The sequence below is a fragment of the Elephas maximus genome, chromosome 3 (assembly GCF_024166365.1).
Source record: "Elephas maximus indicus isolate mEleMax1 chromosome 3, mEleMax1 primary haplotype, whole genome shotgun sequence".
Lineage (NCBI taxonomy): Eukaryota > Metazoa > Chordata > Mammalia > Proboscidea > Elephantidae > Elephas > Elephas maximus.
Genome location: NC_064821.1, coordinates 212384197 through 212528375, shown reverse-complemented (window position 1 = coordinate 212528375; position 144179 = coordinate 212384197). Strand labels below are relative to the sequence as shown.

Here is a 144179-nt window from a genome sequence, read left to right as displayed (position 1 = left end):
TTTTCCTTCAATTCCTATTTTGGTGAGAGTTTTTATCATAAATGGGTGTTGGACTTTGTCAAATGCCTTTTCTGCATCAATTGATAAGATCATGTGGTTTTTGTCTTTTGTTTTATTTATGTGGTGGATTACCTTAATGGTTTTTCTAATATTAAACCAGCCTTGCATATAAATCCCACTTGGTCATGGTGGATTATTTTTTTGATATGTTGTTGAATTCTATTGGCTAGACTTTTGTTGAGGATTTTTGCATCTATGTTCATGAGGGATATAGGTCTGTAATTTTGTTTTTTTTGTGATGTCTTTACCTGGTTTTGGTATCAGGGAGATGGTGGCTTCATAGAATGAGTTAGGCGGTATTCCGTCATTTTCTATGCTTTGAAATACCTTTAGTAGTAGTGGTGTTAACTCTTCTCTGAAAGTTTGGTAGAACTCTGCAGTAAAGCCATCCGGGCCAGGGCTTTTTTTTGTTGGGAGTTTTTGGATTACCGTTTCAATCTCTTTTTTTGTTATGGGTCTATTTAGATGTTCCACTTCTGATTGTGTTAGTTTAGGTAGGTAGTGTTTTTCTAGGAATTCATCCATTTCTTCTAGGTTTGCAAATTTGTTACAGTACAATTTTTCGTAATAATCTGATATGATTCTTTTAATTTCTGTTGGGTCCGTTGTGATGTGGCCCATCTCGTTTCTTATTCAGGTTATTTGTTTCCTTTCCTGTATTTCTTTAGTCAGTCTGGCCAATGGTTTATCAATGTTGTTAATTTTTTCAAAGAACCAGCTTTTGGCTTTGTTAATTCTTTCAATTTTTTATCTGTTCTCTAATTCATTTAGTTCAGCTCTAATTTTTATTATTTGTTTTCTTCTGGTGCCTGATGGATTCTTTTGTTGCTCACTTTCTATTTGTTTAAGTTGTAGAGACAGTTCTCTGATTTTGGCTCTTTCTTCTTTATGTATGTGTGCATTTTTCGATACAAATTGGCCTCTGAGCACTGTTTTGCTGTGTCTCGGAGGTTTTGATAGGAAGCATTTTCATTCTCGTTACATTCTATGAATTTCCTTATTCCCTCCTTAATGTCTTCTATAACCCAGTCTTTTTTCAGGAAGGTATTGTTCAGTTTCCAAGTATTTGATTTCTTTTTCCTAATTTTTCTGTTTTTCATTTCCACTTTTATGGCCTTGTGCTCTGAGAAGATGCTTTGTAATATTTCGATGTTTTGTATTCTGCAAAGGTTTGTTTTATGACCTAATATGTGGTCTGTTCTAGAGAATGTTCCATGTGCACTAGAAAAAAAAGTATACTTTGCAGCAGTTGGGTGGAGAGTTCTGTATAGGTCAATGAGGTCAAGTTGGTTGGTTGTAGTAATGAGGTCTTCCATGTCTCTATTGAGCTTCTTACTGGATGTCCTGTCCTTCTCCGAAAGTGGTGTGTTCAAGTCTCCTACTATAATTGTGGAGGTGTCTATCTCACTTTTCAGTTCTGTTAAAATTTGTTTTATGTATCTTGCAGCCCTGTCATTGGGTGAATAAATATTTAATATGGTTATATCTTCCTGGTCAATTATCCCTTTTGTCATTATGTAGTGTCCTTCTTTATCCTTTGTGGTGGATTTAACTTTAAAGTCAATTTTGTCAGAAATTAATATTGCTACTCCTCTTCTTTTTTGCTTATTGTTTGCTGGATATATTTTTTTCCATCCTTTGAGTTTTAGTTTGTTTGTGTCTCTAAGTCTAAGGTGTGTCTGTTGTAGGCAGCATATAGATGGATCATGTTTCTTTATCCAGTCTGAGACTCTCTGTCTCTTTATTGGTGCGTTTAGTCCATTTACATTCAGCGTAATTGTAGATAAGTATGTGTTTAGTGTTGTCATTTTGATGCCTTTTTATGTGTGTTGTTGACAATTTCATTTTTCCACTTACTATTTTGTGCTGAGACTTTTTTCTTTGTAAATTGTGTGTTCCTCATTTTCATAGTATTTGACTTTATGTTTGCTGAGTCGTTACGTTTTTCTTGGTTTTTATTTTGAGTTATGGAGTTGTTATATCTCTTTGTGGTTACCTTAATATTTACCCCTAATTTTCTAAGTAAAAACCTAACTCGTATTGTCCTACATCGCCTTGTATCCCTCTCCATATGGCGGTTCTATGCCACCTGTATTTAGTCCCTCTTTTTGATTATTGTGAGCTTTTACATATTGACTTCAATGATTCCCTGTTTTGAGCTTTTTTTTTTTTTAATTGATCTTAATTTGTTTTTGTGATTTCCCTATTTGAGTTGGTATCAGGATGCTCTGTTCTGTGACCTCGTGTTGTGCTGGTATCTGATATTGGTTTTTTGACCTATTTCCTTTAGTATTTCCTGTAGCTTTGGTTTGGTTTTTGCAAATTCTCTAAGCTTGTGTTTATCTGTAAATATCTTAATTTCACCTTTATATTTTAGAGAGAGTTTTGCTGGATATATGATCCTTGGCTGGCAGTTTTTCTCCTTTAGTGCTCTATATATGTCATCCCATTGCCTTCTTGCCTACATGGTTTCTGCTGAGTAGTCTGAACTTATTCTTATTGATTCTACCTTGTAGGAGACCTTTCTTTTATCCCTGGCTGCTTTTAAAATTTTATCTTTATCTTTGGTTTTGGCAAGTTTGATGATAATATGTCTTGGTGTTTTTCTTTTTGGATCAATCTTAAATGGGGTTCGATGAGCATCTTGGATAGATAACCTTTCATCTTTCATGATGTCAGGGAAGTTTTCTGCCAACAGATATTCAACTATTCTCTCTGTGTTTTCTGTTATCCCTCCCTGTTCTGGGACTGCAATCACACTCAAGTTATCCTTCTTGATAGAGTCGCACATGATCCTTAGGGTTTCTTCATTTTTTAAAATTCTTTTATCTGTTTTTTTTTTTTTTTAGCTATATTGGTGTTAATTCCCTGGTCCTCCAGATTTCCCACTCTGCATTCTGATTCCTTGAGTCTGCTTCTCTGACTTCCTATTGAGTTGTCTAATTTTGTAATTTTATTGTTAATGTTTTGGATTTCTGAATGCTGTCTCTCTATGGATTCTTGCAACTTATTAATTTTTCCACAATGTTCTTGAATAATCTTTTTTAGTTCTTCAACTGCTTTATCAGTGTGTTCTTGGCTTTTTCCGTAAAAAAAAAAAAAAGCTTGCCTTATTTCATTTCTGAGATCATCCCTGATATCTTGAAGCATTGTGTAATTAGCTTTTTATATTCTGTATCTGGCAATTCCAGGATTATATCTTCATTTGGGTAAGATTTTGATTCTTTAGTTTTGGGGGGTTGTAGAAGCCATCATGGACTACTTCTTTATGTGGTTTGATATCGACTCTGTCTCCGAGCCATCACTAAGATATTGTAGTGATTTATTCTATATTTGGTCACTGAGTCTTATCTTGTTTTGTTTCCTTTCAATATACGTAGATGGGCTACTAGATTGCACTGTCTTGATTGTTGTAGCCCTTGACTCACTTATGACCTATTACCAGCTGATTTGGGCTGTTACAAGATATATATGCCTGAGTCCATTCAGTATTCTTGAGTAGAATCTGATTTTGGGTTATCAGGTGTGTCATGAAGACTGTCACCTATCCACCTAGAGAAGTAGTGGTGATAGTTGTGTGCACCAGATTCTAGTAGCAGCTGGGGTTCACACTCCAGGGGGGGCAGGATGCTGACAGGCTTCCCCCTAGTGTCAGTGAGGTAGGTGTGTCTCTATTCCTAAAGCACCTTGGTGGGTGGGCTCTGCAGGTGTACCTTAGGCCCCCAATGCAAGTACCTCTACAGATTGATAGGTGTCACCCTCCTTAGACCCCTAAGGCAGGAGGCTAGGTGGTCTGGGGGGAGCTTCAGCCCTCAGTTCCCTGTTGTGGGACAGTGAGGGCTCTGTTGAATACGCAGTGATATCAGACCTGGGAAACTTGTCTTTCCAGTAAATCCGCTAAAACAATTGCAGTCAGATCCCTATCAAAAATGCCTTTGCATTATAACAGCCACCTTGTTTCCAGTAGGGATGAAAGCCCGAGACTGTGTATCACATATGCTTGGTTGGAGCTGGTTCTGTGTTTTTAGTCCAATTTGGGAAGAATTTTTGGTCCCTGGGTTTTTTGTGGTTGCTTCTCTCAGGCCAGAAGAATGGGTTAGGAAAAGACCAAAAAAAAAGGAAAAGAAAAACTGCGGGGCAGTTCTCCCTCTGGCTCAGGAAATTCCAATGTTAATGAAGCTGTCTGAGAAGGGGAGGGGAGGGTTCAGAAAAACAGGAGAGAGTAGCACCCCGGAATATAGACAAAGTTACTTACCTTGCTTGGAATGACTGTTTTATCTGAGATTCCCGAGGGGAGCGTTAACTGTGTGCGCTGGCTGGGTAGAGATTGCCCCCGAGGGTCAGGCCCACGTCCCGTGCTTGTGCTGTCTCAGAAGCTACGGTTAGTTGCTCCGCTCCCAGTCCAAAGCCCAGCGTCAAGGTTCCCCGGCTGGGACGCTGCACTCCCAGCTCCAAAACCAGTCGCTGCCTCCCGGTGACTTCTCCTGTCAGCTGTGTCGCTGCGCTGCCTGTGTCCACTGGCTGGGCTTCCCCAGAGATCAGTTCAGGGGGCTGGGGCTGTGCCCCGTGTTTGCACTGTCACAGGATGCCGAGCTCAGCTCCCCTGCGCCCAGCCCAAAGCCCCGTGCCAAAGTTCCCTGGCTGGGATGCCGCTCTCCCAGTTCCAAAACCAGTCGCTGCCTCCCGGTGACTTTTCCTCCCACCAGCCGCGTCACCACGCCACCCGCACAGACCATCTGGGCCCCCTCCTGAGGTCAGTTCAGGGGGGTAGGGCTGCACCCCGTGTTTGCGCCATCACAGGATGCCATGCTCAGTTCCCCTGCACCCAGTCCAAAGCCCGGCGCCAAGGTTTCCTGACTGGGACGCTGGCTCCAGGCTCCAAATACGGTCGCTGCTTCCCTGTGGTTGTTCGTTCTCGGTCTCTGTCACTCAGGTCACTCTTTAAATCTGTTTGTTGGTCAGGGTTCGTAGATTGTCATGTATGTGATCGATTCACTTGTTTTTCGGAGTCTTTGTTGCAAGAGGGATCCGAGGTAGTGTCTACCTAGTCAGCCATCTTGGCCCCACCCCTCTTGGAGAAGTTTTTGGTGAGGCAATGAATCCTGCTGGTCACCTGGCTGTTGGTGCAGGGAGTGCTCTCCCTGATCATTGGGTTGGGTGTTGTGTGCGTGCTCCACTGCTTACTGGTTGTTTGGGGTGCAGGTGTCCAAACTGTCAGTCACCAAGCGTGTGGTGTGAAGACTCTTGCCTACAGTTCTGAGCTGGCAGGGGCACATGGCAGTGTTCAGAGCAGATGCAGGTCTCTGATTGCAGTGGGGGACAATGCAGGGGGCAAAGCAAGGGGCTGTCAGCCACCCCAGGTGCCCAGATGGAGGGTATGCCCCTGTCTGCTAGAGCATGTAGTGGGGGTGGGGTAGTGCAGCTGGTCCTTGAGTGCTCAATGTCTTTTGCTGGAGGAATTGGGAGGCACAACTAATTCTCAGGCCCCTGTCATGGGCGTCTAGATGGAGCGTGTAGTACCACCGACCCTCACTCCCCTGGTGTGGGTGGGTGAAGCCCTTCTTATGGGGCAGGATGGTGTTGAATGTCACAAGTCTGTAGCTCCCACTTGGCTGCTTCAGGTGAAAATAGGCTTCAGGCAGATGTCCTGCCTTTTTTTTCCTAATGAGTGCATTTGGTGTTGGGTTGCCCCACAAGGCACTGGGGTAGGTAATCTGTGGGTGTGAAGGATGCTACAAGTCTGTAGATCCCCGATGCCAGTGGCTGGGTGAAGGAGCAGGTACCTCTAGACAGGACCATGAGTTCCTGGCTCAGGGGATGTGGCAGTGTTGAATACCACCGTGACTGGTGTCAGAGCGGGGAAGGGAATGCATGAGGAAAAGGGAGTGCTCCTTGGCTGTGTAGCTCTGTTAGGCGGAAGTATTATGGGACATACACGGTGGTTTGGAAGCTTGCACTTAACTTTCACAGGTCTAGTGTCACTCCTGTTTGTTTCTGGAGGTGCGTGCAGATTCATTGCTGCTTGGCTGCACCAGATGGGTTGGGTTTCAGCTTGGGTTGTTGCTACTTGCCTCAACCTGTGCGTAGTGTGCATATTCAGTAATCAGGATGTTAACAATCCCACAATCTATAATTCCTTGTTTCCCCTGTTTTTCAATTGTCTCTCCTTCCACCTGTTGCTCAGTCTAATTCTTCAGCTTTGACTTTGAGTATTAAGGCTCCTAAATTATCATATATATCCTATTCACTTCTTTTTTGGGGTCTTTGTTGTGAGAGAGATGACAAGTCTGAATATTCTGCCATTTTGCCCTCACCTCCTGGCAGTCTACTTCTGAAAAAATTTGAGGACTTGAAGCATTTACTGATGAAGATCAAAGATTATAGCCTTCAGTATAGATTGTACCTCAACATAAAGAAAACAAAATTCCTCACAACTAGACTAATAAGCAACATCATGATAAATGGAGAAAATATTGAAGTTGTCAAGGATTTCGTTTTACTTGGATCCACAATCAACACCCATGGAAGCAGCAGTCAAGAAATCAAATGATGTATTGCATTATGCAAATCTGCTGCAAAATACTTCTTTAAAGTATTCAAAAGCAAAGACATTGCTTTGAGGACTAAGATGTGCCTGGCCCAAGCCATGATATTTTCTATCACCTTATATGCATGTGAAAAGTGGACAAGGAATAAGGAAGACCGAAGAAGAATTGACACTTTAGAATTATGGTGTTGCTGAATATGGAATATACCACGGGCTGCCAGAACAACAAACAAACCTGCATTGGAAGAAGTACAGCTGGAATGCTCCTTGGAAGCAAGAATGACAAGACTTCATCTCATGTACTTTAGACATGTTATCAGGATGCTTGGTAATATAGAAAAAAAATTTTTTTTTTTTTTGAAAAGGAAGAAGACCTTTTCGCTTTGACAAGGTGGATTGACATAGTGGCTGCAACAATGGGCTCAAACATAACAATTGTGAGGATGGAGCAGGACTGGGCATGTTTCGTTCTGCTGTACATGGAGTCACTAGGGCTTGGAACTGACTCAACTGCACCTAACAGCAACAGAAAACAAATGTAATTTTCTTCCCTTGATTCATATTAGTCATTCAAAAAGTATGCATTGAATTAATAATATCTGTAAGTTATGATTATCAGAATCAAGATACCTAGAAGGGAAAAAATAATTGTGGATGGTAGAAGTAGATTTAAAAAAAAAAAATTGTTATCTCAGTTCTTGTCTAAACAGAATCAAAATTATGACTCACTACCACCTTTTTTTTTTTTTTTTTTTTGGCCACCTTGGGGTGGAAACCCTGGTAACACAGAGGTTAAGTACTACAGTTTCTGACCAAAATGTTGGCAGTTCGAATCCACCAGGTACTCCTTGGAAGCTCTATGTCGCTGTTCTATTCTGTCCTACAGAGCTGCTATGAGTCGGAATCGACTCGATAACAAAGGTTTTTTTTTTTTTTTTTTTTACCACCTTGGGGCAGCTGTTGAAATTTTAGACACAATTCCTGTGAGGAGGCTCCAGTAAGCTTGAGGCTTACAGTTCTAACCCCATTTTATTGACAACAACCATCACTATCACATACTTGAATCTTGTGAGCTTATTTCACAAGATTATTTTTCTGTCAAAAGCTGATGCCAAGCCAAGTGGGTCCACACACTACACAGGTATATGGCACAGAGGGCCTGAAAGCATTCCCTTAGGGTTCTTGGCTGGAGAGAGGCCACTTTTCATCATATTCCAACCCTGAGTCTTGAAATTTTAGTTTTCTCGATTAACATGGTGAATTCAACCCTTGTGGCATAGTGATTAAGTGCTATGGCTGCTAACGAAAAGGTGGCAGTTTGAATCCATCAGGCACGCGTTGGAAACCTTATGGGGCAGTTCTACTCTGTCCAATAGGGTCACTAAGAGTCGGAATCAATGGCAATGGTTTTTTTTTTCTTGCTTTTTTCAAAAATAATTTTTATTGTGCTTTAAGTGAAAGTTTACAAATCAAGTCAGTCTCTCACACAAAAACCCATATACACCTTGCTAAACACTCCCAATTACTCTCCCCCTAATGAGACAACCTGCAGTCTCCCTCCATTCTCTCTTTTCATGTCCTTTTTGCCAGCTTCTAACCCCCTCCACCCTCTCATCTCCCCTCCAGGCAGGAGATGCCAACATAGTCTCGAGTGTCCACCTAATCCAAGAAGCTCGCTCCTCACCAGCATCCCTCTTCAACCCACTGTCCAGTCCAATCCATGTCTGAAGAGTTGGCTTCGGGAATGGTTCCTGTCCTGGGCCAACAGAAGGTATGGGGGCCATAACCACTGGGGTCCCTCTAGTCTCAGTCAGACCATTAAGTCTGGTCTTGTTATGAGAATTTGGGGTCTGCATCCCCGTACCCTCCTGCTCCCTTAGGGGTTCTCTGTTGTGTTCCCTGTCAGGGCAGTCATCGGTTGTAGCTGGGCACCATCTAGTTCTTCTGGTCTCAGGATGATGTAGTCTCTGGTTCATGTGGCCGTTTCTGTCTCTTGGCTTGTAATCACCTTGAGTCCTTGGTGTTCTTCATTCTCCTTTGATCCAGGTGGGTTGAGACCAATTGATGCATCTTAGATGGCTGCTTGCTAGCGCTTAAGACCCCAGACACCACTCCTCAAAGTGGGATGCAGAATGTTTTCTTAATAGATTTTATTATGCCAATTGACTTAGATGTCCCCTGAAACCATGGTCCCCAGACCCCTGCCCCTGCTACGCTGGCCTCCGAAGCAGTTTATTCAGGAAACTTTTTGCTTTTGGTTTAGTCCAACTGTGCTGACCTGCCCTGTATTGTGTTCTGTCTTTCCCTTCACCTAAAGTAGTTCTTATCTACTATCTAATTAGTGAATGCCCCTCTCCCACCGTCCCTCCCTCCCCCCCAACCACAAAAGAATGTTTTCTTCTCAGTTTAAACAATTTCTCAAGTTCTTATAATAGTGGTCTTACACAATATTTGTCCTTTTGCAACTAATTTCACTCAGCATAATGCCTTCCAGATTCCTCCATGTTATGAAATATTTCACAGATTCCTCACTGTTCTTTATCGATGTGCAGTATTCAATTGTGTGGATATATCATAATTTATTTATCCATTCATCCATTGATGGGCACCTTGGTTGCTTCCATGTTTTTGCTATTGTAAACAGTGCTGCAATGAACATGGGTGTGCATATATCTGTTCATGTAAAGCCTCTTATTTCTCTAGGATATTTTCCAAGGAGTGGGATTACTGGATTGTATGGTAGTTCTATTCCTAGCTTTTTAAGGAAGTGACAAATCGATTTCCAAAGTGGTTGTACCATTTGACATCCCCACCAGCAGTGTATAAGTATTCCAATCCAACCACAGCCTCTCCAACATTTATTATTTTGTGTTTTTTGGATTAATGCCAGCCTTGTTGGTTTTTTTTGTTGTTGTTGTTGGTGCAAGAGGAAATCTCATTGTAGTTTTGATCTGCATTTCTCTAATGGCTAATGATTGTGAACATTTCCTCATATATCTTGTTGGCTACCTGAATGTCTTCTCTAGTGAAGTGTCTATTCATATCTTTTGCACATTTTTTAAATTGGGTTATTTGTCTTTTTGCGGTTGAGTTTTTGCAGTATCATGTAGATTTTAGAGATCAGGCACTGATCTTCAATGTCATCGCTAAAAACTTTTTCCCAGTCTGTAGGTAGTCTTTTTACTCTTTTGGTGAAGTCTTTGGATGAGCATAAGTGTTTGATTTTTAGAAGCTCCCCGTTGTCTAATTTTCCTTCTACATTCTTTGTAATGTTTTCTATACTGTTTATGAATGGCAATGGGTTTTTTTTTTTTTTCTGCTCTCCTAGTTATAGCCTCTAATATAATGGAGCCCTGGTGGGGAAATGGTTAAGAGCTGGGCTGCTAACTGAAAGATTGGCAGTTCGAATCCACCAGTTTCTCCTTGGAAACCCTATGGGGGTAGTTCTGCTCTGTCCTACAGAGTCTCTGTGAGTCAGAACTGACTCCGTGGCACATAACAATATCATGCCTGTAAGCTTTATGTTTACTGACAGTGGTCGCTATGAGTTGGAATTGACTCATCAGCAGTGGGTTTGGTTTTGGTTTAGCGGTTCTACCTAGTGGTTGTAATGAAGACACTGTTTTGCTTTGAAGCTTCTCTGAGTAACAGGCCAAGAGTGGGTAGGCTTGGGTTTGTTTTTTGTCTTTACCCTTGCCAAGTAATGTCTTGAGAAAACAGACATTTTATCGTGGCAGTTCATATTCTTCCACTTCCTACCAGTAAATTAGACCCAATATTTGTGCCCCAACTTCAGTGACGGGATGTCACAAATCTCTGGAGAAGTGATATGTTCTTTCAAGTGGTTATGATTGTAAAGCACCTCCTTTCACCTGCCTTTGAAAACTGTGGAGGTGTTTTAATTCAACACTGTGGAGAAAGGAAGAGAAACAATGTCAAACTTTCCCTACTTTGGCCAGAGCAGGGACATGCTATTGAGATTTTTAGGTAGGAAGCAGCCAGTAATTCACATTTTTCTGTCTGGTTTTAGCTTGTCTTTGTTTAAAAACAAAATAAAAAACACGACTTGACATTCCAGATTTGAATGCCATTTCCAAATCATTTTGTAATGACTCAGTTGTGGTTCAACAGTTATTTATCTTACTCTTGTCTTTTGTTTTTCTCTCCACCCATAGGTTATTAAAAAAAAAAAAAAAAGCCAGAATCAAAAGAATTCACATAGAACAAAGGAGAGATCCTGTCCATTATGACTTTTTTCTTTCTCTTTAAATTTTAAATGCAGAAAGCACAGAAAATGATATAGCAAACACTTATGTGTCCACCATCCTCTTCAGATTTTCTTTAATAAAAGAAAAAACGTTATGGAAAAGTTGTCCTTATTTTTTTCCTCCCCAGTCCATTTCCCATCACTGTCAACACTATCGTGCATGTGGAATATATCCTCCTAGACTATGTTTTGAAAAAATAATTTACTCCATAAATATGCACCCATCAAAATTTTTTCAATGTGTTTTTCATTATATAAATATTATTGTACTGTAAGTATTATTTTGCAATTTATTTAACTCAAAAATTTGTTTTTGCTAGCTATCCATGTTTAGGTATATAACCTAAGCCCTTTTTTTTTAACTTTTGTATTCCATTGTATAGAGAGGTTGCAATGCATTGCCCATCCTCTTACAAACATAACATTCTTTCCGGTATTTTTTCCTATCAAAAACCAAAGCTGTGGAAGCATTTTTGGAATGATGGAGTTTAGACTTCCAAAAGCTTGCTCCTCCACAAAAGCAATAAGAACACTGGCAATACAATCAAATCAACTTTCTCAGATCCTGTAAATTAATAAAAGGCTTGCAAAATTTTGAAGAGTGTTTATTGAATGAAAACAGCTGAATCTCAGTAAGAACATTGAGCTTTATGGGGTTTTAATTACTCGGTTCCTAATCCCTTTCACCATCTCTGTAGTAACCTGAAAACCAGCAATCTTAAGACTATAGTAGTTGTGAAAACCAGCTTCCCAGAAACAACTGGAGAGGACAGAATGGGTTTGGAGGCCCCTCCCCCTGACCTCCTAGAAAACTGTCGTTACTTGATCTGTTTGGCAGCTCCCTGAAAAAGCACTATTCATAGGACTTGTCACTATTTAACCTGACTCGGAGCTCATTCATTGTGAACAGTACTATCCCCAGGGCATTTGTTGGAAACAATCAGTGGCAATTGTTTAACATTGCAGATCCCTAAAGTGGTGGTACCAGCAGGGGCAAACAAGAGACTGACAAAAAATTTAAAAGAAAATTGGAGGAATGAAGCGTTCAAAAGCAACTTTGAAAAGCTCTGACATAGTCCTGGGGATCTAGAAAACCATGCAAATATGCAGATGGTACACATGCCAAGGAAAGAACTGAGAAGGCCCTAATCTCTCACCTCTGGCTGACCTTAAAGCTCATGGCAATCAGGAAGTGAAGCCAAAGGGAGAGTTACAAACTGTTGGAAGCACTAAAGGCATTCCTCCACACATAAGCAAAATCTCTTGGCATAGGCTGGGAGACTTACTGGTTCAAAGCCTTTAAGGAAATCTCTGTCCAATTGTTAACTGACCACTTAGCCACATGAGGAGTCCTAGCGGTGCAGCAGTTAAGTGTTATGGCTGCTAACCAAAAGGTCGGCAGTTTGAATCCACCAGTGACTGCTTGGAAACCCTATGTGGCAGTTCTACTCTGTCCTACAGGGTCACTATGAGTAGGTATCGACTTGACAGCAATACCAAAACCAAAACCAAACCCAGTGCCATTGAGTCAATTCCGACTCATTGTGACCCTATAGGAAAGAGTAGAACTGCCCCATAGAGTTTCCAAGGATCGCCTGGCAGATTCAAACTGCTGACCCTTTGGTTAGCAGCCACACCACTTAACCACTATGCCAGAAGGGTTTCCTGACAGCAATAGGCATAGATTAAGCGGACGATTCAGTGGCCACATACAACCAAGAATACAGACTTAACAGAATTAGTCCCAGAGCATCACCAAACAATACCAACAACAAACAGCACAAAAGCAAATGCTGGAAAGGGAGGGAATCTGATTTCCATAGTTGCCAAATTGTATTATTTTAAATGTCCAGGCTTCAACAAAAAAAAAATTGATGCATAAAAAGAAACAGGAAAGTGTGGCACAAACACAGAACAAAGCAGTTTATAGAAACTGTCCCTTAGAAAGCCCAGATGTTAGACTTAGTAGAAAAAAATTTTTAATCAGTTATAAATATATTCAAAGAACTAAAGGAAACTATGTTTAAAGAGCTAAGTGAAAGTCTGAGAACAATTCCTCTTTCATCAAATAGAGAATATGAATAAAGATACTGAAATTATAAAAAAGAAGGCAAACAGAAATTCTGAAATTGTAACGTACAATAACTGAAATGAAAAATTCACTATAGGGGTTCAATAGCAGATTTGAGCCAGCAGAAGAATCAGTAAACTGGAATATAGGCTAATTGATGCTATCCAATCTGAAGAACAGAGAGAAAAAATAATGAAGAAAAATAAATAAAACCTCAGAAACCTGTGAAACACCGTCAAGAATATCAACATAGGTACAGTAGGAGTCAAAGAAACTGAAGAAGAAGCAAAAAGAACATTTGAAGAAATAATGGCCAAAAAAATCCCCAAATTTGATTTAGAACATTAAAATAAAAAAAAGAAAAAATACACACCTAAAAATCCCATTCAGCCCAAAATAAGATAAACTAAAAGAGATTCACACTTAGACATCATACTTGAACTGCCTAAGGACAAAGAGAATATTGAAAGCAGCAAGTAAAAAGTAACTGATCACATACAAGGAATCTTTAATAAGATTAACAGCTGACTTTTCATCAGAAGTCATGGAAGCCAGAAGGAAGTAAAAGTGGGAATCACAAATTCAAAGTACTGAAAAACAAATATTGCCAACCAAGAAATCTATATCCACCAAAACTGTCCTTCAAAAAGTGAAGGGATAATTAAGGCATTTACAGAGGAACAAAAGAGGTACACAGAGAGAGAATTTGTTGCTAGCAGATATGCCTTCCAGAAAATATGCAAGGGAATCTTTCAGGCTGAAATGAAAGGACACTAAACAGTAACTCGAATCTGCACAAAGAAATATGTTAACTACATAGATAAATATAAAGAACAGTATAAATGTATTTTTCTCCTTTCTTATTTAAAAACTGCATAAAGGAATAATTATAAAACTGAGTCGACGGGTTTATAATGCATAAATGTATCTAATGGTTTATATATCAATACAACATAAAGGAGGGTGAAGAAATCAAGCTGCATTGGAGCAAAGTTTTGTATACTATTGAAATTCAGTTGGGATGAATATGAACTAGATTTTTTTTGGTTAAAATATTAATTATTACCTCTAACCATTGGTAAATAACTAAAAAAAAAAGAAGCAACAAGAAAATTAAAATTATACCAGAAAATGTCTATTTAACACAAAATAAGGCAGTAATGGAGGAAAAGAGAAACAAAAAGATACAAGACATATAGGAAAAGATAACGAAATGACACGTGTAAATACCTTATCAGTAGTTACATTAGATGTAAAGGGACTAAACACTCCAATCAAAAGTTACAGACTGGCAGAATGGATTTTGAAAATTAATCAAAACATTTACTGCTAAAAAGGGACACACTTAAGATTCAAAGATACAAATAGGTGAAAGTAAAAGGATGGGAAAAAGTTGACCATGAAAATAGTAACCAAAAGAGAAATGAAGTTGTTGTAATAATATCAACCAGAATGAACTTTAGGAAAAAATTGTTAGTAGAAACAAAGGTCAATTGATCAAGAAGACATAACAATTATAAACATATAGGCACCTAACTGAAGGTCTCCAACATCAATAACTTAAGATTGCACCTTTGAAAAAGTAGGAAAAAAATCGCAAACTAAACCCAAAGCAAGCAGAAGAATGGAAATAATAAAGATTAGGGTAAAGAGAGATAATATAGAGGATGGAAAAAATAGAATAAATAAATGAAAGAAATGTTGAAAACTTAACAAAATTGACAAATCTTTACCTATACTGCCCAAGAAAAAAAAAGAAGACTTAAATGACCAAAATTAGGAATGAGAGAGAGGACATCACAATCAATTTTATAGAAACAGAACAGACTATGAAGGAATACTATGAGCTATTGTGTGACAACAATTTAGATAACATAGATGAAATGAATAAATTCCTAGAGACTCAAATTACCAAAACTGACTCAAGAAGTAGAAAAATTCTTCATAGAGCAATAACAGGCAAAGAGATTACAGTAGTAATCAAATAATTTCTCACAAATAAACCCCAGGACCATGTGGTTTCACTGGTGATTTCTACTAAACATTAAAACAAGAATGACAATCCTTCACAGGCTTTTCCAAAACATAGAGAAGGAGGGAATACTTTACAACTTATTTTATGAGGCCAGCATTACTCTGACACCAAAACCAGACAAAGACATCACAAGAAAAGAAAACTACAGACCAATATCCCTTACAAATACAGATGAAAAAACCTCAATAATATAGTAAACCAATCCATCAGTATATGAAAAGGATTATACAACATCAGAGTGATTTATCCCAGGTGTGCGAGCTTGGTTTAGCACCTGGATATCATTTAATGTAATACTTTGTGTTAATAGAAAAAAGGAAAAACACATATTTTTTATTTCTATAAATGAAGAAAAAGCTTTGACAAAATCCAATACCCATTTATGATAAAACACTCAATAATCTAGGAATAGAAGGGAACTTCCTAAAAAGAACCCATAACTAACACACATAATGGCAAAAGAATGGTCTTACCATTTCTATTCAACATTTTACTGAAGGCTGTACAGATGGCAATTAGGCAAGAAAAAAAAAAAAAAAGACATCCAGATCAGAAAGGATGAACTAAATATACCTCTATTTTCAGATGACAAATCTTGTACATGGAAAATCCTAAGAACACCATAGAAAAATTACCAAAACTAATAAACAAGTTCAGCAAGTTTACAGAATACAAGATCCATATGCAGAAACCAAGTGTACTTCTATATACTATCAATAAATAATCCAAAAGTAAAATTGACAAAACAATTCTATTTACACTAAAATACTTAGATATAAACTTAACAAAAGGAATGCAAAACTTGTTTTAGTTAGCTAATGCTGCTATAACAGAGATACTATAGGCTCTTCAACAAACAGAAATTTATCACAGTTAGGAGACTAAAATTCTAAATTCAGGGCACTGGTTCTAGGGGAAGGCTTTCTATCTGGGTAGGCTCTGGGGGAAGGTCTTTGTTTCTTTTTTGCTTCTGTTCCTTGGTTCATTGGCAATCTTCATGTGATGTGGCACCTATCTTCCCTCATCTGTTCTTCTTTGCCTCTGTGCTTTTCTTATATCTGAAATATGATTGGGTGAAGACACAGGCTGCACTGATATAGCCTCATTAACATTATAAAGGAAATCCTATTCCCAAATGGGATTGCAATTACTGTTATAGGGGTTAGGATTTACAAAACATATTTTGGGGGAATACAATTCAAGCTACAAAATAGTTATACCCATTTATGCTTCCACCAATAGTTTGTGAAAGTTCTATTTTCTCACATCTTTACTGATATTTTAAATGATCATTTTTTTATTTTTACTGTTTTTTTTTTTTTGCTTATTATTCCATTTTGACTTTTAATTGTGAAATATCTCATTGATTTTTTACTTTCCTGTCTATACGTTTGATTAAACATCTTTTAATACATTTATTGGGCATTCCATTTTCTTTTTGTGATTTTCTTATTCATATCCTTTGCCTGGGATCTACTAGGATGTTGGTTTGTAGCACTATTTCTCAGTGCTGGTGACATGGGAACCAGAAACTGCCCCTCCTTGGCAGTGACAAGTGAGAATTAACAGCCCTTTACACTAGTTACACATGTCAGTACTTCCCCTTCCAGAATGGAATCTTTGGAATATATTGTTGCCATGACAAGTGACAACACTTCTAAAAGATTCTCTTTGGCTGATAATTATTCAGAGTATTTTAGCTTCATTAAGAGGTAACATACTTAACTTTCTGTTCAGCACTCTGCCTCATCAACAATCACAGACAAGTTACAAAAAAGTAAGTGACTTTTAGGATTTTCCTAATCCCTCGGGCCATCAAATGTTTCTATTCTCTCTAACCCTGCCTACTTTTCTTAGCATTTTTTTCTGTTAAAAGAAAGATTTATGCATTTATTATAAATTTACCTCACCATAGGCCCAATTTACAGTTCTTAGAAAATATGCAAACTGAACATTTCATCTTAGTTAATTAACTTAATAACTTTGGATCTACCTTCTTTTCCACTATCTGACCACGTATCTCCTGCCTTGGGGACATCTTGGGTATTCATACTAACTTCTAGCTGTCTAGACCACCTATAAGTTGGCACCCACCAAATCTTGGTCTCAGCCCAAGCACTCAAGCTCTGAAACTAAATTCCTCTCCAGAAAACATTTCCTTTTCCTTATAGAAGCTAGATTTCAAAGAGGCAGGACAGAGAAAAGATTCATCAGGTGATGAAAAGCTCATGAGGCTAGTTTAAACATCAATAAAAAATGTTGGGAAGTGGGGCCAAGATGGTGAACTATTCTGATGCTTCTGCTGATCCTCTTACAACAAAGAACCCCCCCCCCAAAAAAGTGAATTCATTATATATATGACAAGCTAGGCATTAAAGGCAAAATCATGGAATCGATCTGAGTGACAGGGGAGAGAGAGATGGTGCAGAAGCAGTGACAAGTTGTCCAGCCCATGCAGCACCTCAGCTCTGATTCCTTGGCTCATTCCTTGGCGTGACTGCAGTGGGGCTGGTGGTAGTTTCCTGGGACATTGTAGCTCCAGTGAAAGAAGGCAAGCAGAGTGGCACACTCCTGACCCTCTGGAGTGTCTACAGCAGGGCTGGCCGTGGAGTTTAAGAAGCAGCTGCTTCAGCAAAAGAAGGCAAGTGCAGGACACAGCCCTAACCCACTGGGGTGATCTCAGTGGGGACCCAGCCAGTACACACAGGCTACACATGCCTCTAGAATCTGAGATAAAACAGCAGTCTCGGCACAAGATAAGTGATTTTGTCTAATTTACCACTCACGGATCTAAAGCTCCTTCTCTTGAAAGAACTCTGTCCTATCTATCTGATCCCTCCTCCTCTGCCCTAGCCAGCTTCATGAACAGTTGATTTTCCTGGGCCTGAGATAGGAACTGCTGCTCTCCCTCAGCCATTCTCCTGGCCTGGGAGAAGGAACAAATTAACAAATTGGGGGGAAAATACTCTCCTGACACCCCTAATCTGGAAGCTCAGAGCAGAAGTGGCTCCAGTCCAGGCACAAGCTATCCACGGACTTTGTCTTTCACCCCTGCATGGATCCAGGTGCTATTATATTGCAAGGGCGAATATGTTGGAGGTCTGTCTGTAACTGTCTCAGCTGTGTGGTGGAGAGGCAGGTTTTGGAGGCCTGATACTGCTCTGCCTATTAAACAGGGCCTTCACCTACCCATAGCAGGGGCCTGAGGACTAGAGGCTCCATCCACACCATCTAGCCACCCAAGAAAGGGGTCCAAGGATAGTGGTGCCTACCAGTCCTTAAAGGTATAAGCTTTGGGTGCCTAAGGTACAGCTGCAGAGCCCACCCACCAGAGAGCTGTAGGAAACAGAGACACGCCTTCCTCACTGACACTTGGGGGAAGGCTGTCAGCCCCCTGCCTTCTTCAGAGTGTGACTCCCTGCTGCTACCAGAAATCAGTGTATACACCCATCACCACTGCTCCTCTAAGATAGTAGGTGAGAGCCTACACCACACACTAGGTGACCAACTATCAGGATACCTGAGCTGAATCTATAAAAGAATAATGAATGGACTCCTAGGCTCATATACCTGGTAACAGTTCCAGCAATCTGGTAACAGGACATTAGTGCATCAAAGGCTCCAATAATCTAGTTAGCTCACTCTAGTAGCCTATTTGGGTATATCAAAACAAAACAAATCAAGCAGCTAAGACACAGTGAGCAAATACAAAACTAATTAATACAATAAATTATAGATGGGTTGGAGACAGCAGTCGATAACAAAACACATAAGCAGACCATGATTGCTTCAACAAACTCCAAAAACAAAGAATCAAGAAGTCTTCTGGATGAAGATGTTTTCCTGGAATTACCAGATGTAGAATACAAAAGATTAAGATACAGAACTCTTTAAGACATCGGGCAACACACAGAAAAAGCAAAGCAACATGCAGATAAAGTAGTTGAAGAAATTAAAAAGATTATTCAAGAACAAAATGAAAAATTTAATAAACTGCAAGAATCTATAGAGAGACAGTAATCAGAAATTTAGAAGATTAACAATAAAATTACAGAATTAGACAACTCAATAGAAAGTCAGATGAGCAGAATTGAGGAACTAGAATGCAGAATTAATGAGAATAAAGATAAAACACTTGGCAACAATATATTTGAAGAAAAATTGAATAAAAGAATTTAAAAAAATGAAGAAACTGTAAGAATCGTGGGATTCTATCAAGAATAACTTGTAAATGATTGGAATACCAGAACAGGGAGGGATAACAGAAAATACAGAGAGAATTGTTGAAGATTTGTTGGCAGAAAATTCCCTGACATCAAGAAAGATGAAAGGATATCTACCCAAGATGCCCTTTGAACCCCATACAAGCTAGATCCCAAAAGAAAGTCACCAAGACATATTATCATCAAACTTGTCAAAACCAAAGGTAAAGAGAAAATTTTAAGAGCACCCAGGGATAAGCAAAACGTCACCTACAAAGAAGAATCAATGACAATAAGTTCAGACTACTCAGCAGAAACCATGTAGGCAAGAAGGCAATGGGATGACATACATAAAGCATTGAAGGAGAAAAATTGCCAACCAAGAATTATATATCCGGCAAAACTGTCTCTCAAATATGAAGGCAAAATTAAGACATTTACAGATAAATGGAAGCTTAGGGGATTTGCAAAAACCAAACCAAAACTACCAGAAATGCTAAAGGGTATTTTCTGGTTAGAAAATCAATAATATCAGTTATCAACCCAACACTAGAACACAGAACAGAGCAACCTGATATCAACTCAGGGAAATCACAAAAATAAATCGAGACCAAAAAAAATGCTCAAAACAGAGAATCAGTGATGTCATTATGTAAAAGATGGCCTTAAATCAATAAAGAGGGGCTAAATAAAGTAGGCATAGATCTTGCATATGGAGAGGAAATCAAGGCGATATAGGGAGATACAAGTTAGGTGTAAACTTAGAAAAATAGAGGTAAATATTAAGGTAGCCACAAAGAAGACTAACAATCCTACACTTCAAAATAAAAAACAAGATAAACATAAAGACTCAGCAAAAACAAATTCAGCTACAATGAAAAAGAGGAACACACAATTTACAAAGAAAAACTTCTCAGCACAAAAAAAAAGTAGAAAAATGAAATTGTCAACAACACACAAAAAAAGGCATAAAAATGACTGCACTAAACTCATACCTATCTAATCACGCTGAATGTAAATGGACTAAATGGACCGATAAAGAGACAGAGAGTTGCAGAATGGATTAAAAAAAAACACGATCCAGCTATATGCTGCCTATAAGAGACACAGCTTAAACTTAAAGACACAAACAAACTAAAATTTAAAAGATGGAAAAAAATAGATCAAGCAAACAACAATCAAAAAAGAGCAGAAGTGGCTATACTAATTTCCATCAAAACACACTTCAGACTTCAATCTACCACAAAGGCTAAGGAAGGACAGTATATAATGATTAAAGGGAAAATATACCAGGAGGATATTACCATATTAAATATTTATGCACCCAATGACAGGGCTTCAAGATACATCAATTCTAACAGAATTGAAAAGTGAGATAGATAGCTCCACAATAATAGTAGGAGACTTCAACACACCACTTTCAGTGAGGAACAGAACATCCAGAAAGAAGCTCAATGAAGACACGGAAGAGCTAAATGCCACAATAAAACAAAGTGACCTCATAGACATATACAGAACAATCCACCCAACAGCATCCAAGTATACCTTCTTTTCCAAGCACACGGAACATTGTCTAGAATAGACTACATATTAGGCCATAAAGCAAGCCTTAACAGAATCCAAAACATCAAAATATTACAAAGCATCTTTTCTGACCATAAAGCCAAAAAACTAGAAGTCAATAACAGAACTATCAGGGAAAAGAATTCAAATACATGGAAACTGAACACTTTACTCAAAAACGATTGGATTATAGAAAAACTTAAGGACAGAATAAAGAAATTCATAGAATCCAATGAGAATGAAAACACTTCCTATCAGAACCTTTGGGACATAGCGAAAGCAGGCTCAGAGGTCAATTTATATCAGTAAGTGCACACAAGCAAAAAGAAGAAAGGGCCAAAATCAAAGAATTATCCCTAGAACAAATAGAAAGACAGTAACAAAATAAACCTTCGGGCACCAGAAGAAAGTAAATAATAAAAATTAGAACAGTATTAAATGAAATAGAGAACAGAAAAACAATTGAAAGAGTTAACAAGACCAAAAGCTGGTTCTTTGAAAAGATTAACAAAATTGATAAACCATTGGCCAGACTGACAAAAGAAACACAGGAGATGAAGCAAATAACCCAAATAAGAAATGAGATGGGTAATATCACAACAGACCCAACTGAAATTAAAAGAATCATAACAGAGTATTATGAAAAGTTGTACTCTAACAAATTTGAAAACCTAGAGGAAATGGACAAACTTCTAGAAACACACTACCTAACTAAACTAACACAAACAGAGATAGAACAACTAAATAAACCTATAACAGAAGAAGAGATTGAAAAAGTAATCAATAAATTCCCAACAAAGAAAATTTCTGGCCCTGACAGCTTCACTGGAGAATTCTACCAAACTTTCAGAGAAGAGTTAACACCACTACTACTAAAGGTATTTCAGAGCATAGAAAAGGATGGAATATTCCCAAACTCATTCTGTGAAGCCAGCATAACGCTGATACCAAAACCAGGTAAAGACTCCACAAAAAAAAAGAAAATTACAGACCAATATCCCTCATGAACTTAGACACAAAAATTCTCAACAAAATTCTAGCCAATACTTTCAACAACATACCAAAAAAATAATTCACCACAACCAAGTGGGATTCATACCAGGTGTGCAGGGATAGTTCAACATTAGAAAAACCATTAATGTAATCCATCACATAAATAAAACAAAAGACAAGAACCACATGATCTTATCAATTGATACAGAAAGGCATTTGACAAAGTCCAAAACTCATTCAGGATAAAAACTCTCAGCAAAATAGGAATAAAAGGAAAATTCCTCAACATAATAAAGGCATTTATACAAAGCCAACAGCCAACATCATCCTAAATGGAGAGAGACTGAAACCACTCCCATTGACAACAGAAACCAGACAAGGATGCCCTTTATCACCACTCTTATTCAACATTGTGCTAGAGGTTCTAGCCAGAGCTATCAGGCTAGGTGAGGAAATAAAGGGCATCCAGATTGGCAAGGAAGAAGTAAAAGTATGTCTGTTTGCATATGATATGATTTTATACACAGAAAAACTTAAAGAATCCTTAAGAAAATTACTGAAACTAATAGAAGAGTTCTGCAGAGTATTAGGATACAAGATAAACATACATAAATCAGTTGGATTCCTCTACATGAGCAAAAAGAGCGACAAAGAGGAAATCACCAAATCAATACCATTTACAATAGCCCCTAAGAAGACAAAGTACTTAGGAATAAATCTAACCAGAGACGTAAAAGACCTATACAAAGAAAACTACAAGACACTACTGCAAGAAACCAAAAGAGACCTACATAAGTGGAAAAACATACCTTGCTCATGGATAGGAAGACTTAACATTATAAAAATGTCTATTCTACCAAAGGCCATTTATAGATACAATTGAATCACAACCCACATTTTTTAATGAGATGGAGAAACAAATCACCAACTTCATATGGAAGGGAAAGAGGCCCCAGATAAGTAAAGCATCACTGAAAAAGAAGAACAAAGTGGGAGGCCTCACTCTACCTCATTTTAGAACCTATTATACTGCCACAGTAGTCAAAACAGCCTGGTACTGGTACAACAACAGATACATAGACCGATGGAACAGAATTGAGAAAGCAGACATGAATCCATCCATACATGAGCAGTTGATATTTGACAAAGATCCAAAGTCAGTTAAATGGGGAAACGACAGTCTCTTTAACAAATGGTGCTGGCATAACTGGATATCCATCTGCAAAAAAAATGAAACAAGACCCATACCTCACATCATGCACAAACACTACCTAAAAATGGATCAAAGACCTGAATATAAAATCTAAAATGATAAAGATCATGGAAGAAAAAATAGGAACAATGCTAGGAGCCTTAACACATGGCATAAACAATATACAAATCATTACTAACAAGCAGAAAAGAAACTAGATAACTGGGAGCTCCTAAAAGTCGAACATCTAAGCTCATCCAAAGACTTTACCAAAAGAGTAAAAAGTTTACCTACAGACTGGGAAAAAGTTTTTAGCTATGACATTTCCGGTCAGCGCCTGATCTCTAAAATCTACACGATACTGTAAAAACTCAACAACAAAAAGACAAAGAGTCCAATTAAAAATGGGCAAAGAATATGAACAGGCACTTCACTAAAGAAGACATTCAGGCGGCTAACAGATACATGAGGAAATCCTCATGATCATTAGCGATTAGAGAAATGCAGATCAAAACTACAATAAGATTCCATTTCACTGCAACAAGGCTGGCATTAATCCAAAAAACACAAAATAATAAATGTTGGAGAGGTTGCGGAGAGACTGGAAAACTTATACACTGCTGGTGGGAATGTAAAATGGTACAACCACTTTGGAAATCAATTTGGTGCTTCCTTAAAAAGCTAGAAATAGAACTACCATATGATCCAGCAATCCCACTCCTTGGAGTATATCCTAGAGAAGTAAGAGCCATCACATGAATAGTTATATCCACACTCATGTTAATTGCAGCACTGTTAAAATAGCAAACAGATGGAAGCAACAAAGGTGCCCATCAATGGATGAATGGATAAATTATGGTATATTCACACAATGGAATGCTATGAATCAATAAAGAGCAATGATGAATCTTTGAAACATTTCATAACATGGAGGAATCTGGAAGGTATTATGCTGACTGAAATTAGTCAGTTGCAAAAGGGCAAATATTGTATGAGACCACTATTCTAATAACTGAAGAAATAGTTTAAACAGAGAAGAAAATATTCTTTGATGGTTACGAGAGGGGGGAGGGAGGGAGAGAGCGAGAGGGGGACTCACTAATTAGATAACAGACAAGAACTAATTTAGGCGAAGGGAGGGACAACACACAATACAAGAGAGGTCAGCACAACTAGACTAAACCAAAAGCAAAGCAGTTTCCTGAACAAACTGAACTTTTTGAAGGCCAGTGTAGCAGGGGTAGGGGTTTGGGGACCATGGTTTCAGGGGATGACTAGGTCAACTGGCATAATAAAAACTATTAAGAAAACATTCTGCATCCCATTTTGAAGAGCAGCGTCTGGGGTCTTAAAAGCTAGCAAGCGGCCATCTAAGATGGGAAAATTGGTCTTGACCCACATGGATCAAAGGAGAATGAAGAACCCCAAACAAAGACACAAGGTAAGTATAAGCCCAAGAGGCAGAGTGGGCCACATAAATCAGAGACTACATCAGCCTGAGACCAGAAGAACTAGATGGTGCCCAGCTACAACCCATGACTGCCATGACAGGGAGCACAACAGAGACTCCCTGAAGGAGCAGGAGAGCAGTGGGATGCAGACCCCAAATTCTCATGAAAAGACCAGACTTTATGGTCTGACTGAGACTAGAATGACTCGGGAGGTCATGGTCCCCAGACCTTCCGTTAACCCAAGACAGGAACCATTCCCAAAGCCAACTCTCCAGACAGGGATTGGACTGGACTATAAGACAGAAAAGGATACTGGTGAGGAGTGAGCTTCTTGGCTCAAGTAGACACATGAGACTATGTGGGCAGCTCCCGTCTGGAGGGGAGATGTGAAGGCCAAGGGGGACAGATGCTGGCTGAATGAACACGGGGAATACAGGGTGGAGAGAAGAAGTGTGCTGTGTCATTAGGGGGAGAGCAACTAGGAGTATATAGCAAGGTGTATACAAGGTTTTGTATGAGAGACTGACTCGATTTGTAAACTTTCACTTAAAAAAGCACAATAAAAATACAGTAAAAAAAAAAAAAATTCCCTCGTGCCCTTTGCATTTACCCCCTACCCCCACTCCCAGCCCCTGAGAACCACTGATCTTTCTGTCATAGTTTTGTCTTTTCTTGAATTTCATATAAATGGAATCATCCATCAAAAAAAAAAGTTGGCCATTATTTATTAAAATAAATTACATATATATAATATGTATTGTATACACAGGAATAGCAAAAATTATATCATGGGGAAATTCCAGGCCTGTCTTAAAAACTCTTTATATATACATATATTCAAAGCAAACTTTAGCTAAAGCAATGTCTCTGATAGGGCTGACTAGCAGCATACATTTAATAAGATGTGAAATGTTTAGAAAGAACAATGAAGGCAATCCAGATATGAAGTAAGAGCTGAATTGTAAGTAAACGTCTCTGGAATGGAGTTCTTAACCACGTGTTGGTACCCACAGAAATCCATGCTGGAAGCACGGAGGTAGCAAGGTGAGCAGCTTAAACAGAGAAATGGCAAGGGGTGTGCACACTACAGGAGCTTCTTTGGATCTGATTTTGATGAAGGATAAGCTGGTGAAGCTGGACTACACAGACAAGCCATTGTTACAGCTGGGGCAGGGTAGAGGAAAGAAATTCTACTGCAGTTCTGAAGCTGCTGGGTCAAACGGCTTGGGCAAATTAAAACGAAAAAAATTAATCTGCACATACAATTATGGGTTAAAAGAAGAATTCAACTTGCCCTTCCTCTACAGGAAACTCCTGCAAATGTTTGATCCAAGAATCGATCATTTCATTCAATGATGAGCAATTGCTAAAAAAGAATCGGCATAAGACCTAAACAAAGATTCTACAAGAAAAAAAGGAGTGAAAGTAACAAAAAATCAGTAACAGATAAATAACTGAAAAATATTGTCACAGAGCAGATGAAAAAGATATTTTTAATCTTAGTGAAGCAAACCTATTTCTAAAATGCCATCTCAAAGTAGAGATAGAAGAATTAAGGAAAGAAAGAATGCAGCTCAGGAAGAAAGTAGGTTTTGTCTCACAAAAACAAAGGCCGTGTTAGAAATAGTTCAAAGAAAATAAACATTCCTAAAAACAGTAAGGAGTGTGAAGGATAAGGAGGAGGTAAGCTAAAGAGATGTATAAAAAGATATAAGCATTATTGATGCCTCCAAAGAAGTGAACAAAAATAACAGACGAGAAGAAAATATTTAAATAAAAATTTTAATAAAACTTTTCATGCATCTAGAGATTGAAAAGACAGACTATATGTCTAGAAAACTTACTCAAAACAATTAATGATGAGATATATCCTGGTAAAGTTACTGAATTTCACAGATAAACAAGGAATCCTTTGGAAATCCTGAAAAAGTTCCAAGTAATCTACATAGGAGAAAAAAATACCTAGTTAAGTTTAGCCTTTTCCAAGCAATACTAGATGACAATGGAGCAATATCTATAAAATTCTCAAGGAAAAAAATGTGGCTCTAGAATGTTATATGTAGAAAAACTATAATTAAAATGTAAGCGTAACAAACATTCTGAACATAAAAGAATCCAAAGAGTGTATCCCACAAGCTCCACTTAAATAAATTAACGGAAAACCAACTTTAGCTAATAAGGGATGACTGAAGAAGGGCTGACGGTGTGCAGGGAATGTCCTTAAATGTACGGATAAGACTTAGAGGAAGGTAGGGATTGTTCTTACAGAACTGAATGTAAATATTATAAACCCTGAAAGTATAGCAATTATGTATGTAACTAATAATAATTTGAAAGGAAATTGGAGACAGGTGGGAGGTAAGTAAGCACACTGATTTCTTCATCATTAAAACTTAAGGGTCGGTAAGTAATTTTTTAAATAATAGATGTGTAAGCAAAAAGGTGTCACTACGAAAAGTAATTTAATCAGCTAAAATCATACGGGGAGTGAGGGCGGGAGGAAACAAATGAACAAATCTTATCTTTACTTATAATTGGGAATCGACCAATTCTTTCTGAAGTTTTGAGAAATAAATACATTACATAAAGTTAGAGTTATCCAAATCATCTTCACAACAGGAGTATATAAGCTTTTCATACTAAGGAAACACACAGACACCTCTCTCTCTCTCTCTCTCTCTCACACACACACAGAGTAAAGGGAAATAATAACAAATAATTAGTTAAAAAGCAATGTAAAATATGGTAACAAAATAACACCAAATATATGTCATATAAATAAATAAAAGTGTATTGGACTCATCCATAAAGAGATGGTGGCACAGTAGTTAAGAGCTACAGCTGCAATCCATAAGGTCAGCAGTTCAAATCCACCAGCCACTCCTTGGGGCAGTTCTACCATGTCCTATAGGGTTGCTATGAGTCAGAATCAGCTCGACAGCAATGGGTTTGGTTTTTTGTTTTTTATAAAGAAAAAAAAGGGTCTGGTTAAATTATAAACAAAATCCAGCAATATGCTTCATACAAGAGGCACTTACAAAACAAAGTGGCTCAGAAAGATTGCAAATAAAAAGATGGGGAGAAAAAAATATACCAGAAAAATATAAACAATCACAACAAATTAAGAACTGGGATCTTAATTTAGACAACCTTGAATTCCAGGCTTAAAATTAAGTATTAAATGTACTTTTTAAATAAGCACCAAGTAATGAGAAAGGCCATAATCCACAATGAAGATATAATAATTACGAAATCTGTGGCGTAAGAAGAACCTAAGACGGCCCCCGATATTCCTGTCCCCTAGTGTACACACCTTGCATAAATCTCTCCCTTTGAATATCAGTTGAACCTCTGAATATAAGTGGTTCTTGCTCCCATGAGTATGTTAAGTAATTTGGCAAAGGGATTTTACAGATGTAATTAAAGAAATAATCAGTTGATTTTGAGTTAACAAAAGGGAGAATATCTGGGTGGCCCTGATCTAACCATATAAGCCCTTTATATCTGGGTCTAGAGGTCAGAGACAGAAGTCAGAGACTAGAAGCACAAGAGATTCTATGGAGGCAGCCACGTGGCAAGGAACTGCAGAGAACTCCCAGGAACCAAGAGAGGCCCCAGCCAACAGCCAGCTGAAGAACAGGGCCTTCAGTCTTACAACCTCAAAAACTTAATTCTGCTAACAACCTGAATGACCTTGGAAGAGGACCCCAAGTGTCCCATAAGATAGGAGATCCTGCTGACATCTTGATTCTAGCTGTGTGAGAACCTGAGCAGTGAACCCGCCATAGCTAAGCCAGTACTTCTGAGCTATAGACACCGTGAGATAATAAATGGCTATTGTTTTAAGCCTCTAAGTTTGTGGCAATTTGTTATGCAGCAGTTGAAAACACACTCTACATGCCGTATGACATACTAGCTTCAAAATTGTAAAGAAAACTATTAAAAAAAAGTCACAGAGGCATGTACTTGTTTATGTACCAATACACTCTTGCAGCATTAGTAGTAGAAGACTTTAACTCACCTCTGTCAAAGTGACATCAAGGAGGCAGAAAGGTAAGGCTTGAGGGGATGAGAAGTAGAGAAAGTGTGTGTGTGTGTGTGTGTGTGTGTGTGCATGTAGAGAGAGAGAGAGACACCATATACCAATGTCTGTTCATGAAAAGGAGCCTTGGAGGAACAGTGGTTAGTTAAGAGCTCAGCTGCTAACCAAAAGGTGAGAAGTTCAAATCCACCAGGCGCTCCTTAGAAACCCCATGGGGCAGTTATACTCTGTCCTGTAGGGTCTCTATGAGTCAGAAGTCACTCATCAGCAACAGGTTTTTTGTTTTAATTCATGAAAACAAAGAACATGGCTTTTTTTTTCTAATGTCCATAGAATATTCATAAAGGTAACCATATATTACAGCAAAAATTTCTGTAAAAATTCCAAAATGTAGAAATAGCAGAAATATTCTCTAGCTATGGTGCAAAAAACCTAGAAACTAAAAATAATAATAATAAAAAAAAAACAGTGCCATCGAAAGGGTTTAGGAAATAACCATTTGCTAACTAAACTATTCCATATTACAAAATTGTTTTGGTTTTCCTGGAACCCAGATTTCAGGGTTCATGGAAATGGGGTGATCTACCCAAGCTATTTGCCCTGAGGTGTCCTTTTGAGGCTTGAAGGAACTGGCTCCTGAAGTCACCTTCAGGTCAAATGATAGCTTATTAAGCAGCTAGCAGGCCAGTTTGGCCTTAGGTTCTTTTGGAAAATTATCTATGTGCAGCCAGCTTCCAGAAACAGGAACTCCAGGGTCTGACTAAAGGCTGTGATTTTGTTTCTGTAATCAAGGAACCCTGAAAACTTGCTGTGCTTTGATGTTATCTTCTGAGAAAGTAACACAACAAGGACCTATATAACCAGCTTTCAGGGTCTCTTCAGAGCACCTTCCTGATACTCCCGGTTGATGCCGCCCAAATCCAGCCGTATCTACTCACAATACTGAATTCAATCAGAGAAAAACAGTAAACTAATGAATAAATTCCAAATCTAGTACTTTCTCACCTTGAGAAGTACTCTTCACTTCTGTGGTATTCTTCCCCCTCAAATTACATTCCCATTCTAATCACAAGGAAAACATCAGACAAACCCAAATTAAGAAACATTCTACAAAATACATAACCAGTACTCTTCCAAACTGTCAAGGCCATGAACAGCCAGGAAAAACTTTGAAACTGCTACAGTTTAGGGGAAACCGAGGAGACAGGACAACTAAATGTCATGCGAGATCCAGACTGGATCTGGGAACAGGAAAAGGACATTAATGGAAAAACTAGTGAGATCCAAATAAGCTCTGTAATTTTGTACCAATGTCAATCTCCTAGTTTTGACACCTGTAACATTGTTATGTGAGATGTTAGCGTTAGGTAGAACTTGGTGAAGGATATACAGGAACTCTAACTTTGCAACTTTTCTGAAAGTCTAAGAAAGAGAGAAGTTTATTAAAAAAAAAAAAAAAAAGATTCCAGAAGACATAGAAAATTTAAGCAGAGCAATTAAAATGGAAGAAGTGAAAATAATTATCAAAAGGCTACACACAAATACATACCATACTCTAATGGTTTTACAAGTGAATTTTCCCAAACAATTCTAATTAAATCATTCTGGTAATACACACACACACACAAAAAATTAAGGCACTCTTATTCTTTCCTATGAAGTTAATCAAAAAATAATTCATCTCTTCCTGTCCTATTTTAACATGCTTATTTCATTCTCTTTTCTAGTAATACTGAATGGTACTCCCAGCAGTGTTAAATAATTGTGGTAATAATGCTCATCTTTGTCTTGTTCTTTACTTTAACGGGAATACTTCCAATTATCTCCCTGTTATATATGATGCTGGCTTTGTGTTTATATATCATATCAAGACATTAACTACATGTCTATTTTTATTAAGAATTGTTATCAGGAATAGATTTTAAGTTTTATTAAACTTTTTCAACTCAATAAAAACTATCGTGTCTTTTTTTGTATTAACAATTAATGTTGAGAAGTATATTATAGGTTTTCTTTTATTCAATTACCTTGTATGCTTGGAACAAACAAAAAAAATCACTTAGTTATAGTGCATTATTATTTAAATGTGCTGCTGTGTTCTGTTTGCTAATATTTTTGTGTAGTAATATTCATAATGAATTTTTAGTTTTAGCACAAGTGCGTGTGTGCTGTGTGTGCATGGTGTGCGTGTGTGCTGTGTGTGTGCTGTGTGAGGGTGTGCATTGTGTGTGGTGTGTGTGTATTGTGTGTGATGTATGGGGTGTGCATGATGTGTGTGGGGTATGTGTGAGGGTGTGTGAGTGTGTGTGTGGTGTACAGGTGTGTGTGTGGTGTGTGATGTGTGTGTGGTGTGTGCTGTGTGTGTTGGGTGCGTGTGAGTGTGTGGTGTGTGTGTGGTATGTGTGCATGTGGTGTGTGTGTTGTGTGCATGTGAGTGTGTGGTGTGTGGTGTGTGTGTGGTGTGTATGTGTGTGTGTGGTGCGTAGGGTGTGATGTGTGTGTGGTATGTAGGGTGTGTGTGTGGTGTGGTGTGTGTGTGGTATGTGTGTGGTGTGTATGAGTGTGTGGTGTGTGAGTGTGAGTGTGTGTGTGTGGTATGTGGGGTGTGTGCGTGGTATCTGTATTGGGCTTTGCCATCAAGGTCATACTAGCTTCGGGTTTGGAGATAAGCCCTCACTAAGATGTTACGGGAGCATGTTCATTTCCTTTTAACTAGTCTCCTTCTTCTTCCTGTCTAGTGAGTCATCTCCAGACTGTGAAGCCCAGTGTGAAATGGTACCGTACTGTAAGTGATATTCTATAAGGACATTAATGTATCTGAAGTCACTTGGAGGAAAAAAAGACTTGTTCACTGCCTCTATGATGAGGCTGGGTTAAATATTCAAAATGCATGGGAATGGTAGAAGGAAAAAAAGCAATTTGGTTGAAAATTCTTTTTATCACTTTCTTCCCTAAACAGCATGTTCTTATTCTTCCTACTGTGACCCTGGAAATGACCTTCAACATGAATTCAAAAGGCTAAGACCCACCCTGTCTCTCCTGCCCACCCCCATCTTCTAACTGGTCTGCTGTCTCCTAACTCATGTTCTCCATGTCATCATCACTGTGAAAACCCTTCTACCAAACTTTAGCCCCTTCAGATCTTCAAACTTTGGATCTTTCCTTTTCCGTTTTGGAACTGACTCGATAACAACTAACAATAATAATGACATTTTATTTTCTAGGCCTTTGGACAGACTTCTGCCCTTCCACGCTGAGGACATAGATTTCGATTACTCATATTTGTACTCCCTGCATTGCGTAGCACAGCACTGTTAGTGGGTATCCATCCACTATTTTTTAAATTGTATTGAAATTCCCCAGCCTAAGCCTCTGATAGATTCTGCCACCATTTTAATACCCACACCCAAATTAACAAAGAAGACGTAGGAAAGTGTTTCCACAAGAAGACATGTAATCTCCTAAACTTAGAAAGAAAAATAGGCCAAGGTGAATATTAAAACTTTTATACACTGTTACTTCATGATCCCTAAGTCAAAGTCTCTGATACTTAACATAAAAAGTTGATCAGAGTCATTAGACAAATTGATTTTTCCCAGTCCAGAGAACAGTTGTCAGTAAAACCATATTCTATTGCTTTAACCTTTTCAAATTGTTATAGGTCTTAGAGTCTGAAACATTCAGCTTAACATTTTACTCACTCAACCAATCAATCACTCAACAAATATTTACCGAGCATCTGCTATGTGTCAGTTATTAACACTTGGAATTACAAAATAGAACAAAACTTGAATACCGGCCTCAAATTGCTTGTAGTCTAATTGAGGACAAAGAAAAATAAGTCACTAATTAGAAATTGTTTTAAGTTTATTAGAAGTTATGCTAGAGAGAGAATGATAGGAGGACATTGGAGGAAACTTCAAAGCAGACTTTGGGTCAGAGAAGGCTCGAGCAGAACTTTGAAGGATGGGTAGAGCAATTGGATGAAAGTAAGGTACCTTCCAGGGAAAGGAAATAGTGCCTGTAAAGGCATGGGGAAAGAAAACAGCAACATACATTTGTACAACTACAGATATATTAGGCAGGGTTTCCCAAGAAGCAGACTTTAAGACGGAGATTTGCATCCAAAAAGGTTTATTGGTTGTGCTATTGGGATCAGTTCTTGGGGATAGCTGGGTAAAGGAAGCAGGACTGGGTAAAGGGAAGAGTTGAACTGCAATGCAGTTTCAAAACAGCTCTCAGCTACTACTTGTGGGAGCTCTAGAACTGGGATGGCCTTTTGGAGTTGCTCTACTTTGAGGGAAGAGGGCTGGACCTTAATGCCCACATATCAGCCAGTCATGGGGGGCAGGTTGACCTCAGGCAGGGCGTATGATCTAAGGCCAAGAGACTCTTTTTAGCTGAAGGAATTCTCAGAGACTGCTCATCTTGGAGATAGCAGCTCCCAACACTTTTGGCACCATGAGAAAGAGTATTTCTGTCCTTAAATGGGGGTGTGAGGGTCTGAAAAATATACCACAGCATCCACCCATGATGATAGGTATGTCTAGAATAAAGACAATGTGAGGGGAAGTTGTAGGAGTTGTGTGTAGATAAGCAGGTATGGACCCAGTCATGAAAACCCCTTTGAACTTTGCTAAGGAGTTCTGTCATGATCACACTAGTATGATCCCTGTCACAGCAGTCGGTGGTGGTAGCTGCGTACCATCTAGTTGTGCTGGACTCAGTCTGCTGGAGGCTGTGGTAATTGTGGTCCATTCATTCTTTAGACTAATCTTTCCCTTGTGTCTTTGGTTTTCTTCTTTTACCTTTGCTTCAGACAGGGTGGGACCAGTAGGTATATCTTAGATGGCCACTTGCAAGCTTTTAAGAAGGCACTATTCACCAAAGTAGGACGTAGAACATTTTCTTTATAAACTATGTTATGCCAATTGAACTAGATTTCCTCCAAGACTATGGTTCCCAGCCCTCAGCCCAGTAACTCAATCCTTCAGGGAGTTTAGTGTGTCCATAAAGCTTCTGTGGTTTTCCTTGGTCACGTTGTTCTGAGTTGCCAAGTATTATGTGTTGTCTTACCCTTCATCAAAGTTACCACTTATCTATTGTCTAATTAGTATTTTTCCCTCTCCACCTCTTCCCTTCCTCATAGCCATCAAAGATTGTTTCTTTCTGTGTGTAAACCTTTTCATGAGTTTTTATAATAGTGGTCTCATATACTATTTGCCCTTTTGTGATGGACTTATTTCACTCAGCATAATGCCTCCAGGTTCATTCATGTTGTGAGATACTTAGCAGATTCATCATTGTTTCTTTATCATTGCATAGTGTTCCATTGTGTATATGTGCTGTAATTTGTCCATTCATTATTGAATGGGCACTTAGGTTGTTTCTACCTGTTTGTTATTGTGAATAATGCTGCAATGAACATAGGTGTCCCTACGGCTATCCGTGTGATGGCTTTTATTACTCAGGGATATATATTCCTCAGCTTCTACCAAAAGATCAGCAGTTCAAATCCACTAGCTTCTCCTTAGAAACCATATGAGGCAGTTCTGCTCTGTCCTATAGGGTCACTATGAGTTGGAATTAATTCGATGGCAACGGGTTTTTTTTGGTATATTCCTAGGAGTGAGATTGCTGGATCACATATCGTTTTTCCAAATGGTTTTGCCATTTCGCATTTCCACCAACAGTGCATGAGAGTTCCAATCTCCCCAGTCTCTCCAACATTTCCTGTTTTGTTTTTTTTTTCAGTTAGCCCCAATGATGTTCAGGTGAGATGGTATCATTTTGTAATTTTGAATTACATTTCCCTAAATTCTAGTGATTGCAAGCATTTCCTCATGTGTCTGTTAGCTGCCTGAATGTCTTCTTTGGTGAAGTGTGTGTTTATATTCTTTGCCCATTTTTTAATTGGATTATTTGTCTTTTTGTTGTACAGGTGTTGGATTTTCCTGTAGATTTTAGAGATTAGACCTTTGTCGGATTTGTCAGAGCCAAAAATTTTTCCCAGTCTGTAGGTTCTCTTTTTAGTCTTTTGGTGAAGTCTTGATGAGCCTAACTGTTTAATTTTTAGAAGATCCCAGTTAGCTGGACAGGAAAGAGAGGGAGGAAAAAATAACAACAAAAATATGGTACCGTAGGAACCAGCCATCAGGGGTGGGGTGGAACTGTTGTGGCAGCAAGTTGGTGTCTCTCTCACAGCATGGTGCAGCAAGGCCTGTCAGGATGGGGCAAAGGCAGTACAGAGGGCTAGGTGGCAGGGAGAAGGAAAAGGGAGAAAGCAAAGGAGAAAAATAATGAAAAATATGGTGCTGAGGGAGCTGGTCATTGGTGGCAGGGCAGACCCAGGGCAGCAGCGAGCCGGTGCCTCTCTGACAGTGACTGTTGTCTCTTGGGAAGTAGCAGAGACAGTGTATGGGGCAGAAGGAAGAGAGGTGGGAAAGTGTGTTTCTCTGGTTACTATGTGCTCTGTCTCTTTTTGGGAACTCTGTGAAGTTGCCTTCCCATACTCCCTGTCGAGGGTCACCACTGACTGTGCTCCAAGATGGCAAAGTTGTGCCACGTTAGTTGGCAGGGGACCTCCACTCCACAGATCTCTCCATTCTCTGTTCTCTGTTGGTTTCTTCCATTCAGTGCTTCATCTAGTTCTTTATTCTTTCATTTGATGCTTAGGATTCTAGTATCGAGGTTTGTATCTGTTTTACTTAGTTTTTCAGGTCTTCACTGCAGAGGGATGGCATGGTGCTTCCTGTCTATAGCACCACATTGGCTCTGCCTCTTAGATATGGGCTTTTTCATGTCATACCTAAATCCCTGATTGGTGATTTTTTCCAGTGAAGAATTCAATCTACAAGTAATGGACTCTGCGTTATTGGCATGGGTTGTCTAGCACCCTAGAGAGAATTTGAAACCAAGAATCTTTTTTCTTTTTCCCTCTCTCCAGCAACAACAAACTTCTGCTCTTGAAAATGGATGATAATTATATGAGCATAGATGGCATCATACGTTGAATTTGGGTCATTACTGTAGCATAGGGAATGTTATTGAATGATGTAATTGGTATTTAGCTGGTAACCTGCTTTAAAGGCCATCCTTGGTTCTGAGACTTTTACATATTTTCTAAAATATGTGGGGAATGGGGTAGGTGGTAATTGTATGTGTACTTTAGACTCTCTGGAGCTTTAGGGAGGTGGGAGCCACAAGAAAGCTAGGGGTTAATTCAACTTTGATGATGCTAAAGGGGATACACAGAAGTAATGGAAGATGTTCCAGATGCCTCCTTCTAGAAAGAGACCCAGGTTCCAAAAAGGCATTTGAGAAATCCCCTGTTTTGGACTGAGCAAAAAGTACAAAATAAGGAAGGGAAGATGTTTTGAAACTAATTTTTCTGTGGGCATAAGAGTAAGGAATGTTCATCTCATTGGGACATTAAATTTACCTGCAAAAATTAAGGAAATTAATAATGGAAAACCAAAAAACCAAACCCATTGCCACAGAGTTATATTCTGACTCAGAGCAACCCTATAGTACAGAGTAGAACTGCAGGGTTTCCAAGGCTGAAATCCTTACAGAAGCAGACTGCTACCTCTTTCCCCTTTGGACCGCTGGTGGATTCAATCTACCAGCCTTTCAGTTAGCAGCTGAGCACTTAACCACTGCGTCACCAGGACTCCTTAGTAATGGAAAGGCTTTGTTAAAATTGAAAGGGTAATAAATCGGAGTGTAATTTGAAATAGGAATAGATTAGGGTGTGTCTTGTTGGGCAAGTTTATAGGAAGGCCTTGGAGTAAAATTATTTGAAATAATGTGTTGACTTGTGTTTTGGTCATCCTACATTCTTAAAGTCCCTGGAGAATCAGTAAGGCAGGCCTTCTAGGAGTGCGTGGAGAAGCTTGGGTGAGCATCCTCCTAGAAAAGAACTTTCTAAGGAAAGAGCATTGAGGCACACACTGGTTTACATGGCGTGGAACAATGACAGAGGTGAGGGCAATTCTGTGTACAGCACAGTAACTTTCTTTCAGGAATTTTCCACCAGCCTTCCCCAGAGCTTGTGTCATAAGCAAGGCAATAAATATGAGAACAAGTAAAACTTGAAAGAACTGAAGTATTGATAGTGCCCAGTGCACTTATATTGGTTCTGGTGGCCTCTGCAGTAGCAGAAAATAGTTTAGCTTTAGAATAGGGAGTGCATTTATTCTAGGCATAGCTATCACCTTTCTCAACATTTGGCCTTGGCAGGGTTGGTAGACATGAGAGAGCATTGGCAATAGTGTTGCTACCTTCAGTAGGCACTGACACAGAGCAGAAGTCTGAAACGTAAGGACGCTGGATATTCATGCGTTCAGTTTAGATGCCTCATCTCTCCATAGTTTTGATATTTTGCTATTGTCAGAGAATGGCAACATTTTAGTGATCTGGAGATAAAGGAAAAAGTGAAGACTGACATAGTATCCTAGATGACCAAGTTCATGGCTCCCTTTGGGAATTACTTGAGGGGAGTTCAAATTTCCTCAGAAAAAAATGATTAGTCTTATGTGGTATCAGAAACACACATCCTATATATGTGATTTGAAACATCCGAGATTTAAGAAACTAGTCAAATTGGCAGGGCTCCATTTTTTCTGGCCAATAATGACAACAGATATTGAATAAATAAGTCAGTGATATAAAATGTATATAAAAAGCAGATGGTTGGCTTACAGAAGGAAGCCAAAATAATTGATATAAATAGATGCTTAAGCCCCACCAGACTGGTCCTAGAACCCAGCATTACGAAACATATCACGAAAGTACAGATTTCCAGGATTGTGACTATTTTAGCATTCACTGAAGTTCCAGTGAAGACCTGTAGTGATTTGTTGCTGTGGCTGTGTGCTGTTGAGTCAATTCTGACTCATAGTGACTCTGTAGGACAGATCTGCCCCATAGGGTTTCCTAGGCTGAAATCTTTATGGGAGCAGATTGCCACGTCTTTTCTTCCTTGCAACCACAGGGTGGGTTCAAACCACCAACCTTTGGTTAGCAGCCAAGTGCTTTACCATTATACCACTAGGGCTCCTTCCATAGTGATTAAGGAGTATCTAAAGATTAAGGAGTATTTAAAGATGAATTTAAAGATGAAATAAAAGGGAACTTAGCAGGATAATAGAAATTAAAGCCAGAATGATAGTCATACCACGCTAGAGAAGGCACTTAGGAATTTCTGGGAACACTGCTGGCCATGTTACATATTCTGAACAATAACAGAAGCCTAATTGGGGAAAGCAGGTGAAATCCCTGGATAATGCTTGTAACCTCTTTGACTGGCACCACTGGAGAAGCAATATGTATGTTAGACAAGCCTTACCTCTGGTCAGCGTACATTGGCCTTTGACATTAGGCAAACATTAGCAGCACATAAAGGAGTTAGATACGGGTTAAAGCATGCCCAATGATAAGGTAGGGACATGCTGTAAGTCAGTGAATCACAAAAAGGTGTGATGCTCAAGTAATGTGGACAGGACAATAACCTGGTGATGGAGTTGTAGTAAAGAATTTGACTCCACAAAAAGAAACCCTACCTACTACCTGTTGAGTCAATTCTGACTCATGGGGACCTCGTGTGTATCAGAGCAGAACCGCACTCCATAGGGTTTTCAATGGCTGTAATCTTACAGAAGTGGGTCGCCAGGCCTTCCTTCTGGAATATCGCTGAGTAGAGTTGAATCGCCAGCCCTTTGGTTAGTAGCAGAGCACAAACTGTTTGTGCCACCCAGGGACCTAATGAAAACAAAAGAAGCTGTCTAATGAATAGAAATCAGAGGTCCATAATATTATAGATCCATGATATGATAGTTTATTCTTGGGCAGACTCCAGAACTCAGTGGAAATGGTTCACATGCAAAGTGTCTCTCAGTCCTGGAACATCATAATTACCCAGGAAGCTGTTTTAAATCTCTTGATGTCTGGGCCCGAATACAAAGCTAGTAAATCAAACTCTCTGGAGATGTGGTTTAGGAATCAAAATCAATATTTTCAGCCCCTTCATGCACTGCCAATGCCGGGAACCAGTGATTTAGAATATTGTAAGTACTATAAAAATTGATTTCCAAGGACTTAAGACAAGTTGGAACCTGGTGTATGAGAAAGCCCCTATTGAGGCAATAGCTCCAGAGGGTCATTATTTATCTACAGACAGGATGTTCAGGTAGTCACTGCCCGAAGATGGTGACCGGTAAACTTCTGGCCAAATTCAATGAAAATGATGACAAGGGGAAAAATGTCTTCTATCAAGACAGATAAATCACCACATGGTTTCATGCTGCAGTGAGTTACCGTTGTCTGCCACACAGAAGATGCTATGTCCCTTAGGCAATAGTAAGAGGAGTTCAAGTCGTTAACGTGCTTGGCGGCTAACTAAAAAGTTGGCCGTTCAAGCCTACCCAGAGGGCACCTCTAAAGAAAGTCCTGGTGATCCTCCTCTGAAAACATCAGCCATGGAAACCCTGTGGCGCACGTTTTCACTCTGACACACACGGGGTTGCCTTGAGTAGGAACTGACTTGACAGTAGCTGGTTTTTTTTTTTTTTTTAAATAATAATAACATGTGCTGTATGGTAGCAAGCAACATAACAAGAATTGTTCTCTCCAGATTAAGTAAAATCATGTTTGGTGTTGTACGAGATCAATGATAAGCCTGAATATGAATATTTTAGAGAAAGGAGAATAAACGCTCTGCACCACTCCGGCTGAGCGCAGCCTAGAGGAGGGTGTTAGAGAACGTTTAATGCGATGTTTCACGGGAAGGTCGTAGCAGATGTTTACGCCTAGTGGAGAAACGCCATTTTTTAGCTCATACCTTAATCAGGGCATTTCTCTGACTTAATGTTGTTGTTGTTAGGTGCCATCAAGTCGGTTCCAACTCATAGCAACCCTATGCACAACAGAACAAAACACTGTCCGGCCCTGTGCCATCCTCACAATCGTTGCTATGCTTGAGCCCACTGCTGCAGCCGCTGTGTCAATCCATCTCATTGAGGGCCTTCTTCTTATTGGTTGACCTTCTTCTTTACTAAGCATGATGTTCTTCTCCAGGGACTGATCCCTCCTGACAACACGTCCAGAGTCTGTGAGATGTAGTCTCTCCAACCTTGCTTCTAAGGAGCACTCTGGTTGTACTTCTTCTAAGACAGATATTTTTGTTCTTTTGGCAGGCCATGGTATATTCAATATTCTTTGCCAACACCACAGTTCAAAGGTGTCAATTCTCCTTTGGTCTTCCTTATTCGTTGTCCAGCTTTCGTATGCACATGAGGCAATTGAAATAGTCAAGCATGTTACCCTACCCACTGGTAGAGTTCTCACATACCAAGGAGGCCAAACACAGATCCCACAGAGCACTCAAGGCTACAGACAAATGAGAAACATGGATTGAGCAGAGAAAGAGCTTTTTTTAGGATGATGAGTAATCAGTTGCAGGCATTTGCGTATGTCTTAGAGGGAATAAATCTCCTTAGATAGGTCATTATTATATAAACCAAACCAGTTGGCACTGAGTTGATTCCAGCTCATGGTCACCTCACGTGTGTCAGAATAGAAGTATGCTCCACAGGGTTTTCAATGGCTGGCTTTTCAGAAGTAGATCACCAGCCCTTTTCTTCCAATGTGTCTCTGGGTGGACTCATAACGCTAAACTTTTGATGAGTAGCTGAGCATATTAACCATTTGCACCACCCAAGGACTCATTATTATTTTACAGTATCTAAAAGTAGAGATTGAGAATTTATATTAACAACCACACAGGCTTGCATGCAGCAAGAGTGGGATACACAGAAGAAAACAGATTATTCTTTTAGGTTTTTCACAGTTCTCCAGCTTCTCGAATACAGAATTGGGAATTTTTAATGAAATCCTATTGATGATCAATTATAAGGTTAAATAATTATTTTAGACAGCTGTACAGTTTACTGTACAAAAACCAAACCCCTTGCCTTTTTGTTGATTCCAACTCATAGTGACCCTACAGGACAGAGTAGAACTGCTTCATAGATGGATTTGAACTGCCAACCTTTTGGTTAGCAGCCATAGCTCTTAACCACTACACCACCAGGATTTCCTTCAGTGAACTGTATGTGATTCTTATTCTATTATGGGAGTTTAGTCATTAAGTAATATCTAACAGGTACTAACCTGGTAAGGAGCACCCCTTACAGAATTCTTTCTGGAAATGCTAATTATGTAAGCACAGTGGTTGGATGTAAAAGGCCACCCAAGATGCTGTCCTGGGTTTAAATTACAGTTTGTCCGCTCTCAACAATTCTATGAACTGGAGCATATTTTCTAGTCCTGTTGGTTCCCTTCAGTCTCTGGAAAAGGGAGAATTATATATGATGTTACCAGCCTCATAGGTCTGCAATCTTTGACTCTCTTCTTTCTCTTGGTACTTATAGGAGTATGTGACTGCCTACCTATTGGATGCATACTCAGGCCTGTTAAGTAAGCAAGCTATGATCCTGGCCATGAACTCCAGGTATGATAAGCAAGGATGCTCTCTTGTTTCATGGATTGAATATCTTTAAAATGTAATAGAAAAATTACAATTATGAAAAGTAAAAAAATTACTCCAAATTCCACCATTCAAGTTCAGCAACTATTACTTCTTCCTTTCTCACCTTCCTTCCCAATATTTCTGTATTGCCTGGATAAGTAGATAACAATGGCAGAGTCATAATCAGTTTGCATATTCAATTTTCAGTTCTATTTTTCATTTGGCATTACTAAGTTTTCCATTTTTCTAAATGATCATATTTCATTTTAATGGCAGCATAATATTCCCAAATCCTGAAATTTTCTTTATACTATGTTATACCAATATTAAACTAATATGATAATCATCTTTATACATAAAAGGTTTTATCTTCTCCTGAAATATTTCCTTGAAATATCCTTCCAAGAGTGAGGCTTCTGATTTAGATGGTGAAGCAGTCATGAAAATTCGACACTATTGTGGGACGACTTATTGGCTGACAGCCTCAGCTATTGTCCCTGTAGATCCACCAACATGCCCATGAAGGGAGTGCTTCCTGCAGGATGCCCCTGCCAATGACCCAGCATAGTGGGGCACACAGCTCTTGCAACAGGAACTTCAGCTGGAGGAGTCCCTGTCAGCCTGGACAAACCTTTCCTGGAACTTGCTGTAGTCTAAGACTCTTCCTGCCCTAGTCGTCCTCCCATCCCTCTCCCCTTCTCTTGTAAGTCTCTGGTATCCCTAATACATCTTTGGTGTCCACTTCCCCTGGACCCAACTAAGGCAAATGGGATAAACCTTCTTAGGGTTTTGGATAGAAGCTGTCAATTTGCTCTCCTGAAGAACTGCACTAATAGTAAACATTTCTTCAAAGCCTAGTCAACTAGAAGATACACACACTTTTTTTCTATTTATTGATTTAGAAGGTTCAAAATTATACCCCATTGTTATCTTAATTCGTATTTATTTCAATACAAGAAAACCTCAATATTTTCCATATGTTTCTGTATTTCTGAATTTTCACATATGAGAATTTCCTCATGTTCTTTGCCAGTTTATTAAGATTTTAGTGATGGTATGTATTTTATAAACTTCTCATGACATTTTTATGGTCTTTTTAATTTTTTTATCTTTATTGTTAGAGTTGGTTTTATAGAGTCATGGCTATATTTGTTACTTTTTTTGTATGACCTCTGGTATAAAATCAACTTTATATTACATTTAATATTATGTTCAATTTTCACTTAGTTTTTATATTACACGATTTTAGTCTCTGATGACTTTGGTCTATATAAGTAAGGGTAACAAAGATCACGCAATATAAAAACTAAGCAAAAATTGGACATGATATTAAATGACGGACTCCACCAGCTGCTCCTTGGAAATGCTAGGGGGCAGTTCTACTCTGTCCTACAGGGTCACTATGAGTCAGAGTGGACAGCAAACGGTTTTATTTTGTTCTGTTTTTTTGGTTAGTCTATGGTAGTTATTTTAATTTACGAACTAATACCATCTATTCTTCACAATTTCATTATACAGCCTAGAGGGTGACAGACCATGACCATGGGCTTACTCCTGCGCACCTTCTAGTTTTGTATAGATTGTGAGATAAGAACAGTTTTTACTTTTTTAAATAACCTTTCGCTTAGCAGCCATAGCACTTAACCACTATGCCACCAGGGTTTCTTTTCCAAATGTAAGAGTGGGGAATTAAAATAAGAGTAATATTTTATGATATGTGATTATTATATGAAATTCAAATTTCAGTGTTCATAAACAAGGTTTTGTGGAACACATCCACATCCATTCATTAACGTGTTGTCTACGGCTCCCTTAAGGTTCCCTGGGCAGTGCAAATGGTTTGTGCTTAACTACTAATCTAAAAGTTTGTGGTTCAAACTCACCCAGCAGTGCTGCAAAAGAAAGCCTGGCAACTGCTTCTGTAAAGATTACAGCCAAGAAAACTCTACGGAGCAGTTCTACTCTGTAACACACGGGGCGCCATAAGTCAGAATCAAGTGGAGGGCTATGGGTTTGTTTGTTTGTTTTTTTTTTTTTACCAATTTTATTTTTTAGTGTGTTTTAAGTGAAAGTTTACAATTCAAGTTGGTTTCTCATACAAAAACTTATACACACATTGTTATGTGACCCTAGTTGCTCTCCCTACAATGTGACAGCACACTCCTTCTCTCCACCCTGTATTTCCTGCATCCATTCAGCCAGCTCTTGTCCCCCTCTGCCTTCTCATTTTGCCTCCAGACAGGGGCTGCCCACATAGTTTCATGTGCATACTTGAGCTAAGAAGCACACTCCTCACCAGTATCAATTTATGTCTTATAATCTAGTCTAATCTTTGTCTGAAGAGTAGGCTTCAGGAATGGTTTTAGTTTTGGGCTAACAGAGAGCCCAGGGGCCATGACCTCTGGGGTCCCTCCAGTCTCATTCAGACCATTAAGTCTGGTCTTTTTACGAGAATTTGAGGTCTGCATCCCACTTTTCTCCTGCTCCAGCAGGGATTCTTTGTTGTGTTCCCTGTCAGGGCAGTCATTGGTGGTAGCCAGGCATCATCTAGTTCTTCCGGTTTCATGCTGTTGGAGTCTCTGTGGCCATTTCTGTCTCTTGGGCTCATATTTACCTTGTGTCTTTAGTGTTCTTCATCCTCCTTTGCTCCAGGTAGGTTGAGACCAACTGATGCACCTTAGATGGCCTCTTGCTAGCTTTTAAGACTCCAGATGCCACTCACCAAAGTGGGATGCAGAACATTTTCTTGATACACTTTGTTATGCCAGTTGACCTAGATGTCCCCTGAAACCATGGTCCCCAGACTACTCTGTTTCTTGAAGTGTCTGGTTGTATCCAGAAAACTTCTTAGCTTTTGGTTTAGTCCAGTTGTGGTGACTTCCCCTGTATTGTGTGTTGTCCTGGAAGTCAAAGGCTTCATTGCTGCTTTTGCATTACAAGGAAACCCTGGTGGCATAGTGGTTAACAGCTACAGCTGCTCACCAGAAGGCTGGCAGTTTGAATCTACCAGGGGCTCCCTGGAAACTCTATGGGGCAGTTCTACTCTGTCCTATAGGATTACCATGAGTTGGAATCGACTCGACGGCAGTGGGTTTAGTTTGTTTGGTTTGGTTTTGGTTTTGCACTACAATGGCAGAATTGAGTTGACACAGACGATCTGACTAAAGAGCCTAATACATTTATTATCTGGACTATCACAGAAAATTTTTCCTGGCCTCTGATACAGATAATACTTATTCCAAAATGCTTAATTTCCAAAGTTTTACTTAATCTTTTGAAAGTTTTTTTTTTTTAATTGATCTGTATAAAGAATAGTTACGGATTAAAAAGGGCTCTAAGCTGTTCAGTATCTTGACTGTGGTGGTGAGTACATGAACCTACGCGTGTGATAAAATTGTATAGAACTAACCACACACACGCACACACACACACACACACGAGCACAAGTAAAACTGAAGAACTCTGAACAAGATTGGTGGATTGTATCAATGTCAGTATCCTGGTTGCGATATTTTACTGTAGTTTTTGCAAAATGCTGCCATTGGTGAAAACTGGATAAAGCATACACGGGCTCTCTCTCTATTATTGCTTGTGAAGCTACAATTGGCTCAATAAAATTTTTAATTAAAAAAAAGGGATTCTAGGACTGTATTTAAGGACCCCCGGTGGTGCGGTGTTTAAGTATTGGGATGCTTACCGAAAGGTCAGCAGTTTGAACCCACCAGCTGCTCTGCAGGAGAAAAATGTGGCATTCTGCTTTCTTAGCTCTTTACAGCCTTGGAAACCCTATGGGGCAGTTCTACTCTGTCCTATAGGGGCCCCGTGAGTTGGAATGGACTCTACGGCACTCAACAACAATACCAAGGCTGTATTCTTGCATTCTGACCAAAGTTGAAATTCTGCCACAACAAATTAATCCCACGATGAAGACATTTGACCTGGAGAGAGTGGTATAGTATTTAGCCATCTATTTGGTATTCCCACATTAGGGTATTTCTGTAGTATTTCTAGTCTATTTTATTGATTTAGAGTTTTATTTAGGTGCTGTTTTAATTTGGCATTGTTTTATAATAGGTTTTATTATCTGATGGAACTAGGTCGTCCTCATTTTCTTGAAGTTTTTCATCAAAGTAGCCTATGATATTCTTTCCAATTTATTTTTCCAAAAGTAATGCAAATTTATTTTGACATTTCTTGTGAAAACATTCTGAAATTTTATTGGGATTTCAGAGTTTTAAAAATAATTTGGGATTAAATGGCATTTTATAAATAATTTTCCTATTTATAAATATGATACCAAAACCAAACCAAATCCACTGCCGTTGGGTCAATTCTGACTCATAGCTACCCTACAGGACAGAGTAGAACTGCCCTACAGGGTTTCCAAGGAGTGCCTGGTGTATTTGAACCGCTGACCTTTTTGTTAGCAGCCGTAGCACTTAACTACTACACTACCAGGATTTCCATAAATATGATATACCACTCTAATTACTCAAGTCCTAATTGATATCTCCCTTGAAAGTCTGAAACATTTTTAGTATAGATCCTGAATGTTTGTACACGAATTTCTTAGATATATTTTTGGTTGCTTTTTAATTTTGTTTTCTGGAAAGCAGTTACTGATATACTGAAACTGGGACTTTTTTTTTTTTTTTGCATATTTATCCCATATTAGGTTGAGCTTACCCTTTTTTTTTTTAAGTAGGTCATGTCTTCTTAGAAACATAAGAAACCACTCCAACACAATACTTTAAAATTTGGAAGTTCGACTCTTATGTTATTCCTGTTCTTCATGTTTTTTGTTATTATTCATTATTTTTTGTTATTTAATCAATTGCTAGGTATATATTCATTAATAGTTTTCAGGATATTGGGCCATCCTTGTATTCCAATGATAAACCATATTTGGTTGTTTCATATTATCCTTTTATTATTTTGTTAAATTATTTTTCTAAAAATTTAGTTAAACTTTATACTCATAAGTGAAATTGACTGACATTTTTGAGGTTGTCTTTTAACTTAATTTGGACCTGATTTTCACTCTTTGATAATTTTTTTGAATTTACAAACTCATTAATTTTTCTGCTTTTGACATTTTGCTTATTTATTATTTATGTTTTTTGTAATTTCATTGAGCCAACAATAATTTTGTCCATAATTTTTCAATACTAACTTTCTTATATACCTTGGCTTATTGAATTAACTAGAATTTACAAAAGACTCCTAAATAGAAAGAGAAATTGTGGTTAAGCCTGAAGACTCTGGGGTTAGACAGACGTAGCATCTGATAAACCAAGAAGCCCATTGCCATCGAGTCAATTCCGACTCATAGAATATACAGCATGCATGAATCTTTATGTGCCAAACAACACTTGTCTAAATATGAAAAGTAACATCTGTAATAAATATGAAAAAATTAAGACAAAACTGTTATCTGGGAGATCTTAAAACACATTTAAACCCATTGCTGTCGAGTCGATTCTGACTCATAGCCATCCTATAGGACAGGGTAGAACTGCCCCATAAAGTTTCCAAGGAGTACCTGGTGGATTCGAACTGACTACACCACCAGGGTTTCCAGCGCCTGGTAACCCTGGTGGTGTAGTCAGTTCAAACCCACCAGGTACTCACTCCATAATTCACAGGCTTCATGATTTTGATGAAATTATTTAGCTTCTCTAAGCCTCAGCTTTTATAAATTGAGGGTAACAATAGTACTTCTAGTATTGTTGTAAAGATGTACTGAAATAATAATGCGTGCAGAGCATGTAAAACCCCTAGTGCCTGGTGTTAAAAGTTCTCTATCAGTTTTTCTTAACATCTTTTAATAATCCTTTAGGAATCTGAAAAAACTTTTGGACACTCTCCCCCAGAAAAACACACATAGGCACACATAAAATTTTGCATGCTATTTTACAGGGCTCATGAAAGGCCAGACTCTAGATTAAGATCCCTACTTTGTATTTTTATTTTGTTATTATTATTTGGTCTACCCAAATGTGTTTTGGAGTCCTGGTGGCACAATGGTTAAGAGCTCGGCTGCTAACCAACAGATCAGCAGTTTAAATCCACCAGCCGCTCCTTGAAAACCCTATGGGGCAGCTCTACTCTGTCCTATAGGATCGCTATGATTCAGAATTGACTCAATGGCAAGGGGCTTAAATGTGTTTTAAGATCTCCCAGATAATAGTTTTGTCTTATTTTTTTTCAGATTTATTATAGATGATGCTTTTCATATTTAGACAAGTGTGTTTGGCATATAAAGATTCATGGATGCTGTATATTCATGCATAATTACATACTTCAGCAAAATAAATCAATTATTTGTTTTTTATTAAATCCATTTGATAGTTTACTCCTTTTATTCACTAATGTAGCCTTCCTTAACTATTATTTCATTTCTGCTTCCTCTCTTTTAAATCTTTATTTGAACCTGCCAGTGAGGGTTGTTATACTGATTATTTTCATTTTTTCCACATTTCATAATGTATTTATTTTGCTTATGTCCGTCATTCTTTTGATTACACTTTTAGTTCTGTTTAAAATCTTAAGTTAATGGTTAGCTCTTTATTTTTCTCTCATTCTAAATGAGAACAACTCTGGATCATACTCAAATATTTTAAGTACTTTGAATTTTCTTATTTTGAAAATAGATTTGTCATTCTGATCAGAGAATAAAGCATATGATCTTTATATTTATCGAAAATTTTATAAACCTGAGTATATGATAAAATATTTGTCAGCATCCTATGATCACTTAAAAAATAATCTTTTTTAATCACATTTAATACAATGTATTTACCCAACTTATTAATTAAAGATCCCATATTTGTAGTTTTATTTATTTATTGCCTACCACATACTGATAATTTAATGTTATAATCGTCTCCTACAATGGTGTTTCTATTTCTCCTTATACCTCTAATAAATTTACTTTACAATTTTTGTTTGTGGTTTGAGAAAGTCCATATTATGTCTTTTTATTAACTATGCCTTTGACTATTTTGTAATGATCATCTATATCTCACTTAACACTTTTTCATTTGAATTTTACTTTGTGTCATATTAATATTGGTCATGTTTACCCATGGATTTACATGGAACTTTCTTCCTTAGTATCGCAAGCAAAGTCTGACTCTCAGCCTTCTTCACCTTTAAAGTTTGAAGATTCTTTGGCTGTGAGCAGTTTGCATGGCTTCAGGGTAACGTGCTACTTTCCTATCCTTGTTCATGACCTTGATGATTCTAGCATTTTTAGAATTGATAATATGATCACAACATATTTGGAAAGACATTATTTCCTATTTCATCAAAACTTAATTTTCAGTTTTCCTTAACTGAAACACGTATCCCTAGAAGTTAAATACTTTCCACTGGAGTTCTACTGGAAGCTTTTGATAGCTAGCTGTTCAGATTCTACGGACAATCCACGGTTGTTGCAGTTGTTGGTTGCTGTCCAGTTGATTCCAACTCATGGTGAATCCACTAAAAAATCCACTAGAGCCCATGAATAAATCAAATCAATCTCTCTGAGATTTGAAGATTTGATTATTACCAAGAGATCCCATTCAGATCACACATGCCAAGGAACAACAACTGTGGCACAACTTGACTTCCCAGATGCTGATGGGAAGGTCTCTCTTGCCACCAATTTAAAGATGCCTTCTAATACTAAAGATACTAAAATGCTAAAAATGTAGTATCACGGATTAGAGAAAAAGCGGCAGTAATGTATTTCAATCCCTGATAGCTTAGTGTGGCTTTTGTGGGCTCGGCTGGGAATGTAACCACCCTTTGCAAATAGTATGTCTATGGAGAAATAAATACATGCTGATTTCCATAAAATCCTTTATGTTTAAAACACGATTGTCCTTTTGAAGAGAATATTTAAAATCCGTGTACCATATAAAGTCAAAAGCTAAACATCATTTTCTATTACTCTCTCTGTCCATCACCAAGAAAATGAGTTCCTGGGTGGTGCAAACTGCTAAGCATTTGGCACTAACAAAAAGGAAGACGAGTCAAATCAACTCAGAGGCACCTCAGAAGAAAGGGCTGGCAATCTATTTCCAAAAGGTCACAGCCATTATAAACTCCCTGGAGCACAGTTCTACTCAGATGCATGTGGGGTTTCCATGAGTCAAGAATCAACTCTACCACAACTGATTGGTTTGTTTTCAATCACTAAGAAAAAGTCCCTAAGGTTAAGTTACATTTGTTTCTCATCAATTAAATGATTACACCCTTTTCTTGTCAGCTTTGTGGATCCCCTTCTGCAATTTGAATTTCAATTGACATTAGTAGAGTCATCCTTTAAACTGGTAATTGCTATGCCAAGTCTTAATGAAGTAAAAAAAGTAAAGAACTGCAGTAATGACCAGGAGGACCCGGAGGTAAGATGCTTCTTCCTTTTATCATGATGAGGAATTGTTCCATACCACAGTTATCCCTCCCTACCTCGTACTAAGGACTTTCTCTCAGCAGGTAATCTTTGCTGTTTTTGCCTTCACGTTTCTTAGATATTATAAGTGGAATTTACTACCAAGTCCTGCAAAAAAGAAAATAGGTGTAGAGCAAGGTGGAAGTAGAAAGAGTCCTATAGTAAGGTCAGCAACATTGTAGTCTCTTCTTTCTCAGCACTTCTATGCAACACGCTTACCCCCTAAGCTGGAGAAGCAATTTCTGGCATATGGTACTGGGTGAGGGCTCATTAGCATAGCTACCTCTCTTCTTTCTTGTTTTCAGTTTATGGGGAGAATTTAGGACACCAGGATGCAAAACAATATACGTTCAGTAAAATTTTATCAAATTTGTGTGACTGGCTAATTGTAACTATTTTGGGGGGCTATATTATTTTTCAGGTTTTATATGAAAACATTTTAAACGTATTTGAGGACACTCTACTGATTTTAGTGTCTAAAGACCTCTATAAACTACAGATCTTAAAGGTAAAGTAGATAGTTTGAGAAAGGGCTTAATTTTTTGGCTTGTGAATAAAAGGAAAATGAGCATTTTGTTTTTACGTCATAAATCTAAAGATTTACAATATATATAACATAAGTTATATTATGTTTCTTTATTTCTCATTTGTCATATTTACAACTCCTTCAAATATTTGGTGGCTAAAATTTTTCTTTACTTCTCCAAGGAGTGAGATTACCCCCAAAATAAAGTGACTTCCCTTTATTTGATAACAGAGACTTCTTCTTAAGAATCGGATCTTGGGGGCATGGTGTCAGTCAACAATTGGGAAGGCAAGTGTTAGGAGGAGATATGAGGGTGAACACAGTTCAGGGTAGCAGAGAATAGTAGGAAGGTTGGCCCAAACTACCTTCAAATGCACTTCAGAATGAACCATACTGTGAGTAGGGTCTACATGTAAGCTTCTTCCCCAACAAGTCTGGGACTTGGTAATCCTGTGAGCATTCTGTCTTCATGGGTACCACAGTATGAGAAGAAGGCCTAACCACTGTCCAAAACCTCATCATTCATATCCAAGACCTCACTGCCTTTTAACTGCACCAGCCAAGGAGAGGAGACTGCGCTGGATGTCTTATAGTCTCCAGTTTCGCATTCCTAAAACAATGCTGTCAGGGGCCAGAGACCTGGAAATACTGGGAAACCACATTGACTTACCCTACCTAGAGTATCCATGGAAGCACTCTGGCCCATGAGTTATGCAAATCATAAAATATATCCATGTAAAGAAGCAGGATTGGCATATACGAAGAAAAGAAGGAAGGTGAAGGAAAAGAGAATTCAGTGAAAACTGTGAGATCTGGAACTCGACAGGGCTGCTTGTGTTTCTGGGTCTTGCAAGTTTTCTACCTTCGACAGGGTGCAGTCTTACCACTTTTCTATCCTCTCTATTAGTGGAAAATACTTGAGTTTTCCTTCTCTGACAGGTTTCTGCCTTACGTAGGTCCTGGCTTTTGCAGGTTTTACTATGTGTTATACTAATTTGTGTCTAATTTGAGCCAGGTATTTTTTGTGCCAGGTCCCTGGATGGTGCAAGTGGTGAGCTATTGACTGCTAACCCAAACCTACCCAGGGATGCTGTGGAATAAAGCCCTAGCAACCTGCTTCTGTAACAACCACAGCCAAGAAAACCCTATGAAGCAGTTCTACTCTGTAATTCATGGGGTTACCATGAGTCAAAATCGACTCAACAGCAACAGGTTTGGTTTGGTGTTTTTGGTGTTTTGGCATTTTCTAATTTTATCCTCATAATTTTTTAAAGTGGTTTTTATTATCCACTCCCCCATCCATTTATTTCTAAGCACTTCATGCTGCTATCAATAGCTTCTATTTACTGCATGTTGGGTGCTAAGCTGAACAGTTCATATGTGGGCTATCTCACTTAACCCTTAACATAACCCTATAAGAAAATTATTATTATTGCTGCCATTTTGTAGATCAGGAAATGGAAGTAGAGAGAGGATCAATAATATGTCCAAACTAATGAGTGCAGGAGCCACTCTAACTTAGAAGCTGGTTACTTATCCACTTTGTTCCCCTACTTACCATCGCTAATAACTCTCCTGATCCTCAGATAGAGCTGGAGCCTCAGTCTTGGAAGGGGTAGGAGCCCTCTGAGATGAGAGGCTCTTCTGCCCTAGGGAAGGGGAAACAGGAGAGTTTCCTGGAATGGGAGCAAGTCAAAGGAAAGAGATTATCTGGCCAACCATTGGCATATATACTATAGAGTCCAACAGATGCCCTTAAGACATCTGCTAGTAGTGGTTGGCTCAAGAGCCATATGCAGCCTTCTTCCCTCCCCAAGATTGTAAATATGTTCCTGCAACTGAATGTGTAGAACAGATAAATAGAAACTATAGAGAGACAGATTTGAATCAAAATTAGCAAGAACATTCTAACTGAACTGCCTCTGATAATGTGTCCTACAGCCATGAGCAGGAAAACTTCCGAGTAGTGAATCTGCAAAGGAAACTCTAGGGTAAGGTGAATTTTTAGAATCAGATAACATTTCAGTTCAATTTTAAAGCTGAGAATCAGATTCTGTGATTTAAAAAAAAATTCATATGTATTTTGAAAGAAAAAGAGGAAGAAGCTTCTGATAATCATATCACAGTCTCAGGCTAAGCTTTTTTTATGATACGTGACAAAGTAACTGTCATAGTGAAAATTAGTAAGTACTTGTTGAGTGGAATTAAATTAAATTAAAGCCAGGCATAGTTACAGTAAATAAGGCAGTATACTAGGTGGTTGTCGCCCATATTTTGGACATAAAAGTAGGTTGGGTGTGATGTAATCAGGAATATGTCTGAGAACATAGAGACTCCTGAATTAATGAAGTTGGAGACTAGAAGGAGGAGACTTGGGAAAATGGAAACACCATGGTTCTAGGATAACTCTTTTGTCTTTCACAGGACATGGCCGTGTGGATGAGTAATGACAGTTCATACCTGCAGGAAAGAATCATGGTGATCATAAGCAGAGTGCTAAGTTTTGCATCCCGGAAAGTCAAGTCATATGTAAGTCACAGAGTGCAATCGCGCTACCTGACTGATTCTATCACACTGCTTTCTAAGTCTTGGGTCTTGTGAGTGCTAGATGCCTCCTTGATATTATTGTGCTGGTAGGTTGGGGGGTCAGGAAAAGGGTCAGTATCCTACATGATTTTATGTCAGGCCAGAGAAGTGTTTCTCAAACAATTGGCTAGGTCACATTGTGCCTTGCACAAACAGCATGAGTGTGTCAAAGCTGGGTTTTCACCGAGTCTATGGATTCTCCTTTATGGACCATAATTAGTGTTATTTGTAATTGTATAAAGTCTTCTATTCTTCCTCTCCTAAAATATACTTTTAAAGTGTTATGTATTTATTTTAAAGCTTCGGAATCCGTCAATACTTTCACTATAAAGCACACTACAGATCAAACAGAAGTCTTCCTTTACTGTCCTCCTCACCTCAATCCCCTCCCCAACCATGTCCTACAGACTCTATGTGCATACCCACACATATGCCTACGCTGAGATGGGTAGTCATTTTACTTAGTCTTTCTTTACGGAGGAAATCCTGGTGGCGTAGTGGTTAAGTGCTATGACTGCTAACCAAAGGGTTGGCAGTTCAAATCCACCAGGCGCTTCTTGGAAACTCTATGGGGCAGCTCTACTCTGTCCTATAGCGTCACTATGAGTCAGAATTGACTTGACAGCAATGGGTTTGGTTTGTTTTTTTGGTTTCTCTTTACTAAAGTTACATGGTATTTCTATACAGTTCTCCCATTTGCTTTTTTCATTGAACAATATCTCTTACTAATATTTTCATGTCTATATATAGATTTATTTCACTCATTTAACCACAGCATATACTCCATAGTTTTAGGGCATTATAATCTACTTAACATGTCCTCAGTAGATGGACATTGTGGTATATTTTAGCTTTTTCCAACTTCAGACAATACACAAATGGGCATCTTTGTGCAAGTATATCAGCACATTCTAAAAAAACACTTAGAAAGATAATTGTCAGATCAAAACATATGAACAGGTTAAGTTTAAGAATGCAGAATTTTCCTCTGATTTGCATTCATGTGACTATTAGAGTGTTCATTTTCCCACACCTTCATACACATTGGATATTGTTAGGCCTTTTAATTGTTGATTTTCAGATGGAGACCAAATAGCTGTCTCATAATTGCCAATATTTCCTGAAGTTTACTGTACTTTGAATGACATTATTGCCTCCCTTCTCATAAACTTCATACAATTATGGACACCTCTCTCTTCTGTGGATACTGTACATTCAGCCTCTGCTTCTCAACTCATCCTTCTCATTGACTTTCATACAAACTCCATTCATCGCTCGTCTGATTTCTTGAGTCATTTCAGCAGGAGCTTATAATAAAAGGGTCAGAAACATGCGTCTGGGATGCTACCTTAGTGTGTCCATTTCCTGCTCCTTGTATTAACAGACCCCAGACATATTAAGACAAAAAGCCTAGATCTACCTCTTGTTGCTCTTCTGTGCCATCAAGTCAATTCTGACTCACAGAGACCCTATAGGACAGGATAGAACCATCCCATAGAGTTTTCTAGTCTGTAACCTTTACAGGAGCAGATCACCAGGTCTTTCCTCCCACAGAGCTGCTGGTGGGTTCGAACTGCCAACCTTTTGGTTAGCAGCTGAGCGTTTAACCATTGCACCACCAGGGCTCCTTGATCAGCGTTATAGCACACATGAATTTTTACTATTTTGTTTAAAATCAGCCTGGAACACAGGTATAGTTTACTTGCATGAGGAAATACAGTCCATGGTGTTCTTTAAAGCATGCTGATCTCCTATTTCAGTGTCTAAAAGGGGGACTGAGTGACTTGTTTAAATCTTCTGATTTTCTGGCCTGGGAAGGCAGTCTCCCTCTACTTTTGAAAATGGCTTGGATTGTCCATTCAAGTGTCTAAAGGATTCATCACAGAAAATTTTGTAAGCAAGGCTTGAAATTAAGCGTAGTTCACCACTCCAGCCTGTTTTCTGCACAGTGTCTAATACACATTACACACTCAGCAAGTAGTTGGTGCTTTCTGACTAGGGGAGCCCTGGTGGCACAGTGGTTAAGAGCTATAGCTGCTAACCAAAAGGTCTGCAGTTCAAATCCACCAGCGGCTCCTGGGAAACCCTATGGGGCAGTTCTTCTTTGTCCTATAGAGTCGTTATTGAGACTATATGAGTCAGAATCCACTTGATGGCAAGGGGTTATTGTCTGACTAGGGATAAACCTATGCATCTCTCTGTGTGTAACTATACATATTCTAGCGAGTTACACTCAGGCAGCAGGAAGACATTTTTGTGTTTCTCCCTCCTTCTTCACCTTTTCCTGTTCTCTCTTTCCATTATTGTAGCAAAGTTCATTCTTCCTTGCAAACAACCCACCCTTCAAGTGTAAAATAATAAATGTGTAAATTCACATGTGCAGCAGAGGCTCTTAAAAGCTATTAATTGAGGGTACCCAGCTACAACTGACATTTATGTGAGAAACTGAGTGAGGTAGCCTATTCCTGATCTGCAAGGATCACTAAGTGCCACCAGGTAGAAGCACATCAGCATTTTTCAGAACATTGACTCCAAGAGCTAAAGTCAACCAGCTCATCAGAGTCATGGAAACATAAAACAGTATAAATTAACTTTCTCTTTAAAATAATGTCTACAGATGTTTAAGTCAGTGAAATTAATGGGAGGCCAAATATATAAAATAAAATAATCAAAAAATGAACTTTGTTAAAAAATTCTGTTATGAAGCTGAGCTTCCCAATGATCGGGCATGTGTATATCTGTACCTGACACACTGTAGATAATCAATGAAGATTTGTTATGTCCTTCTTTAAGTAAATATAACTATTCTATTCTCCATCACTCTCCATACGCTGGATAAAGACTTTATTCTTCGTAAATAGTGTAGGTCTTCCAGAGTTTCAGAGACCCTTGTCCTATTAAAAATCCTATCATTTGTATTCTCTCAGAAACATTTTTGGAAGTGTTAATTCTCATTACATGACCTATATGTCCATCAGGGTGGAAAAACTCCTACAATCAAAGAATATTTGTCCCTTGAATTAAACTGTTGAACTTCCAACAGATGAAGAAATGTGAGGTAAATATGTCATCCTATAGTGTTAACAGAAAGGTGTTACTCCTAGATTCGTTCCTTTGGCACACGAGAATTTGAAAGATGAGTGGGGGGTTTCCAGTCAAATCTAACAGACTGCCCAAATGTATCTATCTCCTCTCCTCCAGGGTCCTCACAGGATGATAGCAAAGCAATGTGATAAAGGTATAAGTCCACAGCAACAAATAAACTAGAGAAGAGTTTTTAGCAGGCTAGAGATGTCTACCAGCCTCTCCTTGGAAACCCTATGGGACAGTTCTGCCCTGTCCTATAGGGTAGCTATGAGTCGGAATCGACTCAACGGCAACGAGAGTCAAAGAAGGCTGAAAGCATGTGCATTAGTTGAAAGGCTTAATTGCAAGTTTTTACAGAAGAGCCTATGTCACCTCCCAACCCTCCTCATACACATACCATATTCCATTGTCACCTCCCATCTCCCTTCATGCACACACGGTATTCCATTCAGACAGTGTCCATTGGCAGGCAAAATTTGAGAATTTCTTTCCTCAAAAGAATTGTAAGCTCCCTGAGAAAAGACTCTTGCATTCTATTGTTTAGATACACTGTGGTGTGATAGCATCCCCCCAACCTAGTTACCATGAGGCAAGGTCCGACAGTTGCCAAACTTCATCTACACATAAAACCCCATCAAGTGGTATTACATTCTTAAATATGAATAGACTTCCAAGATTTTCCAGATATCTGAGAATGTTCTCCAAAATAAAGAGACAGACCAAAGTAAATAAAGAGGGAAAAAATTACTATCAAAAAATAGAGAGATGGAGGTGAGGCCAAGATGGCGGACTAGGTGGACGCTACCGCGGATCTCTCTTGCAACAAAGACTCGGAAAAACAAGTGAATCGATCACATACATAACAATCTATGAACTCTGAACAATAAACACAGATTTAGAGATGGAGAACGAACAAATACGGGGAGACAGCGATTGTTTTCAGAGCCTGGAGCCAGCATACCAGTCAGGTGACCTTCAGAGCCTGATTTGGGGCAGAGCACGGGGGGCAGACGGCACAGACAAGGGGCCCAGCCCTAGCCCCTGAACTCATTCCGGGAGGGGGCCCAGCCGGTTCGCGCGGGTGGCGTGGTGGCGCAGCGGCGCAGCTGGTGGGAGAAGTCCCCGGGAGGCAGTGACTGGTCTTGGAGCGGGGAGAGCAGCGTCCCAGCCAGGGAGCCGTCCCGCCGGGATTTTGGCAGGATCAGGTGTGGCGCGAGCGCGGAGAGCAGCTACATCCCCCTGAATTGACCCCGGGGGGGGTCCCAGCCGGTTCACGCGGGCGGCGTGGCGGCCCAGCCGGTGGGAGAAGTCCCCGGGACGCAGTGGCTGCTCTTGGAGCGGGGGGAGCGGCGTCCCAGCCGGGAGGCGCAGTTGCGGTGCAGGCACAGGGAGCTGTTCCGCTCTCCTGAGCTGACCCCGGGGGAGGGGGCCAGCCTGTTTGCAGGGGCGGCACGTGAGGGGACTGGCGGGACGGGGAGTCCCCGGGAGGCAGCAACTGATTTTGGAGTCAGGAGTGCACCGTCCCAGTAGGGGAGCCTTAACTTTGGGGTTGGGGCTGACAGCGGAGGATCTGACCGTGACGCCAGCGGGCCAGACCCCCCAGAGGCAATCTCCACACAGCCAGTACATATAGGAGACGTGCCCCGCGGAAATCTCAGATATAATAGTCATTCCAAGTAAGACAAGCAACTCTGGCTATATTCTGAGGTGCTACTCTCCTAGCTCTCTGATCCCTCCCCCACCCTCCCCAGGCGGCTCCATTAACATCCGAATAGCCTGAGCCAGAGGGAGACCTCTGATAGGGATCTGACTGCTTTTTTTTTAGCAGATTTTCTGGAAAAACTAGTTTCCCAGTGATGGCTCGGAGACAGCAGTCCATAACAAACCACATAAAGGAGCAGACCATGACAGCTTCTCCAACCCCCCAAACAAAAGAATCAAAATCTTTCCCAAATGAAGATACAATCCTGGAATTATCAGATACAGAATATAAAAACCTAATTTACAGAATGCTTAAAGACATCACAAATGAAATAAGGCAAACTGCAGAAAAAGCCAAGGAACACACTGATAAAACTGTTGAAGAACTCAAAAAGATTATTCAAGAACATAGTGGAAAAATTAATAAGTTGCAAGAATCCATAGAGAGACAGCATGTAGAAATCCAAAAGATTAACAATAAAATTACAGAATTAGACAACGCAATAGGAAGTCAGAGGAGCAGACTCAAGCAATTAGAATGCAGACTGGGACATCTGGAGGACCAGGGAATCAACACCAACATAGCTGAAAAAAAATCAGATAAAAGAATTTTAAAAAATGAAGAAACCCTAAGAATCATGTGGGACTCTATCAAGAAGGATAACCTGCGGGTGATTGGAGTCCCAGAACAGGGAGGGGGGACAGAAAACACAGAGAAAACAGTTGAAGAACTCCTGACACAAAACTTCCCTGACATCATGAAAGACGAAAGGATATCTATCCAAGATGCTCATCGAACCCCATTTAAGATTGATCCAAAAAGAAAAACACCAAGACATATTATCATCAAACTTGCCAAAACCAAAGATAAAGAGAAAATTTTAAAAGCAGCCAGGGAGAAAAGAAAGGTTTCCTTCAAGGGAGAATCAATAAGAATAAGTTCAGACTACTCAGCAGAAACCATGCAGGCAAGAAGGGAATGGGATGACATATACAGAGCACTGAAGGAGAAAAACTGCCAGCCAAGGATCATATATCCAGCAAAACTCTCTCTGAAATATGAAGGCGAAATTAAGATATTTACAGATAAACACAAGTTTAGAGAATTTGCAAAAACCAAACCAAAGCTACAAGAAATGCTAAAGGAGATTGTTTGGTCAGATAACCAATAATATCAGATATCAGCACAATACAAGGTCACAAAACAGAACGTCCTGATATCAACTCAAATAGGGAAATCACAAAAACAAACAAATTAAGATTAATTTAAAAAATAAATAAATAAATAAAATAATACACATAACAGGGAATGATGGAAGTCAACAGGTAAAAGATCACAATAATCAAAAACAGGGACTAAATACAAGAGGCATTGAACTGCCACATGGAGAGTGATACAAGACGATATAGAATGATACAAGTTAGGTTTTTACTTAGAAAAATAGGGGTAAATAATAAGGTAACCACAAAAAGGAATATCAACTCCATAACTCAAGATAAAAGCCAAGAAAAACGTAACGACTCAACTAACATAAAGTCAAACACTATGAAAATGAGGAACACACAATTTACAAAGAAAAACGTCTCAGCACAAAAAAGTATGTGGAAAAATGAAATGGCCAACAACACACATGAAAAGGCATCAAAATGACAGCACTAAAAACTTATTTATCTATAATTACGCTGAATGTAAATGGACTAAATGCACCAATAAAGAGACAGAGAGTCACGGACTGGATAAAAAAACACGATCCATCTATATGCTGCCTACAACAGACACACCTTAGACATAGAGACACAAACAAACTAAAACTTAAAGGATGGAAAAAAATATATCAAGCAAAAAAGAAGAGGAGTAGCAATATTAATTTCTGACAAAATAGACTTTAGACTTAAATCCACCACAAAGGATAAAGAAGGACACGATATAATGATAAAAGGGACAATTGATCAGGAAGACATAACCATATTAAATATTTATGCACCCAATGACAGGGCTGCAAGATACATAAATCAAATTTTAACAGAATTGAAAAGTGAGATAGACACCTCCACAATTATAGTAGGAGACTTGAACACACCACTTTCGGAGAAGGACAGGACATCCAGTAAGAAGCTCAACAGAGACACGGAAGACCTACTTACAACAATCAACGAACTTGACCTCATTGACTTATACAGAACTCTCCACCCAACTGCTGCAAAATATACTTTTTTTTCTAGCGCACATGGAACATTCTCTAGAATAGACCACAGATTAGGTCATAAAACAAACCTTTGCAGAATCCAAAACATCGAAATATTACAAAGCATCTTCTCAGACCACAAGGCAATGAAACTAGAAATCAATAACAGAATAACTAGGGAAAAGAAATCAAATACTTGGAAAATGAACAATACCCTCCTGAAAAAAGACTGGGTTATAGAAGACATCAAGGAGGGAATAAGGAAATTCATAGAATGCAACGAGAATGAAAATACTTCCTATCAAAACCTCTGGGACACAGCAAAAGCAGTGCTCAGAGGCCAATTTATATCGATAAATGCACACATACAAAAAGAAGAAAGAGCCAAAATCAGAGAACTGTCCCGACAACTTGAACAAATAGAAAGTGAGCAACAAAAGAACCCATCAGGCACCAGAAGAAAACAAATAATAAAAATTAGAACTGAACTAAATGAATTAGAGAACAGAAAGACAATTGAAAGAATTAACAAAGCCAAAAGCTGGTTCTTTGAAAAAATTAACAAAATTGATAAACCATTGGCTAGACTGACTAAAGAAATACAGGAAAGGAAACAAATAACCTGAATAAGAAACACGAAGGACCACATCACAACAGAACCAAATGAAATTAAAAGAATCATTTCAGATCACTATGAAAAATTGTACTCTAACAAATTTGAAAACCTAGAAGAAATGGATGAATTCTTGGAAAAACACTACCTACCTAAACTAACACATTCAGAAGTAGAACAACTAAATAGACCCATAACAAAAAAAGAGATTGAAACGGTAATCAAAAAACTTCCAACAAAAAAAAACCCTGGCCCGGACGGCTTCACTGCAGAGTTCTACCAAACTTTCAGAGAAGAGTTAACACCACTACTACTGAAGGTATTTCAAAGCATAGAAAATGATGGAATACTACCCAACTCATTCTATGAAGCTACCATCTCCCTGATACCAAAACCAGGTAAAGACATTACAAAAAAAGAAATTTATAGACCTATATCCCTCATGAACATAGATGCAAAAATCCTCAACAAAATTCTAGCCAATAGAATCCAACAACACATCAAAAAAATAATTCACCCTGATCAAGTGGGATTTATACCAGGTATGCAAGGCTGGTTTCATATCAGAAAAACCATTAATGTAATCCATCACATAAATAAAACAAAAGATAAAAACCACATGATCTTATCAATTGATGTAGAAAAGACATTTGACAAAGTTCAACACACATTTATGATAAAAACTCTTACCAAAATAGGAATTGAAGGAAAATTCCTCAACATAATAAAGGGCATCTATTTTTTTTTTATGCAAAGCCAACAGCCAATATCACTCTAAATGGAGAGAACCTGAAAGCATTTCCCTTGAGAACGGGAACCAGACAAGGATGCCCTTTATCACCGCTCTTATTCAACATCGTACTTGAAGTCCTAGCCAGGGCAATTAGGCTAGACAAAGAAATAAAGGGTATCTGGATTGGCCAGGAGGAAGTAAAGTTATCACTATTTGCAGATGACATGATCTTATACACAGAAAACCCTAAGGAATCCTCCAGAAAACTACTGAAACTAATAGAAGAGTTTGGCAGAGTCTCAGGTTATAAAATAAACATACAAAAATCACTTGGATTCCACTACATCAACAAAAAGAACACCGAAGAGGAAATAACCAAATCAATACCATTCACAGTAGCCCTCAAGAAGATAAAATACTTAGGAATAAATCTTACCAAGGATGTAAAAGACCTATACAAAGAAAACTACAAAGCTCTACTACAAGAAATTCAAAAGGACATACTTAAGTGGAAAAACATACCCTGCTCGTGGAAAGGAAGACTTAAAATAGTAAAAATGTCTATTCTACCAAAAACCATCTATACATATAACGCACTTCCGATCCAAATTCCAATGTCATATTTTAAGGGGATAGAGAAACGAATCACCAATTTCATATGGAAGGGAAAGAAGCCCCGGATAAGCAAAGCATTACTGAAAAGAAGAAAGTGGGAGGCCTCACTCTACCTGATTTCAGAACCTATTATACAGCCACAGTAGTCAAAACAACCTGGTACTGGTACAACAACAGGCACATAGATCAATGGAACAGAATTGAGAACCCAGATATAAATCCATCCATGTATGAGCAGCTGATATTTGACAAAGGACCAGTGTCAGTTAACTGGGGAAAAGATAGTCCTTTTAACAAATGGTGCTGGCATAACTGGATATCCATTTGCAAAAAAATGAAACAGGACCCATACCTCACACCATGCACAAAAACTAACTCCCAAGTGGATCAAAGACCTAAACATAAAGACTAAAACGATAAAGATCATGGAAGAAAAAATAGGGACAACCCTAGGAGCCCTAATACAGGGCATAAACAGAATACAAAACATTACCAAAAATGATGAAGAGAAACCAGATAACTGGGAGCTCCTAAAAATCAAACACCTATGCTCATCTAAAGACTTCACCAAAAGAGTAAAAAGACCACCTACAGACTGGGAAAGAATTTTCAGCTATGACATCTCAGACCAGCGCCTCATCTCTAAAATCTACATGATTCTGTCAAAACTCAACCACAAAAAGACAAACAACCCAATCAAGAAGTGGACAAAGGATATGAACACACATTTCACTAAAGAAGATATTCGGGCAGCCAACAGATACATGAGAAAATGCTCCCGATCATTAGCCATTAGAGAAATGCAAATTAAAACTACGATGAGATTCCATCTCACACCAGCAAGGCTGGCATTAATCCAAAAAACACAAAATAATAAATGTTGGAGAGGCTGCGGAGACATTGGAACTCTTATACACTGCTGGTGGGAATGTCAAATGGTACAACCACTTTGGAAATCTATCTGGAGTTATCTTAAACAGTTAGAAATAGAACTACCATACAACCCAGAAATCCCACTCCTCGGAATATACCCTAGAGATACAAGAGCCTTCACACAAACAGATATATGCACACCCATGTTTATTGCAGCTCTGTTTACAATAGCAAAAAGTTAGAAGCAACCAAGGTGTCCATCAACGGATGAATGGGTAAATAAATTGTGGTATATTCACACAATGGAATACTACGCATGGATAAAGAACAGTGACGAATCTGTGAAACATTTCATAACATGGAGGAACCTGGAAGGCATTATGCTGAGCGAAATTAGTCAGAGGCAAAAGGACAAATATTGTATAAGACCACTATTATAAGATCTTGAGAAATAGTAAAAACTGAGAAGAACACATACTTTTGTGGTTACGAAGGGGGGTGGGAGGGAGGGAGGGAGAGGGTTTTTTATTGATTAATCAGTAGATAAGAACTGCTTTGGGTGAAGGGAAAGACAACACTCAATACATGGAAGGTCAGCTCAATTGGACTGGACTAAAAGCAAAGAAGTTTCCGGGATAAAATGAATGCTTCAAAGGTCAGCGGAATAGGGGCGGGGGTCTGGGGAACATGGTTTGAGGGGACTTCTAAGTCAATTGGCAAAATAATTCTATTATGAAAACATTCTGCATCCCACTTTGAAATGTGGCGTCTGGGGTCTTATATGCTAACAAGCGGCCATCTAAGATGCATCAATTGGTCTCAACCCACCTGGAGCCAAGGAAAATGAAGAACACCAAGGTCACATGACAACTAAGAGCCCAAGAGACAGAAAGGGCCACATGAACCAGAGACCTACATCATCCTGAGACCAGAAGAACTAGTTGGTGCCCAGCCACAATCGATGACTGCCCTGTCAGGGAGCACAACAGAGAACTCCTGAGGGAGCAGGCATTCAGTGGGATGCAGATCCCAAATTCTCATAAAAAGACCATACTTAATGGTCTGACTGCGACTAGAGGAATCCCAGCGGCCATGCTCCCCAGACCTTCTGTTGGCACAGGACAGGAACCATCCCCGAAGACAACTCATCAGACATGAAAGGGACTGGTCAGCTGGGGGGAGAGAGACGCTGATGAAGAGGGAGCTAATTATATCAGGTGGACACTTGAGACTGTGTTGGCAACTCTTGTCTGGAGGGGGGATGGGAAGATAGAGAGAGAGGGAAGCTGGCAAAATTGTCACAAAACGAGAGACTGAAAGGGCTGACTCATTAGGGGGAGAGCAAGTGGGAGAAGGGAGTAAGATGTATGTAAACTTACATGTGACAGACTGATTGGATTTGTAAATGTTCACTTGAAGCTTAATAAAAGTTAATTTAAAAAAATAGAGAGATAATTCAGGATACAGATGAGAACTTATTTTCAGAAAGAGTAGAGAAAACATTTATAATGCTGAAAGGGAATAGAATTAAAGTGAGCATGGTCTGTGCATTGAACAATTTTACTTAGTCATAATAATGAGAAAACTCATGATTGATTTTAGGATCAACCTACAAACGAAGCATAAACAAAAACTTAAGAGAGCTACTGGAAACAACATAAACCCTATGAACATAACAATGCAGAAATAAAAGCCCAGGCAACACTTTGGTTGTTCTTTAATAAGTTAAACACAGAATTAGCATGTTAGGTGCCACTGAATCAAGTTTCAACTCATAACAACCCCATGTGACAGAGTAGAACTGCCCCGTAGAGTTTTCTAGACTGTAATCTTTACTGGAGCAGATCACCAGATCTCTCTCCCATGGAGCGACTGGGTAAGTTCAAACTGCTAACCTTTTAGTTAGCAACTGAGTGCTTAACCCTTGTGCCACCAGGGCTCCTAGGATTAGCATATGACCCAGCAATTCCACTCCTAGGCAAATACCCAGAAGAATTGAAAACAAGTATTCAAATAAAAACTTGTGCTTGAATGTTCATAGCAGACCTGTTTGCAATAGGCAAAAAGTGGGAACAACTAAATGTCCATCGAAAGGTGGATGAATATACAAAGTGTGATACATATATGCAATGGAACATTACTCAGCCATAAAGAGGAGTGAAGTACTGAAACATCCTACAACATGGATGAACTTTGAGAACATTATCCTAAGTGAAAGAAAACAGACATAAAAACCACCTACTATATGATTCCATTCACATGAAATATCCAGAGTAGGCAAATCTATAGAGACAGAAAGCAGAATTGTGGTCACAAAGGGCTGGGAGGAGGTGGGAGATGGGGAGCGACTGCTTCATGTCTTCCATTAGAGGTGATGAAAAACTCCTGGAACTAGATAGCGGTGATGATTGTGCAACATTGTGAATGTACTTAGTGCCATCGAATGGCACATTTTAAAAATGGTAAATTTTATGTTACATGTGTTTTACCAGAATTTTTTAATGCAAAAAAAGGAGGGGCAGGGAACAAAAGTAGGGGAGTAGAAGCAACAGAGGTAGGTTGAAGATAAATAATACAGCTCCAAACTATTTACCGTATATAGTGGAGAATCAACAAGACATCCCCATTTTATGAAAAAGAAATAAAAGTATTACCATATTTTAAAACACAAAGGTAGAAGAACTAAAAATAATAATAAAACCGTATCAAGAGGACTGTTGCCAAGTGGAGGCATATAAGTGAGTTAAACCCTAACTTACCATAGCAGGAACAGATAAGGAATGTCTCAGACCGATGGCAGAAACAGAAGTCAACGTACCTTGTTTAGAGATACAGAGGTGACTCCTGAAGAAACAGCTAACAAACTTAGAGGTATTTGCCTCTAGAATGTAGCACATAAAACTATCATTACTGTTAAGGAACTGGAGAGCCCAGATCAACAAAGAATAAGGGATCCAGTAAGAAAGACCAAAAAACTCAGCAGGAGTACTTAGAAGTGAACAGTGAGAAGGTACTATTCTCCTGTTCTTAACTCTTTCCTTCTTTGCAGGAATGATTTGGATAGATTTTCTCTAAAAGCAGGACCATGTTGCATCGAAAGTTCCCAAAGTGTGGCGTTTGAGGAGGTGTGACTGTGGTTGGCATGCTGCTGCAGGGACTGTGCAGGGCATATTCAGTGTGCTCCTGGGTCCACGCATCCTACTGCTAACTTAACCTAGTCTAGCCAAGCCCCACCCTCCCCAACACTGCTGTTACTGGATGAAAATAAGTATACATGCAGTCTAGACATGGCCCCATCTACTCTACTGGAGATACACACCTAGGCAGACCATGTCTGCCAAACAGAATAGACAGAAACTGCTGGTAGCTCCATTTATAAAAACATCTGCTAAGAATTATACATCCACAACTTCATGAGAAGGGATAATCAGGCAAAAATTGTAAAACAATAAGACTTTAGGGCCTATTCCCTATAAGTTGTCCCCAGCTTCAGTGACTTAAGCTGTGAGAAGTATTCCTCCTCCATCGTGCCCAATAGGGAAACACAATTCCTCTTCCTTTTTCCTTCAGCCCATAATGTGATGGCAGTCCTTAAAGCCTTGCCGTCAATTAGAAAACAAACTAAAAATCAAAAGAAAAGAACATGAGAGAAAGAGAGCATTTCCCCTTAGGGCCTGGAATAGAGGGAGCCAAAACAGTCAGCTCCTAGATTCACCTAAGTCATAGGCCTTAGAGGTTAAGACTCAGGGCAGTCCTACTCCAGTAAGACTCCACACAGGAGTTTGGGAGGAAAAAATCCAAGGAGAACACCCAGAGAAGCAAGAGATTTATTATCTTCCCTTCTCCTACTGACACCGTCATTCCACAATCCCAATTCAGTTATGCCCTTGGCCGTGATGTAGGTCACTTCACAGTTCTCCTTCCGGAGTGAGTGTGTGTGTGTGTGTGTGTGTGTGTGTGTGTGTGTTGTGTGTGTGTGTGTGTTGTGTGTGTGTGAGAGAGAGAGAGATGGAATGGTCAAAAATCATGGGCGGAGGGCAGGGGAGGGAACAATGGAGGAGGCAGAAAGAAACTGGCTTCGGGATTCCCCTGGAGGTTTCAGTTGGACCCTAACTTTTACCACCACCATTTGCTCCAATCATCAAAGCATTGATCTAAGAGACATAATTACTTACCTTAGAAACAATAAGACCTTACAGGCCATGCTACCAGTTCACTGAACTTACATGGTCAAAGCCCTTTTTTGTTTAAAAATACCCCCCAAAAAATTGGTAAAAAATTGAGAAAATTTTGTCATAAAAACAAAATGTCTCTTCCACCTCTCCTCTCTTCTCTAATATCCCTACTTCCTTCTTTATTCATATTTAATCTGGCCAAGCAAGTCAGTCAAGATGAAAATCTAAATATTTGAGCAATCTATGTGTCCAGGAAGTTGTAGGAAAAAAAAAAAAAAAACCTTAAATGTTGTAGTGGTAGCTTTGACATCAGAAATAAATATAAGCATGAAAAAAAATGAATAACTCTGGGCAGAGCCAGAGTATTCTAGGAGGAAAAGGGGCATTTCCCAGGAACTTACAGAGTCATCTGACTGTTTTATATGTGGAGAAGAGAACACACAACCTTTTGAACATTCACCTACTGCCTCCCTGGTACCTTGGGAATTTGCTACCTACAAATTGTTGTCTGCTTTATAGACTAGAAATGAATATTAATTGAGTCACTATGAGTTCCAAGCTCTTTTCAAGGAACTATCTTATAAATTTTACCCCATTAATCCCCACAATATTGTTATAAGATTTGTTATCTTCATTTCACTAATGAGGAAACTGAGGCTTAGCAACAGAGTGAAGATATGAATACAGATTGTCCGAATTCTGAAACTCACCTGTTAATCATATTCTGGTGTATAAGAAGAGCAAATGCAGACATTTAATGTTGGCCATGCATAGCAAATGTATTTTTTTTCCTTTGTTTCCCCATTAGACAAGTGTGGATGCTCCATGTTTGGGTGACCTGGCAGCAGAGTTGTCTCTTTTGTGTTCTCATTCTGATCTTGCAATCACACAACAAGCATCCTTGGGAATGTACCATCTCCTCTGTATTGCAAAATGTCAGAATGGTAAGAATGGCTCACCACTTTTCTAAGGGTTACTAAGAATCTGTCACTAATTAATCTACTTGTAAATCCCAGGAAGGCTCCATGTCTGTAGATTTATAAATTAACTTCACTTTCTGAAATGTGTTTTTTAATCTTTTCAGAATTGTCAAGAAATTCCAGTAATGGTATGTCATGCCTAGTATAATTGATTGTTTAGAAGATGACCCAGTTTTTCCAATTATCCACATGGACTAGTATTATCATGAAATTAGCCCATTATTTTTGTGGGAAAATAGGAAGGTTAATACCTTCTTCCCTTAAAACCTACTTTAAATTTGACTGAACATCTAGAAAGAAGATCAGCAAGGAAACAGAGCACCTAAATAACACCATAAACCAACTAAACTTAACAGACATATATAGACACTCCACCCAACAGCACAATTACATTCTATTCCAGTGTACATGGATCATTCCCCAGGATAGAAACTTGCTTTGTGTATGTTAGGTCACAAAGCAAGTCTTGATAAATTTAAAAAGATTGAAATCATACAAAGTATTTTCTCTAAACACAATGGAGTGAAGCTAGAAATCAGTAATAGAAAAAAACTTGAAAATACACAAACATATGGAAATTAAACAACATACTATTAAACTGCCAATGAGTCAAGGAAGAAATCAAAAGATAAATCACAATTTTTTTAGAGTCATATGAAAATAAAAGCACAGCATACCAAAACTTATGGCATATAGCAAAGGCAGCACTCAGAGTGAAACTTGCAGTAATAAATGTCTACATGAAAAAAAGAAGAAATATCTTAAATCAACAGCCTAACTCAACCACTCCAGGAACTAGAAAGAGAAGAGCAAACTAAGCCTAAACCTACCAGAAGAAAGGAAATAACAAAGATCAAAGTAGAGATAAAATCAAAAACAGAAAAACAATACAGAGGATCAATAAAACCAGAAATTGGTTATTTGAAAAGATCAATAAAATTAACAAATCTTTAGCTAGACTGACAAAGAAAAAAAAAAGAGAATAGATGCAAATAACAAAAATAAGAAATGAAAGAGGGGACATTACAACTGACCCAACAGAAATAAAGTATGACAGAATATTATGAACAAATGTACAGCAACAAACTGGATAGCCTAGAAGAAATGGACAATTTCTTAGATGTACACAACCTACCCAAACTAACTCAAGAGGAATTAGAAAGTCTCAACAGACCCATAACAAGTGAAGAGATTGAATCAGTTATCAAAAACCTCCCCCCATACTACACCCCCCCCCCAAAAAAAAAGTCCTGGACCAGATGACTTCACTGAGAAATTCTACCAAACGTTTAGAGAAGAATTGACACCAATATTGTTTAAATTCTTCTAAAAATATGGAAGGAAGGAATACTCCCTAATTCATTCTATGAAGCAAACAATAACTCTGATACCAAAACCAGACAAAGACACCACAAGAAAAGAAAACTACAAGCCAATATCTCTTAGGAATATTGATGCAAGAATCCTCAACGGAATACTAGTGTGACGGTTAAGGTTGTGTGACAACTTGGCTGGGCCATGATTGTCAGTGGTTTGGTAGTTATGATGTAGTTTGGCAGTCATATAATGATGTAATCACTTCCATGATAAGATATGATATAATGTGATCACCTCCAAGGTGGAATCTGCTGTGAGTAGCCAATCAGTTGAAAGGGAGTTTCCTTGGAGATGTGGCCTGCATCCAATATAGGTGGACTTTCTGGCAAGGCTTGCAGGCTTTTGCTCACTCTGGATCCTGCAGCTGGCTTCTGTTCATCTGGCTTCTAGTTCTTGGGAGTTGAGTTAGCAGCTTGCCTGCTGATCTTGGAATCCGTCAGCTTCCATGGTCTGTAGTTTGGGTTTGCCAGCCTTTGCAGCTATATGAGTCAGGAGAAGCTTCCAGCCTGACCAATGGACTTATGGACTTGGGATGTTCCAGCCTCTACAACTGCATGAGCCATTTCCTTGATATAAATCTCTCTCTCTCTCTCTCTCTCTCTATATATATATATATATATATATATATATACACATACATCTCTGGTTTTGCTTCGCTAGAGAACCCAGCCTAAGACAACTAGCAAACAGAATCCAAAGGCATATTAAAACAGTCATACGTGACCAAGTATGATTTATTCTAGGAACGCAGGAATGGTTCAACATTAGAAAAGCAATCAACATAATATACCACATCAATAGACAAAGGAATAGAACCCCATGATCTTCTCTATGGAGGCAGAAAAAGAATTTGATAAGATACAACACACTTTCTTGATGAAAACCCTCAGGAAGATTGGAATAGAAGAGAAATTCCTCAATAAGATTCAGGGCATATATGGAAAGCCAACAACCGACATTGTACTTAATGGAGATTGGGAACAAGACAAGGGTACCCACTCTCACTACTTCTTTTCAATATTGTATTAGACACCCTAGCCAAAACAATAAGACAAGAGAAAAAAATAAAAGATACCCAGATTGGAAAAGAAGAAATAAAATTATCTCTATTTGCAGATGATATGATCCTATATATAGAAAATCCCAAAGAGTCCACAAGAAAACTTCTTGAGCTAATTGAGGAATTTAGCAAAGTTGCCGGGTACAAAGTCAACAAACAAAAATCAGTTAGGGTTCTATACATCAGCAATGAGAAATCACAAAATGAAAATAGGGAAACGATTCCACTTATAATACATCTAAGAGAATAAAATACCTAGGAATAAATTTAACCAGGAACATGAAGGACTTATACAATGAAAATTATAAAACACTGCTGAAAGAGATTTAAAAAAGACTTAAATAAATGGAAAAATATTTCATGTTCATGTATTGGAAGGCTTAATATTGTTAAGATGTCAATACTGCCCAAAGGGATCTATAGAATCAATGCAATCCTGATCAAAATTAAACAGCCTTCTTTACAGAAATGGAAAAACCAATCTTCAATTTTATATGGAATTATAAAAGGCCCTGAATAGATAAAGCAAGGTTGAAAGGGAAGAACAAAGTAGAAGGACTCATATTTCCTGATTTTAAAACATATTATACAGCTGTGGTAATCAAAATAGCTTGGTACTGGTATAGCAATAGACACATAGGCCAGTGGACTAGAATTAAGAGCCCAGAAATAAAACCACATATCTATGGCCAACTAATTTTTGACAAGGGTGCTAAGTCTGTTCGATGGGGAAAGAAGAGTCTCTTCAATAAATGGCGTTGGGAAAATCGAATCTCCACAGACAGAAAAATGAAACAGGATACATGCCTCACACCATATACAAAAACAAATTTTAAGTGGATCAAGGACCTAAAGGTGCAAATTAAAACCATAAAATCCTTAGAAGAAAATGTGCAGGCAATGCTGTCTGGCCTAGCTTTTAACAATAAGTAAAAAAAAATAGATTATCTAATTTAATAACAAAAGCACAAACACTGGGAGAATATATCTGATGAGACTCTAATAAGCAAAATATATATAAAACATTGACAACAACAAAAAGACAAATAATCTAATCATCAAACGGGCAAAAACTTGAATAAATATTCACAAAAGAGGACATTCAAATGGCCACCAAGCACATGAAATGATAATCAACATCATTAGCCACCAGAAAGATGCAAATAAAAACCACAGTAAGATAATATGTCACTCCCACTTACTTAGGATGACTAAAATAGAAAACAACAAATGTTGGTGGGGATGGGGGGAAATTGGAACACTTATCCATTGCTGATGGGAATGAAAAATGGTAGAGCCACTGTGGAAAACAGTATGGTGGTTCCAAAAAACTAAAAATAAAACTACCAGATGACCCAACAATTCCATTCCTAGGTATATAATCAAAAGGCTTGAAAGCAGAGATTCAAACAGAGACTTGTACACCAATGTTCATTGCAACTCTATTCACAATAGCCAAAAGATATAAACAACCTAAATACTCATCACCAAAAGAATGGATAAACAAAATGAGGTACATACATATGATGGAATACTGTCCCACCAGTAGGAGAAATGAAGAGTTGATACATGCTGCAATAGGGATTATAATGACATGTGCAAAGAGCTGGAGATGGAAAACCAAAAGGGAAGAACACGCTTGGCACTTCTCAAGCTGAAAGAACTGAAGAAAAAATTCAAGGCTTGAGTTGCAATAGTGAAGGCTTCCATGGGGAAAATATTAAACAACGCAGGAAGCATCAAAAGAAGATGGAAGGAATACACAGAGTCATTACACCAAAAAGAATTAGTCCATGTTCAACCATTTCAAGAAGTAGCATATGATCAGGAACTGATGGTACTGAAGGGAGAAATCCAAGCTGCTCTGAAGGCATTGGCGAAAAACAAGGCTCCAGGAATTGATGGAATATCAATTGAGATGTTTCAATAAACAGATGCAGTGCCGGAGGTTCTCACTCATCTATGCCAAGAAATATGGAAGACAACTTCCTGGCCAACTGACTGGAAGAGATCCATATTTATGCCTATTCCCAAGAAAAGTGATCCAACCGAATGTGGAAATTACCAAACAATCTCATTAATATCACACTCAAGCAAAATTTTGCTGAAGATCATTCAAAAACGGCTGCAGCAGTACAATGACAGAGAACTGCCAGAAATTCAGGCTGGTTTCAGAAGAGGACGTGGAACCAGGGATATCATTGCTGATGTCAGATGGATCTGGCTGAAAGCAGAGAATACCGGAAGGATGTTTACCTGTGTTTTTTTTTTTTTTTTTTTGACTATACGAAGGCATTCAACTGTGTGGATCATAACAAATTATGGATAACATTGAGAAGAATGGGAATTCCAGAACACTTAATTGTGCTCATGAGGAACCTTTACATAGACCAAGAGGCAGTTGTTCAGAGAGAACAAGGGGATACTGATTGGTTTAAAGTCAGGAAAGGTGTGTGTCAGGGTTGTATTCTTTCACCATACCTATCTAATCTGTATGCTGAGCAAATAATCCGAGAAGCGGGGCATCAGGATTGGAGGAAGACTCATGAACAACCTGCGTTATGCAAATGACACAACCTTGCTTGCTGAAAGTGAAGAGGACTTGAAGCGCTTACTAATGAAGATCAAAGACCGCAGCCTTCAATATGGATTGTACCTCAATATTAAGAAAACAAAAGTCCTCACAACTGGACCAATGAGCAACATCATGATAAACTGAGAAAAGATTGAAGTTGTCAAGAATTTCATTTTACTTGGATCCACAATCAACAGCCATGGAAGCAGCATTAAAGAAATCAAAAGACACGTTGCACTGGGCAAATCGGCTGCAAAGGACCTCTTCAAAGTGTTGAAGAGCAAGATATCACCCTGAAGACTAAGGTGCACCTGACCCAAGCCATGGTATTTTCAATCACATCATATGCGTGTGAAAGCTGGACAATGAGTAAGGAAGACCGAAGAAGAGCTGATGCCTTTGAATTGTGGTGTTGGCAAAGAATATTGAATATACCATGGACTGCCAAAAGAACAAACAAATCTGTTTTGGAAGAAGTATGGCCAGAATGCTTCTTAGAGGCAAGGATAGTGAGACTGCGTCTTGCATACTCTGGACATGTTGTCAGGAGGGATCAGTCCCTGAAGAAGGACATCATGCTTTGCAGAGTACAGGGTCACTGGAAAAGAGGAAGACCCTCAACAAGGTGGATTGACACAGTAACTCTAACAATGAGCTAAAGCAAAATGATTGTAAGGATGGCACAGGACCAAGCAGTGTTTCGTTCTGTTGTGCATAGGGTCGCTATGAGTCGGAACCGACTCCATGGCACCTAACAACAACAACAATGGTCTACTATGTTGGGAATGACAATTTGAAGAGGAATGACCTTGCATTCATCATCAAAAGGAACATTTCAAGATCTGTTCTGAAGTACAACACTGTCAGTGATAGGATAATATCCATATGCCTACAATGAAGACCAGTTAATATGACTATTATTCAAATTTATGCACCAACCACTAAGGTCAAAGATGATGAAATTGAAGATTTTTACCAACTTCTGCAGCCTGAAATTGATCAAACGTGATCAGAATGCATTGATAATTACTGGTGGCTGGAATGTGAAAATTGGAAACAAAGAAGAAGGATTGGTAGTTGGGAAATACAGCCTTGGTGATAGAAACTATGCTGGAGATTGCATAATAGAATTTTGCAACACCAACAACTTCTTCATGGCAAATACCATTTTTCAACAACATAAAAGCTGACTATATACGTTGTCTCAGTAATCTGGTGCTGCTATAACAGATATATCACAAGTGGATGGTTTTAAAAAGAGAAATTTATTCTCTCACAGTCTGGTAAGCTAGATCCAAATTCAGGGTGTCAGCTCTATGGGAAGTCTTTCTCTCTCTGTTGGCTCTGAAGGAAGGTCCTTGTCATCAATCTTCCCTTGGCATGGGAGCTTCTCAGCACAGGAACCTCTGGGCCAAAGGACGCACTCTACCCCCAGCACTGTTTTCTTGGTGGTATGAGGTCCCCGCTGTCTCTCTGCTCCCTTCTCTCTTTTATATCTCAAAAAAGATTGGTTTAAGACACAATCTAATCTTGTAGATCTCATCAACCTAACTGCTGCTAATACACCTCATTAACATCATAGTCATGGGATTTACAACACATAGGAAAATCAGATCAGATGACAAAATGGTGGACAATCACACAATACTGGGAATCACGGCCTAGCCAAATTGATACACATATTTTTGGGGGGACACAATTCAATCCGTGACACACTTGGACTTCACCAGATGGAATACACAGGAATCAAATCGACTACATCTGTGGAAAAAGATGAAAGAAGAGCTCAATATCATCAGTCAGAACAAGGTCAGGGGCTGAATGCAGAACAGGCCATCAATTGCTCATATGCAAGTTCAAGTCAAAGCTGAAGAAAATTAGAATAATTCCACTGGAGCCAAAGAACAATCTTGAGTATATTTCACCTGAATTTAGAGGCCATCTCAAGAAAATATTTGATGCACTGAACAGTAATGATAAAAGACCAGACAAATTGTGGGATGACATCAAAGACATCATACATGAAGAAAGCAAAAAGTCATTAAAAAGACAGGAGAGAGAAAAGACCAAAATGGATGTCAAAAGGGACTCTGAAACTTGCTCTTGAACATAGAGTAGTGAAAGCAAATGGAAGAAATGATAAAGCAAAATTGCTGAACAGATTTCAAAGAATGCCACGAGAAGAAAAAGTAAAGTATTAAAATGACATGTGCAAAGATCGGGAGTTAGAAAACCAAAAGGGAAGGAATACACTTGACATTTCTCAAGACGAAAGAACTGAAGAAAAAAATTCAAGTCTTGAGTTGCAGTATTGAAGGATTCTATGGGTAAATATTGAACAACTCTAGAAGCATCAAAAGAAGATGAAAGGAATACACAGTGTCACTATACCAAAAAGAATTGTTCAATGTTCAACAATTTCAGAGGGTAGCATATGATCAGGGGCCTATGGTACTGTAAGAAGAGGTCAAGTTGCACTGAGGGGAATGGCAAAAAATCAAGACTCCAGGAATGGACATGTTTCAATAAACATGTTTCAATAAAAAGATGTGGCACTGGAGATGTTCACTCATCTATGCCAAGAAATTTGGAAGACAGCTTCTTGGCCAACCAACTAGAAGAGATTCATATTTGTGCCCATTCCAGAGAAAGGTGATCCAACAGAATGCAGACCTTATTGAACAATATCATTACTACCACTCATGAGTAAAATTTTGCTGTAGATCAACAGAGAACTGCTAAAAGTTCAAGCCAGATTCAGAAGAGAAGGTGGAACAAGGGAAATCATTGCTGACGTCACATGGATCCTGGCTGAAAGCAGAGAATACCAGAAAGATGTTTTTCTGTGTTTTATTGACTGTGCAAAGGCATTCAACTGTGTGGATCATAACAAATTACGGACAACATTGCAAAGAATGAAAATTCCAGAACACTTAATTGTGCACATGAGGAACCTATACATAAATCAATAAGCGGTCACTTGTACAGAACAAGGGGATAATACATGGTTTAAAGTCAGGAAAGGTGTGCATCATGGTTGTATCCTTTCACCATACTTATTCAATCTGCATGCTGAGCAAATATCTGAGAAGCTAGACTGTATGAAGAAGAACAGGGCATCAGAATAGGAGGAAGACTCATTAACAACCTGCATTATGCTGATGACACAACATTGCTTGCTGAAAGTAAAGAGGACTTGAAGCACTTACTGATGAAGATCAAAGACCACAGCCTTCATTATGGATTACATCTCAACATAAACAAGACAAAAATACTCACAACTGGACCAATAAGCAACATCATGATAAACGGAGAAAAGATTGAAGTTGTCAAGGATTTCATTTTACTTGGTCCACAATCAACACCCATGGAAGAGGCAGTCAAGAAATCAAAGGACACATTGCATTGGACAAATATGCTGCACAAGACCTCTTTAAAGTAAAAAGCAAAAATGTCACCTTGAAGACTAAGTATGACTGACCTAAGCCATGGTGTTTTCAATCGCCTCATATGCATGTGAAACCTGAACAACAAATAAGGAAGACCAAAGAAGAAATGACACCTTTGAATTGTGGTGTTGGTGAAGAATATTGAATATACCATGAACTGCCAGAAAAACAAACAAATGTGCCTTGGAAGAAGTACAAACAGAATGCTCCTTAGAAGTGACTTTGTCTCACATACTTTGTACATGTAATCAGAAGGGATCAGTCCCTGGAGAAGGATATCATGCTTGGTAGAGGGTCAACAAGAAAGATGCAGATGCTCAATGAGATGGATTGACGCAGTGGCTACAACAATGGACTCAAGCATAATAACAATTGTGAGGATGGCGCAGGACCCGGAAGTGTTTCCTCCTGTTGTAGTAGGTTCACTATGAGTTGGAACCGACTCGATGGCACCTAATAACAACAACAACATACGTCTATTATATCTCTGTATAGCTGTTAATAAAAACAAAAAAAAAATAAACAAAATCACAAACTCACATCTCCTCTAGAATGGCAGACATCTGACCTGGAGCTTTTGTTGAGAGCTACTAGCTTCCATGGTAAACCACTCCCCCAACTATTTTCAAAATTCCTCCAAGTCTGCTCTCCCATTAGTAAACTCTCCAACTTAACAATAGGTTTTCCAGTGAGCTAAACAATACAGTTGATGGCCTAAATGTATTTGATGCCTGGCCAACCTATTAAAATTGTGTTCTTCATAAGCCTCTTAATCACTTTTTAATTCTATATCTGTAAAAAATATATATATATATCTGTACAGGCCTAATATTCATGTGCCTAAACTATCAGTTGGAAACCCTGGTGGCATAGTGGTTAAGAGCTATGGCTGCTAACCGAAAGGTCAGCAGTTCAAATCCACCAGGTGCTCCTTGGAAACCCCATGGGACAGTTCTACTCTATCCTATAGGGTCACTATGAGTCAGAATTGATGGCAATGGGGAAACTATCAATAGAGTATTGAATATTCAGAAAACTACAGATCTCTAGAACTGGGCAAGTAGAGGAATTTGGAAATAGAAACGCCATAGAAGAAATTGGCAATGAAATAAAAACCTTAAATTGTTTTCCTTAATACAGCGGATATTTTCAAAAAAGATAAAGAGGATAAGAAGCCTAGAAGTAGTAGCATCATGCCTTCTCCCTCTGAGTTGGATTTCCTTCCCAAGGTCTTGCAACGAGATAAAACTAAAATTGCTCAGGTAACGTAGCCCCGCTTTTTCTATGACCGTTGTTTAATGTGTTAAGTTCTTGTTGTTGTTGTTAGATGCCATCAAGTCAGTTCAGACTCATAGCAACCTTATGTAAAACAGAACAAAACGCTGCCCAGTCCCGCGCCATCCTCACAATCTTTGCAATGGTTGAGCCCATTGTTATAGCCACTGTGTCAATCCATCTCGTTGAGGGTCTTTCACTTTTTCACTGACCTTCTATTTTACCAACCATGATGTTCTTCTCCAGGGACTGGTCCTTACTGATAACACGACCAAAGTATGTGAGATAAAGTCTTGACATCCTTGCTTCTAAGGAGTATTCTGGCTGTACTTCTTAAAAGACAGATTTGTTCGTTTTTCTGGCAGTTCATGGTATTCTCAATATTCATCACCAACACCGTAATTCAAAGGCATCAATTCTTCTTCACCCAGAAAAAACCCAGTGCCATCGAGTCGATTCTGACTCATAGCGACCCTATAGAACAGAGTAAAACTGCCCCGTAGAGTTTCCAAGGAGCGCCTGGTGGGCTCAAACTGCCAACCTTTTGGTTAGCAGCCATAGTACTTAACCACTACACTACCAGGGTTTCCAATTCTTCTTCGGTCTTCCTTATTCACTGTCCATGCATATGAAGTGATTGAAAATACCACCGCTTGATTCAGGCACACCTTAGTCCTCAAAGTGACATCCTTGGTTTTCAACACTTTAAAAAGGTCTTTTGTAGCAGAGTTGCCCAACAAAATACAACATCTGATTTCTTGCCTGCCACTTCCATGGGTGTTGGTTGATTGTGGATCCAAGTAAAATGAAATCCTTGACAACTTCAATCTTTTCTCCCTTTATCATGATGCCAGTTATTGGTCCAGTTGTGAGGATTTTTGTTTATGTTGAGGTTCAATCCACAGTGAAGTTTGTAATCTTTGATCTTCATCAGTAAGTGCTTCAAATCTTCTTCCCTTTCAGAGGGCAAAGTTATGTCTTCTGCATATTGCAGGTTATTAGTGAGTCTTCCTCCAATTCTGATGCCCTGTTCTTCTTCATATAGCTCAGCTTCTCAGATTATTTGCTTAGCATACAGATTGAATAAGCATGATGAAAGGATACAAATCTGACACACACCTTTCCTGACTTTAAACCAGCCAGCATCCACTTGTTCTATTCAAATGACTGCCTCTTGATCTATGTACAAGTTCCTCATGAGCACAATGAAGTGTTCTGGATTTCCCATTCTTCGCAATGTTATCCATGATTTGTTATGAACCACACAGCTGAATGCCATTGCATAGTCAATGAAACACAGGTAAACACCTTTCTTGTATTCTCTGCTTTCAGCCAGGATCCATGTGACATCAGCAATGATATCCCCTGTTCCACGTCCTCTTCTGAATCTGGCTTGAAATTGTGGCAGCTCTCTGTTGATGTACTGCTGCAACCACTTTTGCATGATCTTCAGCAAAATTCTACTCATGTGTGAAATTGATAGTCTCTGCATTCTGTTGGATCACTTTTCTCTGGAATGGGCACAAACATGGATCTCTTCTAGTCAGTTGGCCAAGAAGCTGTCTTCCAAATTTCTTGGCATAGATGAGTGAGCACCTCAAGTGCCATATCCTTTTGTTGAAACAGCTCAACTAGTATTTGTCAATTCCTGAAGCCTTTTTTTTTTTTGCCATTCCCTTCAGTACAACTTTGACCTCTTCCTTCAATACTATCGGTTCTTGGTCATATGTTACCTCCTGAAATGGTTTCACTTCAACTGATTCTTTTTAGTACAGTGACTGTGTATTCCTTCCATATTCTTTTGATGCTTCCTGGGTTGTTCAATATTTTGCCCGTAGAATCCTTCAATATTGTAACTCAAGGCTTGAATTTTTTCTTCAGTTCTTTCATCTTAAGAAATGCCGAGTGTGTTATCCCCTTTTGGTTTTCTAACTCCATGTCTTTGCATATGTCATTATAATACTTTGTCTTCTTGAGCCACCCTTTGAAATCTTCTCTTCAGCTCTTGTACTTCATCATTTCTTCCATTTGCTTTAGCTACTTTACATTCAAGAGCAATGTTCAGGCTCTCTTCTGACATCCATTTTTGTTTTTTCTTTCTTTCCTGTCTTTTTAATGACCTCTTACTTTATTCATGTATGATGTCCTTGATGTCATTACACAACTGGTCTGGCCTTCAGTTTTTAGTGTTCAGCGCATCAAATCTATTCTTTAGCTAGTCTCTAAAATCAGGTGTAACACACTCAAGGTTGAATTTTGACTCTGTGGAGCCAAAGTTTGGCTCCACTTTATTACAAAAAAGTTTATTTTTTATTACATATGTTTCTTCTTTTTTTTTTTTAAGTCCAGAGAGACAAAGGGTAAATGATACATAAAGCATTTGGCTTCTTGATTTTTATCTCTCTTAATAAGAATTATGCTTATTATTCCCAAATACAGCAATTTATATTATTTATTTAATCCTTATAAAATGTAAATGAGGTAGATATTTCCTAATTTCTATGCTACTTTTTGATGAGGATTTTCTGATTATTTAGAAAAATTGAGTCATCAGTTAACAGGTTTTTCAATACTATTTTTTTATTATAATTTACTCAGCAAATATCATAATAATATTGTGATTTAGATTTTCTTAAAAAGACCTATTAAATAAACAAAAAGCTTGTGATACATTGCAGTACCATGTAAATAGCTTTCACACTGACCCAACCTTCAGGGAGAACTGTAAAGCTCTATAGCTTTATATATTCTCTTCCCTTTTTCAAAGGACATGGGTCTGTCTGTGTCCCTAGAGCTAACTTATCCAGGAGACAAAGAAGGAACAGTGTTTAGAATCCACAAAACTTGTAGGGACCCACGAGAATATTTTAAATGCTTTTAAATTAGAAGAAAAAATATAATTCAGGTTAGATCACAGTGATCTTCATACCAAAGTGTAGTCCCTCGATGGTGCAAATGATTAACACACTTGGCTGCTAACCAAAATGTTGGCAGTTAGAGTCCACCCAGAAGATGTCAGAAGAAGCATCTGGTGACCTACTTCTGAAAAATTGGCTGCTGAAAACCCTATGGAGCACAGTTCTACTCTGATACACACAGGGTTGCCATGAGTCAGAGTCAATTCAAAGGCAAATTTTCCTTAATATCGATGTAGTTGTAAAATATAACTTTTAATGTATTTTTATGGAAGAGAGGACTCATAAAGACTGAGGTTCCTAGAGCCCATGAAAGCCATAATGCAGGACTGCATAGCCCTCAACTTCAGACGCCTGAGTTTAGCTGTCTTTCTTTCATGCTGCTGTAGGTGAGGACTGAGGTCACAGCTCTCCTTTTTGTTTTCAGCATGTAGGACAAAGCTTAATCCCATCGTTGCTGACTGACTTTGTTTGGAATCTTCTGATGAAACTCTCAAAAACTAATCATAAAACTGCGTCTGAGGCAGCATCCATGCTGAAATTGACTCTGGAGTATCATGCTGATAAGGTCACCATGGTAAGATAATTGGTCACGAGCACAGAGTGTATTCTCCGAAGTGCTCTTGTTGCCTCCACTCTAAAACTCTCTAGGCCTACTTATTTTCATACTTATTTCTTCTTCTTGCTTATTACATCATTTTACTCAAATGAGACTTTTTTGATGAAATATTTCAAGCATAGAGACAAGCCTAGAGAATAATGCAATGAACATTCATGTACCCACCCACAGTCATACCAAATCATACTATTTGCCATATTTGCTTCAGCTATTTTAAAGGATTAAGTTAGTGGAGATAAAAACAGAATAGCTGTAACTGAAATTTCCTGTGTAACCTGTAAGGGAAGTTTTCAAGGGCTCTCAGCTTGTTCTAGGACTTGTTACATAATATGTGGGGCTCAGTGCAAAATGGAAATGTGGCCTCCCTTTTCAAAACAGGAAAAAGGTACCTTTAAATGTGCCAACATAAAGTTTTGGGTTTTTCTTTTTTTCCTTTCTTCTGTATTCTCTCCCTTTCTCGACTTATCATGGTGCTTTTATTTACTATTTAATGACATTCTAAATAAAGAAAAACTAAAATTTTAAATTAGCACGAATTTCACCATTCATCTTTACAATTCCAATTATAGATGTAAATATAAGAGCATTTAACTTATATGTGAATCACCAAAATTATGGAATTCCTATTTCATAGCTCATGCATGTATGTACTTTGTTCTTACAAGAATAGTAGAAACACTGCACAAAACTAACTTGACTTTTTATTTCACTTCCCGACATCCACCAACACTTCTGCCTTCAGCTTACTGACGAGTAGGAAGAACTGAAAGGAAAGCAAAAAGGCTACCCTATCTTTCTACATCTTTCTGTGTCATCTTTTTCAGTGTGATTGGTGGCTTAAATAAGATGCTTACCTTGTACTTGCTTTGATTCCCACTGAAAGCCCACACATCATGAGTCCATTGGAATTCTGTGCTCACAGGGCATTGTGAGTGCTGTATGTGAATGGGGCTGCAGAAACCATGGCAATCTTACATATGACATATATCTCTTTGACTTACACACATATGCTCCATTGTCCCTTGGGATTTTACCTACAAAACACAAGTTCAAGGATAATAGTATTAAGAATTGTAAGGTGGTAAAAGCAGAGCATTAAACGAAGCATGGGGACCTCCTAAACACGAGCCCTAGGTGACCTCATAGGTCACATAACCTTGAAGCCAGCCCTGGTTGATGACATAAGGGCTAGACTCTCAGTTCCATCTCCTGACATAGCACTGTAATGTGACTGAAAATGAGTTATGAGCTCTTCCTCGGATCACAGAATAAGAACAGAGAAGTAAAGTTTCTTAAAGAACTCCTTATGTTACTACAGGCAGGAGCATTCCAAGGGAGTTACATGCGAGCCTCACTGGCAAGCACAAGGAAGAACCTGGAGGGAACAGACATCACCTTGATCAAACAGAGTTCTCCTCTAATGCAGTGGGAAAGAATGCTAAAGAGGAGGCTAGACAAAGCCACACCAAATCCCTGGAGAGAAAGAAAAGCCAAACTGAAAACTGTTGTTGTTGCGTGTCATTGAGTTGATTCTGACTCAAAGTGAGCCTATATGACAGAGTAGAACTGTCCCATAGTGTTTTCTTGGCTGTAATCTTTATGGGAGCTGATTTCCAGGTCTTTCTCCCACAGACCAGCGGGTAGGTTCCAATTAATGACATTTAGGTTAGCAGCTGAGTGCTTAATCATTTCACCACCAGGGATTCTTAAACTGAAAATTAGATGTGTAAAACTAGCCTTCACTACAGTGAAATCACTAAACGCAGAGGAAAAACAACAAAAATGGAGTTGATAATTTAGGCCCCGCCGCCACTGCCACAAAACTATTGGACTACTGAATACAGTGGAATCTTGTATGGTTAAAATATTCTTGATGATTCCCTAAATTGCACATATCATACATGAGCTTACAACCCCTAAATAAATCTGTGATGACAAGTCTTTACTCAGGAATTAAAGCAAATCATTGTTTCTACAGTTGAGCACCCAGTGACACTGTTAGCTCGGTTTAGGGGCATGCTGCATTTAAAGGAGGGAAAGAGAATCTCTAAACCCTCTAGTTAAGAGGTCTATCAAGAAGAACAATGGTTTAATGTCTCCAATTTCATGCTCACTTGGAGCATATGTTCATTTAGTTATGTGGTAGAAGGAAAGTCCTGCATTACTTAGCACTTCAGTTATTTTCTTGTGTTTAGAGCAGAATTGCACGTTCAGATAATTGAATGTGTATGCAATGCGACTGCAATATAATGTAAATTTATATCAACCAACTTTTCAGCTTATGATTTCTGAGGAATAACTTTAAGAAGTGAGATGATCTGGGTGGATTAAATTTGATGTTAAATATACAACTATTGGTTCGAGATAAGTTCCAGGTCTACCTAAAGCTATCCTTGTTCAAAAATGAATAAAAAGTAAAAATAAATGAATAAATAAATAAATAAAACTAACATGGGGCTTATGAACAGAGTTTGCAAGACTTTTGCTCAGTGTTTACCATTCTGGGTCATTCCTCTGATACATGGGTCCTCCCTTCAATATGTAGATTCAAATCTTTAATTTTCAGAAAGATTTCTTTGAAGTATATGGTTCCATTGTTATTTTATTTCATTGTTTTGACTTTCTTCTTTAAGGACATGAATTATACATATGTTCTTTTTATTCAACTTGTATTACTTGCATAGAGAGCCTCTATCCCCCAAAATAAACTTAACTCTTTAAAAACTGGAGTATTTTCCCACTCTCCATAAATGCACAGGTTTATTTCTCATCCTAATAAAAAACATATATATATATATTGTAGTCTGTAGTCCTACAAATAAATATACTTACTACCAGCGCTTATTTGTGTGTTAATTGCTTCCTTGGTAATTCTAAGAAGGGCTGAATTCTCATGTTCAAGAAATGACTCTGATTAGAAGTAACCAGGAAACAGAAGATTCTTGATAACCTGACATTTCTCTTCCAGGTGTCTAAGATTGTGGATACTATTTATAAGAAATTGCGTGGAAATTCTACTCACATCATGAATCATGCTATGTTGCGGGTCGTCACCTTGCTGACGCGCACTTCACCAAAGAAAGTCATCTTTCAACTTATGGACTACCCAGTCCCAGCAGACAAGTAAGACCCCCTCAACCTTTCTGTGAGGGTTTCTCAAGAGGCCCAAGTCAGATAGACCTGGGCTCAAAACTTGATCTATCATGGTCAGGCCTGTTCCTTTTTTCTCAAAAAGAAGATCCATTTTCCCAACCCAAAGAATAAATATAAAAAGTAAATAGGCCCTCAATAAATGATCATCATCACTATTATTTATGTGAGGCGTTAAATTGTGCTCTTCTACTTATCCAAGGGAGAAAAGACCTCCTGATCTGCTCCGGTAAAGATTATTGAACCCGTTGCTGTCAAGTCGATTCTGACTCATAGCAACTGTCATGGATTGAATTGTGTCTCCCAAAAAATATTTGTCAACTTGGCTAGGTCATGATTCCCTTGTATGATTGTATGATTATCTACCATTTTATCTTCTGATATGATTTCCTTAAATGCTGTAAATCCTATCACTGATGTAATAAGATGGATTAACAGCAGTTATTTTGATGAGGTCTGCAAGATTAGTAGTGTCTGAAGCCAATCTCTTTTGAGATATAAAAGAGAGAAGTGAACAGAGAGACATGGGGACCTCATACCACCAAGAAAGCAGCACCAGGAGCAGAATGTGTCCTTTGGACCTGAGGTTCCTGTGCCGAGAAGCTCCTAGGTCGAGGGAAGACTGATGACAAGGACCTTCCTTCAGAGCCAACACAGAGAGAAAGACTTCCCCTGGAGCCAGCATCCTGAATTCAGACTTCTAGACTACTGGACTGTGACAGAATAGACTTGTCTCTGTTAAAGCCATCCACTTGTGGTATTTCTGTTATAGCAGCAGTAGATGACTAAGACAGAATTTGGTACTGAGAGTAGGGTGCTGCTGTAACAGATACCTAAAATGAGGAAGCTGTTTTGAACTCTGAATGGATAGAAGGCTCAGAAGGAAGTGAGGAGAACTGATAACACTGGAGAAGGTGCAGATGTTGAAAAACAGCAACAGAGGACTGGCAGCGGCAAAAGCAGGAGACCAGTGCCAGACAGTGCTGGAGCTGACACACAGAGCAAAAGAGCTGAGTGCCTGTGCACACAAGGCTTCCTGGCAGACTGGGGTGCCTCCAGGCACTTATCGTTGGAGCTACTGAGCTTTGGGACACTTGTCCCAGCAGGGCAGATGCTGGCATAAGGCCCGAGGGCAGAGAGGCCAAGGAACTAGCAAGCAGAAGCTGAAGAGACAAGGAACACAAGAAGCTGAGGTGCCTCTCTTAAAAGGTATGGCTAGGACCTCTGGGGTTTCACAGGGTGGGGCCATAGCCTCTGGTGCTTCTAAAGGTGGAGTCACTACTCAGATGGACTAGAAGACTAGTGCCCCTAAAGCCGAGGGAGCAGAGTTACCATCCCAGTGGGTCTGGACGGCAGAGCTGAAGCCCAGAGTAGAGGGGCCTCCATTCAGAATCTGGAGAGTGTGGCCAATGTCTAGAGTCTGGAGGACAGGGTTATTGTGTAAATTGTCTCAGAGGACAGAGGATTATTTTCAAGACTTGAGGGCTAATATAATGTGTTCTGCTAACTTGCTTGGTGCCTGTTATGCTTTTTTTATCTCCAATTTCTTCCATTTGTAATGGAAATGTCTAGCTTGTATTTGTTCTGCCATGGTACTTTGGAAGCAGATAACTCCTGCATTTCACAGATGAAGAAGAATTTTTGAATTTTGGACTTGGAGCTAAGACTTTCGCTATAATATGATAGGGCGAATATGTTTTACATGTGGCAAGGATATGAATTTTGTGGGGCCAAAGGGTGGAATGTCATGGATTGAATTATGTACCCCCAAAATATCTGTCAACTTGGCTAGGTCATGATTTCCTTGTATGATTGTCTACCGTTTTATCTTCTGATGTGATTTCCCTAATGTTGTAAATCCTATCACTATGATGTAATAAGATGGATTAACAGCAGTTATTTTGATGAGGTCTACAAGATTAGGCAGTGTCTTAAGCCAATCTCTTTTGAGATATAAAAGAGAGAATGGAGCAGAGAGATGTGGGGGCCTCATACCACCAACAAAGCAGTGCTGGGAGCAGATCGTGTCCTTTGGACCTGAGGTTTCTGTGCTGAGATGCTCCCAGACCAAGGCAAGACTGATGACAAGGACCTTCCTCCAGAGCCAACAGAGAGAAAGCCTTCCCCTGGAACAAGCGCCCTGAATTCGGACTTCTAGCCTACTGGACTGGGAGAGAATAATCTTCTCTTTTTTAAAGCCATCTGCTTGTGGCATTTCTGTTATAGCAGGGCTAGATGATTAAGACAGTGACCTTATAGCCTAGGAAACCCTGTGGGGGAAGTTCTACTCTGTCCTATAGGTTTGCTATGAGTCAAAATCAACTTGACAGCACACAACAACCTATACCATAGATAAAAACCTCTCCTCAATGCAATAATGGGTTTTTCTTCCCATATGTGAATTTACTCATTTCTCTTGTAGAAAACATAAGAGTGTTTTTCTTATTTATTAAGGACAGACATAAGATTTTTCCACTTACCAGTGAAGTAATGGAACATTAAAAATTCCCAATTATAATTGGGAGTCTCCTAACCTTTAACTATTCATCTGAAATTCATGATCCATTATCACAAGAAATGTTTAATAAGAAAAAACATGGTGGATGTGAGCAGATGGGATAATATGATCTAAAATATCCATTATGAAAAAAAAAAAAAAATGAGAGCTTAGCAAATCACACCACTCTATTTTGACAGTTGGTACGTTGAAAAGAAAGGCATTACTTCTCTACTATTAATAGCATAAAAGGCAGGAAGTGATTGATGAAAAAGATTCAGGCTTTGAAAAACAATGCATCTGGATTCCATCCCAGATTTGACCCTAACATTCTGTGGAGGATCATGCAAATTACGTAAACTCCCTGATCCTCACCTTCCTTATCTGTGAAATAAGGAAAGTTCTTTCTATCTATAAAGCTGTTATGAGGGTTAAATGAGTTGATGTTTCTGAAAGGTGTTAAAATCAACAAAGTGCTAAACAAATTATATAACTTCATTTTTCTACTGAAAGATTATATTTATTTAGGAAGTTTAGAGCTTAGCTGCTAACCAAAAGATCAACAGCTCAAATCCACCAGCCGCTTCTTGGATGCCCTCTGGGGCAGCTCTACACTGTCCTGTAGGGTCACCATGAGTCAGAATCAACTCAACAGCAATGAGTTTGATTTTTTGGGTTGTACAAAGTATTTTACTATTCAGAAAATATCTGGAAACTAAAATTCTTCATAAAATTCAAAGCGTTTTTTCATTCAGGAACTAAGCTCCCACTTTGTAAAGTATTCCCCACCATCAACCATTTCGTTGAGGAGAAGGAATTTACCCACATGAATATATAAAAATTGTCAGTGAATCCAGTACAAATAGTATGTTTGTATTGTATCCTGTACAAACAGGCCTAATTAGAGTTAGGTGAACTTAACTGTTAAAGTCAGCAGCAGGTCTTGTACAAAGGCAAGTGAGAACTGGGGTAGAAAAGGTCAGGATTTGGAGCTGAGCTAAGCTAAAGAAACATATGGGGGATCTGATCTATCAAAAGGTAAGATTAAGAGGTAAGGGATTGGGGCAGGGCTTTTTGCTCAGTTATAGGATATAAGCAGGATGGAGCTCAAGAAAGGAAAGGGAAGATTATTAAAACCCCCTATAGAATGTTAAAATACTAAAAGGCTCTTTTATTGGTTTTTAAAGAGCTGTTGCACTTCTACCCTGGCAACCAGCAGTTCTTCTACTGGACTCCCTTATATCTTGCCACAGTCCAGCAATTAAAAGGTTAATGCCTGGCACAGGCAGGGATCTCTGAGACTTTGCTCCAAGGCTGCAATGTCTACTAATTGGCTAGTGCCTGCACCAATACCCCTCCAAAGCCCTGCTTCTTAGGCACCACTGTTGGCTGTGCCTGGGCCCATGACTTGTCATCATTCCTCACTATCCCCAATTTGCCAGTCAGCTCACCAGTTCCTGCCTTCCAGTCCCCACCCATCTGTGGATTACTGATCAGAACAGATCCAGGACTTGATGGGGCAGATGGTGCCCTAGTGGCCTCCCAGTGGATAAATGGTGCCCAACTGCCCTCCCAAGGATATGCTCGCAGCTGCCAGTCAGTGGTGCTCTGGCATTATCCTTCTGTGGCCTGTAGCCTCATGGTGCTTGGTTCTGATTGAACATAACAGAGCCTTCTTTCAAGCACCAGCAGATGCTGTGGGCTCCACTAGCATGACAGGTCACTCCTAGGATAGACAGAAGGTCACAAGGCATGCATGACCAGGGCTTTTGTGGGAGGCTTGGAGCTGGAGGATGACAGAGGTGTGTCTTCCTTTTCACCATCTTTGTAGGATTCCATACCCATATGTGAGGAGTTCACGAAAACCCACCAAATCTGTACTCACCACGGGCATTAAGAAATTAATAATAGTAGTAAAAATTAGAGCTAATGCACATAGACCGTGTGCTCTGAGCCAGAAACAGATCTAATGTTAAAAAAAAAAAAAAAAATTTTTTTTTTTAAATGATAGACTACTGTAATTCATTTGAGAACACTAGCATCATTTCCCACACTCTATAGATGAAAAGACTGAAGAAAAGTAATGTTATTTAAAACTTAAGTGACAGAACTGGGAGTCCAGCCAAGTCCTACTTTAACCACCTTGTCTATGGCCTGAATGTCTACCTATTTAAACATGGCATTCTAATAATTCATTTTTGAGAATTATTTCATAATACAGCTTATAGTTTATAGTAATATATCTTTTAATAATTATTTATTAGTTCATAATAAAGTTTTTACCGACTACATGAAAAAACAAGTATAGTAGGAACTAGAATTCTTAGCTTAGCAGAAGTTAAGAAAAGATTCAGTATCATGAACAACATATGTGATGTTAAGAAAAAGCCTCTACTTTTCAAGGCTACAAGTTACCTAATGATTGTCAGCTAATAAGAGCTCCTTTTAGCTCTTGATGTCAAATTACGGCTCAGACAAGAACAGCAATTAGCTAGTGATAACTATACCAAAAGCAATCGCACTATCAATTTCTAAAATTCAACAAATGATTCGGAAAGGACTAGAATGATTTAGTGAATAATTTTTCCTGTATCTTTTATTCTTTATTAAAAAAGTAAACCAAACCTGTTGCTGTCGAGTTGATGCCAACAATAGCAACCCTACAGGGCAGAGTAGGACTGCCCCATAGGGTCTTCAAGACTGTAATCTTACAGAAGCAGACTGGCACATTTTTCTCCTGTGGAGCGGCTGGTGGGCTTGAACTAGCAACCTATTGGTTAACAGCCTAGCACTTAACCACTGTACCACCAAGCCACCAAGGCTCCATTCTTTAAAGACAGTTTTATTATATATATGTATATATATATATACACACACACATATGATTTAGTTTATTTAGAAAACAAGAAAGTAATATAGTTCTAATTTTTTTGGTTTTTTTTTCTTATATTGATTCATATATTCATTTATATCCATGCCTGTTTTTAAATACTCTATTATCCCTGGACAAACAAGGTCAAAAGCTAATCAGTTCTTGGCATTGAATTGGACAGATATTTACAAAGCAACAGGAAATGAGCTTGCAGACTATATTTACCATAAGAACTTACTTAAATTCTTCCTCTCCTTTCAAAGACAAGAGACTAATGGGACCATTTGGAATTTTCTGCATGGTCTTTGGTCTATAAGAAAATGTAAAACCAAGACTCTTTCTGATTCATGTCACTGTATCAAGTAGGAAATGAAAAATTCATGACTGTTGTCATCGTGGGGGGCTGTGTTTGCAGCACCCTGATACTAATGTGGCATGCAGCTGGTTCAGAGGTTAGCGTGGCCCCTCACGTGCTGAAGACGTTCTTGCTGATACTGAAAGGAAAGCCTGGGGAGACACAGGACAGCTCAACAGGAGGAAGACGTCTCTCCCTGGATGCTACTAACATGATGCCTGTTGCGGTAAATAATGTGATAAGTGCTTCTTTTTCTCAGTATTATTTCCCTTGTCAGGAAAATCTGTATCTGTCCACTGACTCAATCATTGACCCAGTCCTGCTCTCATTCATCCATACATACATATTTATTGAATGCTAACTGTGTGCCAAGCCCTGATCGTGGCACTTCAATTCTGGTGAGAGACAGACAATGAACAGATTGATCCACGGTATGTTGGATGGTGAAAAGTTTAGAAGAAATAGAAAGTGGTATGGGAGAAAGAGAGTGACAGGGAAAGTTTAGGTAGGTCTCCCTGATGAGCTGACATTTGATCAGAGACCTGATGAGGTGAGGGAGTGATCCATGGAGACCTCTGGGCAAGAGCTTTCTGGACACAGAGAAGGCCAAAGTCTTTGCACAGGATGGGAGATCACATGGCATGTCAGTGAATGCAAGGAGACCAAAGCACCTGGAGTCAATTGAGAAGCACCAGATTCTAGAAGACGGTATCAGAGAGATAGCCACAGGCTTGAGGATAAAGTTTCTCAAACATGCAAAGGCCTAGTTTCCTTTGCATTCATCATATCTCCCAAGGACTAGTACCATCGCTCCTGGGAGTAAATTCAGCTCTTACAGAGATATAATAGAAAAATAAACAACAAAAAAATTGATGGTGCTCCATGAATGTTGGTGAGCCGAACGATCTGTTAGTACCTGGCCTGCCTCCCCTTAAATATCTCGCTGTCCTGTATTGTCTTCAGCACAGCGAGGATGGAGGTTATCAGGACTAAGTCTTCATGGCAGAGTCCCTGGGTAGTATAGTTAACATGCTCAGCTGCTAACTAAAGGTTGGATATTTGAGCTAACCCAGAGACACCTCTGAAGAAATGCCTAGCAAACTACTTCCAAAAAGCTAGTCATTGAAAACTCTATGGAGTACAGCTCTACTGTGACACACATGGGGTCACCATGAGTCTGAATCAGTTCAACGGCAACTGGTTGCTGCTTTTAGTCTTTGTGGCCACATATAAAGGGGACTTTACGATGTATGCCTCCCATGGGAACTTGACAGCATTGACAGCCAAGAGTTGCTTATGGTGCTTTGCAACCCTTGCCAGCAATGACTTGGCAGTTCCTGGTTTAAAACTGACTTAATAAATATTGCCGAATGAACGAACGCCCGTGTGTGCTTTCAGCTTTAAGCTTCAGGCTTCTTTAAGGAAACTGGGGGAGGGGCTGCAGACCTCTCTACTTTCTCCTCTCAGTAAGCCTGACTGAGTTTCGAGGTAGATGGGAACAGAGACTTCCAGAGTTAACATTCTTAACTCCTCTTTCCTTTCCTTATAGGCATCCCAGGCCCTGTGCACACTGCTGCCTCTCAGCTCTTATAGGAAAGCTGTGGCCCAGTTCTTCCCCCAGCTCTTGATGGCCCTCATGCTTCAAGTCTTTTACAGCAGTGAACTGAGACTGACCACCAAAGACAAGCCTTTGTAAGATAATCGTGGTTACTTCAGGTTGAATAGGACAGAGCTACACTGCCAGCCAGCAACTATTTTCATCCCTCTGAGTTCATGTGGAACTCTTTAGAATCAAATGCACAATGCATTAATGTAACACCATTTTCTCTAATCCGAAGGGCAAAATGCCTTCAGAAAAGTAACTATGCTGAGTCCGTAGAACTTAGCTGGGTTCACTAGTATAGGTAGGGTAAGGAGGACCACTGCCACAGAACACTATTTATTCCTGCCACACTCACTGTCCATCAATGAGAGGCCATTGACGGGAGACAATAGGCAGGAGCGTTAGAACCTGAGCCAGTCACGTTCCAGCTCTGCACCACTCTCCTGTAGCAAGCTCTCGTGGTTACTGTACGTTTCACATACAACAGTGTGCACTTGTGTGGTTTGGGAAGTGTAAACATGGCATGTGGTTGGTGATGTGAAGCATAGGTTTATGACGGCATGCGGTTGTTCTGCCACGCACAATGAGGAGGGGCTGGGAAGTCTTGTCCTTTCCCTTTGCCCAAGTGAGTACCTGGGCTTCTCTGCTCTCCAGAAGAATCTGGACCCAACTGTCTGCTATTTGTCCTTGTGTGATGTGAACTTCTAAGACACAGTCAGACCTATGAAGATTGTTTACTCCACTCCCTGGCCCCCAAGCAAACATATACTGTATTATTCCAACTAGGTGAAATATATCCTATGTATTTAAGACATTCAAAGAAGAAAATTGATAGACACCATTAACTAGTCATCCCGTCATTTAACAACTGTCTCCAATAAGCCCGTCTATGATTTTTACATGCTGCAATTTTAATATAACAATTTATGCCTCCACTGCCCGCCCCATGTACTATTTGTTAATTCAGGAAGATGGAGGCTATTTAGCACTCACCCTCTATGAAACATCCCCTTTCTCAAAACCTGCATCCTCCCCAAAATAAAAAAAGGTAGGTCACATTTACTTACTTATGTGAGGGTCACTGTCAGGCCATGAATTTGTTTTCCTTTGGGGCCTTAGCTTTGCCAGAGATGCCCTGAGAATCCTGCTGAAATGTTCTGGACTGCAAGAGGTGGACACTGCTCTTCAGAATATGGATTGCTGGAGCCAATTTTCCGAAGTGCTGTTTCACCATCGACGGGTCCACTTTGTTGCCAAGTAAGAACAGGGGGCTCAGTGCAGGGTTCTCGGTTGCACCTCCTCTCTCTTTCTTCAGTTAGGCCATGCTGGAGTACAAGCAGCAGGCACAGCAGTGCCCAAGGCACTCCTAATGAACTGAGTCGCCATTTGATTGGTTAAGAACTACGACTGCTAATCAAAAGGTCGGCAGTTCAGAACCACCAGGTGCTCCTTGGAAACCGTATGGAGCAGTTCTACTCTGTTCTATAGGGTCACTATGAGTCAGAATCAACTCGACAGCAATGGGTTGGGTTTGATTTTGGTTTTTATCTTGGAAACTTCTTCCTTTTCTTTCCCCTTTTACCTGATGATACAGAGACCCCATTTCCCTGCCTCCACAGAACAGGTTTCTCTTTTAGATATGCTTTTTTCCCCGCTCTGCTTGTAAGCGATCCCTGTCCTGCAGACATCAGGCAATTATAGATGTGCTCTCACTTTAAAGGGTCTGATAAAACCTGAGATCAATAAGCCAAATAAATTTGGGGAATCATAATAGGAAAGGATTTTTGTTTTTCTTATATTAGAAAGAGAGCTTTTCTAGTTAGCCTTTTATTGAATAACAAGGTCCTGATGATAGGAATCAGATTTTCTGATCAAGAATCAAGATGCATGACCTTGACAACACAAGAGTCCATTTAAAGTTGTAACTGACCCAGAAAGTACAGCCTATGTGGTCTCTGTACTCTTGGTGCTTTAAAAATGGCACCCAATTTGCACAACATTTCAGAAACACACCTCTGTCCTAAAGTGGAGCACATCTGCACCCTGCAACTGTCCATTAGTTACAGCCACTCTATCCTTGGTGCCTTTGGACTGTCTTACTCAAAGCGTGGGCCACAGACCAGCAGCAACAGCATCTACTGGAAGCTTGTTAAAAATACAAAAACTCAGGCCCTACCCCAGACCTAATGATTCAGAAACTGAATTTTAGCAAGATCCCCAGCTGATTTGTATTACATTAAAGTTTGAGAAGTACTGGTTTAGAGTACGAACCTGGAGTCTTGAAATGGAATATCTGTCACATTATCTTTCCCAGCCTGATCCAGGTGGCCAGCATGTCCATTCAGTTGTGAGCCTGGCCACTGCCCAGTGGGTTATGGAGAGTGGTTTAGTGACTCAGAACTCACCCCCTCTTCTCTTGACTAAACCAGGGTAGTCCCAAACTTGCCAGCTCTTCTTTGTTATATCAGTCAAAGGAAGGGTTTGGTCCCAGACCACAAAAGTGACCTGCATGACCGTCTGGGATTGAACACTAGGTATTTATTTTCTCTTGCTTTGGGAGCAGTCGATAGGAACTTGCAGTAACGTAGTACATTCTGTTCTGTGCTGAAGGATGGGGCAACAGGAAAGAGGAGTGACATTAAGAAAAGAGATGGTGTCAAGGATCCATGTGTATGCAATTCTCCCGTTCAAAGTGGGGCTACAGCACACCTCGAGTTAGGGAAGATGCTCCTGTGCATCTGGATGGAGCAAGAGATGCGGATGATGACTCGTAGGTTTTACCACCGTTAGCACTTGCTAATGCAGAACCTGTTTTCTTCTTCTTTGCTAACTCAACATCTCAATTTTCTTTCCAGAGCTCTCAGTAACTATCGCTTTCCACAGTTTCCAGAAACTTTGCATTATCTCTACAAGCTCTCAGTGGAAGGTCCTAGAAGGTCAGAAGACAGTGTCATCACAGCCATATTCCTCACTGAAGTGAGTTCTATCAGAAGACTGTGCACAACTGGGTTCTCATTCCCTTAGCGTCTTCAACCTTAACACTTTGCCTTCTCACCGCCTTCTCTGAGTGTGGGTTTTTACCAAGAGTTAGGGGTATGACAAGTGTCCAAAACTGAGTCACCTAATTTTACTATAAAAGTGATACTGTAAAAGGCAGTTATTTACCTAAGGCTTGATACCCAATATTAAAAAAAAAATGAGATTATTTCAAGAATCGTCCTCAGCAAAATACTTTAAAAACTGTAAAAGATATACCCATGTACTATTCTGTCTACTTCTAAACCTTTTTGAAGGATATGTAAATCAAGTTAACTTACCATTGTAGTAACAAAAATCACAACTGTCTTCCAAATTTGCTTAGCCCATTTGCATTTCTCATTATTTTTATTGTATTGCCTTTTAAGTATGTACAAATATTAAACAGCTTCAACATGACGTAAATTAGAGCTCCTATAAAGTAATCCAGGAGAATTGGTGGCACAGTGGTTAAGAACTCAGCTGCTAACCAAAAAGTTTGGCGGTTTGAATCCACCAGCCGCTCCTTGGAAACCCTAGAGGACAGCTCTACTCTGACTTATAAGGTTGCTATGAGTCAGAATCGACTTGATGGCAATGGGTATAAAGTAATCCAAAAGAAATTTACAAAGTAGGTAAAATTTATATCAACAACATCAAGGCGAATGATGCTGTTTAATGAAACCCAACTGCCCCTCACATCATGAGTACGGTGCTTGCTGCTATCGGAGCTTGGCATACCTGGCTTTCCAAGTACTCAGTGCTGCCCACATTCTTCCACCACTTTCTTTATTTCAACTTCTGTGGAATCCTCAGTGGTCTGGTAGACCGTGAGGTCACTTGGCCTTTAGTCGTTCTGGGCACAAAATCTACGTATTTTACCTTATTTTGGCCTTATCATTAATACCATTGATGCCATGTCATTTATTTACATATACATGTTATTTTTAATATTTTAGCAATATAAATAGTACTGGAGTTTAGATTTTTATGCCTAAATTTTTTTGTCTGGTATATAACTAAAGGGTATAAATGTTCTCAAGGTTAAGGATTTTAATGCTTATGTGGCAGCTTAGGGGTGTGCTACTCTCCCAACAGTTGCCACCATTTGAGGGCATTCCAGTGTGACAGGTAGGTGCAATGCTTTGTGGTTGATTTTATTTGTCCTTCACTTTCAATTTTTGAGAGGTTGAATATTTTTAAAATATGTTTATGGCTAATTTAAAGTTTCATTTTTTGAACTAACTAATCTCTCCTTTACCTACAATATAATCCTTTGACAACGAAGGATTTAGAATATTACATTTACATAGCATTTTATCTAACAGTAGAACTTCTTTCAAAATTGGAGTCAATCCTCTCAAACCCTGCCGCTGCTTTATGAACTAAGTTTATGTAATATTCTAAATCCTTTGTTGTCATTTTGACAGTGTTCACAACATCCTCACCAGGAGTAGAGTCCATCTCAAGAAACCGCTTTTTTTGCTCATTCATAAGAAGCAACTCCTCATCCCTTAAAGTTTTATCATGAGATTGTAGTAATTAAGTTGCATCTTCAAGCTCTATTTCTAACTCTCTTGCATTTTCCACCACATCTGCAGTCACTTCTCCACTGAAGTCTTGAACCCCTCAAAGTCGTCCATGGGAGTTGGAATCAGCTTCTTCCAAACTTCTGTTAATGTTGATAGCTTGTCCTCCCATGAATCAGTGTTCTTAATGGTATCTATAATGATGAATCCTTTCCAGAATGTTTTCAATTTACCCACATCCATCAGAGGAGTCACTATCTATGGTAGCTATAGCCTTAAGAAATTTTTTTTTCATCCATTCTGCCACTCTGTCTCTGTATTGGTGCATTTAGTCCATTTACATTCAGTGTAATTATCAATAGGTGTGAGTTTGATGAGTTTACTGCTGTTATTTTGATGTATTATTATTATTTGTGTGTGTGTGTGTGGTGTTGACAGTTTCTTTGTTCCACTTAATTTTCTGTGCTGAGTTGTTTTTGTTTATGTTTTTTTTCATCTTTCTCATTATTGTTGATTTTGTGTTTGCTAAGTCTTTATGTTTTTCTTTTTTTTTTTGATTTTGATGGCTAGATTTATTTGTTTGCTTTTGGTTACCTTAAAATTTACCTCTATTTTTCTAAGTTTAAACCAATCTTTTATTTCTTGATATGGCCTTAACTTCTCCTCTGTATGAAAGTTCTATGACTGTACTAGTTAGTCCCTCTTTTTTGTTTTAATGTTGTCATTATTTACATATTGATGTCTCTGTTTCCCTATTTTCTGTCCATTAGCTTTGACTTATTTTTGCAACTTCCCTGTCTGGGTGGACATTGGGTTGTTCTGTCCTGTGTTCTAGTCTTGGGTTGTTGCCTGATAATGTTGGTTTTCTAGCCAGAGGACTCCCTTTAATATTTCTTGTAATTTTGGTTTGGTTTTTACAAAGTCCCTTGACTTCCGTTTATTTGGAAATGCTCTAATTTTGCCTTCATATTTGAGGGATAGTTTTGCTGGATATATGATTCTTGGCTGACAATTCTTTTTTCCCTTCAGGGCTTTATATATGTCCTCCCATTGCCTTCTTGCCTGCATGGTTTTGCTGAATAGTCAGTGCTTAGTCTTATTGACTGTCCTTTGTGGATGACTTTTTGTTTATCCCTAGCCACTCTTAAAATTCTCTCTTTATCTTTGGTTTCGGCAAGTTTGGTTATAATATGTCTTAGTGACTTTCTTTTGTGATCTACATTGTGTGGGGTTTGATGAGTTTCTCGAGTAGACCTATTCTTATCTTTCACAATATCAGGGAAGTTTTCTGCCAGGAAATCTTCAATGATTCTCTCTGTATTTTCTGTTATCTCCCCCTGTTCTGGCACTCCAATCATTCATAGATTTTTCCTCTTAGAGTCCTACATAATTCTTGGAATTTCTTCATATTTTTTAATTCTTTTTTCTGATTTTTCCTCGTATAAATTTGTGTCAAACGATTTATCTTCAGTCTCACTAATTCTGACTTCCATTGCCTCAGTTCTCCTTCTATGACCTTTTATTGAGTTGTCTAATTCTGAAATTTTATTGTTTATCTTTTGGATTTCTATTTCCTGCCTCTCTGTGGTTTCTAGAAACCTGTTAAATTTGTTGTTCTGCTCTTGTATTGTTTTTCTGAATTCCTCTATTGCTTTGTCTGTGTGTTCCTTGGCTTGGTCTGGGTTTTGCCTGATCTCCTTCCTGATCTCTTGAAGAGCTCTATATATTAATCTTTTGAATTCTAACTCTAGTAATCTGGCAATTCCAAGACCTTCTCTTTCTCCAGAAGGTTTCCTGATTCTTTGTTTTGGTCACCTGCTGGAGCCATCTTGACCTGCTTCTTTATGTGATTTGATATTGACTGTTGTCTCTGAGCCACCAATGTTATTATGTTTATTTATTGTATGCTTGCTTACTGTGTCCTAGCTTTTTCTTTTGTTTCGATATGTCCAAGTAGGCTGGGTGTGTGAGCTACTTTGGTTACTGGTGTCTTTGAAGCTCTCACATCCTGTCACCAGGTGGTTAGAGCAGCTACTAGGTGTGTGAGCCCAGGAGTCTGTTCACTTTTCTTGCACGGATTCAGCTCGGGTGTCCAGCTTGTCAGTCACCAGGTGTGTGGTGCAGACTCTGACCTACAGTCCTAGATGGGCACAGCCGCATAAGGGTGTTTGGAGCAGGTGCAGGTATCTGGCTGTAGTAGTGGGCTATGTGCTGAGCAATGCAGGGGTCTGATGGGTGCCCCTGAGTGCCTGGGTGGAAGGCATGTCCCTGTCCCCTAGAGCACATAGGTGGGCAGGTTTTGCAGCCAGACTTTGGACACCCAATGCTGTTGGCTGTAAGGACTGGAGACCCACTTATTCTCAGGCCCTTGTCATTGGTGGTAGGTGGAACAGGTGAAACCAACAGTTCTCAGGCCCCTGATGTGGGTGGGTGAGGACCCTGCTTAATTGGCAGGGTGGCGTCAAAATTACGAATCTGCAACTCCCCCTAGGCTGCTGCAGTTGAAAATAGGCTTCAGGTATATACCCTGTTGTTCTATGCTAATAAAGACCTATGCTCTTTGTCTTAGGCATCTAGTGCTGCCATAACAGAAATAACACAAGTGGATGGCTTTAACAATACATAGGGAAATAACAAAATGGAGAACTACCACATGTGGCCTAACCAAGTTGACATATATTTTTGAGGGACACAATTCAATCCATTACACTGTTGAATCAGCCCACATTGGTCTAGGCAGGGATGAAGGGATTAGAAGTCCATAGACCCCTTATGCCAGTGCCTAGGCAAAGGGACAGTGCCTGCCCTGAGTTCTGGGCTTAGAGGGTGTGGTGATTTTTTGAAGCCACGAGATTAGTTTGGGCGCACATAGCCCTTAATTCCAGCTTAGGGGGCATGGCAGTTGTTGAATACTGCTAGATTGGTGTCAGAGCAGAGCAGAGCAGGAGGGAGGTGGGTGAGGGGAAAGTGGCGCTTCTCTGCTTTGAAGCTCTCTGGAGAGGAAAGGGTTATTTTGATCCCACTCGGTAGGTTAGGCATTGCATTTAACCTTCACAGTTCCAGCACTGCTTCCCCCTGTTTCTGGAGGCTTGTGAAGACTCTCCATCTCCCAGTCTCTCCCTACATGGTGAAACTCGTCCTAAGCCCACTTTCCTCAGCCCAGGTGCACCGGTCAACGCAGTCCTCAGGGTGCTTGCTACCTCACAACTGGTACTTTTTTGCTGCTTCTGAACTGTCTCTCCCTCCCCCTGCCACTCAGTCCAACTCCTCAACTTTGTCTTTGATGATCAGGGCACTTAGGCTGTCATATATAATCAATTCACTTTGTTATAAGAGGGACCACAGGAACCATCTGACTATTCTGCCATCTTGGCACCACCTCCCAAGAAATGTATTTCTTAAATAATAAGATTAGAAGGTTGAAATTACTCCTCAACCCTTGGGCTACAGAACAGATGTTGTGTTAGCAAGTGTGAAAATAACATTAATCTCCTTGTACATCTCCATCAAAGTTCTTGGGTGACCAGGTGCATTGTCAATGAGCAGTGAATATTTTGAAAGGAATCTTTTTTTCTGGGCAGTAGGTTTAAACAGTGGGCTTAAAATATTCATTAAACCATGTTGTAAACAGATGTACTGTCATCCAGGCTTTGTTTTCCATTTCTAGAGCCCAGGTAGAGTAGATTTAGTATAATTCTTAAGGGCCGTAGGATTTTTGGAATGGTAAATGAACATTGGCCTCAGTGTAAGGTCACCAGCATTAGCCCCTGACAAGAGAGTCAGCCTGTCCTTCGAAGCCTCTCTAGCTGTGAAAGTCCTAGATGGCATGTCCTTCCAGTATAAGGCTGTTTGGTCTACACTGAAAGTCTGTTGTTTAGTGCAGCCCCTTCATCAGTTATCTCAGCCGGATCTTCTGGAGAACTTGCTGCAGCTTCTACATCAGCCCTTGCTGCTTCACCTTGCACTTTTATGTTGTGAAGATGGCTTCTCTCATTAAACCTCATGAACCAACCTCTGCTGGCTTCAGACTTTACTTCTGTAGCTTCTTCACCTCTCTCTCCCTTCATAAAAATGAAGAGAGTTAGGCCCTTACTCTGCATTAGGCTTTGGCTTCAGGGAATGTTGTGGCTGGTTTGATCTTCTACCCAGGCCAGTAAAACTTTCTCCTTATCAGCGATAAGGCTGTCTCACTGTCTTATCATTCATGTTTTCAGTGGAGGAGCACTTTTAATTTCCTTCAAGAACTTTTCCTTGTGTTCACAATTTAGCTAACTGTTTGGCACAAGAGGCCTAGCTTTCGGCCTATCTCAGCTTTCAACATGCCTTCCCCTCTCAGCTTAATCATTTCTAGCTTTTGATTTAAAGTGAGAGACATGCAACTCTCCCTTTCACTTGAACACTTAGAGGCCATTGTAGAGTTACTAACTGGCCTAATTTCAATACTGTTGTGTCTCAGGGATTAGGGAGGCCTGAGGCGAGGGAGAGAGACTGGGGAACGGCCAGTTGGTGGAGCGGTCAAAACACACACAACATTTATGGATTAAGCTAACCATTTTATATGGGAGCGATTCGTGGTGCCCCAAAACAATTACAATAGTAACATCAAATATCACTGATCACAGATCACCACAACAGATATAATAACAATGAAAAAGTTTGAAATATTGCAAGAATTATGAAATGTGACACAAACATGAAGTGAGCACAAGCTGTTGGAAAAATGGCACTGATAGACTTATTCGATGTAGGGTTGCCACAAACCTTCAATTTGTAAAAAAGCACAATATCTGCTAAGTGCAATAAAGTGGAGCACAACAAAATGAGGTACACCTGTATTAATTTTTACATTTAATTTTTGTTTCATATGGGGTTTATTTGGTATACTGAGGTGAGGCTCTAACTTTGGTTTGCTCTAAATAAGTCTCTGTCCCAACATCTTTTATTAAATAAGCCTTAAATCCACCACTCATTGGCAATACCACCTTAATCATTTATTTATTTCATATACGCACACATATTATGGTCTTCTGAGGGTACTCTATTAGGTTCCATTTAATTTTCTGTTGTTGTAGAAGCACCACACTGTCGACGTATAGTATTTTGAAAATAAATTTTAATGTCTGGCAAAGCAACTTTCTACAACTCTCTTCTTTTCAAATTTTTTCCTTCTTCCCTATGTATTACTTCTTTTAGTTAAGTTTTAAAATTACTTTCACAAGTTCAGCAAACAAACAAACAAAAAAAACTGGTTGAAATTATGATTGCAATTACCATATTTTTACACAAATAAGGTGCTCCTTCTACCTTTATCTGTCAACTGCACACTTCCCCCATGGGCTATTTTTGTAAGCATGCTATGCTAATTCTTTACAGCAACATGTGAAAAACAATTGGCATAGTGGTTCTTATGAAAATACCTCGAGGGGGGAGGGTATGGTTGGCAAACAAATGTAGAAGACATGCCTTATTTGTGTAAAAATATGGTACATTAAAGCTCTAAGTGTCTCAGGAATGACATCTTTATAATATTTTCACTTCTTCTTCTCAATCAATATTTTCTTTTTATGTAAAACTTGTGTACTTATTTTGGAATTATTATTAAGTGGTTTGTATTATTTTTTGTTGTTAGTGTGAATGTGGCCTTTTCTATTATAATTTCCCATAACATATGTTTTTACCATTGGTTCCCCAATAAGATGACTAACTGTTTTTGGAAGTAGATTGTTATCAATTATCATTTTATTCCTACTCATAATTAAAACGTTGAATTCTATTGACTACCTTTTAATAGTTAATAGCATGATGTTTATCTTATATCACTTATTAATGATATATACTATTATAGATGACCCAATATTAAAACTATTATTCTAATTTTCTGGGCATTTAGAAATTGAGTTATTAGCATTTTGTTAAAGATTTTCACACCTATATTCAGAGGTAATTTTGTTTTATAGTTATCTATTATGTATTGCCTTTCTCATGTTTTGATACGGGATTTACATTAAATTTAAAAATCGATTAAGTAATTTGAGATATTTTTCCATGCTGTTGAATGATTTATGGATCTTGGAAATTATATTACCCTTAAAATTTTGGAAGACTTCTGTGAATAAAGTCACCTGAGATCCACAGTATTTTCAGTACCATAGAGCCATAAAAAAGAATCAGAAAGGTCTCTATGTACTAAGATGGAGTAATTTCCAGAAGTTGTTAAGTGATAAAAACCAAGGCGCAGATCCATGTATACAGGATGTTACTTTTTGTGTGTGAAAGAAAAATAAATATATTATATACTATGGAAATATATAAAATATTAACTTATTCTTCGGGAATAATATATATCTATATGTACTATGTGGAGCCTTGGTGGTACAGTGGTTAAGAGCTTGGCTGCTAATCAAAAAAGGTTGGCAGTTTGAATCTACCAGCCACTCCTTGGAAACTATATGGGGCAGTTCTGCTCTGTCCTATAGGGTTGCTATGAGTTAGAACTGACTCAATGACAATGGGTATATGTACTATGTATATGTTTTACATATTATATATAATTTTATTATATACTATATAATATAAAAATTCAAGAATATATTCTTACTCCCTAGTAGAAGAATCAGAAAAGTATAGACCACATATTAAAGAAAATCATTATTTATAGGAATGGAATGGAGTGGATAGGGATGACAAGACTCTTCAAGCACTCTGTCTTAGCTATCTGGTGCTGCTATAACAGAAACACCACAGTTGGATGGCTTTAACAAACAGCAATTTATTCTCTCACAGTTTAGGAAGCTAGAAGTCCAAATTCAGCGTGTCAGCTACAGTGGAAGGCTTTCTCTGTTGGCTCTGGGGAAGGTCCTTGTCATCAATCTTCCCCTGGTCTAGGAGATTTTCAGTGCAGGGACTCCAGGTCCAAAGGACATGTGTACCTGGTTGTTCTTGCTTGGTGGTAATGAGGTCCTCCCTCCCCGTCTCTCTGCTCACTTCTCTCTTTCATGTCTCAAAAGTGATCGACTCAAGATACAACCTAATATTGCAAATTGAGTCCTGCCTCATTAACATAACTGCCTGTAATTCTGCCTGATTAACACCATGGAGGTAGGATTTACAACACAATAGCGAAGTAATATCAGATGACAAACTGGTGGACAATCAAACGATACTGGGAATCATGGCCTAGCCAATTTGATACATGTTTTTGGAGGACATCAATCCATAACACACACCTTTTTTTGTGTAGCTTTTACTTGTATAGTTATTATTGAAAGGATAAAATTAAATCAAGAAAAAGAAATCAAGTAAAGCCTAAAACTAATACAAATGAACATAATTGTATATTGAAGTAATGACATAACCACATATGTAACACAATTACTTCAAGTAGTTTTGAACATAATGCTGTAACTATACATCCTTAGGGAGATATATGGTAAGGACAAAAATATCTATAAAGAAATCTTAACATTTATTCAGGAGGCTTATTGGTATTATATACTAATATTGATTTTAAATGTTGCTGTGGAAACTCTGGCAGAGTAGTGGTTAAGAGCTATGGCTGCTAACCAAAAGGTCAGCAGTTGGAACCCACCAGGCACTCATTGGAAACTTTATGAGGCAGTTCTACTCTGTCCTATGGCGTCACTATGGGTCAGAGTCGACTCAATGGCAATGGGTTTGGTTTGGTTTTGATACATATTATATAGCAGAAATTATATAAATAAATATATTAATGCTATTAGACACCATGGTTTTCCAGGTGAGAGAAAAGAGATACAAATATAAAACTGTACAAAGTTAAGATCAAATCTGTCATATTCAATTTGAATTGAAAATATCAATAGTGCCCATATGAACTCATGATTAAATTTTTTTTTTCCTAGCTCTAAGTAATGGCCAGACAGAAATGATATTCCAGTAACCATGAGCACACTTAGCATTCATTTCTAATGGTTTCTAAATGACATTACTCACTGAAAGGAACCATGATTCCAGGTGGTGAAGAAAATATAAGATGAGCCTGTGCAGCAGGATAGATTGTTTTTATATGGCCTTTCTCACCATGGTTTTGTAACTCCCACTAAATGTGTGGGACTATGCAAATGAGGTGCTTGTAGCCCATCAAGGGAACTGGATAGCTTGCTAATAATGCAAATAAGGTGCATGGCACCCTTGTGGGGGTGGGACCATGCAAATAAGATGTATGGAACTCTAGCGAGAGGACTGGTCAGTTTTGCTTAAAATGAGTCATCCTGGAGGTGGAAAGGGGGAACCTTAATATCACCAAGAAAGAAGGGCTAGGAGTGGAGTGTGTCCTTTGGACCTGCGATCTCTGCACTGAGAACCTCCTAGACCCAGGAGACAGAGAGAGAGCTTTAATACCAGAGGCAGTGAGAAGTGGTGGCAGAGAAAGGGCAGAAGCAGAGGCAGCAGAACCAGAAGATGGCTCTGTGGGCTTCCCAGCCCACAAAGTGAGGAAGCTGAGCACCTTCAGACAGAAGGCTTGCTGGTGGAGTAGTGTGCATCTGGGCACTTGGTGGACCTTGGCTCGCCACCCGTGGAATGAGAGAGCTGAGCACCTTTGGGCAGGAGGCTTGCTGGCAGAATGGGGTGCCTTCAGGCACTTATCAGTGGAGCTAGGCACACCAGCCCATGAAAAGAGAGAGCTGTTGTTAGGTGCCATTCACTTAGTTCTGACTCATAGCAATCCTATGTACAACAGAACAAAACTGCCTGGTTCTGCACCATCCTCATGAGCACTGTTACACTTCAGCCCATTGTTGCAGCCAGTATGTCAATCGATCTTGTTGAGGGTCCTCTTTTTTGCTCACCGTCTACTTTACCAAGCATGATGTCCTTCTCCAGGGACCGGTCTTTCCTGATAACATGTCCAAATTATGTGAGCTGCGGTTTCACCATCTTTTCTTCTAAGGAGCGTTCTGCCTGTACTTCTTCCAAGACAGATTTGTTTATTCTTTTGGCAGACCATGGTATATGCAATATTCTTTACCAACACCATAATTTAAAGACATCGATTCTTCTTTGGTCTTCCTTATTCATTGTTCAGCTTTCGCAAGCATATGAGGCAAGTGAAAACACCATGGCTTGGGTCATGTGTACCTTAGTCTTCAAGGTGGCATCGTTGCTTTTTAACTCTTTAAAAAGATTTTTTGCAGCAGATTTCCCCAATGCAATGTGTCCTTTGATTTCTTGACTGCCTCTTCCATGGCTGTTAATTGTGGATCCAAGTAAAATGAAATCCTTTACAACTTCAATCTTTTCTCCATTTATTATGATGTTGCTTATTGGTCCAGTTGTGAGGATTTTTGTTTTCTTTGTGTTGAGGTGTAATCCATACTGAAGGCTGTGGTCTTTGATCTTCATCAGTAAATGCTTCAAGTCCTCTTCACTATCAGCATGAAAAGCTGTGTCATCTGCATAATGCAGGTTGTTAACAAGCCTTCCTCCAATCCTGATGCCCGTTCTTCTTCCTATAGTCCAGCTTCTCAGATTATTTACTCAGCATACAGATTGAATAAGCATGGTGAAAGGATACAACACTGTCCTGCAATTTTCCTGACTTAACCCACGCAGTATCCCCTCGTTCTGTTAGAACAACTGTCTCTTAATCTATGTACAGGTTTCTCATGGGCAGAATTAAGTGTTCTGGAATACCCATTCTTCGCAATGTTATCCATAATATGTTATGATCTAAACAGGTGGATGCCTTTACATAGTAAAACACAGGTAAACATCTTTATGGTATTCTCTGCTCTCAGCCATGATCCATCTGACATCAGCAATGATGTCCCTTATTCCACACCCTCTTCTTAATCCAGCTTGAATTTCTGGCAGTTCCCTGTTGATGGACTGATGCACCTACTTCTAAATGATCTTCAGCAAAATTTTATTTGCATGTGATATTAATGATATTGTTCTGCAATTTCCTCATTCTGTTACATCACCTTTCTTTGGAATAGGCATAAATATGGATCTCTTCCAGTCAATTGGCAAGGTAGCTGTCTTCCAAATTTCTTGGCATAGACAAGTGAGCACTTCCAGTGCTGCATACATTTGTTGAAATATCTCAATTGGCATTCTATTAATTCCTGGAGCCTTGTTTTTCAATAGTGCCTTCAGTGCAGCTTTGACCTCTTCCTTCAGTACCATCGGTTCCTCATCATATACTACCTCCTGAAATGGTTGAATGTCGACCAATTCTTTTTGGTATAGTGACTGTGTGTATTCCTTCCATATTCTTTTGATGCTTCCTGTGTCCTTTAATATTTTCCCTTTAGAATCCTTCAATATTGCAACTTGAGGCTTGAGTTTTTCCTTCAGTTCCTTTGGCTTGAGAAATGCTGAGTGTGTTCTTCCCTTTTGGTTTTCTAATTCCAGGTCTTTGCACATGTCATCATAATACTTTGTCTTCTCCAGCCACCCTTTGAAATCTTTTTTTCAGCTCTTTTACTTCATCATTTCTTTTGTTTGCTTTAGCTACTTGACATTCAGGAGCAAGTTTCAGAGTCTCTTTTGACATCAATTTTGGTCTTTTCTTTCTTTCCACTCTTTTTAACGATCTCTTGCTTTATTCATGTGTGATGTCCTTGATGTCATTCCACTACTTATCTGGTCTTCAGTCATTAGCATTCAGTGCATCAGATCTATTCTTGAGATGGTCTCTAAATTCAGGTCAGATATGTTCAAGGTCATATTTTGGCTCTTGTGGGATTGCTCTAATTTTCTTCAACTTCAGCTTCAATTTACATGGGAGCAATTGATGGTCTGTTCCACAGACACCCCTGGCCTTGTTCTGACTGAAGATATTGAGCTTTTCCATTGTCTCTTTCCACAGATGTAGTTGATTTCATCTGGTGAGATTCACATGTATAGTCACCATTTATGTTGTTGAAAAGGTATTTGTGATGACAAAGTCTTTGGTCTTGCAAAATTCTATCATGTGATCTCCAGCATTGTTTCTATCACCGAGGACATATTTTCCAACTACCAGTCTTTCTTCTTTGTTTCCAACTTTCACATTCCAATCACCAGTAATTATCAATGCATTTTGATCACTTCATTTGATTCATCTTTGGCCTTAGTGGTTGGTGCATAAATTTGAATAACAGTTATATTGACTGGTCTTCCTTATAGGCATATGGATAATATCCTATCACTGAGAGCATTGCACTTCAGGATAGATCTTGAAATGTTCTTTTTGACGATAAATGCAACACTTATTAGCTAATGCCAGCACTGCCTTCGAGCCTGAGTTCAGATGTCATTTTGTCATTCTAAATTCATTCTAGACTACACAATCTAAATTCGGTACTCCTTCAAATGTTTTTGTTGTTTCCTGTAGTTTTCCTTCCTTGTACTGATCACAGTTGGCAAATCTGTTTTCACTACGATGGTGTAGTCTAGTATAGTGTAGTGTAGTGTAGTATCATAGTATAATATCACAGTATAGTATCTATCTTTCCTGCTATTTTATAAGGTCCGTAGGTCATGGATTGATGCCATTTTGCTCAACATTGTATCCCCATTTATTAGCACAGTGACTGGCCCATAGAATGCATGACCTCCTAGTATATATAAACATTCACTGTTGAAGATCTCACCCACCTGTCTACAATCCCTGGAGAGAAAGGTAATTTAAATTGAATCACTCAGTTTCCTACAATGGAGGGAAAAAAGAATATGTGTGTATATATATATACATAGTAACATCACTAGGGAGGTGGGGGGATGCGGACTGCACTGGGTACATTGTCAGAGAGGGTAACACCAAAATGACTGTCTATAAAATTTTTGTGCACTGTTTCTGCAGAAGTTTGTAATTTTTTGTAAAAATATCCCTGTGGTAAATTATAACAACAAAAATATTTTGGTAAGCCCAGCTTACATTTATCAATATATCTACAAGAGTAAAACTCTATGCTAATTTTCTTTTTGAACCTTAATCGGCTCGACGGCACTGGGTTTTTTACCCTCTAGTCAGAGCTGTCATTATTACCCAAGGGCAATGACTCTTTGAATCACGTGGTTTTATCAGCATGTGCTAGAACCACACGCTGTAGTTTTCTTTGTTGCCAGTGTTTTTACACTCACTGATTTTGTCAAATTTTCTGGTGTTTTAGCTATTGTGGTAATTAACATGGGGGGGTGACACCATGAGTTATGTACTTGGCGATACCAACCCTAGAGATGCCACTGTATAAATAAATAAAATAAAGCATGTATTTTCTATTCTGACTGCTACTTCTCCCTCCTTCTATGAGCACAGAACTATATGTAAGAATGAGTATTTGGAGTTTTTGCATGACTTGTGTTCCAGTTTTACCAAAAATGTCTTGATTTTTGTGACTGAGCCAGAAATCTTTCTCCTTGCCCTTGAATCTGTTTATAAATTGTTTTTGTTTTTCTTTCAGCTTTTGAATAACTTCTTCAAGAGCCCATTTCCAGAAGAATTTTTGGTCCTTTTCAGAAACTGGGTCAATGACTCAAACCCTTCAGTGAGCAAACTGAGCCTGCAGAAAATCGCCAGTCTAGCACCAGTTGTCAATGAGGTAGGTGTGTGTGGGATTTGTGTCCTCTAGCACCATGAAAGTCAGAATCTGAGATTGTGATACTTCTCAATAGCCTTTTGGATAAAACATGAACATTTTTCAGTTCCTAGACAGCCAAAACAGTATCAAAGACTAGTGTTTTATCAATAAGAAAACTGCATTGAAAGGAACGGATATCTTAAGTCAACTGAGCGACTTCATCGACTTATTTATATTTTTCCCCAGAAAAATCTTTCGTTTCACTCAGAACTTATTTATCAGCATTCCCTGCACAAACACTCCCTTAAGACAGCCTGAACACACATCAATTAATCCCCCGCAACACACACACCCATACATGTGAATTCCTATCTCAGAACACTCACAATTTTTCTTCCACTCATAATACATTTCTCTATCACCCATACATATTTACACTTTTTCTTCTTCTTTTTCTATCATAAACTTGAGTTGAACTTCACTGCATAATCTGATCTCCAGCAGCCTCATCCCACTTGGGGCCGTGAAACATGAGCATTTGTTTATATATAACATTTTTGCATCAGTGAATGCCAAAGTATGGTTCCTGAACCAGCAGCGTCAGCATCATCTGGGAACTTGTCAGAAAAGCAAATTGTCAGGCCACAGCCCAGACCTACAGAATCAGAAACTCTGGGGGTGGGACCCAAAAATCTGTATTTCAAAAAGTTCTCCAGTTGATTCTCGTACAGGTTAAAGTTGAGAATCACTGTCTTACATTATTAGCCACTCTATGATGTGAACACAATTTGCCTTCCAAGGAGAATGAATCTAGGCATGCCCCTATGTTTTATAATCTGTTATAAATTCCAAAGTATCTTGCACAAAGCTGAGAGTGTAGATTTATCATAAATCATTCCTGATTAATAAATCTAATAATAAACTCTTGTTTATCTATTGAGCATAGACTCTGAAAGCTTAAATCCTGTCAGTGGACACCCATTTTGTCTTTAGAATGAAATGAGCCATGGACTGCCTTAAATAGATCATAGAAGTCAGAGGATTTATAAACAGCGTACACTCTAAGCAGCAGGGTCTTTATTGCCATGTCCAACCCTCTTCTTAATATTTTTAACCACTGACAGGAATATTCTGTGGCAAGGTCAGCAAGGAAAGTGAGAGAATTTGTTGTTTTAGATGCCATCAAGTCTATCTGGACTCATAACAACCTCATGTGACAGATTAGAACTTTCCTATAGGGTTTTCTTGACTTTAATCTTTATGTTTTTCTCCCTGGGAGCCACTGGGTGGGTTCGAACCACCAACTTTTCTGTAAACAGCCAAGCACCTAACATTTGCGCCATAAGGGTTCCTTGAATGAGAAGTAGTAAAGAATAATCTGGGTTGAAGTTTTGCGTACTATCAGTAAACACTCAGGTCTCCAGCCAAGATATAAGCAGCCTTTCTCTGTAATATAGCCCATCCCTTTTGTTTTTTTTTTTTCTACTTAAAGCTATTATTTTGGCAAATGCTATCCATTCAATGAATATTTATTTATTTCCTTCACTTCTTTTATCTCCTGATTTTCTCTTGTTCAATGCCTCTTTGTCATGTTTTTCCTTGCTTTATGTTTGAGTCTAATCTGCAGGTGACTGCCATGGCTTTGCTCAGCAGCTCAGTGTCTCTCATCCAAACAGGTCACTACCACTTACCTACTTTAGAGATCGTCTTGCCAGTGGTATGTTAGTAAATCTTTAACAACAGGCTCCACAGAAAACAAGGCCAAGTTCCCTAGTATAAATACTACCATGGTAGCTGGTTTCAAGCTATCAAAGTAACATCACTAATGGCAGAGTTGGGAAGAGAGTCCCAGAAGCACACTACTATTTATTTCCACCAGACAGACAAATAGATATAAATAATGCCTTGTTGTTGTTGCTAGCTGCCATCTAGCTGGCCCCCAACTAGTGATGACCACATATATTGCAGAGTAGAACTGCTCCATAGGGCTTTCTTGGCAGTAATCTTTACTGAAGTAGTTCACCATGTCCTTCTTTCATGGAGGCCCTGAATGGGTGCAAACCGCTGACCTTTTAGGTTAGCAGCCTGATTAAGAACTACTTGCACCACCCAGACTCCCTAAATAAGCTCTGTTACTGTTGTTGTTAGGTATCGTTGAGTCCATTCTGACACACAGCAACGCTATATACAACAGAATGAAACATTGCTCGGTCCTGCGCCATCCTCACAATCGTCATTATGCTTGAGCCCATTGTTGCAGGCACTGTGTCAGTCCATCTTGTTGAGGGTATTACTCTTTTTCAATGACCTTCTGCTTTACCAAGCATGATGTCCTTCTCCAAGGACTGATCCCTCATGATTACATGTCCAAATATGTGAGATATAGTTTCGCCATCCTTGCTTCTACAGAACATTCTGTCTATACTTCTTCCAAGACGGATTTGCTCGTTCTTTTGGTAGTCCGTGGAATGTTTAATATTCTTCGCCAACACCATAATTCAAAGGTATCAATTCTTCTTCAGTCTTCCTTATTCATTGTCCAGCTTTCACATGCATATATGAGGCAATGGAAAACACCAAGGCTTGCGTCAGGGCCACCTTAGTCTTCAAGGTGGCATCTTTGCTTTTTAACACCTTAAAGAGGTCTTTTACAGCAGATTCACCCAAAGCAATGCATCACTTGATTTCTTGACTGCTGCTTCTGTGGGTGCTGAGTGTGAATCCAAGTAAAATGAAATCCTTGACAACTTCAATCTTTTCTCCATTTATTATGATGTTGCTTATTAGTCCAGTTGTGAGGGCTTCTGTTTTCTTTATGTTGAGGCATAATCCATACTGAAGGGTATAATCTTTTATCTTGCTAAGTGCTTCAAGTCCTTTTAACTTTCAGCAAGCAAGGTTATGTCATCTGCATAATGCAGGTTGTTAATGAGCCTTCCTTCAATCCAGATGTCTTGTTCTTCTTCACACAGTCCAGCTTCTCAGATTATTTGATCAGCATGCAGATTGAATAAGTATGGTGAAAGGACACAACCCTGATGCTCACATTTCCTGACTTTAAACTACGCAGTGTCCTTCGTTCTTTTCAAACAACTGCCTGTTGATCTGTGTACAGGTTCCTCATGAGCACAATTAAGTGTTCTGGAATTCCCATTCTTCTCAATGTTATCCATAATGTGTTATGATCCGCACAGTCAAATGCCTTTGCATAGTCAATAAAACACAGGTAAACATGTTTCTGGTATTCTCTGCTTTCAGCCAGGATCCATCTGACATCAGCAATGATATTCCTGGTTCCACGTCCCCTTCTGAAACCAGCTTGAATTTCTGGCAGTTCCCTGTCAATGTACTGCTGCAGCAGCTTTTGAATAATCTTCAGCCAAATCGTACTTGCCTGTGATATTAATGATATTGTTCCATAATTTCTGCATTCTGTTGGATCACTTTTTTTGACACTAGGCATAAATATGGATCTCTTCCAGTTGATTGGCCAGGTAGCTGTCTTCCAAATTTCTTGGAATAGATGAGTGAGCACTTCCAGCCCTGCATCCATTTGTTGAAACATCTCACTGGGTGGAGCTGGAGCCCTTGGTTTTCACCAGTGCCTTCAGTGCAACTTGGACTTCTTTCTTCAGTGCCATCAGTTCCTGATCACATGCTATCTCCTGAAATGGTTGAATGTTGATAATTCTTTTTGGTATAGTGACTCTGTGTATTCCTTCCATCTTCTTTTGATGCTTCCTGTGTCACTTAATATTTTGTCATTCTACAAACTCATCTGGTCTCCGATCATTAGTCTTCAGTGTGTCAAATCTATTCTTGAGATGGTCTCTAAATTTAGGTGGGATATACTCAAGGTCATACTTTGGCTCTCATGTATTTGTTCTAATTTTCTTCATCTTGAACTTGCATAGGAGCAATTGATGATCTATCTATTCTGCAGTCTCTCGCCTTGTTCTGATTTATGATATTGAGCTTTTTCATCATCTCTTTCCACAGATGTAGTCAATTTCATTCCTGTGTATTCCATCTGGCAAGGTCTACGTGTATAGCCACTGTTTATGTTGTTGGAAAAAGGTATTTACCATGAAGAAGCCATTGGTCTTACAAAATTCTACCATGCAATCTCTGACATCATGTCTATCACCAAGGCCATATTTTCCAATTACCAATCCTTCTTTGTTTCCAGTTTTCACATTCCAATCACCAGTAATTGTCAATACATCCTTACTGCATGTTTGATCAATTTCTGACTGCATAAATTTATCAAAATCTTCAGTTTCTTCAGCCTTAGTGGTTAGTGTGTAAATCTGAATAACAGTCGTATTAACCAGTCTTCCTTGTAGGCATATGGATATTACCCTATCACGGACAGCACTGTACTTCAGGATAGATCTTGAAATGTTCTTTTTGACGATGAATGCAACGCCATTCCCCTTCAAGTTTTCATTCTCGGCATAGCAGACTATATGATTGTCTGATTGAAATGGCTGATGCCAGTCCATTTCAGCTCACTAACACCTAGGATATTGATGTTTATGTGTTTCATTTCATTTTTGACAAGTTCCAATTTTTCTAGATTCAAACTTCATACATCCCACATTCCAATTATTAATCTTTGCAGCTGTTTCTTCTCATTTTGAGTCACGTCACCTCAGCAAATGAAGTTCCAGAAAGCTTGACTCCATCCATGTCATTAAAGTTGTCTCTACTTTGAGGAGGCAGCTCTTTCCCAGTTGTATTTTGAGGGTCTTCCAAACTAAGGGGTTCATCTTCCAGCATTATATCAGACAATATTCCATGGCTATTCATAAGGTTTTCACTGGCTAATTCTTTTCAGAAGTAGACCACCAGGCCCTTCTCCCTAGCCTGCCTTCGTCTGGAAGCTCAGCTGAAACCTGTCCACCATGGATGACCCTGCTGGTATTTTAATACTGGTGTTTAACTTCCAGCATCACAGTAACACTCAAGCCTCCACAGTACAACAAACTGACACCCATGTGGGAGAAATGAGCTCTAAAGCATAGATGCCAGTACGATGTAGCAAAGTAATTACAAAGCAATAAGTTTTGAGTACTTACTACCATTGTTTTTATTTAATCATAAGTTTATATGATTTAATTCTTAATAATGGCTCTTTTTAACAAATAGTTCACAAAATTTTTGACTATTTGATAGTTGGCTTTTGTGAGCCAGTCCAGCACACCACTGCCTGTGTCCCAGACTCAGAGGTATGCATACAGAATGCTAGCTAAAGTCTCCTTCTAGTTTCAAAATTCCACCATTCTCCTCCTTCTATTTGTAGATAGAAAATATCTACAGCTTAATACTATCCACCCTGGATGCCTTCCTTTCCAAAGAGAAGACTGTAGTAATTCAAGCCTTGATCACCCTCCGGAAACTTTTAGGAAAACTGGACAAGGTGACCTACTCCTCTTTGTGCATCAGGATTGCTTCCAGCTATTGTCCTCTGATGGATCATGTGAGTTACACAGTTAGGTATATGAGATTATTAGGTTCTGCAGATCAGCTGAAGCCCCAGAGGAGGCAATGGTATCATATCCCAGAATACGTCAACAGAAAATGGTCATTTTGTGCAAAGCCACCATTACTTTTCCAGAGATTCCCAATACTAGTCCCTTAAAAGCACTGTCCTTTTTTATTTACTGTAGTATGAGAACCTAGAAAAGTTTGTCCATAATAAAGGAGAATCAAAGAACAGCCTCTGTCTTTGGCCCAAAGAGAATGTATTACTTAGTTAATGGTGGTGGTATTGGTTTCCTTAGAGTTGTTTCTGACTCAGGTGACCCCATGTGTGCAGAGCAGCACTGCTCCATAGAGTTTTCAAGGCTGTGACTTTTCAGAAGCAGATCGCTAGGTCTGTTGTCCAAGGTGCCGCCGGGTGGGTTCAAACCACCAACTTTTCAGCTCTTAGCCATACGCTTAACCATTTGTGCCACCCAAGGACTCCTAAGTATAACTTTGTTGTTGTTATTGCGTGCTGTTGAGCCATAGCAACCCTCACTACAGAGTACAACTGCCCCATAGGGTTGCCTAGGTTACAATCTTTACAGGAGCAAATCGCCAGGTCTTTTCTCTCTCAGAGCTGCGGGGTGGGTTCGAACCACTGACCTTTCAGTTAGTAGCTGAGCACTTAACCATTGCACTACCAGAGCTCCTAACTTAGAGGCTATAAATTGATTTGCCCTGGATCTGGACTGCCTGGGTTCAAATCCCTGTTTTGCTTCTTAATAGCTGTGGGATCTTAAGCAAGTGATTTAGTCTGTGCATCAGTTTCCCCATCTGTGAAAGACAGTAACAGGTTTATTATGGGAATTAGAGTTGGTATGTGCAATGCCCCATGTAAGTGTTTATTATTTGCATTAAAAAATTAAATGAAAAATATGTCATTAGAAAGCTGTGCATTCTGAAAATTCTCATTTTATATGCCAAATATGTTTCAGAATAGTTGGATGACAGCAATATATTTTGATAAATAAGAACACTTTGATATGCTATGGGGTATCTATTTATTCTTAAAGTTTTCTGTGATAAATTGTTTGTGCACCAGAGAATTATTCCATAATATTGCCGAAATAAATAAATTCTTGGTTACTCAGATTTCATTGAAGAAGGGAGAATATTATTAAATTATAGGAATAAGAAATTTAGTAACAAAAATGATTTTCATAAGAATATGATGATGATAACAATAATGGCTAAAATTTATTGAGTACTTACTGTGTACCAGGCACTGTTCTAAGGGACTTAGATGAACTGTATCCTATAACCCTCTCAGCAGCCCTATTATTGTTATCCCTTGTTTATAGATGAGGAAACTGAGGCAAATAGAATTTAAGTAATATGGCCATGGTCATACAGCTAATTAGTTGGAATATTTCTGTAAAAAAAAAAAAAAAAAAATTTCAAAATGAGATCATGAACATATCTTCAAAACTTAAAGGTGATATTATATATTTTAAAAAATAACCTGTTTCTCTGACTTGCAAGTTTTCTCTACTGGAATCCTTGTAATCTAAATGCCTTCCTATTTGACATAAGTAGTCCTTGGAAACCTGGTTCTATACTGGGAGTCCCTGGGTGGTGCCAATGGTTAACGTGCTCAGCTGCTAACCAAAATGTTGGAGGCTCGAGTCCACCAAGTGATGCCTCAGACGAAAGGCCTGCCATTGACCAGCCATTGAAAACTATGGAACACAGTTCTATTCTGACACACATGAGTTCACCATGAATCAAGAAATCAACTCAAAGACAGCTGGTAATTGGTACCACTGGTACTCACTGGCAACTCTGAAAAGGCCTCTAGCATTTGAGTGTGAGAAGGTTACATTACTATAAGTATCTTTATATAAATTACCCCCAAGTCATCAAGATTATTCCGTTTGTACTTTTTAAGATACTATTAAATACTATCTTCCTGAATTCAAGAAACTCACTTTTCACAGGGAATTTTTTAATGCACTCTGAATTTTGATAAATCATATCTTATTTTAAAATAAAAAAAAGACCTGACTACTTAGAAAGACCCAAGGTAAAACTTTTCTAAAAATAAATGATAATAATAATTCCATATATATGTGTGTGTATATGTATATGTATGTGTGTGTATATATATATATACACATATACAAACACACACATATCTCCCACTAGTATAATGCTTAAATGAGGCCTTTTTTCTATGTGTGCATATTCCAGAATTATGGAGGCATTCGGAGTATGGCCATCTGGCACTTTGGCGAATTACTCAAGGACATGAATCAGTACATGTGGTTGCTAACTGATGTGGTCTTCCAAAGCTTGGTGCCTCTGATCCTGTATTTGGAGGATGCAGAGTTAAGAGTATTTAGAGTAAGTCATGCGGCCTTGTTTTCCTTAGTTTTGCAGAAAATCACAATGTTTTATGTAACACTGGATGAACAGATCCTCACTGACCTTCTTCTACTTCACAGGCATGTAGATATACATTAGAAATCTGTTCCTCACAGTTAAACTGGTCAGCATCATATTGGCTTAAAGACAAAAATTACAATTTTGAGATGGTTGTGCTCAACATCTGTAACAATCTTGTAAGTGATCCTTCAGTTTTAACTACCATAAGAGTCATAGAAAGAACTTAAAAGTTATCCAGAGTGGTGAAGTGTGATGGGGACAAGGGTGGATCTTGGAGAAGGAATATGAAGAAAAAATAAATGAGTGATTATAACCAGGGCTTCAGACCAAAGAAAACTGGAATTCTCCACTTCCTCTTCTTCAGCACTGATCATCTATTTTGTCTTCTCCTTCCTTCAACCCACCTACTTTGCCTTCCTTCAACCCATCTACTTTGAGCTATGGATGGGTATAAAGGTAGGAAGAACATTCCAGATCACCAAAAGGAAAATTGGAATGCTTTGCCCTGCCTTATGAGCTGTCACTCTGGAAACCAGCGTGAACTGGAATGGTAAACAAATGGGGTGGGACAATGTTAACCAAAGGTTGAAAACACAAAGCTGGGCTTGGGAATCATATAGTAAACTGAATAACACCTGCAAGCAAGGGTAAAATTCGGACATGGAAATCCTCAAGTTTTAAAACTGGTCCTGATTTGGTATAAGTATACCAAATCTGTTGCTGTCAAGTGGATTCCAACTCATAGCGACCCTATAGGACAGAGTAGAACTGCCCCATGGGGTTTTCAAGGAGCAGATGGTGAATTCAACCTGCCAACCTTTTGGTTAGCAGACAAACTCTTAACCACTGTGCCACCAGAGCACCGGTATAAGTTATACCAAATTTGCTATAAGTGACCAAGTTATTTTCTCTTGAAGCCTCTCTCAAAAAAAAAAAAAAACAAACTCGTTGCCATCGAGTCGAGTCAGACTCATAGTGACCTCATAGAACAGAGTAGAACTGCCCCATAGGGTTTCCAGTGAGTGCCTGGAGGATTCAAATGGCTGGACTTTTGGTTACCAGCTGAGCTCTTACCCACTGCACCACCAGGGCTCCGCAGTCAGGGAGCAAATGTGCTTTTTCAACATTTAAGATAATATTTTTTTTTTCTTTTTTCATCCAGTACATTTCTCACTGGAATTACCTTACAGATTTGATATCTGATACCTTAGGATTTCTGGGGAGCTCCCGAACATATCTGAGAAGAGGATCAATTATTTTAATAGGTAAATAAAATTCAACATTCATTTCTTACTGTGTTTGTCTTAAAATGCACAGAATTGGGGTAGCAGTTGGTCCCTTGAAAAAAATCATAAATTTTCTTTATGACAGCACCTGTCGTGGTGATATGTATGATAAATAGAGGCTAGTACACATGATTAAAAATAGAGTTCTATTTTAAAATACATCATGAATATAGCTGCATGATTAAATTTTTACACAAGTGTATTCAACAGAATGGATTTCAAAATTTAAGATGGTGACATAACACTTTTCATCAAAAAGATGTTTTTATAACTCAATCTCTTAAAAATCGCTACCCAAATGATAAAAATAATATTTTTTTTAAACTAAAAATACAAACACCATCTTAATATAAAATTTAGACATCTGTAACCACAAACTATGAAAGGTAAGGAAGAGTTACAAAATTCAGTAGTTTTCTTGTGACGTCTTTATTAGGCTTTAATATCAGGATAATGTTGACCACATAGAATGAGTTAGAAAGTGTTCCCTCCTCTTCTGTCTTTTGGAAGTTTTGTGAAGTCTTGGTAGCAAATCTTTTTTAAATGTTTGGTAGAATTCACCAGAAAAGCCAGCTGTTCCTGGGCTTTTCTTCATGAAAAGTTTTTGATTACTAACTTTATCCCTTTACTTGGTCTTTTCAGATTTTCTATTTGTTGTTGAGTCAATTTTGGAAATATATGTCCTCCCAGGAATTTGTATACATTTCACCTAAGTTACGGAATTTGTTGGCACATAGTTGTTCATAGTAATCTCTTATAATCATTTTTGTTTCTGTCAACTTGGTAGTTATGGCCTATGATTAGAAATTTAAAATCATATTTCGAAATAGTTCAGAGGTCAAAGAAGAGTTCAGAGTAGAATTTAGGAAACACTTAAACTAAATAATAAAATACTACATGTTAAAAATTGTAGAAAAGAAAATATTGAAAATAAATTAGCTAAACTCTAATCTCAAAAGTAAGAAAAATAATAACAAGGAAATAATACATAAATTAATTAAAATAATAAGTAATATAATAAATAACAATATGAGGAAATAACAAGGAAAGTAACAATAAAGGTAAAAGGAAAAATAAAATAGATAACACATAAAATAGGACCAGTAAAACCATATGAGGGCTATTTTAATGCATCAATAAAATTGATAAACTTATAGCGACACTGATCAATAAAAAGAGATAAGACACTAATAACCAAAATATTTAAAAACCAAACCCATTGTGGTGGAGTCAATTCCAGCTTAACTAGCATAGCACTTAACCACTATGCCACCAGGGTTTCCATAAGCAATATTAGAAATAAAAAAAGAGAGATAGAAACTAATTACAGACATATATATTTTTTAAAAAAGAGGAAATATCATGAATAGGCAAAATGATCAAATTCTTAGAAAAATGTAAATTATTGAAATGGGCTAGAATAAACAGAAAACACGAGTAGATTCATAACTGTCAAATTCCTTGGATTAGTAGTAAAAACCTCCCCACCTCAAATAAACCCCAGGCCTAAGTGATTTTATAGGTGCATAAAGGAGAAAGTGTTTTCATCTTAGAAGAAGCAGAAAAAAATTGATAATATTCAATATCTAATCATGATTTTTAAAAAAAATTCACGAACTTGAAAGAGAGGGCAAAGTCCTTATCTAGTCAGCAGAATCGCTAAAAGTCAAAGTAAACATCATTTAGTGGTGTCTTGGAGTTGCCGCCTGTTGACTCTTAAGATCCTGCTGTGGACATCTTTTCCAATTTCACGTCCAGTGACCTCACATTAGTAGCTTGAAATGACACTGTGGATCTGGGCGGGTGCTGTAAATCAGGGTGCTTATTCATTTATTGTTGTTAGGTTTTGTTTGTTCGTTTTTTGAGAACCGGCTAACCACACCATGAGTAGTACACAGTGGTGAAACTTTAAAATCACATTTTAAAAAATAAGAATACACATTATCACCACCCTTGTTAAACCTTGTACTACAGCTTCTCACCAGGTCAAAAGGGAGAGAAAAAATACAATAAGATACAAGAGGATTGAACTGAAAGCATCAAATTGCCATTATCTGTAGATAATGTGATAAGTCTCCAGAGAAAACAGAAAAATGAGCCCCAGATAAATTTTTGTAATTAATAAAGGAGTTTAAAAAGTTGCTAGGTATAAGAGCAATATGGTAAAATCAATTACATTTCCATTTTCTAAGGTAAAATAGAAAATGCAACAAGGTATCTAGGAATTTTTTTTTAAAGATGTGCAACATCTTTAGAGGAAAGATTATAAATAAAAAACTGATACACATTAAAGAAAAGCTAAATAAATGGAGAACCTACCATGTTCATAAACAGGAAAATTAAATATAAAATTTCTCTAAAGCAGTAAATTTTCATACTGGGGTGATACCCCTCTGGGGGATATTTTAAAATGTGGTGTGTGTGTGTGTGTGTGTGTGTGTGTGTGTGTGTGTGTGTTAGGGTTGGTACCCAACTTTCAAATTCTCAGGGAAGGTGATATATTTATTGGCCAGACGTGGTGTCAGGTATGCCTACTATTCAGTAATAATTGTGATAAAAAAAAAAATTGTGATAGTTCTGTTCAAATTGTCACATCTAGAATGCCAATTAAAAACCGTTAAGAAATATTGATCTAGTCTCAATATTGTTAAGATGTTAATATTACCCAAAGTGATCTAGAGATTCAACGCAATCCCAATCAACATTCCAACACAAATGGAAAAACCAATCCTCAATTTTATGTGGAATGACAAGAGGTCCCAAATAGCTAAAGTAATAGTGAAAGAAAAGAATAAGGTAGGATAGCTCACACTTCCTGATTTTAAAACATATTCTACAGCTATAGTTATCAAAAAATAGCCTGATATTGATAGATCAAGGGAAGAGAATTGAGAGTCCAGAAATAGACCCACACATCTATAGTCAGCTGATTTTTTGCAAGGGTGCTAAGTCTATTTGATGGAGAAAGAAGAGTCACTTCAGTAAATGGTGCTGGGAAAATTGGGTCTCCACAGGCAGAAAAATGAAACAGGATATATGCCTTCCATCCCACTCACACCATACAAAAAAAAAAACAAATTCAACATGGATTAAAGACCTAAATGTGAAAACTAAAACCATACAATTCTAAGAAGTAAATACAGGGGCAACACTGTCAGGCCTAGCTTTCAACAATGGATTATCTAATATAATTTTTAAAAAGCAAAATTTCAAAAGACAAAATAAATAACCACACCTCATAAAAATTTAAAATTTTGTTCATTAAAAGACTTCCCCAAAAAGGTGAAAAGGTGAGCTACCGATTTGGAGAGTATCTTCAGAGACCATATATTTCATAAGAATCTAATAAAATATATATAAAACTTCAACAAATAACAATAAAAAAAGACAAATAACCGAATTAGAAAATGGGCAAAGGGCTTGAATGGACATTTCACCAAATGGACACCAAACACAAAAAATTATGCTCAATGTCATCAGCCACCAAAAAAAAAAAAAAAACCAAACCCATTGCCATAGAGTTGATTCCAACTCATAGTGACCCATTAGCCACCAGAGAGATGCAAATCAAAACCACAAGGAGATACCATTTCACTCCCACTAAAAAAAAAAAAAAAAAAAAAAAACCCAGTGCCATCGAGTCGATTCTGACTCATAGCGATCCTATAGGACAGAGTAGAACTGCCCCATAGAGTTTCCAAGGAGCGGCTGGTGAATTTGAACTGCCAGCCCTTTGGTTAGCAGCAGTAGCACTATGCCACCAGGGTTTCACTCCCACTAGGATGGTTAAAGTCTATTTTATCCAAGATTAGTATTTTATCTGAGATTAGTATTGCCACTCCTGTCCTTTTTTGGTTACTGTTTGCTTGATATACAATTTTTCATCCTTTGATTTTTAATCTATTTATGTCTTTGTATCTAAACTGTGTCTCTTGTAAACAGCATATTGATAGGTTGTGTTTTTTTATCCATCGTCACTCTCTGTCACTTTACAGATGCATTTAAACCTGTAATGTAAATTCAGTGTGATTACTGATTGGTCTGAGTTTATTGCTGTCATATTGTTTTGCTTTTATTATTTATTTTTGTGGTGCTGATATTTTCTTTGTTCCTCTTACTTTCCTGTGCTGAGTTCCTTTTTTTGTGTGGTTGTTTCTTTTCTTTTCTTTCATTATTACAGAGCTTGTGTTTACTGAGACTTTATGCTTTTCTTCTTTTTTATTCTGATGAGTAGGTTTGTTAGCTTTCTTTCTGGTTAGACTGAAATTTACCCTTATCTTCTTAAGTTTGAACCAGTATTTTATAATGTAATATTGCCCTGACCTTCTCAATTTCAAAGTTCTATACCTACACCATTTATTCCATCTTTTATTGTTTTGATGTTGTAGTTTACAGATTGACATCTCTGTTTCCCTGTTTTAGGTTTTTTAGCTTTGTTTTATTGTTCTTTTCCTAGGTTGGTATCTGGCTGATGCCTTCCTGTGTCCTAGACCCCAATTATCTAATGTTGTTGGTTCTCTAACCGAAGGACTCCCTTTAATGTTTCCTGTAAGTTTGGTTTGGTGTCATGGATTGAATTATGTCCCCCCAAAATATCTGTCAACTTGGCTAGGCCATGATTCCCTTGTGTGTTTGTCTACCATTTTATCTTCTGATGTGATTTTACTATACATTGTAAATCCTATCACTGTGATGTAATAAGATGGATTGCCGGCAGTTATATTGATGAGGTCTACAAGATTAGGCAATCTCTTAAGCCAATCTCTTTTGAGATATAAAAGAAAGAGTCAGCAGACAGACACGGGGACTTCATACCACCAAGAAAGCAGCAACAAGAGAACACTGTGTCCTTCGGAACTGAGTTTCCTGTGCTGAGGTGCTCCCAGACCAAGGGAAGACTGTTGACAAGGACTTTCCTCCAGAGCCAACAGAGAGAGAAAGCCTTCTCCTGGAGCTGGCAAACTGAATTCGGACTTTTAGCCTATTGGACTGTGAGAGAACAAACTTCTCTCTGTTAAAGTCATAGTATTTCTGCTATAGCAGCACTAGATGACTAAGACAGAATTTTGTACCAGGAGTGGGGTCCTGCTCTAACAGATACCTAAAATACGGAAGCTGTTTTGAAACTGTAAATGGATAGAGGAACAGAAGCACCAAAGACCAGCAGCAGCAGACAGCTGGGAGCAGAACTGGGAGACCAGTGCCAGACAGCACTTGAGCTGACCCCACAGAGCAAGAGAGCTGAGTGCCTGTGAAGAGGAGGCTTCCTGGTGGAGAGGGCTGCCTCTGGGCCCTTATGTGTGGAGCTAGCTTTCCGAACCAAGGAGCAAGACAGCTGAATGCCTTCTGGCCAAAGTTTATTGGCAGAATGGGGTGCTTCCAGGTACTTATTGGTGGAGCTACAGAGCTTTGGGACACTTTCCCCAGCAAGGAAGATGTGGGCATGAGGCCTGAGGAGCTGAGAGGCCAAGAAACCAGGAAGCAGAAGCTGGAGCAACAAGAAACACAAGAAGCAAAACTGCCTCAGTCTCAAAAGGTATGGCCTTGGCCTCTGGGGTTTCAAAGGGTGGAGGATGGCCTCTGGAGTTTCTAACAGTGGCGTCGCCACTCAGGTGGACTAAGAAAATGGTGCACCCAAAACCAAGGGAGCAGAGTTGCTGTCTCAGTGGGCCTGGAAAGCCAAGCTGAAGCCCAGAGCTGAGGGGTCTCCACTCAGAACCTGGAGCGTGAGGCCAATGCCTAGTGTCTGGAGGGCAGGGCTATTGTGTAAATCGTCTTAGAGAACAGACAGTTATTTTCAAGCCATCCTGAGTAGCCTATTTGGGCATATAAAAACAAAACAAAGCAAGAAGCTAGGACACAGTAAGCAAACATAAAATAAATTGATACAATAACTTATAGATGGCTCAGAGACAAGAGCCAATATCGAATCACATAAAGAAGCAGACAGTGATCGCTAATCAAAGAATAATCTCTCAAAACAAAGAATCAAGAAATCTTCTAGACAAAGAGATATTCCTGGAATTACCAGAGATAGAGTACAAGAAATTAATATACAGAACTCTTCGAGAGATCAGGAAGGAGATCAGGCAAAATGCAGAAAAATCCAAGGAACACAGAGATAAAGCAGTCCAGGAAGTTAAGAAGGTTATTCAAGAGCATAATAACAAATTTAATAGGCTGCAAGAATCCATAAAGAGACAGCAATCAGAAATTCAGAAGATTAACAATAAAATTTAAGAATTCGACAACTCAAAAGAAAGTCAGAGGAGCATAACTGAGCAACCGGAAGGCAGAATTAGTGAGACGGAATATAAAACACTTGGCACCAATATATTCGAAGAAAAATCAGATGAAAGAATTAAAAAAAATGAAGAAATCCTAAGACTCATGTGGGGACTCTATCAAGAGAAATAACCTACAAGTGATTGGAGTACCAGAACAGGGAGGGATAACAAAATAGAGAGACAATTGTTGAAGATTTGTTGGCACAAAACTTCCCTGATATCGTGAAAGACGAGACGATATCTATCTAAGGTGCTCATCGAACCCCACACAAAGTAGATTCCAAAAGAAAATCACCAAGACATATTATAATCAAACTTGCCAAAACCAAAGATAGAGAATTTTAAGAGCATCTAGGGATAAATGAAAAGTCACCTACAGAGAAAAGTCAATAAGAATAAACTCACATTATGCAGCAGAAGCCATGCATTCAAGAAGGCAATGGGATGACATATAAAGCCTTAAAAGAAAAAAAATTGCCAGCCAAGAATCATATATCCAACAAAACTGTCATTCAAATATGAAGGGGAAATTAGGACATTTCCAGATAAACAGAAGTTTAGGGAATTTGCAAAAACCAGTCTAAACCTACAAGAAATACTAAAGAGAGTCCTCTGGGTAGAAAATCAATAACATCAGATAACAACCTAAGACTAGAACACAGGACAGAGCAACCAGATAACAATCCAGATAGGGAAATCACAAAAATAAATCACAATAAAAAAAGCTCAAAACAGGGAAAAAGATGACAACATTAAATCAATAAAAAGGGACTAAAAAATGTAGACATAGATCTTTTATACAGAGAGGAAGTCCAGGCGATATAAAGAAATAAAAGTTTGGTTTAAACTTAGAAAAATAGGGGTAAAAATTAAGATAACCAAGAAGGAGACTAACAATCCTACACGTCAAAAAAAAACAAGAAAAACATAAAGACTCAGCAAAAACAAAATAAGAAACAATGAAAAAGAGGAAAAGACAATATATAAAGAAAAACTACTCAGCGAAAAAAAGAAGTCGAAAAAAGAAACTGTCAACAACACACCAAAAAAAACCACACACACACACACACAAAAATGACAGCACTCATACCTATCCATAATTACGATGAATGTAAATGGACTAAATGCATCAATAAAGAGACAGAGAGTGGCAGAATGGATAAAAAAAAAACACAATCCATGTATATGCTGCCTACAAGAGACACACCTTAGACTTGAAGACACAAACTAAAATTCAAAGGATGGACAAAATGTATATCAAGCAAACAACAATCAGAAAAGACCAGGAGTGGCAATATTAATTTCTGACAAAATAGACTTTACAGTTAAATCCATCATAAAGGATAAGGAAGAACAATATATAATGATTGAAAGGACAATACACCAGGAGGATATGACCATATTAAATATTTATGCACACAATGACAGGGCTTCAAGATACATAAAACAAACACCAACAGCATTGAAAAGTGAGATGGACAGCTCCACAATAATCGTAGGAGACTTCAACACAGCACTTTCAGGAAAGGACAGAACATCCAGAAAGAAGCTCAATAAAGACAGGGAAGATCTAAATGCTGCAACCAACCAACTTGACCTCGTAGATATATACAGAACACTCCACCCTACAGCAGACAAGTATACTTTCTTTTCCAAAGCACATGGGACATTCTCCAGAAGAGACCACATATTAGATCACAAAGCAAGCCTCAACAGAATCCAAAACATTGAAATACTACAAAGCATCTTCCCTGACCATAAAGACATAAAAGCAGAAATCAACAACAGAAAAAGCAGGGAAAAGAAATCAAACCCATGGACACTGAACAAAACCTTGCTTAAAAACTACTGCGTAATAGAAGAACTTAAGGATGGAATAAAGAAATTCATAGACTCCAACAAGAATGAAAACACTCCCTATCAGAACCTTTGGGACACAGCGAAAGCAGTGCTCAGAGGTAAAGTTACAGCAATAAATACACACATCCAAAAAGAAGAGAGGGCCAAAAATCAAAGAATTATCCCTACAACTGAACAAATAGAAAGAGAGCAACAAAAGAAACCCTCAGGCACCAGAAGAAAGCAAATAATAAAAATTAGAGCAGAATTAAATGAAGAGAACAGAAAAACAATTGAAAGACTTAACAAGACCAAAAGATGGTTCTTTGAAAAGATTAACAAAATCAATAAACCATAGCCAAACTGACAAGAGAAAAACAGAAGAGGAACCAAATAACTCAAACACGAAATGAGATGGGCGATATCGCAACAGAACAAACTGAAATTAAGAGAACCATATCAAATTACTATGAGAAAGTGTACTGTAACAAATTTGAAAACCTAGAAGAAATGGAGAACTTTCTACAAATACACTATCTACCTAAACTAACACAAACAGAGGTAGGACAACTAAATAAACCCATTACAAAAGAAGAGAGAAAAAAAAAATTTTTAGAGAAAAGGTAATTAAAAAGCTCCAGGAGGTGGAGCCAAGATGGCTGAATAGACAGACACTTCTGGAAAGCCCTCTTTACAACAAAAACTCCCAAAAACAAGTGAAACGAGTATATTTATGACAAGCCGGAAGCCCTGAGCGTGAACGGCAAACTTAGAAAACGAACTGAGGGGCAGGGGGATAAAAAGACCATCCAGAAGCACAGAGGAGTTACCAGACCTGAATCGCGGGGAGCCCTCAGGCACCATTCTTGGAGCGACCGCGACGGTGGCAGGCTGGTCCTAGCATTCAGCCGCAGTTTCCTCAGGGAGAAGCAACCAGCAACACAGCCTACTCACACCTCTGGAACCTGAGGAGAACAGCGCTCTTGGCAAAAACAAAGTACTTGTGTATATGTTAACGTGCCCCCCCACCTGCAATCTGGCTTCGGCGGCTGAATTCCCTGGGCCTGAGATAGGCCCTATTGAGCACCTAGAGCCATCCTCCCATCCTTGGGGAAGAAAAAATTTGCATTTGGGGGAAAAGATAATTTGCTAGCTCCACTAACCAGGGGAGCTCAGGACAGAAGCAGCTCCAGTCCAGGCATAAACAGTCCGTGGACTTTGAGCACCTTTCCCTTCTGCATGGACCTGTGTGGGCCTATTTTGGGAGAATAGGCCCTTGTTGGCAAACTCCAACCATTTCAGCTGTGCGGTAGAGAGGTGGGTGTTTGATGTTTAACATTGCTTTACCTATTAAACAAGGTCCTCACCTACACACATCAGGGACCTAAGAACTGGTAGCTCCACTCAGGTCAACCAGCTACCTGTGACAGGGATCTAAAGATAACTGGTACCTCCCAGTCCTTCCAACCAAAAACTTTGGGTGCCCATGGTCCCTCTGCAGAACCCAACCATCTGCATGCTCTAGGAAACAGTGATGCGCTTTCCTCAGAGACACTCAGGGGTTGGTCCTCAGCCCCCTGTGTTATTCAGAGAGTGACCCCCTGCTGCAATCAGATACCGGTATATACGCCAAGCACCCCTGCCCCCTAAGACTGTAGGACAGAGCCTGTACCACACACTTGATGATCCACTACGTGGAAACCTGACCTGAATTCATACAAGAAAAGTGAATGGACTCCTAGACTGATATACCTGATAACAGCTCTAGCCGGCTGGGAACAGGACACCAGAGCTCCAAAGGCAAAAATAATCAAGCTAGCTCACTCAAGCAATCCATTTGGGTATATCAAAACAAAAAAAGGAAGCAGCTACGACACAGTAAGCAAGCATAAACTAATACAATAACTTATCGGTGACTCGGAGACAACAGTCAATATCAAGTCACATAAAGAAACAGACCATGATCATCTCAACAGGCTCTCAAAACAAAGAATCCACGGATCTTCTAGATGAAAGTGGATTCTTGGAATTACCAGATGAAGAACACAAAAGTTTAATATACAGAACCCTTCAAGACATCAGGATGGAAATGATGCAAGACCCAGAACAAGCCAAGGAACACACAGATAAAGCAATCAAAGAAATTAGAAAGATTATTCAGGAACATAATGAAAAGTTTAATAAGCTGGGAAAATCTATAGACTGGCAACGATCAGAAATTCAGAAGATTAACAATAAAATAGCAGAAGTAGACAACTCAATAGAAAGTCAGAGGAGCAGAACTAAGCAAGTAAAATCTAAAATTTCTGAACTCGAAGATAAATCTCTTGGCAGTAATATATTTGAAGAAAAATCACATAAAAGAATTTAAAAAATGAAGAAACCTTAAGAATCATGGGGATTCTATCAAGATAAATAGCCTATGAGTGATTGGAGTACCAGAACAGGGAGGGATAACAGAAAATACAGAGGAAATTGTTGAAGATTTTTGGCACAAAACTTCCCTGATATCACGAAAGATGAGAAGATATCTATCCAAGATTCTCATCGAACTCCACATAAGGTAAACGTTAAAAGAAAGTCACCACGACAAATTATAATCAGGCTCGCCAAAACCAAAGATAAAGAGAGAATTATAAGAGCAGTGAGGGATAAATGAAAAGTCACCTACAAAGGAGAGCCAATAAGAATAAGCTCGGACTACTTGGTAGAAACCATGCAGGCAAGAAGGCAATGGGATGACATATTTAAAAACATGAAGGAAAAAAATTGCCTGCCAAGAATCATATATCCAGCAAAATTGTCTTTTAAATATGAAGGTGAAATTAAGTCATTTCCAGATAAACACAAGTTGGAATTTGTAAAAACCAAACCAATATGACAAGAAATACTAAAGGGAGTTCTTTGGTTAGAAAATCAGTGATATCAGGTATCAACCCAAGGCTAGAGCACTGGGCAGAGCAACCAGAAGTCAACCCAGACAGGGAAATCCAGGGAAAAAAAGCTCAAAACAGGGTAACAACCATGTTATTATATAAAACAAGACAACATTAGAATAATAAAGAGGGACTAAGAAATGTAATCATACACCTTCCATATGGAGGGGAAGATATGGCAATACAAAGAAATAAAAGTTAGGTTGAAATTTAGAAAAATAGGGGTAAATAATAAGGTAACCACAAAGGAGACAAACTATCCTATTCATCAAAATACAAGAAAAAAATAGACTCAGCAGACACGAAATCAACAATAACAAATATGAGGAAAGGACAATATATAAAGAAAGTCTACTCAGCACATAAAATCAAGTGGGAAAAAGAAACTGTTGACACAAAAAAAGACATCAAAATGATAGCATTAAATTCATGAATAAAAAAATATTATTATTATTTTTTTTTATTCATACCTATCCATAACTGGTGGCGTAGTGGTTAAGTGCTATGGCTGTTAACCAAAAGGTCGGCAGTTTGAATCCATCAGGCATTCCTTGGAAGCTCTACGGGGCAGTTCTACTCTGTCCTATAGGGTCGCTATGAGTCGGAATCTACTCAACGGCAGTGGGTTGAGTGGGTATCCATAATTACCCAGAATGTAAATGGACTAAGTGCTCCACTAAAGAGACAGAGAGTGGCAGAATGGATTAAAAAACAAGATCCGTCTATATGCTGCCTACAACAGAGACACCTTAAACCTAGAGACAAAAACAAACTAAAACTCAAAGGATGGAAAAATATATATCAAACAAATAATAATCAAAAAAGAGCAGGAGTGGCAACATTAATTTCTGACGAAATAGTCTTTAAAGTTCAATCCAGAAAGGATAAGGAAGGACATGATATAATGATTAAAGGGACAATACACCAAAAAGATATGACCATATTAAATATTTATGCACCCAATGACAGGGCTGTAAGATACATAAAACAAACTCTACCAGCATTGAAAAGTGAGATAGACAGCTCCACAATAATACTAGGAGACTTCAACATACCACTTTCGGTGAAGGATAGGACGGACATCCAGAAAGCTCAATAAAGACATGGAAGATCTAAATGCCACAATCAACCAAACTGACCTCATAGACATATACAGAACACTGCACACAACAGTAACCAAGTGCACTTTCTCTTCTAGTGCACCCAGAACATTTTATAGAATAGACCACATATTAGGTCATAAAGCAAGCCTTAGCAGAATCCAAAACATTGAAATTTTACAAAGCATCTTCTTTGACCATAAGGCCATAAAAGTGGAAATCAATAACAGGAAAAGCAGGGAAAAGAAATCAAACACTTGGAAACTGAACAATACCCTGCTCAAAAAAGACTGGATTATGGAAGACATTAAGGATGGAATAAAGAAATTCATAGAATCCAATGAGAATGAAAAAGCTTCGTATCAGAACCTTTGGGACACAGCAAAAGCAGTGCTCAGAGGCCAATTTATATCAGTAAATGCACACATTCAAAAAGAAGAAAGGGCCAAAATCAAAGAATTATCCCTACAACTTGAACAAATAGAAAGAGAGCAACAAAAGAAACCCACAGCACCAGAAGAAAACAAATCATAAAAATTAGAGCTGAACTGAATGAAATAGAAAACAGAAAAACAATTGAAAGAATTAACAAGACCAAGAGCTGATTTTTTGAAGAACTCAACAAAATTGATAAGCCACCTGCCAAACTGACAAAAGAAAAACAGGGGAGGAAGCAAATAACCCAAATAAGAAATGAGAGGGGCGATATTACAACAGACCCAACTGAAATTAAAAGAATCATATCAGATTACTAAGAAAAACTATACTCAAACAAATTCGAAAACCCAGAAGAAATGAATGAATTCTTAGAAACACACTAGCTACCTAAACTAACACAAACAGAGGTAGAACAACTAAATAGACCCATAACAAAAGAAGAGATTGAAAAGGTAATCAAAAAAATCCCAACAAAAAAACAAAAGCCCTGGTCCGAATGGCTTCACTACGGAGTTCTACCAAACTTTCAGAGAAGAGTTAACACCACTACTGCTAAAGGTATTTCAGAGCATAGAAGAGGACGGAACACTACCAAACTCATTCTATGAAGCCACCATATCCCTGATACCAAAACCAGGTAAGGACACCACAAGAAAAGAAAATTATAGACCTATATCCCTCGTGAATGTAGACGTAAAAATCCTCAACAAAATTCTAGCCAATAGAATTCAACAACATATCAAAAAAATAATTCACCATGACCAAGTGGGATTCGTACCAGACGTGCAGGGATGGTTCAACATTAGAAAAACAATTAATGTAATCCACCACATAAATAAAACAAAAGACAAGAATCACATGATTTTATCAATTGATGCAGAAAAGGCATTTGACAAAGTTCAACACCCATTATTGATAAAAACTCTCAGCAAAATAGGAATAGAAGGAAAATTCCTCAACATAATAAAGAGCATTTATACAAAGCCAACAGCCAACATCACCTTAAGAGCCTGAAAACATTCCCATTGAGATTGGGAACCAGACAAGGATGTCCTTTATCAACACTCTTATTCAAAACTGTGCTGGAAGTCCTAGCCAGAGCAATTAGGCTAGATAAAGAAATAAAGGGCATCCAGATTGGTAAGGAAGAAGTAAAATTATCTCTATTTGTAGATGACATGATCTTATACACAGAAAACCCCAAGGAATCCTCCAGAAAACTACTGAAACTAATAGAAGACTTCAGCAGAGTATCGGGATACAAGATAAACATACAAAAGTTAGTTGGATTCCTCTACACCAACAAAAAGAACATCAAAGAGGAAATCACCAAATCAATGTCATTTACAGTAGCCCCCAAGAAGGTAAAATACTTAGGAATAAATCTTACCAGAGATGTAAAAGACTTATACAAAGAAAACTACAGTACACTTCTGCAAGAAACCAAAAGAAACTTACATAAGTGGAAGATCATACCTTGCTCATGGATAGGAAGACTTAACATTATAAAAATGTCTATTCTACCTAAAGCGATCTATACATTTAATGCAATTCCAATCCAAATCCCAATGACATTCTTTAATGAGATGGAGAAACAGATCACCAATTTCATATGAAAGAGAAAGAGGCCCCAGATAAATAAGGCATTACTGAAAAAGAAGAACAAAGTGGAAGGCCTTCCTTTACCTGATTTTAGAACATATTATACCGCCACAGTAGTCAAAACAGCCTGGTACTGGTACAACAACAGATACATGGACCAATGGAACAGAATTGAGAATCCAGACATAAATCCATCCACATATGAGCAGTTCATATCTGACAAAGGCCCCAAAACAGTTAAATGGGGAAAAGACAGTCTTTTTAACAAATGGTGCTGGCTTATAACTGGATACCCATCTGCAAAAAAAATGAAACAAGACCCATACCTCACTCCATGCACAAAAACTAACTCAAAATGGATCAAAGACCTAAATATAAAATCTAAAACGATAAAGATCACAGAAGAAAAAATAGGGACAACGTTAGGAGCCTTAATACATGGCATAAACAGTATACGAAACATTATAAAGAATGTAGAAGAAAAACTAGATAACTGGGAGCTCCTTGCTCATCCAAGGACTTCACCAAAAGAGTAAAAAGACTACCTACAGACTGGGAAAAAGTTTTTAGCTATGACATTTCTGTTCAGCACCTGATCTCTAAAATCTACATGATACTGCAAAAACGCAACTGCAAAAAGACAAATAACCCAATTAAAAAATGGGCAAAAGATATGAACAGATACTTCACTAAAGAAGACATTCAGGTAGCTAACAGATATATGAGGAAATGTTCACAATCATTAGCCATTAGATAAAAGCAGATCAAAACTAGAGTGAGATTTCATCTCACTCCAACAAGGCTGGCATTAATTCAAAACACACAAAATCATAAATGTTGGAGAGGCTGCGGAGAGATTGGAACACTTATACACTGCTGGTGGGAATGTAAAATGGTACAACCTCTTTGGAAATCGATTTGGTGCTTCCTTAAAAAGTTAAAAATAGAACTACCATATGATCCAGCAATCCCACTCCTTGGCATATATCCTGGAGAAATAAGAGCCTTTACACGAACAGATATATGCACACCCACGTTTATTGCAGCACTGTTTACAATAGCAAAAAGATGGAAGCAACCAAGGTGCCCGTCAATGGAAGAATGGATAAATAAATCATGGTATATTCACAGAATGGAATACTACATATCCATAAAGAACAGTGAGGAATCTGTGAAACATTTCGTAACATGGAGGAACCTGGAAGGCATTATGCTGAGTGAAATTAGTTGCAAAAGGACAAATATTATATAAAACCACTATTATAAGAACTCGAGAAATAGTTTAAACTGAGAAGAAAACATTCTTTCGTGGTTACGAGTGGGGGAGGGAGTGAGAGTGGGAGGGGGCATTCACTAATTAGATAGTAGATAAGAACTACTTTAGGTGAGGGGAAAGACAGCATACAATACAGGGGAGGTCAGCACAATTGGACTAAACTGAAAACAAAGAAGTTTCCTGAATAAACTGAGTGCTTTGAAGGCCTTTTTTGAAGGCCAGGGTAGCAGGGCAGGGATCTGAGGACCGTGGTTTCAGGGGACATCTAAGTCAATTGGCATAATAAAATCTACTAAGAAAACATTCTTCATCCCACTTTGAAGAGTGGCGTCTGGAGTCTTAAACGCTAGCAAGCAGCCATCTAAGATGCATCAATTTGTTTCAACCCTCCTGGAACAAAGGAGAATGAAGAACACCAAGAACACAAGGCGATTATGAGCCCAAGAGACAGAAAGGGCCACATGAACCAGAAACTACATCATCCTGAGACCAGAAGAACTAGATGGTGCCCAACTCTAACCAATGACTGCCCTAAAAGGGAACACAACAGAGAACCCCCTAGAGAGCAGGAGAGCAGTGGGATGCAGACCCCAAATTCTCATAAGACCAGACTTAATGGCCTGAGACTAGAAGGACCCCAGTGGTCATGGCCCCCAGACCTTCTGTTGGCCCAGGACAGTAACCATTCCCAAAGCCAACTCTTCAGACATGGATTGGACTGGACAATGAGTTGGAGAGGGATGCTGGAGAGGAGTGAGCTTCTTGGATCAGGCGGACACTGGAGACAATTCAGCATCTCCTGCCTGGAGGGGAGATGAGGGGGTGGAGAGGGTTAGAAGCTGGAAAAATGGACATGAAAAGAGAGAGTGGAGGGAGAGAGTGGGCTGCCTCATTGAGGGGAGAGTAATTGGGTGTGTGTAGCAGTGTGCGTATGGGTTTTTGTGTGAGAGACTGACTTGATTTGTAAACTTTCATTAAAGCACAATAAAAATTATTAAAATAAATAATAATAATAATTCACCATGACCAACGGGGATTCATACCAGGTATGCAGGGATGGTTCAACATTAGAAAAACAATTAATGCAATCCATCATATAAATAAAACAAAAGACAAGAACTGCATGATCTTATCAAGTGATGCAGTAAAGGCATTTGACAAAGTCCAACTCCCATTCATGATAAAAACTGGAACAAAAGAAAAATTCCTCAACATTATAAAGGGCGTTTATACAAAGCCAACATCATCCTAAATGGAGAGTGTCTGAAAGCATTCCCCTTGAGAACGTGAACCAGACAAGGATGCCCTTTATCACCACTCTTATTCAATATTGTGTTGGAGGTCCTAGCCAGAGCAATTAAGCTAGATAAAGGAGTAAAGAGTATCTGGATTGGTAAGAAAGAAGTAAAAGTACGTCTGTTTGCAGATGATATGATCTTATATACAGAAAACCCTAAAGAATCCTCAAGATAACTACCATAACAAATAGAAGAGTTCAGCAGAGTATCAACATACGAGATAAAAAAAAAAAAAAAAACATGCAAAAATCAGTTGGATTCCTCTACACCAATAAAGAACTTCGAAGAGGAAATTACCAGAGCAATACCATTTACAACAGCCCGCAGGGAGGTAAAATACTTAGGAATAAATCTAACCAGAGATGTAAAAGACCTTTACAAAGGAAAATACAAGACACTACTGCAAGAAACCAAGAGATGTACATAAGTGGAAAAACATACCTTGCTCAAGGAATGGAATACTCAACATTGTAAAAATATTTATTCTACCAAAAGCGATCTATAGATACAATGCAATCCCAATCCAAATTCCAATGACATTTTTTAATGAGATGGAGAATCAAATCACCAACTTCATATGGAAGGGAAAGAGGTCCCAGATAAATAAAGCATTACTGAAAAAGAAGAACAAAGTGGGAGGCCTCACATTACCTGATTTTAGAACATATTATACCACCACAGGAGTCAAAATAAGCTGGTACTGGTACAACAGCAGATACATAGACCAATGGAACAGAATTGAGAATCCAGACATAAATCTATCCACATATAACCAGCTGATATTTGACAAAGGCCAGAAGTCTGTTAAATGGGGAAAAGACAGCCACTTTAACAAATGATGCTGGCATAACTGGATATCCATCTGCCAAAGTATGAGACAAGACCCATACCTCATACCATGCACAAAAACTAACTCAAAATAGATCAAAGACCTAAATACAAAATCTAAAATGATAAAGACCTTGGGAGAAAAAATAGGGACAATGCTAGGAGCCCTAATACATGGCATAAACAGTATATGAAACATCACCAACAGTGCACAAATACCAGGAGAGAAACTAGATAACCAGGAGCTCCTAAAAATCAAACATTTATGCTCATCCAAAGACTTCACCAAAAGAGTGAAAAAATTACCTACAGACTGGGAAAAAGTTTTTGGCTATGACAAGTGCAATCAGCGTCTGATCTCTAAAATCTACATGATACTGCAAAAACGCAACTGCAAAAAGACAAATAACCCAATTGAAAAATGGGCAAAGGATATGAACAGGCACTTCACAAAAGAGACATTCAGGATGCTAACAGACACAAGAGGAAATGTTCACGATTATTAGCCACTAGAGAAATGTATATCAAAACTAAAATGAGAGACCATCTCACCCCAACAAGACTGGCATTAATCCAAACAACACAAAATAATAAATGTTGGAGAGCTTGTGGAGAGACTGGAACACTTATACACTGCTGGTGGGAATGTCAGATGGTACAACCACTTTGGAAATTGATTTGGTGCTTCCTTAAAAAGCTAGGAATAGAACTACCATATGATCCAGCAATCCCACTCCTTGGAATATTTCCTAGAGAAATAAGAGCCCTTACATGAACAGATATATGCACACCCACGTTCATTGCAGCACTGTTTACAATAGCAGAAAGATGGAAGCAACCAAGACGCCCATCAACAGATGAATGGATAAATAAATTATGGCATATTTATGTAATGGAATACTATGCAATGATAAAGAACAATGATGAATCTGTGAAAGATCTCAAAACATGGAGGAAGCTAGAATGCATTATGCTGAGTGAAATTAGTCAGCTGCAAAAGGACGAATATTGTATGAGACCACTGTTATGAGAGCTCAAGAAAAAGTTTAAACGCAGAAGAAAATATTCTTTGATGGTTATTAGGGTAGGAAGGGAGGGAGATGGGCATTCACTAACTGGATAGTAGACAAGAACTCTTTCAGGTGAAGGAAAAGACAACACACAACACAGGAAAGGTCAGCACAGCTGGACTAATCCAAAAGGAAAGGAGTTTCCTGAATACAGTCAAAGGCTTTGAAGGCCAGAGTAGCAGGGACCATGGTCTCAGGGAACATCTAGGTTAATTGGCATAATAAAATGTATTAAGAAAACGTGCTGCATCCCACTTTGGTGAGTAGTGTCTGGGGTCTTAAATGCTAGCAAGTGGCCATCTAAGATGCATCAATTGTTTTCAACCCACCGGGAGCAAAGGAGAATGAAGAACACCAAAGATACAAGGTAAATATGAGCCCAAGAGACAGAAAGGGCCACATAAACCAGAGACTACACTGGCCTCAGATCAGAAGAGCTAGAGCTACCACGGATGACTGTCCTGACAGGGAACACAACAGAGAATCCCTGAAAGAGCTGGAGAACAGTGGGATGCAGACCTCAAATTCCCATAAAGACCAGACCTAATGGAAGACCAGACTTAATGGTCTGACTGAGACTAGAGGGACCCCGGAGGTCATGATCCCAGGACGCTCTGTTAGCCCAAGACTGGAACCATTCCTGAAGCCACCTCTTCAGACAGGGATTGGACGGAACAAATAATCTGAGAAGCTGGACTATATGAAGAAGAACGGGGCATCAGGATTGGAGGAAGACTCATTAACAACCTACATTATGCAGATGACACAACCTTGCTCACTGAAAGTGAAGAGGACTTGAAGCACTTACTAATGAAGATCAAAGACCACAGCCTTCAGTATGGATACCACCTCAACATAAAGAAAACAAAAATCCACACAACTGGACCAATGAGCAACATCGTGATAAACAGAGAAAAGATTGAAGTTGTCAAGGATTTCATTTTACTTGGACCCACAATCAACAGCCATGGAAGCAGCAGCCAAGAACTCAAAAGATGCATTGCATTGGGCAAATCTGCTGCAAAGGACCTCTTCAAAGTGTTGAAGAGCAAAGATGTCACCCTGAAGTCTAAGGTGCGCCTGACCCAAGCCATGGTATTTTCAATCACATCATATGCATGTGAAAGCTGGACAATGAATAAGGAAGACCGAAGAAGAGCTGATGCCTTTGAATTGTGGTGTTGGCAAAGAATATTGAATATACCATGGACTGCCAAAAGAACGAACAAATCTGTCTTGGAAGAAGAGCAGCCAGAATGCTCCTTAGAGGCAAGGATGGTGAGACTGAGTCTTACATACTTTGGACATGTTGTCAGGAGGGATCAGTCCCTGGAGAAGGACATCATGCTTGGCAGAGTACAGGGTCAGCGGAAAAGAGGAAGACCCTCAGCAAGGTGGATTGACACAGTGGCTGCAACAATGAGCTCAACCATAACAATGATTGTGAGGATGGCGCAGGACCGGGCAGTGTTTCTTTCTGTTGTGCATAGGGTCACTATGAGTCAGAACCGACTCGACGGCACCTAACAACAACAACAACAATAAGACAGAAAAGGATACTAGTGAAGAGTGAGCTTCTTGGCTCAAGTAGGCACATGAGACTACGAGGGCAGCTCCTGTCCAGAGGCAAGATGAGAAGGTAGAGGGGGACAGGAGTTGGTTGAATGGAAATGGGGAATGCAGGGTGGAGAGGAGGACTGTGCTGTCTCGTTAGGTGGAGAGCAGCTAGGAGTACATAGCAAGGTGTGTATAGGCTTTTGAATGAGAGGCTGACTTGATTTATAAACTTTCACTCAAAACACAATGAATAAAAAGTAATAATAAAACTGACTTAAAAAAATCACTGTGTGATTGTAAACCACACCCATGAGAATTACTAAAACGAAAAAGATAACAATGTCAAGTGTCCAAGAGGACATGGACCAATGGATACACCTAAGATGGGAGTGAAAAGTGGTACAGGCTCTTTGGAATACTATTTGGAAATAACCACTAAAGTTGAACATAAGCATACCCTATTACCTAGGAAATCTTCCCTAGTTACATACCATACATAAATAAAAAAAAAAAAATACATACAAATATATTCTAAAATTCATGTACAAGGATGTCCATAATAACATCATTATTCAAAATAGCCCCAAATTGGAAACAACACAACTGTCCATCATCAGAATGGGTAAAATATGGGGCATTCATAAGAGAGGATACCATGTAGGAGGGATCAGCGAACTCATTCTGTAAAAGGCCAGGCAATAAGTATTTTAGGCTTTGAGTGCCATACGGTCTCGTCACAACTGATCACCTCTGTCCTTGTAGCAGGAAAGCAATCATAGACATTATGTAAACAAATGAGCAAATGAGCATGGCTGTGTCTCAACAAAACTTTATTTGCCAACCCCTGCCACATAGCTATGGAAATGAATGGACTACTGCTACGTGCAAGAACACTGATGAGTTTCACAAATGAAATGTTGAACAAAAGAAGCCAAACACACACACTAAAGGCATTGTGAACAGTGCAAGAGGAGATTGAGAGGGGCATGAAGGAGTCTCCTGGGATGCTAGTATTATTCTATTTAATAAGCTAGGTGGTAGCTAGGGTATTTGTACTTTGTGGTCACTTATTAAGCTGTACAATTGTGATCTATGTACATTCACATACCAAACGAAACCCATTGCCATCAAGTCGATTTCGACTCATAACAGCCCTATAGGACAGGCTAGAACCGCTACAAAGTGTTTCCAAGGCTGCAATCTTTACAGAAGCTGACTGCCACATCTTTCTTTCATGGAACAGTTGAGGGGTTTGAACTGCCGACCTTTTGGTTAGCAGCCATGCACTCAACCTCTGCGCCACCGGAGGTCTTCTCATTTATACACACACGTATTTTTTTTAATAAAGAATTTTATTAAATAGTAATTATTTGAAAGCACTGAAAAATGAATCAAGGATTACCTAGAGATACTTTGCTTTGAAGAAAGCAAAGTTGCTGAACAATATGAGAGAACGTATTTTTATAATGCATTATGGAGTAACTTTAATTTTACTTTGTGCATAGGGTACTTGGCAAAATTGGGCAGCCATTTACTGCTTAGAGCTGAAATTGAAGTTATGATTGAAGGTAAGTAAGTGTTGAGTTTATAATGAAGTATTCATGTATAGGTCTAAATAAATTCATTATTTGTAATTCTAGTCACATATAAGCTCTATAATGGTACCAGGAATGGAAGGAGGGGAATAGTAGTGGGTGGGTAGGTTAGGGGGGTAACCAGGAAAAGGACTGGGTTAAAGGGCATATTCTATTTCTCTTACCCACTCTCCCTGTTTCAATCTCAGCATTTATACCACTCATTATCGTCCCAGATCCCTCAGGAACTACAGAGACTTGAGGGTTCATTCACTCATTCATCCAATAAATATTTTTTCCAGAGTCTACTATGGGACAGCACTATTCTAGTCTCTGGGGTTACAGCACAGAAACCTGGTGGCGTAGTGGTTAAGTGCTATGGCTGCTAACCAAAAGGTCAACAGTTCAAATCCACCAGGCACTCCTTAGAAATTCAATGGGGCAGTTCTACTCTGCCCAATAGAGTCTCTAGGAGTCGGAATCAACTTGACAGCAATGGGTTTGGTTCTTTTTGTGGGGCGGGAGGAGGCGATACAGCAGCAAACAAAACAAAGTTCCTTCCCTCAGGGAATTTATGATTTAGTGGATACCAAAAATAAATAACTAAACTCATTGCCTTCGAATTGATTCCAGCTCATAGCATTTAGTAGCCAAACACTTAACCACTGCACCACCAGGGCAATAGTCAAGAACTTTTAAGTCTGCTTCCATAAAGATTACAGCCTTGGAAACCCTATGGAATAGTCGGAACAACCCTATAGGGTGGCTCTGAGTTGGAATTGACTCAATGGCAATGGGTTTTAATCTTTAAGGAAGCAGATCACTATATCTTTCTCCCCCAGAAACACTGGTGGAGTCAAACCCCCGAACTATTGGTTAGCAGCCGAGTGATTAACTGCCACCAGGGCCCCTTATTTAGTGGATAGCAATGTACATTTGTAGATGAAGAAATTAAAGAAGGGTAACATCTATCCTGTCTAAATGTTAGGACCTCAGGCATTTCCCTCTTGGCCTCTATTGACCTGGTGGCCCAGTGGTTAAGCGGTAAGCTGCTAAACAAAAGGTTGGCAGTTAGACCCACCTAGCAACTCTTCAGGAAAGACCAGGTGATCCGCTTCTGTAAAGATTAAAAAAAAAAAAAAAAAACTACAGCCAAAAAAAAAAAAAAAATATACCATATAGGAAAGTTCTACTCAGTCACATGGGGTTGCTGAGTTGGAATCAATAACACCCAACAACAATACAACACCTGAGTCTCAAAGTGGTGCAACTGGTTAACTCTCACAGCAGCTAACCAAAAGGTTAGAGGTTCAAGTCCACCCAGAGGCATCTCGGAAGAAAGACCTGATGATCTACTTCCAAAAATCATCCATTGAAAACCCTGTGGAGCACAGCTCTACTCTGACACACATGGGGTTGCCATGAGTCAGGGTCTATTTGATGGCAACTTTAAAAAAAATTCCCTGCCAGGATCAGAATTACAAACAGCAGTGGTTTTTAAGGTAGAAAATAGGATGGCTACCTTCCTTCCATTTTCATTTGTTTATTCATTCATTCAATAAGCACATATTTATTGACTGCATGCTAGATGCTAAAAAAAAAAAAAAGATGCTAGCTACTATAATTCCCCCTTCCCCTCTCTTAGAATTTTTTTCTTCTTTCTCTCCTCCTACTTTCTCCTCATGCTCCTTCTCTCTCTTTTCTAAATCTCCCGTTTTTTTTTTCTCTTTGTGTCTTTTTATTATGGAAGAAAATAGTAATAACCCCTAATCCCACTATCTGGGAATAAAGATATTAGCATTCTGGCATATGTATATTATACCTGATATGTTTAAAGAATATAAACATATTACATACTTATTTTTAAAATGAAATCATAACTATTTTAACTTTTTTCACCTACTCATATACCATACTTTCCATGCTAAGAAATACATCTTTGCATTTTAATAAGTACATAGTATTTCATTTTATGAATATTATTAATTTAAACAATCTCCTATTGATTAACTGACCTATTCCAATTTAGACTAATGTTAACTTTTTTCATTATCATGAGCAATATTGAACCTCCTTATGGAGGCATATTTTTGCTATCTAGCAGGATGTTCAGCATATAAAAAGAACTTGGTAAATCCTTAGTGAATACTGCCATTTTTTTTTTTCATGGAGTCTGGTGGGGATAGAGGATGAAATTTCCTGGATGCTGTTGATCGAAGCAACAGGATGGGGGGAGGAGAGGATGGGGGAGGAGAGGATGGGGGAGGAGAGGGTGGGCTCTGTGAATGGTGTCAGAGCTCTTCGGGGTCAGAGTTTCTGGGGCTCTAAGAGAATTACTGATGCCTTGAACTAAAGGCCTTCCTGCTATTTCAGCGACTGACCGAGTGCTGAGGGATGAAGACCCTTTGATCAGGGAGTTGGCCAAAATAACTCACAAGCTTTTTAAGGAGATTATCCATGGATTGACCTCCTCAGGTGTTAAAGAAACCTTCCAAAGAGTGTTTAACTTCTTCTACTTCAAAAAATTGAAGCTAATTTATCATTATGATGAGACCTACAGCCGGATAGCCAGCCTTAAGGGAGTTAACGATGCAAAAAGGAGTAAGGAAGGCCTCACCAAAGAGGGTCATGAAGACTTCTTGTCAAAGAATGTCAAGTCTTACAATGCCTTGGAGCAGATTTCAGAAGAGAGATAATTTTTCTTTCCCTCTGTTCGCTCAAGTCAATTTGTATTTGATTTTCTGAAGGGTGCTAGAAGCCTTTACTGCCCCTTCTTAATTCTTTATTCAAATATAGAAATCTGTTGCATATCTATGACAGTGACCAGAAGCTATACTTTATTAAAACCACTAATAAAATTGAAAAAAAAAAAACAAAAACATAAGCAAAGTGTTTGACGAGAGGCACTTGGAGCATGAAAGTGGATTCAATCAACACGCATCTGCTGAGCACCTTCTAAGTGCCAGACCCTGTGAGAGGTGGTAGGGACATATGGATGGGGTAGACAAGGTTCCCATCCTCAGGAAGGTCATAGTCCAGTGACACAGTGTGCTCATTTCTATGCTGCTGAGGGAATCACTGCCTAGAACAGTGTTCCCAAAGAAGGAGATAGAAACTGTAGGGTAAAGGGAAGGAAGGCGGGAAATGTATCTCATGTGGAGGCACTAAGCTAAAAATAAGTGCTGGGGGAAGCTGAGGAGTTTGATTTGGTACAACTGTGTGTAAGGAAAGACTGGAAAGAACTGAAGCCTGAGGAGAAGATTGTGCTGTGCTAATGGGTTTAAACTTTTTAAAACAAAAATTGGATAGTAAATCATAGTTTGTGGCTCCCCATTTGTCTTCTAGATTAAGTCAATCACTTTATCCTGGAGTATATAAGGTCTTCTATGACCTGGCTTGACTTGAGGCACAAGGTTCATCTTTCATGCCTCCCACGTTACCCTCCTCCAATCCTCCATCCCCACCCTAGCATAAACTACTCACAGCTAGATGAAAGCTCTTTTTCCTCTATTGATGCTGATGTGGTGGCTTTGCAATGTGTCAACTTGCAGCTCATGTAGGTTTTCATTTCTCTGCGGACTCAACTTGCTGGAGTGGGGCAGCAGCTCTTCCACCTTCCCCTGGATTCCCCTTCACTATTCTGACTTCCGGGCCAGGTGTGTGTTTAGTTCTGTTGACAAAAGACACCAGCTTCTCTTTCAGAATTCCTGCATCATCTGATGATCTCATACCCACATCATCAATGGAGGAAGCAATAAGAGACTGACACAGGTTTCAGCTTGAGTTTTGGGCTCTATTTCATTCTTGCTCTTCCCATTTTATATCCATCTTCCTGCCTGCCCTGCAGACTTTAAACTCCAGCATCAGATGTTATAGAGACTCCTTAATCAGCTCCCTCACTTGCATAAGGTCAAAGCCCTGGTTCTGCATCTCTACTTGGGTGCTAACTATTTGTTGTTGTTGTTGTTAGGTGCCATTGAGTTGGTTCTGACTCATAGGGACCCTATATACAACAGAAGGAAACACTGCCTGATCCTACACCATCCTCACAATCATTGTTATGCTTGAGCACATTGTTGCAGCCACTGTGTCAATCCATCTTGTTGAGGGTCTTCCTTTTTTTCGCTGGCCCTCTACTTGACCAAGCATGATGTCCTTTGCCAGGGAATGATCCCCCCTGATAACATGGTCAAAGTATGTGCAACATCATCTCACCATCCTTGCTTCTAAGGAGCATTCTGGTTGTACTTCTAAGACAAATTTGTTCAGTTCATTCTTGTAGCAGTCCATGGTATATTCAATATTCTTCACCAACACCACAATTCAAAGGCATAAATTCTCCTTCAGTCTTCTTTATTTATTATCCAGCTTTCTCATGTAGATAAAGTGATTGAAAACACCATGGCTTTGGTCAGGTGCACCTTAATCTTTGAGGTGACATCTCTGCTTTTGTAGATTTGCCCAGTGCAATGGGTCCTTTGATTTCTTGATTGCTGCTTCCGTGGGTGATGATTTTGGATCCAAGTAAAATGAAATCCTTGACAACTTCAATCTTTTCTCCATTTATCATGATGTTTGTTGCTTATTGGTCTAGTTGTGAGGATTTTTGTTTTCTTTATGTTGAGGTGGAAACCCTGGTGGTGTAGTAGTTAAGTGCTACAGTTGCTAACCAAAGGGTCGGCAGTTTGAATCCACCAGGCGCTCCTTAGAAACTATGGGGGCAGTTCTACTCTGTCCTATAGGGTTGCTATGAGTCAGAATTGGCTCGACGGCACTGGGTTTGTTTTTTTTTTTTTTGGTTTATGTTGAGGTGTAATCCATACTGAATGCTTCAAGACTTCCTCACTTTGAACAAGAAAGGTTGTATCGTT

The 144179-nt window shown here is 38.9% G+C and overlaps 1 protein-coding gene across 1 annotated transcript; it reads left to right on the top strand.

Moving 5' to 3' along the window:
* The first annotated feature begins 34731 nt into the window (after positions 1-34731).
* On the top strand, positions 34732-142004 carry MROH9 (maestro heat like repeat family member 9). The gene is made up of 21 exons (XM_049875725.1): positions 34732-34860; positions 40855-40934; positions 49210-49345; positions 49814-49900; positions 52343-52447; positions 67296-67431; positions 71320-71333; positions 77101-77190; positions 80546-80695; positions 83706-83860; positions 89672-89837; positions 91161-91303; positions 92334-92471; positions 94070-94190; positions 108187-108324; positions 113609-113785; positions 116023-116175; positions 116277-116393; positions 117380-117482; positions 139240-139302; positions 141682-142004. The coding sequence occupies exons 1-21, from the start codon at positions 34732-34734 to the stop codon at positions 142002-142004; spliced, it is 2724 nt and encodes a 907-aa protein (XP_049731682.1).
* The last annotated feature ends 2175 nt before the right edge of the window (positions 142005-144179 follow it).

What these genes read in the sequence shown, in the direction of transcription:
- MROH9 (XM_049875725.1), top strand. Translation starts at nt 34,732, where the DNA reads ATGGTGCTGAGGGAGCTGGTCATTGGTGGCAGGGCAGACCCAGGGCAG. An exon ending in ATGGGGCAGAAGGAAGAGAG is followed by an intron (nt 34,861 to 40,854) that starts GTGGGAAAGTGT and finishes TGGTACTTATAG; the next exon opens with GAGTATGTGACTGCCTACCT. An exon ending in ATGCTGATAAGGTCACCATG is followed by an intron (nt 80,696 to 83,705) that starts GTAAGATAATTG and finishes TTTCTCTTCCAG; the next exon opens with GTGTCTAAGATTGTGGATAC.